General features: G+C 41.8%; 8 protein-coding genes across 9 annotated transcripts; 5 read left to right on the forward strand and 3 right to left on the reverse strand.

Moving 5' to 3' along the window:
- The first annotated feature begins 1,074 nt into the window (after positions 1-1,074).
- pde1ca (phosphodiesterase 1C, calmodulin-dependent a) lies at positions 1,075-9,176 on the forward strand. Its single transcript, XM_034148837.1, has 17 exons — positions 1,075-1,159; positions 2,726-2,779; positions 2,882-3,035; positions 3,586-3,699; positions 4,526-4,708; positions 4,868-4,934; positions 5,068-5,184; positions 5,300-5,440; positions 5,577-5,677; positions 5,746-5,874; positions 6,041-6,142; positions 6,936-7,056; positions 7,253-7,334; positions 7,425-7,545; positions 7,845-8,020; positions 8,216-8,449; positions 8,821-9,176. The coding sequence occupies exons 1-17, from the start codon at positions 1,075-1,077 to the stop codon at positions 8,979-8,981; spliced, it is 2,142 nt and encodes a 713-aa protein (XP_034004728.1). The 3' UTR covers positions 8,982-9,176.
- Positions 9,177-10,431: 1,255 nt separating this feature from the next.
- ppp1r17 (protein phosphatase 1 regulatory subunit 17) lies at positions 10,432-11,723 on the reverse strand. Its single transcript, XM_034149259.1, has 4 exons — positions 11,629-11,723; positions 11,037-11,127; positions 10,721-10,879; positions 10,432-10,573 (listed from the first exon to the last, which is right to left on the reverse strand). The coding sequence occupies exons 2-4, from the start codon at positions 11,104-11,106 to the stop codon at positions 10,503-10,505; spliced, it is 300 nt and encodes a 99-aa protein (XP_034005150.1). The 5' UTR covers positions 11,107-11,127; positions 11,629-11,723; the 3' UTR covers positions 10,432-10,502.
- A 39-nt stretch (positions 11,724-11,762) lies between these two features.
- On the reverse strand, positions 11,763-30,915 carry itprid1 (ITPR interacting domain containing 1). Of its 2 annotated transcripts, none has more exons than XM_034149683.1 (16): positions 30,496-30,915; positions 29,446-29,491; positions 27,785-27,822; positions 26,200-26,253; positions 24,830-24,878; positions 22,979-23,056; positions 22,416-22,618; positions 21,829-22,319; positions 20,473-20,533; positions 19,680-19,792; positions 17,548-19,530; positions 14,376-14,503; positions 14,076-14,187; positions 13,267-13,496; positions 13,085-13,135; positions 11,763-12,730 (listed from the first exon to the last, which is right to left on the reverse strand). In XM_034149683.1, the coding sequence occupies exons 1-14, from the start codon at positions 30,611-30,613 to the stop codon at positions 13,296-13,298; spliced, it is 3,675 nt and encodes a 1,224-aa protein (XP_034005574.1). In that variant the 5' UTR covers positions 30,614-30,915; the 3' UTR covers positions 11,763-12,730; positions 13,085-13,135; positions 13,267-13,295. The 2 variants fall into 2 exon arrangements, with proteins under 2 accessions (XP_034005574.1, XP_034005579.1); XM_034149688.1 differs by having other exon boundaries at positions 11,764-12,730; positions 13,267-13,507; positions 30,496-30,914.
- Positions 30,916-34,474: 3,559 nt separating this feature from the next.
- On the forward strand, positions 34,475-36,169 carry neurod6a (neuronal differentiation 6a). Its single transcript, XM_034149701.1, has 2 exons — positions 34,475-34,591; positions 35,085-36,169. The coding sequence occupies exon 2, from the start codon at positions 35,091-35,093 to the stop codon at positions 35,979-35,981; it is 891 nt and encodes a 296-aa protein (XP_034005592.1). The 5' UTR covers positions 34,475-34,591; positions 35,085-35,090; the 3' UTR covers positions 35,982-36,169.
- Positions 36,170-44,733: 8,564 nt separating this feature from the next.
- cubn (cubilin (intrinsic factor-cobalamin receptor)) lies at positions 44,734-74,085 on the forward strand. The gene is made up of 68 exons (XM_034150627.1): positions 44,734-44,909; positions 44,950-45,088; positions 45,627-45,756; positions 46,657-46,752; positions 46,882-46,920; positions 47,014-47,115; positions 47,442-47,545; positions 47,920-48,046; positions 48,161-48,329; positions 48,589-48,720; positions 48,931-49,026; positions 49,256-49,380; positions 49,583-49,775; positions 50,129-50,247; positions 50,408-50,642; positions 50,794-50,975; positions 51,237-51,399; positions 51,539-51,729; positions 51,896-52,052; positions 52,292-52,467; positions 52,854-53,019; positions 53,627-53,852; positions 53,939-54,069; positions 54,808-54,997; positions 55,094-55,254; positions 55,682-55,863; positions 56,142-56,298; positions 56,392-56,579; positions 56,716-56,875; positions 57,007-57,188; positions 57,989-58,157; positions 58,462-58,643; positions 58,752-58,905; positions 59,396-59,512; positions 59,598-59,711; positions 59,867-59,995; positions 60,170-60,302; positions 60,384-60,589; positions 61,172-61,353; positions 61,443-61,635; positions 62,273-62,470; positions 62,908-63,054; positions 63,231-63,421; positions 64,357-64,525; positions 64,777-64,951; positions 65,234-65,412; positions 65,738-65,947; positions 66,222-66,362; positions 66,564-66,748; positions 67,030-67,201; positions 67,311-67,514; positions 67,798-67,947; positions 68,036-68,157; positions 68,607-68,832; positions 68,913-69,100; positions 69,264-69,420; positions 69,541-69,690; positions 69,792-69,980; positions 70,065-70,194; positions 70,571-70,788; positions 71,290-71,489; positions 71,630-71,792; positions 71,867-72,075; positions 72,246-72,390; positions 72,918-73,099; positions 73,240-73,405; positions 73,562-73,797; positions 73,881-74,085. The coding sequence occupies exons 2-68, from the start codon at positions 44,967-44,969 to the stop codon at positions 73,986-73,988; spliced, it is 10,890 nt and encodes a 3,629-aa protein (XP_034006518.1). The 5' UTR covers positions 44,734-44,909; positions 44,950-44,966; the 3' UTR covers positions 73,989-74,085.
- A 2,717-nt stretch (positions 74,086-76,802) lies between these two features.
- LOC117495691 (palmdelphin-like) lies at positions 76,803-96,852 on the forward strand. Its single transcript, XM_034147135.1, has 9 exons — positions 76,803-76,883; positions 80,115-80,372; positions 86,347-86,397; positions 88,214-88,294; positions 89,250-89,377; positions 91,508-91,622; positions 93,204-93,228; positions 94,315-94,425; positions 95,083-96,852. Exons 3-9 carry the CDS (start codon positions 86,353-86,355, stop codon positions 96,357-96,359), a joined length of 1,782 nt encoding a protein of 593 aa, XP_034003026.1. The 5' UTR covers positions 76,803-76,883; positions 80,115-80,372; positions 86,347-86,352; the 3' UTR covers positions 96,360-96,852.
- A 1,554-nt stretch (positions 96,853-98,406) lies between these two features.
- palmdb (palmdelphin b) lies at positions 98,407-108,664 on the forward strand. Its single transcript, XM_034149817.1, has 4 exons — positions 98,407-98,583; positions 105,229-107,575; positions 107,680-107,759; positions 107,968-108,664. The coding sequence occupies exons 1-4, from the start codon at positions 98,407-98,409 to the stop codon at positions 108,049-108,051; spliced, it is 2,688 nt and encodes an 895-aa protein (XP_034005708.1). The 3' UTR covers positions 108,052-108,664.
- A 2,038-nt stretch (positions 108,665-110,702) lies between these two features.
- LOC117495697 (putative ferric-chelate reductase 1) lies at positions 110,703-130,153 on the reverse strand. The gene is made up of 16 exons (XM_034147148.1): positions 130,061-130,153; positions 129,174-129,375; positions 128,935-129,086; positions 128,267-128,361; positions 127,632-127,767; positions 126,720-126,908; positions 125,507-125,605; positions 125,270-125,417; positions 124,730-124,843; positions 122,905-123,020; positions 122,488-122,574; positions 113,582-113,679; positions 113,373-113,431; positions 112,697-112,840; positions 111,620-111,675; positions 110,703-111,533 (listed from the first exon to the last, which is right to left on the reverse strand). The coding sequence occupies exons 2-16, from the start codon at positions 129,364-129,366 to the stop codon at positions 111,441-111,443; spliced, it is 1,779 nt and encodes a 592-aa protein (XP_034003039.1). The 5' UTR covers positions 129,367-129,375; positions 130,061-130,153; the 3' UTR covers positions 110,703-111,440.
- Between the last annotated feature and the right edge of the window lie 13,338 nt (positions 130,154-143,491).

Genomic DNA, 143,491 nt, shown 5'->3' on the forward strand with positions numbered 1-143,491 from the left:
TAACTTGACCCTGCTGAAGGCTACAATGACCGTCAGTCCTTTCTCGGGACTCAATCAGGCAAACTGTTTTTCATTTCCTGGAATCAATCATCCCCGACAAGAGTAACATCATCTTCACTTCTTCCAATCAGCTCGTTGAGGATCTGTTCAGTATGTTTGCTTAATAAATGTTTCCACTACTGAAACATCTGCATGACTTTCACTCTGACAACCTAATTTTAAAGCTGGTGCCTCACAACAATTGTGAATTTTAAATTACATTGACACTTTGGCTATACTGTCCATCTTACATTTGTCCCAATAAAGCATTTCTTCTGAGTCTTGGAGTACAGGAACACCTCATTTAACAAAATGACAGACTTGAGGTGATACAGAGTTCAGGTTTGTGCCTAAATATGCCGATAACAGACATAAAATTCCCCAAATCTCCCAGTAATCTGGCAGCCATGATGATGACGATACAATGGTGAGTTGTATTTAGATGACAGCATTAGGATTTCTTGTGAAATGAATGTTTTTCCCCTGTAGATAAAAGCAAACCATCTGTAAATGATTGTACAATAGGTCAGGGATACATGAGAATTTCTTTGTACCTTATTCTGAGTGTGAGAAAAAAATGGTCATGACCACACATTCTCTTTCATAGTTCCTACATGGCACAAAAGAACAAATCTGTACAAGTTGTTCTGCACGAGATCCAGTGTCTTGTCACATTCACGAGATAAAATGTACAACAAAATGCAGGCCATATTGGAAGTGTTCTACCGGAAATGCACCAATACATATATTAAGGAGAGAAACTGGAGAGAGTTGCCATTGTAGGTGCTGTTGCAGGATCACAGTGGCCTTGAGAGATGAAGAGCAGGGAAGAGGAGGAGGGGCGGAGGAGGCCAGCATTCCTCCTGAACACGGCAGCTCACAGCTCCACAGCACCGTCAGCCTCCAGCGGGACTACGAGCACTGCCAGGGTTACAGCCAGCAGAGGGAACAGCCTCCTGTTCAGCCTCTCCTGGGAAACATCTCTCTGAACACACAGCCTCCGAGAGAGCAGAGCAGCACACACCAAGAGCCACAATGACACAGCCAACATCTAAAAAACAGGGGATTAAAAAGTGTCGGAGTGCCACTTTCAGCATTGATGGATTCAGCTTCACCATCGGTAAGAGACTCCTTGTTACAGTGGGTATGATGTGTGTGTGTGTGTGTGTGTGTGTGTGCATGAGTGTGTTGCTGAACAGGTGGTGTTCTTTACTTAAGGTTTATGGTATTGCAGGTGCTCACTCTCAGTGCAATTTTCTTTGTATGTCGCATGTCACTCAAGAGAAAGAAATATTCTTTTGTACTGACAGCTTTAACAAAATCACTAATATTTCTACTTTATCCTTATCCATAAAATGACCTCTTTTAATTTGATGTTGTATGAATATACAGTTACTTGTGAATCAGCCTGTGAGGCCCTTTAGAGTCCTTTGTGTCTATTCAATGGTGTACATCCTCTCCTTATTTCTAATGAAAATTAAATCTTAATGCTCCAGCTTACATTGATATTTAAGACAAAAGTGTTTCACCAACTCTGTGTAAATAGTTTGTGTTTGGCCCTTTCCTGTTCCAACATGACAGAGCCCATGTGCTCAAAGCAGCCCAAAAGAGAACTCTAACCAAACTCCATCCAACTGAACCCATCCTCAGTGTTAAAACTCATCAATGCCCCTCATTTTTTGTTATCTTTCCAGGTTTCCCTTCATTAACTGGCTTGTAGTAGACTTAATTGCCTCTTTACAGCCGTGGTCCAGGGTTGTATGCACAGAAAAGCAATAACCATTCACTTCCTGTGTCATTTCCCTGTCTACAGGTAGTGCTAGGCTAGTTGCATAACGTTGTAGTCAAAGAGCTTGTGCACCAGGTGTTGTTCAGGCTTACTGCAGTCAGATTGCATGCAGCACAGTTGTTTGTGTGGAAATCCTTGTCAGGGTCATGGACAGGAAGTTGGACAATGAATGTTATCAAACTCTTTTTAATTTGGGCGGAAAAGACTGAAATTACTCCCACATCCAAGCGTGATCTGCAGTTGTATAGACTGATACTTCGGGCACACAGATATGAAAACAGTGTCTACACATTACATCGGTTGAAGATAATATAATACAGAAAATATAATTGTGAAGGCCATGTCATTTTACAGTGTGTGTCTGTGTTTACTGACTGCTGTCTCTATGGGAACCAGAAGAGATGACATAAATGTGACATCACTTTGACTGGTGCTAGTGTGTGTGTGTGTGTGTGTGTGTGTGTGTGTGTGTGTGTGTGTGTGTGTGTGTGTGTGTGTGTGTGTGTGTGTAGTCAGTTGTTAGGGTGCTGAGCTCAGGGAGTCATTATCACTAATGAAGTGGATGTGCTGTATTTCCTCCTTTTCTGCCTGATTCCAGCCATACACTCATCCTCCCCAATCACTCACACACACACACACACACACACACACACACACACACACACACACACACACACACACACACACACAGTAATCCTTTCTGGTCTGGAGTGGCAGGTGTCCTCCTGGGTCGCTATATTTATCCTGTTATTACGTATTTACATGTTTACTTCACTGTATTTGTATTATGTATATGCTTATTTTAATGACTTAATTCGTAGTTGCTGTGGCCTTTAAACACCATACTTAAAGAACAAATGAGAATTTAAAATGAAAGAATGTCTCTTATCTTTCCAGTTGCTAACGAGGGATCGGAAAAAAACACCCGCCATCCACTGGCTCGCTTTGCACGTGAGTTCACCAAAAATGTCCCCTTTCTATTTCAAGTTATGGTCCTGGATTGTTTTAGATATTTGTAGATATATTATCAGTGATTGTATGAAAACTGTTCAGGCTCACGATCCCAGAATGCACTCTGCCCTGCTGTCAAAGCCGGCTCCACTGAACCCAAAGGGATCGGGATAGACCCGCGCAGCTCCGAGGAGATCCTGGCGGACGAGCTGCCTGTCCCTGACTCTGCCGACGCCATGGAGAGGACTGCTATCAGGTCACACACACACACACACACACACACACACACACACACACACACACACACACACACACACACACACACACACACACACACACACACACACACACACACACACAGAAACATCAGATTTCCGTTTGGGTCTGCATGTTACAACTGGCAAATCATGGAGTTGTAAAGCAGTTCTGTGTTTTGCTTTGTGGTGAAATTAATTTTGTGAGACAAATAATAACACCTTCTACGTGATTTTACTGTTTTATCATCAAAACCACTGAGATTCTCTCAAGATGCACACATTCTCTCGACAAATATGTTTACATTATTTGTGAGAAGTGGCCTCTACATGCATTTTAGAAATTAGTAGAGGAGATATTACTATTTTAAAGGCCTTTTAATTTAAGAGTGAAAACAATGGCTACTAGTTTCAGAAGGGAGAACAGAAGAGTGTATTCAGCGATGTTATGGTAAAACGGATTATAGTGAAAGGTTTCTGGTTTTAGGAACTCAAGTTAAAGCATGTGGCATTGTTTGTATAAAGGTGTGTTGCTGACGGTGTGTGTTGCAGGTTGAGATGTCTCGTGAAGCAGCTGGAGAGGGGGGAGGCTTCTGTGCCCGACCTGAAGAAGAACCTGGAGAACGCTGCCTCAGTCCTAGAATCGCTTTACATTGAAGAAACAAGGCAAGAAACCATACGAAAACATGAACTGTGTCAAACAAAGTACCTCATTTTGACATTCTTCTCTTGAATGTCGCTAAGACTGATTATGATTGGTCGAAACTTAGACTTTTCAGCAGTTTGGGAAGGAGTATTCTGATTGTTTACCTTCATTATGTAAGTAAATGCAGCAAAAAAAACAATGTAAAAATTATTTATTAAAGCCCCGAAAGAAATATGAGCACCTAAAGTATCCAAGTAGTCGTTATGCTGTATGGTCCTTTTCAGAAGATTATATTCTGTATGGATTTAATATAATTTACTATAATAATGATAACCCAATATATGTTGTATGAATCTTAGATGAGGAGATATCAAGACCTTTTAACACAAACCATCGAGATCCAAGCAGCTCAGCCTTTCAGTATTAATATAACTCATGACTCCAGGATGATTTAAAGTACTTTTATGCAAAGTTCAGAGGGGCCATGGAAGTTGTAACGTGTACAAAAACAACAGCCTTCACACTGTTGAAAAAGGTACAAAAACAAGTCTTTCTGTGTCAGTTGCCGCAGCAACACTAACCAATTAGACTCCAAACATACTGTGAGCTCAACTTTGAATCTTAAATCTCAGGTTATTGCTGCATTCATTACAAATGTGCCTATTGTATAGCAGTTACCATTTTTCTACATACGAAGAGAAAGTTGAATCGATGGAATTCAGCTTTGAATTACACTTACTCTGCAGAAAAAGTTAGATAAATCATCAAGTCAAATGATAGCTTTTTAAGTAACCTGCAAATAATTGTACATTGTATGAGTCATTGCCTTTGTGTGTCTCCGTGCAGGCGGCTGGTGGACCTGGAGGACGAGCTGAGTGACATCCAGTCGGACACGGTGCCTTCAGAGGTCCGGGACTGGCTGGCCTCCACCTTCACCCGGCAGAGAGGCCTGATGCTGCGCCGCAACGAAGACAAGCCGCGCTTCAAAAGCATCGTCCACGCAGTGCAGGCTGGCATCTTTGTGGAGAGGTCTGATGGGTTTACTTTTATTATAATGTCTCTGGGAATAGAACACTTTTTTGGATGTTTAAGAGATAGGAAATGATTTGATTGAATAAAACAGAACCAAAAGAAGTAGTAATACTAACTAGTCAGTGTGTTTGACTGTGTGTTATATCTGTGTGGCAGGATGTACCGACGAACCTCCAACTTGGCTGGTCTTAGTTATCCCTCAAATGTCATTACTGTGATCAAGGTATTCATGAGTTTATGTATGTGTTTGTTTATTGTGAAATGATTGTCATAGATTGTGCAGGTGAAGGATAACAATCATTTGTACAGAAAAAACTAAAATGTTCTAAATAAACTTCTTTGTGTATCTGCTCCAGCACGTGGACATGTGGTCCTTCGATGTGTTTGCGCTGAACGAGGCAAGTGGAGACCACGCTCTGAAGTTTGTCTTCTACGAGCTGCTCACCAGATACGACCTGATCAATCGTTTCAAGGTATGAATGCACAGTTAAGATTCTACAGATAGGTGATTCCGTGTGATCTTTCTAGTTTATTTACTCATACGTGGTTCAAATGTCGTGTTTTATTGTTGCGTCTCGTCTCTTGCAGGTCCCTATTTCAGCTCTCATGTCGTTCGTAGACTCGTTGGAGATGGGCTACAGCAAATACAAGAATCCTTACCACAACCTGATGCATGCAGCTGATGTAACACAGACCATCCACTACCTGCTGCTCAAGACTGGCATGGTGGTGAGTGTTGATGCAAACTTTTTAAAGAAGGGAATGCAGAGAGAGCTTTTCAATACTCAAAACAAAAAGGAAACAAGTCCTTCCCTCCGTCACTTGAGAAAGTATATAATCTCTAATCTCTGTTTCTCTCTCTCAGCACTGGTTAACTGAGTTGGAGATCTTCGCCATCATTTTTGCAGCAGCCATCCATGACTTTGAACACACAGGGACCACCAATAACTTCCATATTCAGACCAGGTAACTTCCACCCAGCATCATTTGTGTCTCTGGTCATTTTTCAGTAAGTAACTGTGTGGGCTCTGCAGGTCAGACACAGCCATGTTGTACAATGACCGAGCCGTCCTGGAGAACTACCACGTCAGCGCCGCCTATCGACTCCTGCAGTCCGGAGACGACATGAACATCTTCACCAATCTTTCCAAAGACGACTGGAGGTGAGGACTAACACCTGAGGGTGATGTGTCATCATTTAAGGTGTTTCATCATAAGTGTAAAGAGTCTTATGTCGCGTCATGGAAAAATAGCAAACACAATTCAAGGTATTGTTTGGCTATCCATCCATTTGCTGTTGTGATGTTTTCCTTTCATCCGATCCTCCAGAGAGGTGCGGACGCTGGTAGTGGAGATGGTTTTGGCCACAGACATGTCCTGCCACTTCCAGCAGATCAAAGCCATGAAGAGCTTCCTGCAGCAGCCGGAGACGTGAGTACCGTTGCATTATGGGGAGTCAGATTTGGTGACATTAAATAAGGTTTAAACACCTTAGTGGGGATGCTGACACTATCACAACATGGGTTTAACACCATTATAACTACTTGTGTTACTATAGCGGTGTTGTGCTGTAGCAAGTAAATATCATTGTGGAAGTGGTATTATAGCTGAATTATGATTTTTACTCTAGCTGAGTAATTCCCCATACCTGAGAAAAAATATTCTTTGGCCAAACCTGGATTATATGTCTAAATCATATACAGTCTATGGTTTAAATGTAACATAGTACAAATACAACTATTCATAACTACTATTTAATTGTTATAGTGGCCATTTTGTAATGTAATTTCATTTGAACTAAACCACACAACCTGACAAAAGCAATTAAAATGTACCTGGACAAGTCAGTGTGTGGCATCAGAGGAGAGTTTTCACACCTCACCTCAAGAGACACCGACACAGGCCAGGACTTGTTGGCTGACGATTTTTGTGACTCATTCGATGTGATAATTCATACCAGTTAAGAGGGGCAGGTTTTCAGCTGTGCTAGCATCATTGCCGTGAAATCTGTTTAAAATAATAGTGTTCTCCAGAGGATAAACCCTACTGATTCTAGTAATCACCTGCCTTGTCCTCTTGCGCCATCATGACTTTACCAACACTTCAAGAGCCATGCAGAACTTCATGCTTTACATCAGCTACACAATCAAGTACTTGTCTTTTAGATATTGCACAGCAGCTTGTCAGTTCATTTATATAACTGACTGACTGACTGTATTTGCAGGATAGACAAACCGAAGGCCTTATCTCTGCTGCTGCACACTGCGGATATCAGCCACCCCGCCAAACGCTGGGACCTCCATCACCGCTGGACCACATCCCTGCTGGAGGAGTTCTTCAGACAGGTAGCCACTAACTGTCACCTACATTTAGCTTAATTTAGCATTTTAAATGGGCTAACAAAGGCCGCCAGCATCAACAAAACGTATTCAGAGTAAGAGTCAACTTAACAGGACATACATTGACACAACACAGGAAACTAAACTAAAGGTTAAATCCAAAATAGTGATGTGTTGTTGATGTTTCTGAATTTGTTTTCAGGGTGATAAAGAAGCAGAGCTGGGTCTACCTTTCTCTCCTCTCTGTGACCGAAAATCCACTTTGGTGGCCCAGTCCCAGATTGGTAAGGTATACAAAATAACACTACAAATACAGATGCATCCTAATGAGTTCCTGATTCTATGAATGTTGATTTGGCTTCTGTTTCCTGCAGGATTCATCGACTTCATCGTGGAGCCAACTTTCACGGTGCTGGCAGAAATGATCGAGAGGATTGTGACACCGCTTATCGAGGAAGCCTCTCGCTCTGAGTTGAACGGATTAAGACACTCTAGGTGACACACAAAAGACCCTCATTTTCTGAGTGACACTCCTTACACTGACGTTGTTCGATAAGACCTGAAAAAATGTAATAAAAACAACGAATATAACACGTCAGACACATTTTGGACACTAGATGTCAGTGTAGTGCCATTAGACTAGAAATGATACGATATACTGGCTCCCTCAAACACTTACTGTACGGTTGGTAAATATTGTAATATATATTAGCACCACAGTCATGCTTCTCTTACACTTTGTGTTATGTGCATGGCTGATTCTTTGTGCCCATGCCTGTTTACTCTGTCCACAGTGACCAGAGTATCGTCTGCAGCGATGGAAAGCAGTCCAGTGTGAAGTCCAGTGTGAAGAGCACGGGCTCAGAGGGAAGCTGCTCTCTGACCACCGTGGACTTCAAGAGCTTCAAGGTCACGTGGAACCAGGAGATTCAGCAAAACAGGGAGACGTGGAAGGCCCAGGCAGCCAAAGGTATCCACAATTATCTTTTAATATCTGTTACTCCAATATATGTTTCAATAATGGCTATTTAAACTGTATACTAGACAACGGCAGAACTGAGTACACATTAATATCTGTTTATGTATTGCAAGTAATATCAATCAATCAATTCCTCAATGTTTGTATTCATTTCTAAATGGTGTATTTGTGTGTTTGTGCGTGTAGATCTGAAAGAAAAGACTAAGAATGAGGGAGAGGAGGGCGGCCAGCTGGAGAAAGACACAGAAGAGGAGAAACAGTCGAGTTCCAACACAGGACAGGAGGAGAGGAAGAGAGATGTGGGGGGGGAGGGGGAGACAACACCTAAAGAGGAGGGAGGAGAAAAACAATCAGATGCAGGAGCTCAGAGCACACACAGGAAGAAACCTGAAGGCCACACGGAGAAGCAGCAGAACAATGGTACACACGCGACTACTAGCTTTCACACAGAACATGACTTAGTACATGGCTTCCCTGCACTATTAAGGTTTCATATACAAGTACATATTGTTGATAATACTTCTGTAGTCTGTTACTGAAGTCAGATTTCTATGCAGGGTTGTTACTTGCAACCCTGTGGAGTATAATTACAGTTTCTTATTATATACATTCTTTATTGTCATATTCAAATAATACACACACAAATGTGAGTTAACCAAGATACATGGGCTATTCTCTGACATTTTGTAGACTTTTAAAAGCTGCAGATGTTGCAAGAAGTTGTTAAAAACACAAAAGCTCAAAGTCTGGAGCGTGTTTCCTTGCTAACTCTCATGTTGCTGTCTCTGCAGTGCCTCAGCCTGAGTGTCGTCTGATCCATTACTGCAAGAGACCGAGCTACACTGCCAGCTCCTACCGGCTGGTCAGGTCAAAGGTCACGGAGATGCGGCCCATTGATGCCCGGGGGAAAGCCCGCAGACTGCAGCGCATCTCCCTGCGGCGCCGAAAGTGACCTAAAGTACATCAGCGTGATGTCACATCGTGAGATATTACCACATGATGACGGGTCTTTGTTCATATTTGCATATAGCCTTGTACTTCAGCAGATCTCCTGCTGAGTTTCAATCTTGTATAGGTCACTGTTGATGATGTATTAACCCCACCCTCTTTTAGATGTCTCTCAACTTAATTACTTGCAGCTCCTAATTCTTTTGGACTTAGCACTTTTTTTTGGAAAATGCTCCTTCAAACTATGACTTTTGCTAAATACATTTTAATTTCCAATTATTATTCTTAATTATTATTTCTGTTTGATCATTTAAAGACATTTTGTATTAGGCTTTCCCTTCCCTTCTCTCCCTCTGTTGTCCCGCTGGAGAAATGAATGTGTTCTTTAATGTAATTTAACTCAGTCTCAGTGTAGGTTTTTGCCATGTTTGTTTATTTTGATGGTTTAATACATCGAGGCACTGCTGAATTGTCTCAAACAATCTCATTTAACTTATAATTTATCTAAGTGTTACCAGTGAGTCCCTAGCAGAGTTCAGTTTGTGTGCTTTCTTCAAAAAGCAGTCAGAGTGAGACATAAGCCATACCTGAGGACAGGAGTGGTAAGTATTATACTTTAAATGCTGCACATTTATATATATCAAATCAAACTGATAGTCAACTAATATTTTTAAATTAGAGTGAGATTAAAATCTGAGTTTTCTCTCAAGTGTTGAGCTGCAGTGGAGTACAGAGTACATTTAATCAAGTACTGTAGGGGCAAAGGCAAATATTATAATTTTTACTTCAATACAGGGCTTTGGGAAATGTACTTCTTGCACCAGAACCAAACCGACGACTCTTGACCCGTCTTTAAATACAATTGTAAAGATCTTCATATGACTTTACACCACACATGTTTGCTTCCTCATTGTGTCTTTTCAATTAAATTCACATTGTGAAAAAGGGTGTATTCTTACCTTGTAACTAGACACTCTTTCCCCAAATGAACAGGGTTTTTGTCTTTGCTTCATTTGAGTTTATTTAATGCATTATCAATTAATGTGGTTTTAAAGACATGCACTGTTTCGGTTGTTTTATACATTTGTTTTTAGTTGTTGGACCAGGTGCTCAATCAAGCAAAGTGCAAACAGGTGTGTCTCATTAAGTCCGGGCACTTTTAACATGAAGGAAGATGGGGGAGACGGCTTTGAAGTAAATGATAAGATATCATTGGTGTGCTGGTTGCTATGGATGGCTGCCCAGAGATAGATTAACAATAATCTACAGATTTTCTATTAATGGTACGTTTATTATTTTGTGTGATTTGGATGTCTGCTCCGTTTAGCTACCCCCGTCAACACAGGTGGCATCTTCCAGTTAGGTGATAAAAGCCATTTAAGAGGGGAGAAGAGAGCACTTTTTGAAATTGTCCTGGTCTTCTGGTGCCAGAAAATGTAAAAAACAAACAAATCTTAAGGCCAAGGCAACATTTAATAAGACTGTAAACATTTATTGACAAGAAAATAGAAGTTAAATCCAGGCTTTAATCCTTGAAGTCCTTCTCCTCGTCCTCTAAGTGGACCATCTGCTTCTCCGCCTTCAGCTGTCTCACTCCTGAAGAAAGGAAGACAGGTTGTCAGCGAAAACACAAAACACACTTCACAGATGTTTGGTTGGAGAGGTTTCTTCTCTGAGACTATCTGAGGAGAATGGAGCTGTGAGAGTCACAAACCTGGACTCATTTTGTGTTAGTGTGCTGACCTGGTATACGTGGAGGAGAGTTGAGGACGGGTGTGTCTTTCCTGCGAGGTTTCTTCTTCTGGACGTCCTCCTGGTCCTCTGAGCAGAGAGCCTTCCCCTCCTCTTCAACGCCCTTCATCTCTGACTTCCTGCCCACCAGGCTCTCCAGCGCCGACTTGTCTGAGAAGATATCATTCAGGTAAAAATCAATGTCAATTAAAAACAATCTGGGCATTTTATTCCTTGAAAATTGGACCAAAAGAGCTCTTAATGATGATTTAATGTTTCAATTATTTTGTACTTTGTGCTATGTTGTGTCATTTAGCTCTGTGCTCACAGTGTTTGCTCTCCTGTGTCATCAGTCGATGTTCAGGCTCCAGGGTCGACCTCACACAGCCAGTCGTCATCTCTGAGGCCCTCGGGGCTTTCTACACGTATCACATAACACACACACACACACGCACACACACACATAAACACACGATCATCCACAATCCATTATTCATGAGGACCTTATGACACTAACAAAGGATAAAGCACTTCAACGCCGTTTGTGTGTGTGTGTGTGTGTGTGTGTGATTGCCTCATCGACACATCTGCTTTACTTTAGATAATACTGCATGAACTCAAGCGTTGATAAAATGACGACAGTCCAACATCAGTTCTTTGTCCACTCTTCTTTACACTTTAAACATGTCCAAACCGGTGTCTTTTAACATATTTGTCAAGTAAGCAGATGCGATCTTTTTTGATTCTCCAAATGATCAACAAAGACAGACACATCTAAAAACAATATATACAAAATAAAATAGATCCCCGAATGGTTGCAAATGTGGCTGCGAAAATGAAACCAAAGCAGAGAAAGCTTTGAAACTGTTTCAGACTAAATCAAAGCAGCCATGATGAATAAGGAATCAAAGTGTTCTTACCTCGGTCTCAGCAGTGTCACACACTCAGAGCAGAGCAGTGAGGGTTATGAAGCTCGGAGGAGGAGCCTCTGCTGATCCCGTTATCTACCCAATCCCCCCCCCCCCCTCCTCCCAGAAGAGCTGCTGAATATCAATATAAGTCTAATTAGCGCCTTTTAAGAAAACTGACCTGAACACACCCTCTCATTGTACTCGATAAAAAAGGGTTGTTAGTAAACCCTCTGTCGCACCTCCTTCTTGACATTATACAACATGCTCATCATATATGTATTTTCATTTGCTTTGTACACTTATTCATACAAACAGAACTCCTTCAAGAATAATTCTATCAATTATTTAACCTTAAAATCGTCTATTTCACAAAGATGCTATTAAACATTGCAGGCTAACAATGTTGGACTGCTTGATGATATTGAAATATATCACTAAAAAAGAAGATATATAGAGTTTAGTTTCAGGAACATATCCTTTTTACATATCAAATAAATACATACAATAATAGGAATTGACATGTAAACGTGTATGGAAGTGCACAGGAACAGGAAGGAGTGTTCTTTTTAGTTATATCAGCTCTTTCCTACAAAAAGACCCTTGTGATAATCAAACCCTTTTGAAGTCTTGATGGGGGATTATCCTCTGGTAATTGAGACATCCTGCTGAAGTGTGCTGTAGACCGCTGGAGCTTTTGTTCCAAACGTCCCCCCAGCACAACAAACAACCTCAATATGAAATAATACAGACATACATGAAAGAACACAAACATGTTTCACTGTTCTACGGTTTATTGTAGTGGAATTATTCATACGAAGCTTTGTGCATTCTGACCAGAGGCCTCGTGTGTATTAAATACTTACATTTATATAAATATATATATATTTTAAACATGTTTTTATATGATTTAAACAGCCTATCCTATGCCGTTATTGCTTTTCTTTTATTACACATTTTTCCTATACAACAAAGTTTGCTTCTCATGCAGCTCGTAGTGGTTCTAGAGGAAAATATGAACAAATATTACAAAAAGGCGTATATCTGAAAAAATATTCTTCAGTGAATGGAAGACTTCAGGACCCCCCTGGTTCTCAGGCAGCACCACTGACACCTGCACATCAGGATGATATACAAGCACAATTTAAATTAAACCTAAAATGACATTTTATTAGGGTATAAATTGCAATATTTATTCGTAACACTGGCTGTTATGTGGTCTAAACTAGGGTTAGGGTTCCATATCCTTATCCGCTTCATTAAGTGTTGTCTTTTTCTGTGTTCTTCATTGACTATGCAGCTGCAATGTTAATCAAATAAGTAAACTTTTGATACATTGAAAAAGAAAAGAAAGCGATATATTCTACCTTCTTGTTGACCCAAATATTGGTTTTCTGTTAATAAATGAATTTCTATATCAGATGTATGCATTTAAATTATGATTAAATGATTAATAAAAAAACCTCACCTTTTACTCCAATGAGTCTGTGTTCACAGAATGACGCAGAGACTCCTTCAACTGAAAAACATGACAGGAGTTTACAAAATAATATAAAAGTATCAAAGACTACTTGCTATAAACTACAATGAACCTTGACACGTCAGCCTCTCTCTACTTGTTTCCCTTCATATATTAACGTGATGTCTTACTCTCTGCAGGAAGCCCATCATGTCCAGCTTCATGTCCAGGCCCTCACAGAGGCACTTTGATCCAGGGGGGGACTGTCTGAGGGTCTCCTCCGCTGCGGGGGGGGGTCCCGGGCCGCATGCAGCACTGAGTGGCTACCGTCCTGCCGGGGGGGGCCGGGCTCGAGGAGGGGAGTCCCGCTCCAGGTAGGACGCTGAGCTGAGAGCAGAGCAGAGACTGCTCGTCCAGCAGCCTGTGCATCTTCTGATCAGAAACAAGCAATACCACTTTGTTCATACAGAAGAAAACTACTTAAAATAGATCAAATATCTATTTAAAACACATGCTGAGAGTAGGTGCGCATAACGGCTGTGCATCTGTTGAAAAATATGAGGCGTATAGTATAGTACAGAAGTGCATGTTTTTTTCAGGTTTCTGTAGGGTGACTTCTCTACCGGGCCGGCCTGTCCCTTTACAAAGAAACAGCGCACTTCCCCTTTAAGATGTCTTTGTTGGTCATTTTCCTGCTTTTATATTATTCAGTTCCAAACAGGAGGTTGTTAGCTTGTTAATTAACTAACAATATTATATGTTATGTTTTCAAAAGGCCTCTTCAGAGGGCACATTTGATTCATGTATTTTGTCAAAGCAACAACTGATCAGCTCTAAGAGGGACTGATTGATGACACCTGGGTTAAAGTGGCAACAATTCCAGAGCTCCTCCCTGATTGGCTACAGGCAGCAGGTGCCTCGGGATAAAAGGTTTTGGAAGACAGGAAGCTGGTTTTCCTGTGTGTGTCTGTGAGTGTGTTTGTGTGAAAGAGGGTCTCACCATTTTCAAGCTGTCATCGTAGTGATGGGCGAGTTCATTCAGCTGCAGCTCCAGCTCCTCCGCCTCCTGCCGCACCGCCCGCCTCAGCTCCTCTATGTCCTGAACCTTCACCCTACACACACACACACACACACACCTCGTCGGCACGCTGATAAAATATTTTTTTTTGAATGGCACTTCATATAAAAAAGGTTGCCGGCCCCTGCTCTACTAACTAACTAACTAACTAAAGCCACATATTGTAACCTTAATGTTGACACAAAGTCGAAATGTCAGGGTGCAAACAGGGTGTTTGTGTACCTGTCCTGGTCGGAGAGAGCACTGTAAACGGCAGCCTGGTCCTCAGAGAGCTGCTCCTCCATGTTGCTGAGCACGGAGCGAAACTGCTGCAGACACAGTATCATCTCCTCCAACTCATCCAGAGAGTACTGTCAACATAACAAGAAAATGGGATATATGGAAAATCAAGAATGATAGATAATAGTTGCATTTACACACCGTTAGCTCAACAACACACAATAAAAACATTTAAAGTGGACCTATCATGCTATATTTGAATAATATAGTATAGGACCATACCTATATAAGGCATATTTATACTTTTTTTTTTTCAAAATACCAAACAGATCATGCATTTTAGCCACGCCTCATTTCGCTCAATTTGACATTTTTTAGCTCTGTTTTTGCAAGGGCTGATTCTGTAAGAACAGCACCACCTACAGGCCTGGCATATGTACTACAGCGTCTCCAGCGCTTTCGAACGGCAATGGCCGTGGCTGTCTCCTCCTGATTGGTGGAGCCGTAGCGCCACCGTCCTGACGTCAGGACAGTGAACGTAGGTGGCGAAAAACAAATCTCCAGGTTCACTTTGAAATCTATAAAGAGAGACTTGGCCTTTATAATTTGGAATTGAAAAACGCACGACAGTCTTTCTTCTCTGACATCATTACCAAAAACAAAAACAACGCACGTGCCTTGTTTGCTACCGTCGACAGACTAACTAACCCCCCAGTGTCAGTAGCCTCTGAATTTCTATCCACCAGGGCGTGCAATGATTTTGCCTCCTTCTTCACTGACAAAATTCAGAAAATTAGACAAGCAGTCAGTGCCTCTGCATCAGGTACAGCAAATGTGTTGTCCCTATGTCCACCTAATATCAATTCAAACACCATGACACAATTCCATCAGATTAATGGTAAAAACTTAGAGGACATTATTCAACTTCTGAAATCCTCCTCCTGCTGCCTTGATATTATTCCAACAGGATTTTTCAAAGATGTTTTTCCTTGCATGGCCTCAGATCTACTTCATATAGTAAACACATCTCTTCACTCAGGTATTTTTCCAGAGGCTCTGAAAACTGCAGTCATTAAACCGCTCTTAAAAAAGAATAATCTAGATGCCTCAGTAATGAACAATTACAGGCCAATATCAAACCTGCCATTTCTAGGTAAAATCATTGAAAAAGTTGTATTTCAACAGTTGAGTAACTTCTTGCATTTAAATAACTGTTTGGATGTGTTCCAGTCAGGATTTCGTCCAAACCACAGCACTGAGACTGCTCTTGTAAAGGTCTTCAATGACATCCACTTAAACACAGACAGTGGCAGAACTTCAGTGTTAGTATTATTAGATCTCAGTGCTGCGTTTGACACTGTTGACCACAACATATTACTAGACCGACTAGAAAACTGGGTGGGACTTTCGGCAACAGTTCTAAATTGGTTTGAGTCCTACTTAAAGGACAGAAAAAACTTTGTTTCTATAGGTAAATACACATCTGAGTTGACAAATATGACATGTGGGGTACCTCAAGGCTCCATCTTGGGGCCTCTTCTCTTTAACATCTACATGCTACCACTGGCTCAGATAATGAAAAACAACAAAATAAGTTACCATAGCTATGCGGATGACACACAAATTTACGTAACAATTTCACCAGGAGATTATGCTCCAATTCAAACACTGAGTAAGTGCATTGAACAAATCAATGACTGGATGTGTCAGAACTTTCTCCAATTAAACAAAGATAAAACTGAGGTAATGGTTTTTGGAGCCAAGGCAGAACGTATAAAAGTTAGCGCTGAGCTTCAGTCTGCAATGTTCAAAACAACAGATAAAGCCAGAAATCTAGGTGTAGTCATGGACTCTGACCTGAGTTTCAACAGTCACATTAAAACAGTTACTAAATCAGCCTACTATCACCTAAAGAACATATCTAGGATTAAAAGACTAATGTCACAGCAGGATTTGGAAAAACTTGTCCATGCTTTTATCTTCAGTAGACTCGACTACTGTAATGGTGTCTTTACAGGTCTCACTAAAAAATCTATTAGAAAGCTGCAGCTAATTCAGAACGCCGCTGCTCGAGTCCTCACTAACACTAAGAAAGTGGATCACATCACTCCTGTTCTGAAGTCCTTACACTGGCTTCCTGTGTGTCAAAGAATAGATTTCAAAATACTGCTGCTGGTTTATAAAGCTTTGAATGGTTTAGGCCCAAAATACATGTCTGACCTACTGCTAAATTATGAACCATCCAGATCTCTCAGGTCTTCAGGGACTGGTCAGCTTTCTGTCCCCAGAGTCAGAACTAAACATGGTAAAGCAGCGTTCAGTTATTATGCTCCAAATATCTGGAACAAACTCCCAGAAACCTGCAGGTCCGCTGCAACTCTTACTACTTTTAAATCCAGGCTGAAGACTTTTCTTTTTGCCGCTGCTTTTAATTGAACTATTCACATCTTAAACTGCACTGTAACTTTGAACTTTTATCCATGTATTTTTTCTTTTAATGTTTATTTTATTATCTTTTCTTTTTAATGACTGATTTTAAATGCCATTTTCATAATGTCTTCCATTTTTGTAAAGCACTTTGAATTGCCTTGTGTTGAAAGGTGCTATATAAATAAACTTGCCTTGCCTTGCCTTCAAATCTGGATCAGTTTTTATCAGATCCGTTGCAGCCCCTTTTTTAGAGATTTGGGTATGGAGGAAAATAGAGAGGGTTGTGTTTTCTGACACTTGGTGAGTTCCCTGGAACACCGGGGACACATATTCATGTAGAAAAGACCTAAAAAAGTGCATTTTGCATGATAGGTCCCCTTTAAGGCCTAGAAGTAAGGAAGATTTCAGCTTTTGTGTATCACCTCATGTACCTGCAACACACACACCACTGTCTCCACAAACTCCACATGCAAATGAGGCATTGATATGTTAATAAGGTCCTGGCTATGAATGGGCCTCCATCTCAAGAACTATGGTAATACAACAACAAATATACTATTTATATCAAAGTGGAAACATCGTGACTCATTGGAAGATGGACTGCTCACTCTTTTGTATTCACTCTGACCTAGGTGAATACAAAAGAAACAGTTGAACTGACCAAGGACACGGAAAGCGAACATAACATATAAATCCAAGAGTGAGAAAAGAGGAATAACGAAATGATGGTGATTGTGTTACTCACAGGAATATTCCCCCGTTGCTCTCCGTGCCTGCAGGTACACTGCTGGTCGCAGGAGGAGCAGCATGCGATGGTCTCAGTGTGAGGACCCTCCCAAAGCTTGTCCTCATATTCCCCTCCATTCCTGTCCACCTCCTCCTCCTCATCGGTCCACAGCCCTTTATCCACAGACACCGACATAGGATTTCTAGCCATCCCGGGGAGATAGTCATGTGACTCCCATTCTTTAGGCAAATATGGACACGAGGAGAAGTTCGGTGTAGGGTTTGGTATCATTCCAGTGGATACGGTCACTTCATATGGGGCAGAATGAAGCCCCCCGTGTGATAACTTCTGGGTGAGGGTGTGTCGTTGGATGTGCAGGTCTGTCCACGATTGGACAGCGCGGAAAGGACTGGAGGTGTCCAAAGGGAGGACACTAGGGAGAGGGGAGCGTTTAGAGTGAGTCGTGAAGGGAACATCCGTCCGGTGGACAATATGAGAGGAAGGAGATGAGGACATCTGGACAGAGACGGAGCGACTTGACGGTTTCAGGTTTGAAGATGCGACGGGGGACGCTAATGGTCGCGTCAAAGAGGAGGGTGAATCTGAGGAGGTCTGGTGGTTAGTGTCCATTGTTGTTGAGGATGTCACCGATGAAGTCATGTCTCTGCCTGTGGATGAAGAAGAATCCATAAAAGCTGCATTTGTATTCCCAGGAGATTCGTCAGGGGTTTCAAAGCTGCCTGCTTCAGGAGTCGGATTGGAAACCTGGATCGGTTCCGCCCAATAGACCCGCCCTTCATTATCAAGCCGCTCAAGAAACGCCTCCGTATCTTCACTTTCACTTCCACTTCCAGAGCCGTCCACTGAGGTTTGAAACACCAGATCCAAGCTCTCGATCTTGATCAGACCCTTTGGTTCCACTTCAGTTCTGCTGTGCGCTTCTGGCACATCATCAAGTAAAACTGAAGTGAGTGATTCTCCGTCTGATCCCCTTTGAAAGTCTTCCGGTTTGGTTCCAGCTGAAAGCCCCTCTTGCAAACTACAGGACTGGAGCTGCGGATCTATTTCTGTTTGGTTACATACTTCCTCACAGACTAATCTTGAACTTTCTGACAGGCCTGCAGAGCTCTCTGTGTCTGGGATGTAAACCTCTGGAGTCTGCACAGTGTCAGCGCCCTCCTCCCCCCCCGTCTGATGGGTATCCTCAAAGCCTAACGGGAGGTGATTCCTCTGGAAGACATCTTGGACAGGAGGGGCTGGATGTAAGTTATCATCATGACTTGCTTTGTCCTGTTGGGAGTGCTCTGAAAGGCCTGGAATTCGTTCAACAGCTGGGTCGACCTCACCATCCTGGCATTGTGATGAGAATTGACAAACTGGACTGGAAGATTTAGGAGAAGGCGGTGTGGGACAAACCTCCTCAAACTCAGAGGAGTCCAGGACAGAGAAGAAAGGGGGTGGACAACTACGATCAGGAGTTGAAAAGGGATGCGAGGATGGTGAGGAATCGGAGAGGGAATTCCCATGTGAAGCCAACTCAGCCTGGTTTGACTCTCTGTTCCCAGAGGAGGAAAACAAACAAGCCAAATTTGGAGAGGGAGATGAGGCAGGAGGAGGAGGGTCACTCAGGCATGCTGTGCTCTCAGAGTCATGGGATGGACCAGAGAGGTGGGGGTGTGGTGCATCCTGGTCCTCAGTTTTAATCTCCTCTGAATCTGGAGTTAACGAGGCAGGCAGCGAAGCAGAGGAAGACTGATCCTGATCACGTGGGGTCTGTAAACTCTGCAGGTTAGATTCCAGGAGACGCGATAAAACGGGAGATGGGGAATGGGGGGAAACTAACGAAAGCTCTGGTGAAAGGAGAGATGTGTCTGCACCAGAAGAGGTTGGAGATGACGAGAGCGGTAGAGATGAAGCGGTATGAGGGGAAGTTGGAGAGGTGGAGTCTGGATTCTCACTGCTCTGGCTGTCAGTGCTTCCTCCCAGCAGGCCTGACAGAGCCTTACGACCAAACACACATTACAGACAGTCAAACAACCGGAGACATGCAGTACATCGCATTGAAGCACATTGTCAGAGTGAGTGATTTAAAAGGGTACAGCAGATTTAGCATTGCATTTTATTGTGAGAGGAGTGCATTATTAGGAGACCTTGAGGAGATCTTGTCCCGGTGCCGCCTGCTGACTGAGGGGGGGGATGATGGGCTCCTCTAAAAACCCACTGCTGTCTGACTGGCAGCTGGTGGACCGCATGAAACTCTGCGCTGCTCACACACAGGGGAGGAAAGGGAAAGCAATCAGAAAGAGGGAGAGTGTGTTATATTCACAACTTAAAGGGGTCCTATTATACAAATGTTCAGGTCAGTATGTATCTACTGGGACATGTCTCCATGCTTTAATGTTCAAAAAGCTCTGTATTTTTCATACTGCCTGTGCTGCAGCACCTTTTTTCACCCTCTGTCTGAAACCAGAGCCCAGTCTGCTCTGATTGGTTAGCTGGCCGGCTCTGTTCTGATTGGTTAACCGCTTAGGGATGTCGGAAATGTCCCGTCCCACGTACAAAGTTTTTTAGCAATAGCCAATAGAAGTGTTACATGGAGATGTCACTATGTTTTGTCCTGACAGAAAACCATGCAGTTTAACCAGCAATGATGCCCATATGGAAATGACCAAAGCCTCTAATGCCTTTGCATTTTTTGCATCATGCGAGATTGTCCAATGAAGCTGAAACTGTATGCCGGTGATTTACATATTTATGTTCCCGTTGATAGTTCTATCATGTAAAACTTTTCCAAGTCGAATAAGCGGCCTGTGTTGTAAAAGTGTCATTCAGGTGTCATAACGTTTTGTTAAGGAACTCTCCTTGTGTTTCAGGAGTGGCAATATAGAGAAAGCAAGCGAATTGAGAATACTTTAATAAATAATGATAGGTTTAGAGACCCACCTAAATGTTCTGCTCCTCCTGTGTAGCTCCCTGTCACACTACTTTCATCAAAACTGTGGATCTGGAAAGATATATATATGACAATATTAACAACAGAGATGTGAGTGGGAGTATGAGTTATTAAATGCATATTGAAATCCCATTGGATCAGCTCTGCTGCAAATCACATATTAGTTAAGATATAACTTTAGTTTACAGAAATGTGTTCATACATTCAACACTGTCTATATTAAGGGTATGAGTTAGTGACTTTTTTCTACTTGATTGCATTTTATTAGGAGGTGCTGCTCATATTTGACCACTCTCATTTCAATCATATCTCATAGTAACTGCATTAACATACAACTAACATGTTTAATATTGAGTTAAAAACACAAAGATACTGATTTTTCCAACCATCAGCATTTACATCATGCTTTATTGTCAGGAATGGATGCTGAAGGTAAATAAATAAAAAGAGATGGATTGAGATATAGTGTTTAACACTAGAACCGCCAATCGGGTCAATTTGACCCAGAGCTGTTTTTTATTGTGTGTAACTTTTTTTCAATAAAATATTAAAGTCTTCCAGTCTGTGACTTTTCCTGAAAGTGTGTTATGTAGCACCCTATGTTGTTAAAAATTGTCAATATGAAGTCAGATTGAAGAAATCGCCCAAAAAATTGCCATTTATACCTATTTCCGCCCAGCGGGTCATATTGACCCCACCCCTTTTCATATAAACATGACATGTTGCTATAGCAACGCCTTTTGTCTACTGCGGTTCCTTATACTGTAGATTGAGAGATAGAGAGAGAGAGATAGATGGATAGATATATTGATAGATAGTTATAGATAGAGAGAGAGAGAGAGAGATAGAGACAGTCTGTAGTGAAGGAGTGCGCTCCCGCTCACGGGAGACTGCTCGCGCTGCGCTCCGCAGCAAACAGCTGTGGGGCGAGTTGAAAGTACGTTATGCTGGCCGCGGTGTCTAAATAATGCTTCCGGGCTAGCGGGCCATTTATAATGTCGAGCCCTGAGAGTCCACAGATTATATTGGTATACGTTTCATCCCTGTGCGATCAAAACTCACTGTTCAATAAAAGAACATTTTACCTTGAAAATCAATGCATTCTAATAGCGGGTCAATTTGACCCAGGTGGCGGTTTTAGGTATAAAAAATCTCTGGCGGTTCTAGTGTTAAATAGGGTAAATATGAGCTTTTGTAAGTCAAAGTGTATCATTGTAAAAGAAAAAATCGGGGTAGTCAGAAAATAAGAAACTCTTCACATCCAACAGGCAAACCTACAAACGATACTATTGTTAGAGTTGAAATTAATACACTTTGAGATCTGTGGCAGTTGCAGTTCAACTTGCCTCTTCCATTTCAAATGATTCCCTGGCCGGTCCTGTGCTCCTCTTCCTCAGTAAAACGTTGGCTGGGGGTCTGGGTTGACCTTCTGTCAGGGGCCCGTGTCTGAGGGCTCCCTCCTGGACTGTGAAAGCAGCTATATTAGGGTCCGGACCGGGTCCTTGTTCCTCCGCCAGAGGACTCAGACACACGGCCTCTGGGTGTCCAGGTTTGGCTCTTTTTAAGGCAGATTTCTTGTCTCCAAGGCTGGATGGAGGTTGCATAGCTTCAGGTGGATCAGCAGCCGGTGTGGTTAGGTCCTGAGACTTCTGGTTGTGGATTTGGCTGAGTGACTTCTTTGATGCTCGCCTGAACAGCATGCCCACGTGCCGCCTCTTCTCCCGGGCCTCAGGAGTCAGGGCTTTCCCCAGGGGGGCTCTGAGGGGGGACGAAGGCCCCACCAGGGAGGAGAACGCTGTGGTCACCTGCTGGAGAACCTCGAGCTGTCTGAAGCGATCTGGAGGGAGAAGACGGGGAAATCTTGTTATCACTTGTTAGGAATGATTCTTCACATTCATGTACCGGTGGTCATGGTGCTGCAATCCAGACTTACTGCTGACGTCTGGGTTCTCCAGGTCCAGCCGGTTCTGCTGGGCCTCCAGAAACACCTGCAGGTTTATCCCTTTGGCCTGAGACTGGTAGTTGATGAATCGAGCCGGGATGCGTCCGGAGAGGTCGGGCTCGTCGCAGCCAAAGCCCATCTCCAGCAGAACCTCCTCCGGGTCGTCGTTCCACAGGTTCAGGATGTCCATCACACTGACCACAGGGAGAAGGAGCCATGATCAGGACAGAATGTGTGTCAGAAATCAGGATATAAGGTAAATGCATGACTCGTCTCCCCCCCCCCCCCCCCCTAGCAAATCCATGCAGCAATGATCCAGATATGGAAATAACCAAAGCCTCTAATGACTCCTTTTTTTGCATCATGTCAGATTATCCAATGATGATTGTGTGTGTGTGTGTGTGTGTGTGTGTGTGTGTGTGTGTGTGTGTGTGTGTGTGTGTGTGTGTGTGTGTGTGTGTGTGTGTGTGTGTGTGTGTGTGTGTGTGTGTGTGTGTGTGTGTGTGTGTGTGTGTGTGTGTGTGTGTGTGTGTGTGTGTGTGTGTCCAACCAACCTGAGTGGTCCGGAGTGAGCTGAGATTGTTGAGTTGATGCTGTTCCACCGGCTGAGGGAAGGACTTGACCGGCTCCACCTGAGGAAGTACAAAACAAAGAAAGGTTATATTTCAAATTGTAAAATATGAATTAGCTCTTCATAAAAATGTAATATTTATATATACTGTATATCCTAACATGTCGAAGAATACAGAATTCATCTCTTATTGTGTAATGATTGATCAATCAAACTACATCGACCAGCTGTTTTAGGAAATGTGTCTTGAAATGTAATATTTGTGATTTGTGTTATGACTTACTTTCAGATTGAAGAACTACTGAGAGACGGACTAAGTCATTGTTCAATCCATTAATGGCTTTTTTTTTGTTTTCTCATTACGAGCACTCATTGTCATTTGACACTGGAATCATTCATAAGATCATACTGTAAGATTATTTATAATTCTCTTGTTTTACTATAACTGTGTCGCATGTAACAAAACCATGCCCCGTTCAAACACAAGGTAAACATAAGTAGTATAGCTTAACTTCTGGTCTTGTTTGATAATCACTGGCTTGATAAATGATAGCTAATAATAGGAAAGAACAAACAGTGTGTGTCAAATAGGTCATATGTGTAAGATCTGAATGAATACTGCTCTTCCAAACATCACAGAATAAAAAGCAGCCATGCAGTGGCTATCAGCTGTGTGTACTCACATTGTGCTGCAGGTCTGTGTCGATCATAACCCTGTGTGACATGTGTTGCTTGATCGTTTATACTTCTGCCCTCTTCCAGCTGATTCATATTTTCTGCTCGGGCATTGTAATAACTTTCCTCGGATGCTTTCGCTTTCTATGCAAACCTGTGTGGGCAGTGCAGCTTATTTGCCTGGTAAATATGACTTGTAGGTATCTGTCTAACTTTCTGTTCAGCTCCAGAAGATGCTGTCACGGCCTGAACCAACAACTGTCAGTCAAAGAGTTCAAATCAAACAAAGAGCATTTATTTATTCTAAAAAGTTATGTAATCAGATAGGTAATAAAAACAGCTCTTCCTCATATCTTAAAGTCATTACAGGAACAGCTATTGAAGTGTTCTCCCTATTTTGAACAAGGTTACCAGGTGTGTCAGAATAATGGTGCTTCTGTACGCAGATTATATGTGATGCTTTTATGAAGCGCCCTGTCTGCTTTAAGTGAAGTTATGTAAAGTGTTTATCTTCATAATGTGTTTAATATGTTCCATCCTGTCTCTGGACAGTAGAAACCAGTTTGTGGTCCATTTGTCTGCCTAAGAGGGGGTTTGAGTTATAAAGCTTTAAAACGTATCAATAACATTGAAAGCATTTTACAATAGTCAAAGTAAAGACTTAACCAAATATCAGATGTAACAACAATTTACGCAAACCACTGAACTGAACATGACCCTATAAGCAAAACTTGTATTAGATTGTACGGCGTGTTAACCTTTGTATTGTGTTATGAAGGAATGTTATATATAGGGTGATCGAGCTGGGCTTCGTAGGAAGTGTCGCAGATAGCTTTCAGTGATATTTAGAAGAGGGAACAGATGGGGAATGTGCTTACATGAGCTAACACTGCAGCGCTGGTCACTTAGAAAGTTATTTTGTTGGAATATAAATCAACCAAGAAGCTCTGTTTTAGTATCTTTTCACCAACAATAAAGAAGTAAATATAGGTTACATTTCAAACAGTGTTAGCATGGATTCCAGTGTGATAGAGATCAGCCTCCCTCTGCACGCACTTCTGACAGGAGATGAGAACAACATGAAGAAGAAGAAGAAGAAGAAGAAGAAGAAGAAGAAGAAGAAGAAGAAGAAGAAGAAGAAGAAGAGAGAGGTCCTTACCACAGAAACTCCTGGACCGTCCTCGCCCCCCGGCTACCATATAGAGACGCTGCAGGAGAGAGAAGTCATGTCATCAGGACAGACTCATGAGGCCGGACATGACAGAGAGGGGACATCGGTAAGAGCAAGAAGGCAGCCTCCTTGATTCTCAGCTGGTTGAGAGTCAGCACATCCTGTCCAGGTCTGGTGTCAGGGCTCCTTGAGCTATATTAGGAAAGTGTTTCTCTCTCTCTCTCCCCCCCCCCCCCCCCCCCCCCCCCCCCCCCCTCTTTGCTCTTTTCCTCCACTGTGTGTTTGGGTTTTGGCAGTTGCCTCCGCCTCTCTATCCCAGAATCCATTTGACACTGGCATGATGTCAAGAACCAAGTAGTCTGTCTCTTTCTGCACCTTTTGCTTTAATGCACACATCATCATGTCAGAGACCTACTCTGACTGACTGACAACCTGCAGGACTTTAAGTGAGGGATGTGAAATCAAATCAAAAACAAGAATGCAGTCCTCAAAAAAAAAGCTGGTTTAAATTGTGTGCTTTGACACAGATGCAAAGGTATTAGGCACTTTTAGTGTTAATAATTTGAATTTAAATACATTTATCATCTCCAGCTCATTTCTTGCATCTGCTACAATAGACCATGCATGCAAACGCATCAGCAATTATCTCAAAAGTGATTATTTGTTTTATGTAAGGCAAGGCAAGGCAAGGCAAGTTTATTTATATAGCACTTTCCAGCACGCGACAATTCAAAGTGCTTGCTTGAGTACTTTTTAGGAATAAATACAGTAAAAACACATTATATAATGGCATTTTACAACAGGCATTAAAAAGGAAAGATAATAAAATAAACACAACAGGTATACAATACATGTTTAAATGGCATACTGTAGTGCGAATATGAGCAGCTCAATTAAAAGCAGCGTCAAAGAGATATGTTTTCAGTCTCGATTTAAAAATAGTACGAGTTTTTGCAGAGGTGCACGATTTGGGTAGTTTGTTCCAGATTGTCGGGGCATAATAGCTAAACGCTGCCTCTCCATGTTTTGTTTTTACTCTCGTAGCCGGCAGCTTCATATTTTAAGAGGATAATGAACTACTTCTCAAATGAAGTTGGTGTGCCCTGCCCTTAAATGTCCAATATACAGTTCAGGAAAAATATTCAATCCATTTAGAGGTCTGGACCTGTGTGTACCCACAGTACCATCCTCAGTGTAAATACACAGGAGATTCTGGCTATCCTCTGTGTGTGTTGGTGTTGGATCCACACATAAATAAATCATCGGCTTGCTTTCCTAAACGGATGAGTGTGTGTGTGCCTGTAAAGATTCCCTGCTGAAGATGTCACCTTACAAGTCCAGAGCGGGAGGCTGTTTACCTTCTAGCCCCAAGGCCAGGTCATCGTCACTGCTGGGGCTCCTCTTCAGAGGCTCTGCCGGAGAGAGAGGACACGGAGGACATGAGAAACAGAACATACTGTATGACGGAAGACAAACTTCTGTTGTGGTTCAGCAGCATGGGCTCGACAAATGAGGAGAATAATACCTCTGCTTAGGACTGGATATATCTTTTTAGTTGCTATGCATTGACATAAACAATAGTCTTAAAGACGGTGTTTTTGTTCAAATATTAGTGTCACCTATTTATGACCTCTGTAGTCAAGGGATCGTGAAAGACGGCACCAGCCTTTAAGAGACACAGATATGGGTGGAAGAAGCTGCAGAGTTTTTAACCGTTATATATAATTATAGAAAGAACGACGATGTTAGTTTGTTTATCATTTCACATGAGTTTTGACTATTGTAGAGCGCTATTTTCTTTGTTAATTCTCTGGAAATAATTTTGTTTTAATTAACCACGAGTCCCATAAAATCATCACATCATCAGAAGCCAAACAAACCATCACAACTGATAAAGTCTTTAAAGTGGCTTGAACGAAACAAAGGAAGGAATCCGCGACACATAGCAAATATTTATCAGAAAGGGTAGAGAGAAAGATTTTTTTTGGGTCCCAGTTTTCTGCTTTTCAGCAAAAAAAGTACTATATTTATGCTCTTAGCAGTCCAAAAATGATTTCTGTTGGAGCCTCTACTGCCACCGTGAGGTTAGTGTGTGGCTTTGAGTGAAACCACTTTGACTAATGATCAAATATCTGCAGATCTGATGACGTTAACATCCCAATCTCAGAGCTATTGAGACCTCCAGCAGCCCCAATACAGTGGACAGAGTTCTCCTGAGTAACAACAGCAAGGCAGCGCTGCTTTTCTTGAAGGTGACGGAGAGAGAGGGGGGGGGGGGGGGGCAGCAGACGCATGAGGAGCAATTTGCCGTTCCCATGGTTTTCTCAACCACCATTTGCATGCTGTTTGAATGGGCTGGCCTCGGGGCCGTTGGGAGGGAGTGTAGTTAGGTAATCCACACTGTAAATTCATTAAAGTGAGGCCTTTGATTTCACAACCACAGTATTGTCATTATTAAGAACATTTTAAATGGACCATTATGGAAAGGAGAAGTGTAAGACACTCCTTACCAACTGATAGGAGGGTATTAACACAATACCATTTTTAAAAGAGCATTACAAATGTGATTAAAAAGGAGAACTCTTATCATTTCTAACGCTCAAGCAGCAGGAACTTATCCTATTAACCAGTGTTATGTATCTGTTGCTGCACAGCTGCTGTATACCGCACGTCAGCTACTGTTCGTCTGCGTTGTCTCACACTCGCTAATGCCTCGTGTGACATAATAACACTTTTAGCCAGCCAGTCATCACTTAAAGATTAACCTCATCACACTGCACTCACTAAAACTACTACAGAAGTGATCCGAACCAAGCAAACATTTACTCACCATCATGTGCCGCTGAATCACACAGGGAAGAAGACGATATAAAGTTGACACAGAATAAAGATGACAGACGCCTCCCTGTTGTGAAAGCAGAAAGGGATTTCCATTGGTCTTACCTGCAGCTTCCTGCAGTGGCTCATGCTTTGCATCTTCCCTGCAAACACAGGTCACGTTTTATTAGAAGGAGGGACAAGGTTTGAGAAAGCACGGGGTCGGAAGAAGCACTCAGATTACTTAAGTAAAGGTAGAAATACTATGGTCTTAAAACACTCCTTGAAATACAAGTAAAAGTCCTGAATTCAAAATGTTACCCCTCCTGTTGTCTTCGGGTCAAATCTGACCGATTTACTACTTTCATCAATCATAACTTTTTTGTTTTAGATTCGATTGCATTAAGGCTTTATGATATCCTTCACAGTAGACATTTGAACGTGTAAAATTGCTGATCACCACTTTCATTGAATTTTGGATGATTTAGTCAACTTTGTAACACCCATGGTGTTCCCGGTCAAAAATGACCGCCATAAAGAAAAGGAATTAGTAACCATCCGGATCAGATAAAACACACACACACACACACACACACACACACACACACACACACACACACACACACACACACACACACACACACACACACACACACACACATACACACACACTAGATGTGTTCCCCCCCTCTTATGTGCCCAATCCCCCCATGTGAATCACACCTGGCACACACACACACACACACACACACACACACACACACACACACACACACACACACACACACACACACACATATAACAATTTGACACATGTCCCGCTCTTATGTGCCCATCCCCCCACATGGATCACACCTGGCACACGCAATACATGTTCAGTGTCTATTCTTTGTATATTAACTGCAGTTTTTCATGTATACCAGTAGTCTGATACAATATGTACAGTTTGAAAGGGTGTTAAATGAAATTTGGTGATGATTAATGGTTTTTGTGTTAATGTAATAGCAGTTAAAACAGGACCGGTCAAATTTGACCGCGAACACCAAAGTAAGGGGGGGGGAAACGAAGACAATAGGAGGGTTAAGTAAATATACAGAAGTATTATAAGCTAAATGTTTTCAAAGTATGACAAGTAAAGTTGCTCACTATGAAGACTGGCTCTTTTCACAGTATTCAATTATCATAAAATATTATATAATCCTGATTTTATCACCAACAAATACATGTAAGAGCATTTTACTGTTGCAGTTTGACACTGTGGAGCCAATTGTATACTTTTTAAAATACTGGTTTGTATTTAGATTGAATTACAGTACTCTTATATGATATTATGTCATATAAGCATATCAAATGTAACTAGTAACTAGGAGTGGTAAATAAATGTGGAAGAGTAAAAAGAATTGCCTCTAAAATGGTGTGGAGCAGAGGTATAAAGTAGCAAACAATTGAAATACTCAAGTGAAGTACACAGGTGTCAAAATAGTACTTAAGTTTGGTACTTGAGTTAATAAACGTTGTTACTTTCCACCACTTGAGATCACACACACATACGCACACGTTATGAGGGCAATACATTATGATAATTGTGTGCGGTGTACTTTATAAACATATGGTTTGGCTCCTGGAATGTAACCACCCAAATATGTATATGGTATATTTCAAATACAGCACATAGCAGAAACTGAACAAGCAACCAATGGAAAAGCGTATTCCACAGTTCAGAAGAGATGATTCAATTGGAGCATGAACATTACTACAGCAGCCTATATTCCCATGTTAATACTCACTCTGTGGTGGTGAGCCATTTCCTGACACTGTCCTGGCTCGAATTTCCTGCGGTTGACATGATGCAACACATTATAATAATGCCGGTGACAAGTAACCACTGATAGCAAACACATAAAGAGCCGGATAGCCTCAGAGCTGCTCAGGCACTACATTGGTAAATAAGTAAAATAATTGTCTGTAAATAACTAGTTACTGCTAAAAGGAGAGTCTATAGTGGTTGTCCTTTATGTGACATGGCTATGAGAGTTTTGTTAAAGTAGTGCATCAATTCAATATATGATCATTAACTGGAGCTCATTTTGGTCAATTTCTAGATCCTTGCCACAATTCTTTATTTAAAGGGGACCTATCATGCAAAATGCACTTTTGTACGTCTTTTATACATGAATATGTGTCCCCGGTGTTCCAGGGAACTCATCAAGTGTCAGAAAACACAACCCTCTCTATTTTCCTCCATACCCAAATCTCTAAAAAAGGGGCTGCAACGGATCTGATAAAAACTGATCCAGATTTGAACACTGTCCTGACGTCAGGACGGTGGCGCTACGGCTATTGGGCCAACTCTAAACAGCTAAAATGCATGATCTGTTTGGTATTTAAAAAAAAAAAAAGTATAAATATGCCTTATATAGGTATGGTCCTATACTATATTATTCAAATATAGCATGATAGGTCCACTTTAATGCTTTTATTAAAACCACTGGATTTCAAAGAACCATATATATAATCAGCTACAGCTTTTGATGTCTTACCCAATTTTCTCAAAATTATCAATGTTCTATCCATCCCAGTACTATCCATATTGCACACTCAAAACATTGTGTCACTGTGCAACAATAATAGCAAACCTGATGTTCACTGTTGTTAACTCAAACAAAGTTCAGAGTTTCATGGGTTCAATTTCAAAAAATATATATAAAAGCACAATTTTGAAAATGATTAAAACTAACTTTTCTTTTAGGTTAACTTTACTTTATTTATTGTAAATAAGGTTAAACCTGCAACCTGGTTTTGTTGGCTCACAAAGAATATTTGTATGGCGTCCGTACCGTGATGGTCCTGGTCCTGGTCCTGGTCCGGGGTGAACTCAGGGAGGTCCATGTTGCTCCAGTGGACCCTGGAAGCAGCCAGGTTGCTCCTCTTGGCCAGAGCTCCTTCAGACGCCATGGAAGTATCAACAGCTCCTCAAATAATAAGCAGAGGATGGACAAAAACACACCAGAGAAACATGGACACCTGTGGAATTGGAGGTATATCTCCTGGTTTCACATTGTCCCGGACAGCAGCAGTGGAGTTGTTCCCAGCAGAGAGGACGCTTTGTGAAGATGCAGAGCTGAACTCACAGGCAGAGAAATGCAGCTCTCATTCAGCTCCTGTCCCACATGGTAAACATGCCGGAGCAAAGGAGGGACATGCAAATGAGTTGGTCAGACTGCTCAGCCCTACAAGGAAATATTACATCCTGGCTGACTTGTTGATGCCTTCCTGCTCCACTTTTATCTGCTTCTGCCTGCCTGTGGCCAGAGGAGGAAACAATACTCTTCATGTTCCTTTATTAGTACTTTTCAATATAATGTGCGTAGCATACAAACTAATGGACGCAGCAAGTTACACAAGTTTGTCATGTATTTTTAAAGGTGTCACTGTTTTTCTTGTCAGTGTTTGTTATTTGCATACTGCTTTTTTCCCGCCCCAATGACACCCTTTCTGTCCAGCCCTGACAAGAGCATTTGTTCGGCATGTATATTTATAACATCATGCAAACGTTGTGGTTTTATGATGTCACACAGGTATGCTTACTGTCACACGTATTTCTGACATTCCTGATATAAAACAGCTTAGCAAAATTGATTGATTGATGCAAACCTTTAGACTTTGTAAAACTTTGGAGTTTGAAGCATATGAAAAGATTGGAGTTTCAGGTTAGGTTAGCTATCAGCAACACTTTGTATGACTGTTCAGGCCTCTGAGCTGATAGGCTGCCTTTAAAATGCAAATAGTTCCTCTTTCAATAGCTAAACTGTGTGTACTAAGATGAGAAGAAATACATGAGCAGAACAAAAGAGAAGCCAGTGTGTGTGTTTGTTTATGTATGTGAAAGCAGTCCTTGTGTGCGACCTCTGTCCTATTTGTTTCTACCACCAGGAGGCGACAAAACCTTTCAAATCCAAAACAAAGTGCTGTCAACTTCAGAGAATTGAGATAAAACTAAGCAATTGTACTAATGTCAACACAAATATAAAGTTTATTCATCAGCCCAAACTCTCATTAAATAAACTGTATGTTAAGATTACTTTAAAAGACTCATTTACAGTAAGTATAGGTTAAGATAAGACTGTAGGATACCTAATAGGGAAATTTCCCAAGCTACACAGTAATATATTTAAATAATTGTCCTATTTTACATAGATAAAGGTGTTACTGTGTTACTCCTCTGTGGTCCTCAGTATTAAAAGCCACACCTGAACATAAAATGTCTGAAATGCACTTGTCATTTAATTTCTCAGAATAAAACGCACATTTTTCATGAAATTGCTGTTTTCTTTTAAACAAATGCAGGCCCTGAACTTCATCTCTGCTACACACTGGGGCCGGAGGCTTTTGAGAGGAGGCGGCCATATGCACAGCTTGCTTGTGGGTGGCATGGCACCCAAAGGAGTCAGTAGGGGAGTGGGCAGAGTGCAGGGGGCCCAGTCCATGACTAATCAGCACCCTGAGCGGGCTGCCAGATGGGCCTTTTGGATCATCTGTGGCTCAGGAAGACCGTGCCAGTGGCCAACCAATCGCAACAAAGAACCACTCGGAGAACACTGTGGACGCCATGTGGTCGTTACATGTGTGGCTGTTTGTTTGAAAAATGATTTGATAATTAAAATGTGGTTCAGGATTTGGTTAGGCATTATGATATCAGTGGGTTTGCATTTTAACGCTCTTTATTTGACACCACGGTCAACCATTTAGTGTATGTTGAATTGTGTGGACTTCCTTACACTTCCCCTTTTTAGAAGATGTTACTTTGTCTCCCCTGAAGATCACTATAGAATAAGAGGCTGGTTGTCTCATGACCTCAGTGACACTCACTAAAGCAGTATACTTCCTGCATTGGCACTCAATGTTGGCATAGGGTTAGCCATTACTGTAAAAGCAAGCTGTGGCACTGCCATGCTGAGCTCTCCCCACACACACACGCTCCCTCAGTGTGACACGGATCATTAAGCCGCTTCATTATAAAACACGACTTTTAATAAAATAATCATCATCCCGCTGGAAGATGGAGATAGAGCATGCTTAATTACTTAGCTTAAGTACACAACAGAGAAGTCTACATAGTGCTTCATGCAAAGACATACAAAAATTAAAAAGCTAAATTATGGTGTGTGTGTGTGTGTGTGTGTGTGTGTGTGTGTGTGTGTGTGTGTGTGTCAGAGGTGATTGCAATGCTCTTTACACACTAATTATCGTCAACATGTCGTTGGTGCTGGTTGAGCGGTTGTTGCATTTGTATCCAAAGAGCAAGAATCTACCCAAAGCTTCAGTTCCAAATGTGCATCCCGTTAAAATGGCTGGTGTTAAGTGGGGGGGGATTCAAATCTACACAATTAAATTGGCCTTGGAGCAGGGGTTTGATGGTATAAGATTGCAGGACTTAACCTGACTCCATCGTGGCTCATAGCTTTACACAGCCAATCAATAAGTACAAGCGTTTTGTAGGGTTATGAAAACAACACTATTTCCACGTAATAGGCTCCAAATTACACATTTATTTGAAAAGTCTTATACTTAGAAATGTAATCACACGTCCTGTAACTTGTATTTCTCATTAAAGTAGTCTATCAGCGCCTGAGATGCTCCAGAAATGAATGATTCACTTAATTATCATTTAATTTTGTTTCACTAAAAACACCCCACTTACACCAGAAAGTGTAATCCCAGCCACAGGGTGTGAACGCTCCTATCCTCATTTACAGACTGGCATCGCATCACTTTGTGTTTAGGAGCAGGGAATGTGATAATGAAGTCACTCAGGACTGCAAACATTCTTTAACAGCGAGTCAGGGGTCTTTTTTTTCACCCGCTATTTTAGGATATGCCGGCCATGTGTTTAAGAATGTTACATTTTTTAGGTCAAAATGGGACGATGCCTCCTCTTTGTCTCCTATCTGCCGCACAATGATTTATTGATCCCAAATGGCCACATAGCTAATTAACAGAGTAATTAATTAATATGAATTTGCATATTTGCATTTGCAATTACTGCCGTGAAGTAATTAGTTTGAGATGGAAGAGTTTGACTCATCAGATGTTGGTGTGTGTACTGGACCAGAAAGACCCGCGCCAGCTGAGGCTTCATGGGGGGGGGGGGAAGGTATGTATCAACTAGAAGTTAGGCAGGTTTTGTGGACAGATAATACAATTAAAAATTAAAATACAATGCTACACTAGGTGCTTTACTATGACATTGCATGTGATGCAAGCATATTGAAAGAACTAGATGGGTGCCATTGCTGCAGAAAAACCAAAAATAATCATTTAAAATTCAGTTTTTTCGACAATTTAACAATAATTTGGCTGTCTGGAGTGCTTTCTTTTGAGGAACCCTCTTGCTGTGCCTGAACAATGCCGGAGTGTGCATGTTGACAGCACAGTGAGTTAATTAAATGAGAATAAACTAGTGTGAACAGATCCCCGAGTATCATCACTTCACAAGATCATGTGACTCAGTGTGCTCAGACTTTCATCTAGAAACTCAAATCTGTCCCCGGGGAGTAAGACTGGCACCGAATCCCCGCACTGCAGTCAGACTGGGAACACTGGGAGAGAGGCATTTTGGGGATAGAGAGATACAAACATAGGAGGGTGAGAGACATAGAGTCACACAGAGAGAGAGAGAGAGAGAGAGAGAGAGAGAGAGAGAGAGAGAGAGAGAGAGAGAGAGAGAGAGAGAGAGAGAGAGAGAGCATCCCTGGGGAGCTAACCTGTCCGTGACGTCAGCAGCAGATGGCATCAGTGTCTTTACTGCTGGAAGAAGAAGAGAGACAGAGGAGAGGAGAGGAGAGGAGGAGGACTGATATCTGCTGCTGAAAGCCTGTTTAAGCTTCTGGAAGCTTCAGGAAGATGCTCTCTGGAATCTAACACCAAAGCTGGGTGAGAAGCTCGTCCATATCCTCGGACAGGAAGTCAATACATTTAAGATTTAGTAGGTTTTTTTGCAGGAAGTTGACTTGCCTTATTAGGATAAATAATAGGCTACTATTAAAAAGACAGGGGCTCATTATGCTTGGTATAGCTGCATGACAATTCTTATTTGTCTTGTCGTGGATTTTTGCAGTTTTTTGTGGAAATGATAAGGTTGATGATAATGTGGTATGTTATTGTTGTGTACTTTGTAATATGCTATGACATGTTTCTAGATTTAAGCTGGTGAAACAGTTTCTCTGATTTCTACTTCAACAGTAACAACTAATAACCTGTACTGCTTATATAATAAGAATAATGGTAGTTTATTTGTTAGTTCTTCAAGATAGGCTACATGATGCAGTTTAGCAAGCTTATTATGTCTGCAAATGTTCATATTTCCGGATTCAGTAGCCTACAGTTGAATTGTATGTGTAATATACATTTTACTCACGTGCTGCAGGAGATCATGCTGACTTTCGATGAGCCCCCCTCCACCCAGACCAGCAGCCCCTTCAGGAACAGCTGGGCCACCAACCAATTAAATGTCAAATGTGTTAAAGCAGAGCCCTGCAGAGCCCTGGAGGACACGTTAGAGTCCCGGGGAGAGGAGGAGGAGAGGCACGGTGGCGAGGAGGACGAAGAGGAACAAGGTGTGAGGAGAAGGGGGTCTCATAAGAAGAAGTTTAGCCAGGCACGGCTGGACCGGGTCCGACTGCGGCGCATTGAAGCAAATACGCGGGAAAGAAACCGCATGCACAGCCTGAACAGCGAGCTGGACAGCCTCAGGAAAGTAGTTCCGTGCTACTCCAACACGCAGAAACTCTCCAAAATAGATACACTCCGCCTTGCTAAGAACTACATCTGGGCCCTGAGTGAGACTCTGAGCATTGGGAAAAGGCCGGACCTACTCACCTTCGTGCAGACTCTGTGCAAGGGTCTCTCCCAGCCCACCACTAACCTGGTGGCCGGCTGTCTGCAGCTGAACGCCCGCAGCTTCGTCTCGGAGCCCGGCGGGGAGGCTTTCCCCTTGTACCCGGGGTCCTATAACCACCCCCGCGGGCCTGACGCGGTGGGCTCCGGCTCGGCGGACAGGCCTCCCCGGTCTTTCTGCGGCCCTGCCCTGTATGACAGCCCCTCTCCGGACAGCCCCCCCGATGCAGGGGCACTCAGCCCTCCTATGAACTTCAACGGGATCTTCTCCCTGAAACACGAGGAGCCCGGGGACTACCGGAGCTGCCACTACGGCCTCCGGTACTGCTCCATCGGCCAGGGCTCCTCTGCGGACCCGTATGACATCCACCTCCGGGGCCAGTTTTACCAGGTGCAGGAGGACTTAAATAAACCTTTCCATAATTAATAACGATAGAGATGTTGACTAAAAACATTTAGAAATGATATTTTTGGGGGGCGTGCCTATTTTTGCTGCCTCCTGTTGAACGATAGTCAATTAATCTTATTTAATCTAATTAAATGTTCGTTGTCTGGGGATAGCTGTGGCACACACACACACACACACACACACACACACACACACACACACACACACACACACACACACACACACACACACACACACACACACACACACATTTGCAGACACAAGTGGGGACACGTCAACATTTATTTGTGGTTTGTTTGGTGGTTTAATCTAAAAACGAACCACAGCGTAATAACACAAAGTAAGGCACAGGGACCTATGCAATCTGCATTTCTCATTATTTATTCATTTAATATGATAATCAATGTTGTTTTCCTGTGTGAAACTTGTATTGGAAATAGGGTGTAAATAACGAATTATATGTGTGTAAGTGGGAAGCTGGAGTTATTCCCACTGTATGTAGGCGTGTTGTGGAATGTGCAGCCATTAGGCCCATTGAGTTAGATATTGGTGGTAATAATGTCGCATTACACTCAGGCCTTGCCATATTTCAAAGATTCCTCTACGACTAAATAAAGCAGAATAACAAAAATAATTACCTAGGAATTAAATGTAGAAACATTGTTTTTTGCTCTAGCTGGGCCGACATAAGAATGTGCTGTTGACATGTGATGTGATATCATGGTGATTTATTTGGCCCTCAGTGGGTGTGGCAGCTGTTTCTCTCTTATTCTTTTTTTAAATTGATGAGTCTTGCCTTCATTTGGATCACAGACAGGACTAATGAAAACGTGTTTGTCTGTAATGTTGGCGTTTTATTGGCAAATTGATGTCAGATATTAAGTCGATTGTTGTGGATGAACTGTTCTGGTGCACTTTGCTTTATTCAACTTTGTTTTATACAACAAATAAAACACAAGTTAAAACCAATTATGAAAGTATGAGATATTCTTAATTTATGCATGTTGTTATGCATCTTTGATTTTTGAAGTATCAACCAGTTGTTATGAGGTATTGGTGCTGTGTGAAGAACTTATAAGGCCTATTAGAGATTGTATTTATCATGTTGATCCTATAAATCAGCAGAGAAGTTGACATCTTGAATATGTGTGTGTGCATATATAAATATAAATGTAGCAGCACTCGCAATGTTTTGGCTTGCAGGCTGATTTATTTGCAGATAAAAAAAAACACATTTGTAACATAACCCTGCTCTGAATATAGCACACAAAAAAATGAAAAGGTTCATTCATTTGTATAAATGAACATCCAACAAGGCTATGAGAAATACATGTTTACAAATGTTCACCGTCCAATGTAAGTTTACAAATTTGGGGATTTTTTAAAAATTCATCGTCAGATTTACTGAATGATAACCTGCCTTTATGTGGCATGATAAGAAAATCCTATCAAAACCTGCTGCATCTATTCCAACTCTGGTACTCTTTGTTCTTAAAAATATATATTATATTTGGGGTTAAATCATGTCTGCAATTGTAACACACATTTTTTTAATATATTTAAACCAAATCAGTGAAGGACTGTATCCGACAATGTTTGATTATGTGGTGAGAGTGTGTGTCAAGCCACGGTAGTTATTTTTCACACTATTCTCACCCATATGCACTAAATGATGACAGGGTGGCAGCCAGCACTTCATCTTCACACCTTAAATATCTCACTTATGCTAACATTAGCTGCAAGGTGCCAGCTTGAATAGTCAAACCAAATTAACACGTTATATGAAATAAATCCCGCTCTGTGCATTTGCTTAGCATCAAATAAATGTAAATTTAAAGGAAATGTTTTTTTTTAATTTCAACCTACTTTTCAATATTTTTTACAGTCCCCTCTATGAGTCTTTGTCTGCATGTGTCTCTCTGTGGAGAGCACAGATTCACATGCATGTATGAAAAAAAACACTCCATTCTCTCCTTCTGTCTCCAGTCCCGAGTCACAGATGGTGTGGGACGTACAATTTCCTCCATTCAAATCTCAATAATCTGCTTTTTGGATGAGGAGGGTGCAATGTAGCCTGGTGGAGGGATTCTAGTTTTAATTAGAGGGTTTAAGATGCTAAGCCCTTCAGAACAGTGGCCCTCCAGAGAGGTGGTTGCAGGTGATGTTCCAAAGCTGAAGTCACGCCGTGGTAACAGCCAACAAGTAATTTGCATTTTAGACTGGAGTCACTTTGGCATTCATCCTGCTGTCCCCTGGCCCCGAAATAATTCCCCACATTTCTGTGTTTGGCACTGTCCCACATTTTGTTTTGGCACGGCTGTTAGGCAGCCCTGGTAGGAATGATCAGGAAACACTATCGAATAACTAGGGCGTATGTGTGTTTAGACAAATAATATCAAAACAGTATTTCTTATTTTGTCACTTATAATGTAATCAAGCATAAAAGGGGAAATGAGGAAGTGGCTTAAACCTGCATCATTTGTATTGGCCAGCAGGAACGACTCCATTGGTTACAAAATAAGTCAGTTTGTATAGAAGTCTATAATAAAACACTTGATTTTTTACTTCAGTAAACATTTTCCTAATGAGTTTTTGGTCTCTGTGCTGGCAGAGATTCTTTCATATTCTCACCAGCAGGCGGTGCTGTTGTTTTTTCTGTTTGTTTCTGCTGTATGGCAATAGCCAATAGGAACGCTTCAGGTAGTCAGTAAACAGGAAGTAAACCTCACCTGTTCAATTAACGCCAGAGTTCACTTACTTAAAATGACCTCCATCCTCTTCCGTTGTTTGATGGAAAGCCAATTGCTTGCTTGTGAGTATTTTCAGTCATTTAGATGTTGTGTAGAAGTTCTGGATGACTATCTTTCAAGTGTTTAAGCTTATTGAAACGACATTTTGTTTAATGCTTAACGTATTGCTGCATTGTGTTTGTATGTAACTTTAGAATTTACATCTTCTTTATAAGAATTAACATTAGAATAAATGCAAAGTATGAAAATTACCCATTTTCTTTTGTTCTTTATTAATCACTTTTGACGTGTTTGTATGGGTTTCATGCATATTTAGATACTGCATACATTTGTATGTAGGAATGTGATACTCATAAGTGTAACATCCAAACAAAGTTTACTCGGTTGACATTTCAATAAAGAAGACGATACACCTGTCCCTATGTTGAGGAATTGGTTCAGGTTAAACAGTGAGGGCAGAGCAAGTTCAATTGCTAGTTTGAAGTCTTCTTCAACAGGAGCATTGAGTTAATTTAGTACAAAATTGTCCCTTTTTAGAGTAAAAAAAATGGGTTTGTTTAATGGCCTGGCTACATTGTGATTGCAAAGTTGCTATCAGTGTTGTCTGGTTTAATTATTTTCCATGTTTTTGTCTTGGAATTTAGAATATGTCTGTGTGTTTTCAGTTCATGAAAGGTCTTTGTTAAGTATTGGCCGTCTTAAAATGTCTCGTCTCCAAAAGGAGGCCTGGTTACAGCAGTGTACGAACCAAAAGTGGACATCACTGTCTTTGTCCAGTATAAATATTCAATCAACCTGTCTGCACTCCAGTGGCTAGTATTACATACAATACACTGTGTCTGACCCATTACTCAATTGTCAGGATCTTAGACATTCTAAAACCCTTTAGATCTGTGCAGATATTATACAAAAGAGCACTTCAAGTGTGTCCTCTATTAACCTCCACTGGTAGGATATGTGTTTTCCATTTCCTCGAGGCTTTATATTCCAAGCATGTAACCATTTTCTCCTTTTCGTTTTGATATGCTTTTTAACCCTCAGTATTGGTTTTAAGACTCATCCACAGTTGTTGCTGCTTGAACATAACGTATATCAAAACCAGTTCAAAAGATTCTAATAATAATGTCTGCTTATCTCGACACCCCACTGTGCGTCTTGATTCTCATGTTGAGAAACTTCTAACTTTTTACCTCAAGGACAGGAAAATGTCCGTTCAAAGGCCGGCACTCCAACAAGTGCCTCGTGGACCGAGACCAATTGAACTCATCTATCTGAAAGCTATGAATAATAAATATCAGTTCATACTTATAAAATATGTATGAACGGATCCTATCCGGACAAATTGCATGAAGTTTGTCTGTCCTTGACTCGGGCTAATCAGGGCCACATTAAGAGCTATTTGGAATGGCATGTCATACGATGAGGCCATTTATATTACCAGCTAATACTGACATCCACTAACTGCTAATGACCCCATCAAAGCCCCTAAAAATACCATTAGTTTCTTCCCCCCATTTAACATGAGAAGAGGTATTTAAGTTTAATGTGAAATAATTCTGCTTTTAGATAATGTGTCTGTGAGCACCTCAGATCACACACGTTTCCGACATTAATGGTTCCTAGATGATGAATCTTTGTAGAACGCCTAACTTTTCCTCTAGACACACAAAGCTAACATTTCTTCTTTGAATAACTCTTTCTATAACTTTGTTACCTGATGCATTATTTTAAAACTATTCTATCCAGCCACTGACCTTAACCCTTACAGTATGTTGTGTTCGGGTCTCCCGTGACCCGTTTCATGTTCAAATTATATCATAACTACTCTCTAGTTTTTTGTATCGGAACAAGGCTTCATGATATCCTCCACAACAGCTATATAAACACTACAAAACTGATTTGGACCATTTTTGCCAAGTCTGAAGGTCTCTAAAAAAAAAAAAAGTGTATAATTTGGTGTTCGGGTCTGGGGAGATCAGCCGAATTGTTTTGGGTGACTCGAGGTCAAATTTGTCCCAATCAAGATTCATCTTTGACTTTAGACACCCCAGCCCCGCCCCCTTCATCCACTGTAACAATAATTTTTCGCAACATGCACCTGGTCTCCCCTCCCTCCCCATTTGTTTTGTGTGTTTTGGACTGAGATAAATCATGGGTCAAAATTGACCCGCGAACACCGTGAACGGTAACAGCTTTCGAACACAACAAGGGTTCAATGGTATACCAATGATAGTTCAGAGCAGCATTTTTTTTTTATATCAAACATTAATCTAGAATGCTATAAATTAACTATTTGCTGCCAACAGGTGGGACTTAGCCCCTGTTTTGTTACATTAATTGCCTCTTAATTGTGTTACGGAGCAGAAAGCAAACATTTTCTGAAAGCTATCGGCAAACTGTTGGTGGTGACGTCGGATCAGAAAATGTGTGTGTAGGTGCAGTGCTCAATGTCCATGGTTGACTTTGTTTTTCAAACCAAAAAGCACTAAACCTTTAACATTTGGTAGTTTTTAGACATCACTTGTAAGTCCAAAAGCTTGTTTACAGGCAATAATGTTTACCTTTTCATGTCTTTTTTCTAATGTAGAAGTGATAACACATACAGTAGAGGAGGTGGTATCTCTGTGAGAGTATAGGTGCCGTTTTAAATATGCACACATCTGTGAAGGGATCTGTTTGTTTGTCTCTTGGTACCTCGCATTTCCAGATGGGCGCGCACACACCAACTCCGGCCCACACAAAGACCAAATGGTGTGTTGGCAGTGAACCCACATCTACGATCTGCAGCTTCGTGTGAGACGGCAGACGAAGTGGAGCTGCCTGCTGTAAACAAGCCTGAAGAAAACACTGCAGAATCTTTTTGGCAGGCTTATTTTTTAACGATGAAGCTTTTACTTTGTTACAATAACGTCACTGGTCTATGAGAAAAAATGCCTCAATGCAAGGACATCACATTTCATTGACTCACTGACACACAACTTTGCTTCAATAGATCAAATAGTTTCCTAAATGGAGAACTGCACCTATGCACCACAGAGTTTTTGTTTCCAAAAAACCCCCCCAACACGATTTATTTTCTACAAAAACAGAGGACTATAACTTAAACTCATAAATGGAAGATTTGCTTACATGGTTCAAAATAAACGAAACAAGTGAGTGGAGAAACCAGGCGATTGCTGGGAATGCAAATGAAAGGCAGCACAGATGGCACTGTGCTCCATCACTCTCTCTGTGGATAACACATGGAGGTAATGCAATCCCTCTGTGGCCGAGCTCCCGCAGAGCACCATCACTGGGTGGGGCTGATGGCGTTTAATTTGTCTGAAAGCCCGCATATAAAAACCAGTCCAAATGCACATGATACAGGCGCACATATCTGTATTTGTGAGTGGATAACATTCCTCACAGGGGAGGATTCCTGATGCACTTTAAAGGTCCCCTAGTATACTGTTTTTCATCAATATATTATAGGTCTCAGATATATACAGAACCTGTCTCTGATTGGCTGAAACACCAAACAGATCATTGCAGCATTACCCATAATCCCCTCTGTTTCAGCCCTGTTTCAAAAGTGCTGATTCTCTGTCTGTTACTTTAGATGAAAATAAGGAGCCCCTCCCCACGCCCCTCTGAGAGATATTTGGTTAAAAAGAACACTGGTGCTCTAGGAGGAGATTCAGGTGATAAGGTGGGGGGGGGTTACCTTGGTTGGTGATTGGCTAATGGTTACACAAGACAAAAAATCGTTATGACATCACAAAGTGGCCAAAATCTGATCAGCTCATTTTCAGACAGGTTTTTATATAAATGGATCAGGACAAAAAGTGAGAGAATCTTTTTTCCTGAACCTTTCAGAGTCTCTTTACACAGAGGGGGGGGGGGGGGGACACATGTTGATGTAGAAGAGACATGAAGAAGTGGATTTTGCATAATAGGTGACCTTTAACAAACGTGGTCCCTCGAAACACGTGACTGTGATGATCACGATCTCCATCCTCTCGTCTCGCTTGTGACTGCTGTCATTGTTTAAGTTGACTTTTGAGGTTGTGACCGACACATTTTGCAGAAATAGCTGTATGACTCAGTCCTCGAGCTTTTTACAAGTGACAAATAATGGATAACAAAAATAAACGTTTTGATTTGGGATCTCTTCTGTATTTTTAGCCAACTCCCAAAAACAATCAATTAATCATTCAACAGGCTTTAAAAATGTAACATGTTGACTTTCACTTGACTTTGATAGCAGCACTGTTACTCCAGCACCTAATCACATGTTTGACACTGACCAATCAGGGGACCCTTACCAATGTAATAACGCTTCTCGTCACCCATCCCTCGTGCATATACAATTGCAAGATGCTTTAAAAAGAACGTTACAGGTCTGTAGTTGAGATTGAAATAAAGGCAGAGTTTGAAGATTGTTGTGGTCAAAGCTAAGGTACAGAAGTATGGCAGTAGGAAAGGGGAAAAAGTGCCATTTGTATTTGTATGTGCAGCCAGCATCACACACATACTCCTATTAACAAAACATTTCTGTATTTCCAAGATGCATGTTGGCTAACCAGGTTATCTCTTACTTTCTTTGTCTTTCTTTCTTTCTAGCTCATCCCGTCTTCATGTACAAATGGCAGTGGATGGCAGGATGTAAATGAGATCCTTATTACAGCCGCGTTCATCAGGCTGCTGCTGGAGCGACATCAATGGCTTGATGAATATGCATGCAAATTTGTTAATTAAGTTAATTATTCTGCTGAAATCCATTTGTCTTGCGGAGAAAATCTCTCCTGCGATGGCTCTTAGTACGTTTCAGTCATTAGTCAATCGCAATGCTATTTAAAAAACACTTTGGTTCATTCCTTTTTTAGGATGAGAAGAAGGAGGAAAGTCGGTGGAGAGGGAGGAGGAGACATGTTCAGGAGGTCAGCTCAGAAATGAGATGATGGATGGTTCTGATGAACATCCTGTCATACAGAAAGGCAGGCCAGTATCAACCACTCAAACGTAAACTGGAGAGTCAGGTACAGTAACAGCGCCATGATGCTTCCCCCGTAAAAACCTCTCCTCTGGGCGAAGCTGTTAACTTTATGGGCTGTCTCACATGATTTCAGGAGATTGCACACAACATTCTGTGTATGTTTGTGTGTTAAATGTTATTTAATGAATGTGCTTATGCTTACACAACATCATAAAAGCATTTTCCTTGAACGAGGTTTATAAGGAAGTTCTTATCAATAGTAAAACATGCTTAAAAAGCACATTTTCTAAAACTGGTCAGGATTATTAACCTGGGCTACAAGCAGTCAATCCTGGATGAACACCTCTTAACACGCCTGCTACTTGTTGTATAAAGAGTTATTCAGGGTATTTTGTGATACGGCTAGAAAATGACAATGTTAAAGCCTACATGGGAGTTTTATTTTACACAATAAATTGCTAACATAAAAGTAATACTGACGGGAAATAACACAGGGTCATGAAATATAGAAAGAGTAGTGCTTTACAGCCGACAATAATGTTTGATGTTAAAAATAATACAAAAATATTACAAGTTTCTTCAGTTTTTATTCTGCTTAAAGGAATTTTTAATAATTTAACCAATTAATTTCCATTTTTTTATTTGTATTACCACCATTAGGGACAATTATTACCACAATCCAGCCAGAATCAGATGGCCCCCTTTTTTAATCAGTGTGATGTTGATTTTCATTCTGTTATTAACAAAGTAAAATGCAAACAATTTGTCAGTGTAACTGTTATAAATAGAATTCATCATTTTCTTATGATTAGGACTAAAAACCTCTCATGAGGATCATTTGAGTTTATTTTCACCTTAACCCCTTCTGACTTGTATAAAGCCCACGCAGCAGGTTACTCATCTCCTGATCATGTGAGGGACGTTCTCCTTCGACAACACAGTTAACCAGCTTTGGGAAACTGAGGAGAGCTTTATGGTGGTTCTGTCAGGTCAAAGTCTTGGCACTGAGCATTAGCGTGTGGCAGCACATCAGACCCTAGTTAGGAGTTTGGAGAGTTTAGGCAGCACATCAGACCCTAGTTAGGAGTTTGGAGAGTTTATGCAGCACATCAGACCCTAGTTAGGAGTTTGGAGAGTTTAGGCAGCACATCAGACCCTAGTTAGGAGTTTGGAGAGTTTAGGCAGCACATCAGACCCTAGTTAGGAGTTTGGAGAGTTTAGGCAGCACATCAGACCCTAGTTAGGAGTTTGGAGAGTTTAGGCAGCACATCTCTCTCTATGGCGGGGTCTCTGCGGCTCTCGTGGCTGTTCTTCGTCCTCATCTTCCTCCTGGCGGGGCTGCAAGGAGAGCCCAGCGACACGGGAGAGAGACGGAGCAAGAGGAGCGCCAGCAACGAGCAGTGAGTTGGTAGTGATCAAACTGGGATGATTTGTATGGTGGTGGATCAAAAATGAAGGCCTCCAACAGTATTTAAGCTGGGCTGTATATAACAAAAGTTCTACAGATGAATTTGAGCCTTCTCTTTACAGTACATGTTTTTATTTCATTTTAAGGTTGTCAATAATTATCTTTGAAAAGCAAAAATACTTAACCTTTATTCTTTAATACCCATTGGTAATCAAGCTGTCAAACGTTATGCAATGTTAGCTTTGTTGTTTGTTATCAGTGTGTAGTCACTTATGCTCTGTCATCGTGTTGGAATTCTGCTCCGAAGAGGACATTTTATAATTGGATTATTGTTGGAGTAATGTCTTATTTTTCCCACTGATTTTGAAAATGATAAATTCTCTGAATACAATATGAGTTTTATAGCCTGATAAAAAGTGTTTAGTTTCTTAATGTCGACACATACCCCTGAAGCGTAACCCTGATTGACCTAAATGAATGTGGGTACAGATTGATTGACAGTTGATGGAATTTGTGATTTGCCCCTGAAGGCCTCGTATGCTGTCGGATAATGGTCACCTCGTCTTCAACACTGGGGACAATAAAGAAATCCGCTTCCAGACGGCAGCCAACGGCCGGGTCAAAGTGGGGGAAGAGGACCTCACACAGCTCATGAACCAGGTGAGCTTTTTACAATATATGAACATACAGTACACACTACATGTGATGGAATAGCCCGAGTTTCACATGATAAACCACAGTTTGGGGACATGTAACACTGTATGATTAACATAAATGTACTGCAGATACAACTTTGGTGATGACTTCTATTATATAGCTTTCTCCGTGGTCACAACAACCAGGAAGTATACAGTAAAGGTTTGGTGTTTCTTAACATTTTCAAATCCTTTCAGGCTAAGAATATCCTTGCAATAAGAAAACTGTAATGGTTCATATCCTACAAATTTAAATTCCCATACAGATCAAACGATTTCTTCACAGTTTCGAGGAAAACATATATTTTAAGATTACTGTCGCAGTATCTTTGTCTTTATTGAAACAGGGTTGTTCTCCCGGCACTTCACCGACATCACAGCAGCAGCAAACTCATTATCTTCTCCAAACAAACCACTTTACTGTGTAACGGTCTCATTATGACTTCTTATCAGCTTTACACAACTGGAAGCTTGCTGCTGCTCATATGAGGCTGTGAATGGTTGACAGGTTAGGAAGCAGACGCAGCAGATTAGATCGGGCCAAAGGTCAGGGGTCAGGTGCATTACAGTCGGTGGATTCTTTATTAAAACTATAATACCAACTACTTTAACATGTTTAAAGTACATCTACTAATACATGTCCTATCTGTTCAAAGGTTATTTAGTGTTTTTTTTTGTCTTAATAGTGTCTTAGAGCTTTCTTGTCTTTTTTTCTTCTGAACTCTTACCAAAGAGGCCCCTCATTCAACTTGTTTGAACTCATTGACCTTTTTTTTTAAGATATATATATAGTTCTCAATTTGATTTCTTCAGGGAAATGTCTGTTCTCAGCTTTTTAATTTTTTTTCTGTAACTGTGATTTCAGATCAAAACCAACAAAGCTGATATAACTGACATAAAGACTCACGGAGGTGGAGTTTCCCCCGATGTCACCAACAAACTAAACCAGCTGGATACCAAGGTAGGACATCAAAAACGACTTCCGTTAATGATTTGCTTATTTAAAGCCATTTTATAAAACACTTTTTGGTAAAACTGTCCAAATAATGTTCCTATTCTGAATACAAATGCTTCCTCCCATGCTTTCCAGGTGACAGCTCTTGAGGGCAAAGTGTCTGCACTTGAAATCGTAAGTCGTTTAAGAACTGATTGTTGATATGACTCAAACAAAAGACGTTCCCATTAATGTCATGTTTCTCTCCTCTCCTCTTCCCTCCTGCAGACCGTGCAGAAGGTGTCCTGCAGCAGTAATCCCTGTCAGAACGGAGGAACATGTCTGAATTTACTCAACGCCTACCACTGTGTGTGTCCCAACAACTGGGCTGTGAGTCTCTCAGTTCTACTGTAACAATTATTCTAATTGTAGGCAGTATTCAATATCAATTTGTACAAGGATACTGGTGCTGATTGCAATCCCAAATACCTCAAGTACTGTCACAGCAGTCCTATAAGAAACCTAATATAACGTCTGTAATAGTATTTGGCTATCCGTGCAGGTTTTATATATATGTAAAATGTTAGTGTGTATTGGCCTGTATAACATTTGGCTCTATTATCATGAATATTTGACTTATATATAGTTCATATTTTCATCTGATTGTGAACCAAGTGTGTGTTTCTCCCCTCTCCCCTTCTCTCTCTGTGTCTCAGGGTCCTAACTGTGCGACAGATGTGAATGAATGTCAGGTGTATGCTGGAACATTACAGAGTTGTCAGAATGGAGCAACCTGTGTCAACACCCCTGGATCATTCACGTATGTCTTCCGATAATACGTTTTACATACACTTTTGGAATAAAAAACATTAGCATACAAACCGTAATCACCTTTTATAGCGAAACTGCTTCAAGGTAAGGCACTGCAGTTGCCACAAACGATACAGAAACAACTTTACACCAGATCAGCCAACCAGAGGGCAGTAGAAAGATTCATAAAAGCAGTCTCTGAGTTTCATTTTCCCGAACAGTTGTCAGGTGTTAAACAGTACAACTCTGTCCGGAGATAAGTTGTTTTCTGTGTCTGTGCAGCCAACAGATTTGGGCCGGTGACAGCTTGTCTTTGGCTTTAGCAGTGAGCTCATTCTGGACCGACCATTATGGTATGTAAATGATATTTCTGTTGCTGTGCAGTTGTACCTGTTCTCCTGAGTGGTCCGGGACTCTCTGCACGGTGCGCTATGATGACTGCAGGAACGCAGGGCAGAACCTGTGTGAACACGGCACATGCATCGATGCAGACCGCATTACACCTGGACAGGTAACCTGACACTAAACCAGCCTAGTTCACACATACAGTATGACCTGGAAATGTCTGCTGTTTTTGTGTTTCTTTGATTTTGTTTCCCACTGACTTTTCTCCCCCAATGAACAGCCTAAATATAAATGCATCTGTGAGGATGGCTGGGAGGCTCCAGCAGGGAACCCGTCCTGTGTGGCCGATGTGAACGAGTGTAACCTTCCCACAAAACCTTGCTCCTCCAACCCCATTGTTCCCTGCTACAACACACCGGGGTCCTTCTACTGTGGGACCTGTCCTGCTGGTAACACTCAGTAACACTCTAGGGTTAGATCACTGATGTTGTGACTTTGAACACAAAGGCACTCGGTATTCTCAGCAGAGTATAGCTAAATCTAGGAAATATTGGAACAGGAGTAATTGAGTTATGAGAAGTTGTTTTACAGCAAATAAGAAGGAAATGCATTTTATATTGCAGTTAAGAGAATTGTTTTTATAGCTGTGCATATGAATGTGACTTGGAAGGAGGAGAATCTGCTTAAATATCCTCTAATATGTCTCAGGTTGGCAGGGCAACGGCTACAGCTGTCAGGATGTGGACGAGTGTTTGACCAATAACGGCGGCTGCTCCTCAGCTCCCATGGTGCAATGCCTGAACACCATGGGCTCCTTCCACTGTGGGGCCTGCCCTCCAGGTATGATGGGAACATTTAAGGGTTATAAATGTAACCAGTGCTATGAATTCTGCTATAGACGGTTTTTAATATCCCGATATCTGGTGTAAGGATAAAAGTCTTTAAGGAGCTTTTCATTTGCAATTTTGAAAATGAGTGAATGTGGGATACCTATACGACCTTACCCGTTCTGGTCTCCTAAATTAATCTGAGACCCTGGTTTTTGTGCAGGCTATGAGGGAGATGGAAGAACTTGCACCCAGAGCAACATCTGCGCCGCCAACAATGGAGGCTGTCACCCATTGGCTTCCTGCACCTCCAGCCTAGGTAATTGCGTGGTGATAGCAACTTGAATTTGTGGCCTACCTTTTTGAATAATCGTGCATTGTCTGTTTAATTGAAGAAAAAAAATGTCTAATAACTTCCCACAAGGTCTTACTTCTCAAAAAAAGGACTGATACATTTTAGTCACTCAAGTAAATGTCTACAGTCTCCAAAGTATGATGTTGGCAAAGTACCTAACTCTCTTCCCTCTCCACCCTCACACATCCACCAGGCTCCAGCCTCCCTGTATGCACCTGTCCTCCTGGATACATCGGTAATGGCTACGGACCGACTGGCTGCACCCAGACCAGCAACATCTGTACGACCAACAACCCCTGTGTCAACGGGCAGTGTGTGGTGAGTGTGTGTGTGTGACTGTTTAGACATGATGGGCTTTATATCTGTGAGTTGTGCTAAAAGATAAAAACTCACACAAAGTTGTCCTTCACCTTTTGTTATATCTGTAAGACAGTGAGTTTAACCAAAAATCCTCACTTTAGTGGCGATACATTCTGAATGTCTGACTGCTGACACCCCCCCCCCCCCCCCCCCCCCACAGCCCACCACCTCCTCTCCTGGCTACGTCTGCTCCTGCAACGCCGGCTGGCAGGGAGTCAACTGTGACCAGAATATCAACGAGTGCTTAAGCAACCCGTGTCAGAACGGAGGAACCTGCGCCGACGGCAGTAATGGCTTCACGTGTACCTGCACCACTCAGTGGACCGGACCCCTCTGCCAGACAGCACAGCAAGGTATACACACGACAAGAAGATATGCAGGGGAGGGGAAGGGAAGAAGTGGGGACTGATCAGGGTGTGATTTTGTTAAATATTTTCATCATCACTCATTATTTGCATTGCCAAAAACGATGCTATTATGTTTTTATGAAAAAGGTCCCAGGCTCCTCCTACAATAACCTTAAGACATAAAAAGAAATATTGCAAGCGACGAGATGGTACAAGTAAAATGCAGGAATAAGCAGCGATCTAGCTAACTACTGTATGTACATTTAAAATCATTAAGATGAACAGAGAATGTATAACTGTATAGTAGAATCAAATGACTGCTTTCTGTACAGTTTTTTAAAGTATCCATGTGTTTCCAGTGTGTGGAGGGTACCTGACGGGCCCTGCTGGCAGCTTCAGTTATCCCAACACGCCGGGTCACGATGAGTACGATCACCAGGTCAGCTGTGCCTGGGTGATCCGCACCGACCCCAACAAGGTCAGTACGTCTCTTTCACTTTCCTGACATTTGTTGACTTTGTTTCTGTGATGTCCTTTTAGCTTCTCGGCTATCAAAGCACTCTTCTGTAAAGGTTTTTCTTTATTGAATACATGAAATCAAATGCCAGAGGAAGATGTATTTGTTGTCTCTTCTTCAGATCCTGCGCATCACCTTCCCTTTCTTCCATCTGGAGAGCAGCACCAACTGCAACTTCGACTTCCTCCAGATCCACGACGGGGAGAGCGCTTCTGCTTACCAGATCGGGAAATACTGCGGCACAAATAACCCCCAGGAGCTCTTCAGTTCCCACGATTCCCTTTACTTCTGGTTCCGCTCCGACCACGCTGTCAGTGCTGACGGATTCACTGTTGTTTGGGAGTCCCGGGACCCAGGTAAGCTACAGTATGTTTAGGATTGTTTTTTTAATGTAAATTATAAGGGGAGGTATATGCCACAAACAAACAAAAAATGATAAATGTTCTAAGTCCTTTTTTGTCATAGACAAGACATTTAACCTTCTTTGAATTCTCCTTTTCCTCTCAGTGTGTGGAGACGAGCTAACTGCCCCATACGGCAACATTAACTCGCCTGGTTACCCTGGAAACTACCCACCCGGCAGAGACTGCTATTGGTCGGTTACAGTGGATCCCGGCCTCCTCATTACCTTCGCATTCGGGACTCTGAGTCTGGAGCAACACCCCGACTGCAACTTCGACTTCCTAGTGGTGAGGAATGCTCGATAAGCTCAAATCAATGAATGAAACAATCTCTTTCTTGTGTGTGTGTATTTTGTTTTGTGTCAACCTGTGACATTTTTACCCAATTCCTTTGCACTTAAGACTGGCACAGATGTTTTATATTTTCCCCTTTTTTTTGGTTTGTGCCACAAGCGATATCCCTTTGTAAGCTACAAGCTCAAACGATACCATGGAATTACAACTCCTTGCAATTACTTTTCCACGTTTTGCCTTTGCCTAATATTATAGATCCGGGATGGTCTCCTACCTGAAGACCCAGTGTTGGGGAAGTACTGCAGCACTGGGTCCCCTGCCCCCCTGCAGACCACCGGTCCAGCTGCATGGATCCACTTCCACACCGACCACAGTGTCTCTGACCGAGGCTTCCACATCACATACACAACGTCACCAAGTAAGAAACTGCCTACCAAGTAAACCACTGAATATGGAAGGTTATTCTTCACCGTGGGAGCATTATAACAGATCTATATCAAATGTCACACCCTTGGGATTGAAACCCTCTCCTAATCCTTGGTTGTGTTTGATCCTAGGTGACCCAGGTTGTGGAGGTACCTTCACTGAGAGTGAGGGCGTCCTCATCTCCCCCAACTGGCCCAACATCTACGCCCACAACAGACAGTGCATCTATTTGATCAAGCTGCCGGTCGGTGAGAAGGTGTCCCTCAACTTCACTGACATCGACATCGAGACTCACACCAGCTGCACATTTGACTATGTGGAGGTAGGATTTTTTTATGACTCGCACATATGTATCCTGATTCATTTATTGAAAAAGAATGTGTTTAGAAAGTGTTTAAATACTGACACCCCTACAAAATACATTCAGATATAGTTTGCTTTCTCAAACTATCTTACCTTCTTTTCCGTCCTCTTCTCTTTCTTTCCAGGTGCGCGATGGCAGGCTGGAGACTGATCCTCTGATAGGGAAGTACTGCGGGACCACTTCGCCAGCTCCCATCCGCTCCAACTCAAATTACCTGTGGATTCGCTTCAGGTCCGACAGCTCAGTGAGCCAAGCTGGATTCAGAGCAGTCTACACTGTTGGTGAGAGTTCACACATTCACACACACATGTTAAAAGACACCATGTTTATGTGTGTTCTTATGTATTATTGCTTGTACTGTGAAACATGTTGTGAGGAAATGCTTATAATCCGAATACAAAGAAGGCATTCAATTCAAAGAACATGGGTGGTAGTGGTCTTTAGGGACTTGGTTTAGGAACATTGAACGTGATGTGAAGGCGTTATCACAGGCAAAGACTTGAACCACCTTCCCTCACAGCTTGTGGAGGAACTCTGTCTGGAACTGGGCAGCTGCGCTCCCCCTACCACCCCAACGCCTACCCCCACAACAAGGTGTGTGAGTGGGTCATCAACCAGCCGGAGGGATATGTGGTCAGCCTCAACTTCCTGTCGTTTGACATTGAAGGAGGAACCTGCCGCTTTGACTTTGTTGAGGTAAACAAAAACAATTCACAAAATCATAACTAACACAAGAATTACTTAATTCTTTTCATTTTTTTTCAACTGTTTATATTTGTATGGGTGGTTATAATCATAGCACTAATAAGGAAACTTTGATCAATACAAATTGCAAACTTTGTCCTGTTTTTGCTACAACGGGGAATACAAATCAAACACACACACACTGTACATAGTCTACATGCCGCAATGGCTTTGTCCTCACCGTTGTCATATAATTGCTTTTTTGTACGGTTGCTAAAATATATAATACAGATGTTATTTTTCCGACGTGTGTAGTATATTTTCTGGATGTATGTATAATTGATTGTGAGGAGGATAGTGGATCAGTTATGATTGTTTATGATCCCTGCGTCTTCCAGGTGAGGGACGGCTCCTCTTCCAGCTCTCCTCTGCTCGGGACGTTTTGTGGCATTGAGATACCGCCCATGCTGCAGTCCACTCAGAAATCTCTGTACATCCGCTTCAAGACCGACTCCTCCGTCACCAACTACGGCTTTGAGGCAGCCTACGGCTCCTTCTTGGAGGGTGAGAATAAATATTTAGGATAGGTTTTAGAATCCGACTGCCATTCTATGCTTAAAACCATTTTCTTTAAAGCAACATTATCTAGCAAAACTGTGGTTTTATCTTTGAGCTTTCAATATTAAAATGTTGTGGTTTTATTTATCAGTAGTTAGATTTGTGCTTGCTTGATTTCATCCAGAAAATACGATTTTGTTAAGCTTTGGTTTGTTTGAAGGTAATTCCCTCTCTTATAATAGTTAGGGAAATATGGTTCAAATGTAAAACTAAATATTTACTAAAATATCAGAATCAGAAACAGCTTTATTACCAGGTAGTTTGACAAAAACACAGATAGAGAACTATTTTAATAAAACTATAATAGCATTAAAATATATTTAAAATAATGAAAGATATAGTAAAATATAGCAGTATTTACAATATTCAGCTGTTGTCAGTAATTAATGGGCTGGAGTTCTCCAAGGCTTTGTTCTGGGCCCTGTTCTACTTTCCATTAATGCTAAAAATGTACAAAAACACCAACATTTATATTGCTGATCCTTAAAATCGACTTAAAAAATATTCAAAAGTCATACGATGTTGACCAGTTGTCCTTTTCCTCCCGTCCCAGGCTGTGGTGATACCCTGACCGCTCCTTCGGGCTCCCTCACCAGCCCCGGCCACCCCAACAACTACCCCCATGGAGCCAAATGCACCTGGTACATCAGTGTTTCCCCCGGCAACCTGATTCGACTGTCCTTTGACTCCTTCAACCTGGAGTACCACGTCAACTGTAGCAATGATTACGTGGAGGTGTACGATAATGGCACCGTGCAGACCGGAACAAAGATCGGAAGGTAGATTGTATATATATTCTTGAAAGAGGAATCCTGATAGCTGCTTTGTATATGTTCTTGGTGAGTAAAGAGATTTCTCGTTGCAGGTACTGTGGGCGTTCAGTGCCTCCCTCCATCACCAGCGCAGACAGCCTGCTCACTCTGCTGTTTGTGTCTGACACAAGTTCAGCCACAGAGGGATTCTCTGCCAGCTATGTCTCGCTCAATGCCACCACAGGTACTCAATCGTTTGGCATTAAAGGTCCCCTCATACACTGTTTTTCATCAATATATTACAGGTCTCAGATATATACAAACATGTCTCTGAAGTGTTTGGCTCCAAATACCAAATAGATCATTGCAGCATCCCATAATCCCCTCTGTTTCAGCCCTGTTTCCAAAGTGCTGATTCTCTGTCTGTTACTTTAGATGAAAATAAGGAGCCCCTCCCCACGCCCCTCTGAGAGATATTTGGTTAAAAAGAACACAATGGTGCTCTAGGAGGAGATTCAGGTGATAAGGTGGGGGGGGGGGGTTACCTTGGTTGGTGATTGGCTAATGGTTACACAAGCCGAAAAATCGTTATGACATCATAAAGTAGCCAAAATCTGATCAGACAGGTTTTTATATAAATGGATCAGGACAAAAAGTGAGCGAATCTTTTTTCCTGTAACTTCTAGAATCTCTTAATGCAGAGGGGACACGTGTTTATGTATAAAAGACCTGAAAAAGTGGATTTTGCATAATAGGTAACCTTTAAAGTTTTCTTCTTTAGTGAATATATTTCAGATATATTATTATTAATAATTAATTAGCCCTAAACAACAAGCCTGGAAATGGCGAGCAGACAGTGCATCTTTATTTATCCTTCTAAATGTAACTCACTATTTAAATTCTAGTTGTTCTTTTTGCATGGCAACAACAACAATGACAATTTGTATGGTCTGATTGCAGTCTTGTGCTTTCTCTCCATCAGACTGCAGTGAGACTTTCACCACCTCTACCGGCTCCTTCTTTTCACCAAACTTCCCCAACTACTACCCCACCTACAGAGACTGTATCTTCAAGATCATTGTTGACGTCAACATGCAGATAATGCTGAACTTCACCAGCTTTGACCTGGAGGGCTCGCCTCCCCTCTGCATCTTTGACTTTGTTGAGATCAGGTAAAGATGAAAGTGGTAGGATTTGTCTGAAGAGCCTGAAATCTGCCGTGCACAAAAATCTCGATTGTAAAATGTGAATGCCTTGTTTTTTTGCAGGGATGGTGGCTATGAGACGTCTCCCCTGATCGGAAAGTTCTGCTTCAATCAGGGGCCTCCAGTCCTGGTATCCCATAGCAACCGTCTTTGGGTCAGATTTCGCTCGGATAGCGCTGTCACGCGTAGTGGATTCATGGCCCACTGGGATGGCACACAGACGGGTGAGTGGTTAATACTTTTTAATATTGTTAAATGTACAGATTAAGCAGAGAAGGTAATGGAGTCACGCCTGCTACCACTGGAATTTGAAAGTCAGTATTCATGTCTAATTCATTCTCAAATGTGACAAATTCATGGAAATACATAATTCTTTTAATTCAAATTGAACATTTTTGGCCCTGTAAGTATCCAGAATATTTTCGGGAACAGTTATAACGGTATTTAAAAACCCTAACTTTAGTTCAAGTGGAAAGATTTGTTACGTTTGCTCTTTGCATTTCATTTTGTAATAAAATTGAGTCAAAGTAATTGTTTTCTTTCCTAGCTTGACCACATCCACCAATTCTAACACATAAAATGCCTCATTCCTTTGCGTCTTCCAGTCACTAGTTATCTTACCGTTCAATTGATTTAATTCCTATTTCCAAGGCTGTGGAGGGACGTTGGCGACGGCCTCTGGAGGATTCTCCTCCCCTAACTTCCCGCTGCCCTACCACCCTAACGCTGAGTGCTACTGGAGCATCAGGACCAGCGAGGGCAGCAAGCTGCAGCTCTCCTTCTCAGACTTCCACCTGGAGTCCAGCACCGCCTGCTCTTATGACTACCTGGCTGTGAGTACTGTCGCTCAGTGTGGGAGCATTTGTTTTTAGATAAATAGTTTCCAGGCTGAACAGTGTTGTAGGTAGCAAAAACAAGGGTAGAAAGAACTACATCAATACATTTTTTTTAAGGTATATTTATACATTCCCTGACTCATCTTTAAGTAGAATTCTGCTTTTCTTTATTTTCTGGTAATGCAATAGGGTGATCATTGGTGTGTTTATCTATCTTCTTTACCTTGTTCTAACATTTAAGACCTGCTTGTGTGTGTGTGTGTGTGTGTGTTCAGGTGTATGATGGGAACAGTAGCACCTCTCCACAGCTGGCCCAGTTGTGTGGCAGTCAGCCGCCCAGCCCCATCAGCTCCTCCAGCCATCACCTCTACGTCAAACTGCGCACGGACAACAGCGTCAGCACAGGAGGCTTTGTTGCATCATACACCACCAGTATGCAAAAACACTCACACACACACACACACACACTCACACAACGTTATTTTTATTGCAACGTCTAATAGTGTCTGATTATGTTGTCGTCAGATTGCAATGGCATGCTGCTCTCCGGCCCCAAAGGAGTGCTGGAGTCCCTGAACTTCCCCAACGAATACCCGTCGAACTCAGAGTGCAGCTGGACCATCCAGGCCACCACCGGGAACACCGTCAACTACACCTTCACTGCCTTCCAGGTGGAGACCACCTCAAACTTTTGCGAGTATGACTACATCAAGGTACAAAAATCGATTTATCAGCTGCAACGCATAGATCAATCGTATCTATTTTCTGAAAGCCCTACATTTCCTTGTCATTTCTCCAGTATTAGTTTTGTCCATGCACTACTCTCAGCTCAAAACACTTTGTCCCTAGCTCTTTGACGGGCCGAACCTTCAATCGCCTGTGATCGGTACCTTCTGTGGATTAAATCCCCCCCCCGCCAACACCACCACCAGCTCAGCGCTGACCGTGGTGTTCAGAACAGACGACTCGCTGTCCCTGTCCGGCTTCAGGATGATGTGGTATCAGAATGGTGAGAGGGAAATGTTTTCAATTTCTTCAACATTCGAAGAGAGGGTGTTTGGCCTTTTCTGGAAGTCTCTTGGTTGGAACAGATTGAAACATATTCTTTATTCACCTGTGAGATGCTGTGTGTCCCTGCAGGCTGCGGGGGGGAACTCTCCGGTCCCAGAGGCTCCTTCAACAGCCCAGACTATCCCAACAAGTACCCAGAGAACAGGGAGTGTATCTGGTACATCAGCACCTCACCTGGCAGCAGCATCACCCTCACTATCCACGAGTTCAGTGTGGAGTTCCACCAAGACTGCAACTACGATGTCCTGGAAGTAAGATATGGACCCATCTGCCTGCTATTGTGATGGTTTAAAATTCTGACTATATTTAAGTGAGCCCAACAAGAAAATGAATGTAGGAAAAGTATGCTTTTTTCATCTTAATCAGAAATTCAGTCGAGGGGAATCATTTTTCATGTTCACAATGTAGCTGAGTAACACTGGCAGTGAAGCTGGCAGGAAAAGAGCAGCAGTGACACCATGTGTCGGACTGTGGTAGTAGCACTTTACTGTAGCTGCTTGAAGTGGAGGTAACTTACTTTACTACTGTTTAAACTAGGAGAGTAATCTAAAACAATGCAATGCGTCATCATTTATAAAAAGGGTAGTATTTATATTTTCTATACTGTAAGTAACTTCCCTACTGGACTTAAACTTCCACTGTACATTCTACATTTATATTAAATGTAATATTGAATAATCAATTTCTTGCACAATAATATCCTGCATTATATTTGTTACTGGAAATTTGTATTTCCACATCTATATTTTCCACATGTATATATATATTTTTAACCTTTTAATGCTATTTTATTTCTATTTCAGAAACATTTTGGACTGTTTATTTCTTGTGTCTTAATTTCTCTTATGTACATTGCCTTGTTTGTTATGCTGCTGCAACGCAAACATTTCCCAACTTGATCAATAAAGTACCTATCTATCTATCTATCTATCTATCTATCTATCTATCTAAGAAAAATGGTATGACTAAAGAAATGACTAGGAACCAATTTTTGAAAATGCGAACAGTATTGCATTTTCACCTTTGCCCTTTCATTTGATCTTCCCCTCAGGTGTATGGAGGCCCTGACCTGTTGGCCCCTCAGCTGGCCAAGCTGTGCACCACCACCTCCAGCCCGCTGCAGGTCTCCAGCACCGGCAACCTACTGACGGTGCGCTTCAAGTCCGACGGCTACGTCAGCGGAAGAGGCTTCAACGCGAGCTGGGCCGAGGTTCAGGGAGGTGGGTGGACATTACTAACCGGAGCCTCTGTGACACTATAGCACATTTGACAATATAATATACTCTGTATCTGTATCATAAGAGGGGAAGAGTAACAAGTTCATAAGTCAAGTGAAAATGCAAATGATGTTTATGAATGTATTTTTAACTAAAAGAAAAAATAGGACGAAATCCACTTTTGATTTTGTGTGTGAATTTGTTAAATGCTAAACAAATTAATTACTAACCAAGGTCCTTTATTTGAGAAAACGTGGTACATCAGAGACTCTCAGTTAGCTCTAATGGACTGTCGTTCTCCCTGCAGGCTGTGGAGGGCCCGTCACTGCTCCATCAGGGGAGATCCACTCTCCGTCCTACCCCAGCAGCTATCCCAACAACGTGGACTGTTCCTGGGTCATCAGCGTGGATCCCAGCCACCGAGTCTTCTTAAACTTCTCTGACCTGGATATTGAGTTTCATAGCAACTGCACCTGGGACTATGTGGCTGTGAGTGACTGAATTTGGAACATTTAATAAGCAGTTCAACACAACTCCCAGCTCTCATGTGGGTAGGTTACATACATCTAATGAAACCATATTTGTATCCCTCTTTAGATCCACGACGGTCCAAGCATATCTTCCCCTCTGCTTGCCCTTGTGTGTGGCACCACTCCTCCCTCCATCACTGCCACCCAGAACACCATCTATGTTCGCTTCAGGTCCGACTCCAGCCGCAACCACCGTGGATTCAGCGCTCGCTTCTCTGAGGGTGGGCCTCCTTTAACCTCTCTGTTAATATCACTAGAACATTGATGAAATCCATAAATCCAAAATTCAGATCACACTCAGATTTGCTTTGTTGTTCACATAATAAGACATTCTTTAGGTCTCGGGAGACTGAGAACATACGGGTAAATAGTAAATACACAACTGATGAAATTAAGCAACGATCGCAATGTTCAATGTAAACACACAGGAAGTCACTGTGTGTTGAATTGTATTAGATTATTGTGTTGCAATTCTGCCTTGCATACTCAATTTATGTATTAAAAAAGAGGCTTACACATAGCTTTAAGCAATTCTAGTGATAAATAAACTGAATGAATACATCAATTTACCTCTCCAAAGATATACTCTCCACAATAGCATCATTTTAGCCAGACAGCTTTACAAAATCCATTACTTAATTTCAGCAAAAACAAAGCATATCTGTCTCTTTAAAACATGAATTCTCAGTCTGTAAATGTTATTTTCAACAGCTTGTGGTGCATCCATAACAACCAATGATATCGGAGGTGCCATTTCCTCGCCCCGGTACCCATCACCCTACCCGTCCAATCAGAACTGTAGTTGGATCATAAAAGCCCAGGAACCATGTGAGTTGGGTTATTTAATGACTTTAAAATAATATGCATAAAATATGTTGTTCTTCTCACCTTTGCCTTGTGTTTCTGTGGCCAGTCAACCATGTGACGCTGTCCTTCACTGACTTTGAGTTGGAGATGATTAACTCCGACTGCTCCCATGATGCTCTGGAGATCCTGGATGGAGACAACTACCAGGCGCCTTCTATAGGTAGTTAATGTGTGTGCTTGTGTGTGAGAGAGTAAGATAACAAAAGAACTGTATTTATTAACATTACTGTGCTGAATTTGGTTAAATGCAACACGTCCACTGTTTGATCAATTAGAGAAAAGTGTAATATCTAATGTAATGTCAAATGTTGTCAGGGCGCTACTGTGGCTACGAAGTCCCTCACCCCGTGACCTCCTTCAGTAACGCCTTGGTGGTGAACTTCATATCCGACCGCTCTGTCTCCAAAAGAGGGTTCAGAGCCACCTACTCAGCCTCCACCTCCAGTAAGATACACCAGTGCTCACACACACACACACACACACACACACACACACACACACACACACACACACACACACACACACACACACACACACACACACACACACACACACACACACACACACACACACACACACACTGATATTGACTCCATGGAAACTCTCCTTTTTGCTCAGGTTGTGGAGGAGAGCTGGTGATGGAGAGCGGCGCGTTTAACAGTCCCAACTATCCTGATGCTTATCCTCCTAATGTGGAGTGTGTGTGGACCATCAAGAGCTCACCAGGGAACCGTCTGCAGCTCTCATTCATGTTAGTCCATTTGATGTAATATTATAAATATATATTATTGCTCTTCAGTATCCGTGACAGTCTTCTTGTGTGTTTGTTCAGTGTCTTCCAGCTGCAGGGAGACCTGTACTGTAACAATGACTTCCTGGAGATCAGAGAGGGGGACTCCGCCGGGCCTCTGGTCGATCGCTTCTGTGGCGCCTCGCTGCCCTCCAACTACACCTCTGTGGTGGGGCACATCCTGTGGGTGAAGTTTGTCTCAGACGCCTCCATCAGCGGAGCGGGGTTCAGAGCCACCTTCGCTCACTGTGAGTGTGACACACATCAGATTCAGGTTTATTGTGGAGCAGGTTCACACATACTTTGCTTTGGTGGATAATGGTGTATATATGAAAAGAGAGAGATAAAACAGTATAAAATATATAATATAAGTATAATAAATATATCTAAAAAATAAAATGTGATAAAAATAATTTAAAAGAAAAATATAGACATAATAAGCTCAATAAAAATGTGCAAAAATATATAACTGTGTTGCTTTAATTGTGCCAAAATACTTAATTTAACAGACAACACATAAGAGAGGAAGAAGAGAGATTATATATTAAGAAAGGAAAACAGAACGGTCATAATAGAATACAGATAGAACTATTATTTAAAACGGTTTAACATTTAAAGGATTACATTTAAGGATTAAAAAAGGAAAATATTTTTTTCAAGAAATACAAATATCATAGTACAACAAGAATATCATATATTATGTGAAGTATATCTGTAATTCAAGTAGTTTTAAAATACAGCAGAACAGAACTGAATATAATCACCAATCTTTTTTATACTTGTATTTAGAGAATAAGAAATCTAACTTTGATTTCCTCCCTGTTTCTCAGTGTACGGTAATGATGTGACGGGGGAGATTGGTCAGATAGCGTCCCCGCTGTACCCCAGAATGTACCCCCACAACACCCACTACCGCTGGACCATCACAGTGGATGGAGACAGCTTCGTCCAGATCCGCTTCCTGGACATGGACATAGAGGACACGCAGGACTGCTTCTACGATCACCTCAAAGTGAGATAGCGTTGATGTCAAATCATATACATCTCCTTTATTTAACCACCGAAGTGTCCATTAATACCTCGTCCTTTCTTTCTCTCCAGGTATTTGATGGCCCCAGTGTTCATTACTACCCCCTTGGAAAACTCTGTGGTCTGTCCCTGCCCCCTCCCATCAGAAGTTCAGGAAGCGCCCTCACCCTGCAGTTCATGTCAGATTCAGTAGGGACAGGAAAAGGTTTCCTGGTGGAATGGACGGCTGTTCAGGACTCTGGACCCACACCCACTGTCCCACCAGGTCAGACAGTTCGTCCCTTTGAGTCCTTTTACATGATCCACAAAACAAAAAACATTTTAAAGCACATTTTAACAACATTTTAAAGTGTTTTTCAGCATGTCCAAACCCTTAAATGTCCATGTTTCTAGCTATTTCACGCCCCATATTGTGGCCTACAGAATTCATGGCAATATTTATTTGTGGATATCCAATGACATATAATACTTTGCCCCAGAAACCTGTTTCCTGTTTTTTTCTGCAACTAGTCACCTGATTGGTCCAAATGGTGGGTTAACCCAAAAACCAAAACTAGAATTAGGACCAATCATTTAAGATGTTTGACCTCCCGATCCCTTTAATCTTCAACATCTTAATAACAGTGTCAGTCTTTTTTGTGATATTTGAGTGAGACTTCAAAGTAAATTCATTATATTTATACATTTCTTTCCTCACTAAAAAAAGGGAAATGAGATTATACATAATGAAATCCTAACCAAATCACTGTGAACCAAAGTTACAGTAAATGACTTGTGTTTATATGACTTATAATCTATTATTGTATAATGTATGTTTCTACAATAACTGTAACACATCATCGTCATACTTCTTTAGTACAGTGCTCTCTGCTAACTTAATAAAAGTGTGTTTCTTTGTTCAGGTGCCTGTGGAGGTGTGCTGATGACGGGGGAGACTCCTGGCTTCCTCTTCTCCCCCGGCTGGCCTGAGAACTACCTCCCGAACCAGGAGTGCACCTGGCTGATCCGCTCTCCAGACTCCACGGTGGAGCTCAACCTGCTGTACCTGGACATGGAGGATTACCCCATGTGCTACTTCGACAGCCTCGTCATCAGGGACGGTAAGACGGTGTGGAGAAAAAGAACCAAACCTGGTTTCACACATTTGAATTAGCTTGTTTCTTTTTGCCTTATTTATGATCAATTCTCTATTTAAATTACGTATATTAAGTAGGACTTCAAGTAATAGTTATTCTCACTATCAATTCATTTGTATTTGCATTTATTTTCTCAATGAACGTCAGAAAATGTCGATCAGTGTTTCCTAAAGCCCTAGAAGAAGCGTCTTAAAATGTGTCCTTTACTCAAAGATATTCACTTTACTGTCGAAGAGGAGTAAAGAAAACAGAAAATATCCAAATGTAAGAAAATGGATTCAGGGAATTTTGGCTTTCATCGTAATTCTTTTTTACTCTAACCTATTAATCAAGTATGTATTGATCTTCACAGCTTTAATATTAGGCATTTATTACATAACATAACGTGTGTGTGTTGTCAGGTGCTTCCAGTCTGTCCCCAGAGCTGGCCACAGTGTGTGGGCGGGACCCTCCGTCTTCCCTCCACTCCACAGGAGACACCATGTACATCCACTTCTCCTCCGACAGCAGCGTCCACGGCCGAGGCTTCAACGCCTCCTACTCCAGAGGTAACAGCAGAGATCACATGACCTCCTCTTACAACTTGTTTTATTATGTTTATGTTTTCTACCTGGCAATAAAATTGATTCTGATAATAAGATGAAGTAATACAACTACCAACAAGTCGGTTATTCGTTTGTTAGACGTCATGTTCATTATATTAATCGTCTTTTTGTCTTTTAAGGTTGTGGTGGCCTGTTGCATGTGGACCGGGGCGTGCTGAGCAGCCCCCGCTACCCCCAGAACTACCTGCCCAATCAGAACTGCAACTGGCATGTGATGGTGACGCCGGGCTTCAGGGTGTCCGTCACCTTCCAGAGCCCCTTCCAGATCCAAGGCTACGGGAGTGTGTGCAGCTCAGGAGACTACCTGGAGGTACACCCGTCATTGTTTACAGTCCGATTAGCAGGTTAAGGCGCGAGAATGGAATTCAGAGATGACGTTCATTCATTCATTTAGGACAGGGGTGTCAAACTCAATTTCATCACGGGCCACATCAGCATTATGGTTGCACTCAAAGGGCCGGTTGTGACTTTAAGACTATATAAAAATACATATATAAATATTTAATATATATAAAATAATGTATTATATTACAATATTTCCTCTGCATTGGATTATTATCGGATAGGGTATAACTTCATAATTAACTACGTCTGAAAGAAGAAGTCTAGGGAAAATAATTGCAAGTCTCTTCAGTGAGAATGTCACAATATGATTTTAAAAGAAAAGCCACATTCTGGAAAAACAAAAAAAAAGAAGTGACATTTTGAAAAAGAGAAGTGAAAAAAAAGTAATTTTGGAGAAAAAGGCTAATTCTAAGAAAAAATGCATATTTTGACAAAAAAAAGTCAAATTCTGAGAAAAAGTCAAATTTGAGATGCATTGTGGGACATGTAGTTTATGGGCAATGCTTCTGTAAAGTAGCATGTAACCTTATAATAAACATATTATATTCTTTGCAAGCTCTTGTGGGGCCACATAAAATGAAGTCGCGGGCCGGATTTGGCCCCCGGGCCTTGAGTTTGACACCCCTGATTTAGGAGGTCGTTCCTCCCTGTGGCCATTAACAGTCAACGTCCTACCTACCTCTATAGACTGGCACCAATGGCATATAAAACAGCATCCCTTTTCTGATTATGATACGACATAACCTGCATTCATATGCAAATATCTGTTTTTAGAGAACACTAAAAAGCGTTATCTTTTATCTTATTTTTCCCTCTCTCTGTCTGATGATTTAGAACTAGCATTAATGATCAGTTGGTAAATCATGTATTGAATTACTTCTCTTGCTTCTGTCTCCACAGCTCAGGAATGGTCCGGATGCTTCCGCCCCGCTGATAGGGGGACGTCTCTGTGGTGCGTCCGCCCCCTCCGTCCAGCAGACGACTGACAACCACCTCTTCATGCGCTTTATTTCTGACGCCACCAACGAGGGCTCCGGCTTCAAGCTGACCTTTGAAGCCCACAGTCTGGGTATGAGTTCCATTTTATCTGTCGCTACAGCATTCATCGATATGTGTGGTGTACGTGCAGCAGTGTCATATAATGCCATTAAGTGATCAATGACTTTTCAATGGAAAGCCAGATATTGACGGTGTGATGGAGCGGGTGGAGTGGCCATTAGAATACCAGGAAGTATCTTGATGGACTTCTACATTTAAGCTTTTATGTCCATGTGTGTCCATAGTGTCCTAACAAAGGGCTTTCTTGCTGTCTTCCTGCAGCGTGTGGAAGCTTCATTGAGCTGAATGATAACGATCCTCCGGGGTACATCACCTCCCCCAACTACCCTCAGAACTACCCCCAGAACATCGACTGTGTCTGGGTCATAACTGTGCCCAACGGAGAAGCTGTCCAGATCGACTTTGAGGAGGATTTCTACATTGAACCCACCTCCAGGTACAGATGCTATACTCAAAACTGTTATTTGGTCATTTTAACATTTATTTATTGTGGTTGTTGCTATTTTTAAGTTTCATGTTCGGATTTATTGAGAGGTGGATAGAAAATCATCCTTATCCCTGTAAAGAAAGGTATCATCATTTACAAATGAGCTGTACACATACCTTAGGCCGTACATTGTTGGAGGATCCCTACCCTGAAACCTGAGGAATATTTTAGGATTCTCTTCACTTCTTCCAGCAACTCGTTGGTGATCACAACATGTTATGTTTTTCTCAGCTGTGCCTACGACTATTTGGAGCTGCTTGACGGATCCACTTCCAACGATGTTGTTATTTCGCATCTCTGTGGCAACACCCGGCCGTCTACCCAGCATTCATCAGGCTCCTCCATGCTGCTGCGGTTCCGCACCGACATCCGCGTCACGCACAAAGGCTTCAAGGCAAAGTACTCCATCGGTAGGCAAATCTCCAAAAATATTTTCCAAACCCAACGCTTAATTAAACTCTAATTAGGACACAGTTGGCCCTGACCTATCAAATCAAATTCTATATAAGAAAAACATGTATTATCAATGTCAGACTTTGTGTTACCCATTGTTTTGGTGATATTGTGGTGTCAAAGAGAGATAGTTCTACATAAAAAGTTTAATATCAGGTCTAAGATTGTCCACTTTGAGGCTTTTTGAGATGCAGTAAAAATGACTTTTCATATCAGAACTTTAGAGAACAAATAGCCTTACATCGCTGAGCTTTCCCTATTTTATCTCCTATTGTTTTACAGCCACCTGTGGAGGCACCTACATCGGTCAGAGGGGTACGATCAAAAGCCCTGGTTACCCAGCAGCCAACTATCCGGACAGCTCCAGCTGTGAGTGGTACCTGGAGGGGCCGACGGGACACTACCTCACCCTCAGCTTTGACCTCTTCAACCTGCAGAGCTCCTCAGGCTGCACCGCGGACTATGTGGAGATCAGAGAGTACAACGCCTCAGGTGAGAGAACACAACCATCTTCAGCTACCACCGGAGATACATGTAATACAATTGGGGGGGAAAATGGGGGAAAATGTGGATTGCTTCACTGTATTTGTGAATAAAACACCCCTACTTACAGTGTCATTGACCCTAAATACATTGTCAACAATCATAGTGTACATTAATTGAGAGAGTTTATGAATTAATTGAATGGTTGGAAATGGACCCAGTGTCAGTATCAGGTCATAGAGCCACTATCATATACATTTTCTGTGTTGTACTTCCTGTTTAGGGCGCATCTTGGGCCGATTCTGCGGCAGTGACATCCCCGTCTCCATGGAAACGTCTGACAGTTATGCCCACGTTAAGTTTGTCAGCGACGCCAGCGGAAATGCACCCGGCTTCAGTCTGACGTTTGAAGCCAGCGTTGAAGGTACCATCATTTCATTAGAAGAACATTGCTATTGTTGCTCGGTTTGGTCATTACAAATAGTTAGTTGCATCCCCTTACTTCATTGATAATACAGTATTTAGTGCATTTGTTTCCTTCTATGTGTGTAGTTATTGACTCGTACAATGTCATTTCTCATGTTGAAAGTTTCTTTGCTTTACACTTCCTCTTTTCCAACGGCAGTGTGTGGAGGCGAGCTGAACGCTGCCTCAGGAACCATCTCCTCCCCGAATTACCCCAACCTGTACCCCCACAGCCGGGTGTGTCACTGGCAGCTGGTGGTGCCTCATGGCCGCCGCGTCACCCTCACCATCAACGACCTGCGGCTGGAGGGTTCTGGGACTTCCTGTTCATTTGACTACGTTGACGTGAGTCCTTTACTGAGAATATTCCCATTGCTTTACTTTTGCCAATTATGCATTATCAAATGTAACCACTGGAGTTGACTTTTAAAGCCCTTTTTATGAGGAAACCGAATTACACAAGGCCTTATTTTCATAATGGTGTTTTTCATGTACCAGATTAAAGTATGTGGATTTTCAAAAGTGTTTATTTGAACATTTATTGTGACTGTCTGTACTCAATGTCACGATGTTGCTACCTTGCTGCAGACCCATGTCTCTCAAATATAATCCTCTGCTTCTTCCAGGTTCTGAACGGGTGGTCGGAAGACGCCCCCCGCCTGCAGAGGTTCTGTGGGACAGTCCCAGCAGGTACACAGGTTCGCTCCTCCGGCAACACCATGACCGTGGTGTTCAGCACCGACTCCTCTGTGTCCAACGGAGGCTTCACAGCTTCCTACTCCTCTGAGGAGCCTGCAGGTAATATACATGAATGGTTCAGAGATGTGTATCTTAAATGACTCATCAACAAAGAGGTTGTTTTTATTTTTGACTGTGCCTCTCATTTTCATGTTGCCCTGTTTGTCAGAGTGTGGTGGAATCCTGAACAACCCAACAGGCGGGAACTTCACCTCTCCTGGGTACCTGGTGTCCAACTACAGCAACAACCTGAACTGTGAGTGGCTGATCCAGAACCCGCAGCACGTCAACTCCTCCATCGTGGTTCTGATAGAAGACTTCCACCTGGAGAACCACCAGACCTGCGCCTCAGACTACCTTCAGTTCCGCTTAGGTGAGTAACAGAGAGCATTGGGAAGGACGGTATATCACGTGGGTCAAAATGAAGTGTTATACATGTAGGAAATAAATATGAGTTTGAATCATGGTTTAGTAAATAATTGTGTTGATAAGGGCCAATATGTATTAGGAAAAGCAGGATAGGAAATCAAAAAATGGCTCAGAAGTTCTCAGAAATGTCAATATTTGGTCTTTCTTTCAAGCACTTGTAAATAAATCTGTGCTACATTTTGAAAACAGAACTGTGCATTTGTCAAACGTTCTTCTCCTTCCCTCAGGTAACGCAGATGGGGAGATGTTGGCCAAGTTATGTGGGCAGACCGCCCCCAACATTCCCATCGTGGTCTTCACTCCAGAACTCTGGGTCCATTTCCAGACTAATGCTTTCCAGCAAGACCTGGGCTTCAAGGCCAAGTACTTGTTCTCTGGTAAGAGACACAGCTTATTCTTATGTGGCATTTAAATGTGTCTGATCTGGCATTCAAAGGTCTTACAAGAAGGGTTTTCTCTTTGCAGAGTGTGGAGGCTGGCAGACGGGTGAGGGAGGGGTTTTATCCAGTCCTAACTACCCCGCCATCTACCCCAGCCCCAGCCGCTGTGCCTGGCTGCTGGAGGCCCCGCCAGGTCACACTATTAAGGTGAGTCTGTGCCATGGCATATTAAAATGCTCTTACACCAACCTACCACTGAACAGCAGAAAGGCTAATCTATTAGCTATTGAACCAATCGCAATGTTGATTTCCATTTACCTACAAGCAAATATCTCCTGAGTCATTTATATATAATTGAACAGCTCTCGTATGAATAGAAAATGGTGTGGTTGTGTAACTGGGTCCCAGGAGGGGTTGAGAAGGGTTAGGGTTCTTCAGATTTCCTTTTATGCAAAACCAACTCTAAATTCAGAATCAGGGGGATATCTTTGACCCAAAACAGTAAGTTCTACTGGCGGTGAGATATCTGTTGGATTTGGTTTATCACAGACACTAGCAGAGCAACACAGTGCATGAATAAGCAGAGCAGAAACAACAGATAATTTGTTTAACTATATTGTAAACTGCCTTGGTTTCTACACCCTGACTTCCTGCAGCTCACCTTCAGCTACTTCAACCTGGAGCCCCACTCTCAATGTGGCTGGGACTCGGTCACCATCTTCAACGGAGGGTCCCCTGGCTCCCCTGTTATCGGCCAGTACTGTGGGACCACCTCCCCAGGAACCATCCAATCAGGATCCAACAAGGTGGCTGTGGTCTTCCTGGCTGACCACATTGTGTCCAGTGGGGGTTTCAGGGCCACCTGGTCTGCTGATTCCTCAGGTGGGTTTACACTTCTGTACTGAACTGGTAGAACTAACTACAATGTGTATGCCTCCTAATTGTTATGTTTTCCCGGCCAGGCTGTGGAGGGGTGATCCACGCTGATAGTGGAACCATCAAGTCTCCGAACTATCCCCAGAACTTCCCGGCCAATGTGGAGTGTTCCTGGCAGATCATCGCTCACGAGGGGAACCACGTGGAGATGAGCTTCAACGCTGACTTCCAGATTCCTGACAGCAGCGGGACCTGCCAGAGCAGCTATGTCAAGGTACCAGCCCTGAACTACAGAAGAAACAAGTTCAGATGTTAGTTCAGGGGGAAACATTTTTAAGTTTAAAGTGCCCAATAACATATTTCAGATGCGTACAGACTGTATATTTGAACCACAGTTCCATTTGACAATTTCTGAAACAGTATGCATTTCCCTGCAGGTGTGGTCGGGTCAGACCCAGAACTCTGAGGCTCTGCTGTCTACAGGCTGTGGCTCCGTGGCCCCGCCCCCCATCATTGCTCCATACAACACCATCACCAGCAGATTCCAGGGCACAGGAACCCCGGGGAAAGGTTTCTCCGCCTCCTTCATCACCAGTAAGTCAGTCAGACAAAACAGCTTCAGGGTGTCCATATTGATCGATTCATCAAATGAAAAACATTATACTGGTGTATGAATCCAGTCACTACAATGTCTGATGTCTTTTGTTTTTTCAGGGTGCGGTGCTAACTTCACAGCCTCCAGTGGCCGCGTGGTTTCTCCTAATTATCCGGCTGAGTACCCCTTCAACTCCAACTGCAACTACATCATAGACCCTGGAGAGCAGACGGTGGTCCTCCTCACCTTCAAGGTCTTCCAAATAGAAGGCAAGTGTAGCTTTTGCAACACACACACCTGCAGATGACTTTTTCAAAATGAACGTTTCGTACAATATATTAAAGTTGTGGCCTGTCTGTCTGTTGTTTAGCTGACTCCACCTGTACATATGATGGTTTGAAGATCTACAACCTGGCTGCTCCTGGTAGCCCTCCTATTGCCACGGTGTGTGGGAGCAGCATCCCGGGGCCCTTCTCTAACTTTGGGCCGATGTTAATCAACTTCTACTCTGACTATGTGGTCAACGACAGTGGCTTCCTGGCAGAATACAGAGCCATCCGTAAGTAATGAGTAGAAATGATTGTGGATGATGAAATTAAGCTATGAACAGTTGTAGTGAGATATGAGTGTGTTTTTTTTACAGCATGCGGAGGCTTCTTCAACAGCACCATGGGTACAGTGAGCAGTCCAGCCCTCTCCATGACCAACTACCACCACAACATCAACTGTACCTACCACATCATGGTGCAAGCAGACAAAGTGGTGGACCTCAAGTAAGATCATAATCATACGATTTATCGCAATTAAATATTTGAATCACCAGGCCTAGTTCCTTTCAGTGCAATGGCATACAGTATATGGTGTGAACTCATTATTGTTCACTATAAGTTATTGTTAAATAAACATAACATCTAATTAAAGTTTATTTGTCATTTGAAGAAAAATAATCCCAGAAGCAACTAGAAAAATGTGGATTTTCACACATTTCTATGTTACTTTATGAATATTTTTACAAAATCAAAGCCTTTCCTATTGGTCCCTATTGACTTTAAGTCAAATATATAAATATATAAGCTTATATCCAAAAAAGACCCAGAATGAAAGTCCTGGACTTAAGAAACCCTTCATGTTCTCCTTTTCCCTCCGTAGATTCAACACCTTCCACCTGGAGTCGTCCTCTTCCTGTCGCTATGACTACGTGGCAGTGTATGACGGACAGGACACCTTGGCCCCCCTGCTGGGGCAATTCTGTGGTGCAGTTCTCCCTCCCAATCTGCGCTCCTCCTCCAACCAGCTGTTCATCGTCTTCAGGACAGACGCGAATGTGAATGGGATCGGCTGGAGGGCCGTCTACAGCCAGACGCTTGGTGGGTCCATGTTACTCAGATTCTGATTCAAGTTAAGGATAGAGTAGTGATGTCCAATTGGCAGCAGCTCATACATGTAATGAAGCAAACACATTAACAAAATTAGCTGTGGTCCCACACTGACAAAGGACCTTCCTAATATACACCTCTTCCCGGGTCTTGGTCAGATCGATTACCATCTGATCCTGATCAATTGAAAGAGGACCCAAATGGCATTCAAGTTCGATTAATAACCAATAAAAAAATATAGTTTTTAGCGTATTCCAGCTAGATGATTTACGAGGTGTAGATGCATCCAAATCACGTCATCTTCATTCAACCCAACTGTAACCATGTCAATAAGGTTATAGCCACTCGCATGGTTTCATTTCATTTAGATTCTCCTTGCATCAGGTCAAGATGAAGTCAATCCCAAGAACACCAAGCATATATAATGTTAATCTGATCAGTTCACACACTATAGCTTTGAAGAAGAGGCTAAAAAGTCTGATTTGCCTGCAGGTCCAGCACAGGGCTGTGGGGGCTACATGTCCATGCCCATGGGTAGATTCGGGTCTCCGGATCCGAACCTGGACGACCGCTATGAGTTCCTCATGGACTGCACGTGGACCATCGAGATGCCGCCCAACAGGGTCGCCAACCTGACCTTTGAGTCCTTCGACCTCGAGGATTCCCCTAACTGCCGCTACGACTATGTGAATGTAAAGAACCAACAGCCAATGAAATATGTTACCTTTCATTAGAACATAATAACAGAGCATCACACAACATACTGTATAATGGCATGTTTTTGCAACAATAACAAGAATGAACAACTGGAAAATGTGTTTCTTCCTATCAGGTGTTTGATGGGGACAACAATAACTTCCCTCTGGTCGGGACATTTTGTGGAAGCTTCATCCCGGCTTCCTTTGTATCGAGCGGAAACTTCCTGACTGTTCACTTTGTCACAGACAACTCAGTAAACAAACGAGGCTTCAACGCTACCTACAGATCTGTGCCAAGTAAGAAACTCTTACAATAACCCCAAAACAACGTTGTTCAATCTAAAATCCTCAATGTGCCTGCTTTCCTTCAGTGCTTTGCGGCGGGACCCTGAACGCCACGACGGCCGTGCAGACGCTGACCTCGCCTTACTACCCCAACGCCTATCCTCCGTTCACTTCCTGCCGCTGGATCCTGGATGCTCCCGCCCAGGAAAGCGTCAAGCTGTCGGTCCAAACCTTCGTCCTGCAGCCCAGCCAGAGCTGCTCCACTAACAACCTGGAGATGAAGGACTGGCCTGTGGTGAGTCTCATGTTGGCCCTAAATTGCGGTTGGGGGGAAAGTGCATTTATTAAGGCATCAGGTGCAACAGAAGTCCAAAGAACTGAGTGAGAATAATCAAATGCACCAATTAAACGTTTGTGTTGTTTAATGTAATGTCCATTCTGACTGTGCGTGACTTTCTTTTCCAGGGAGACTATGGACAGTCTCATAAGTTCTGTGCAGCAGATGCTCATCCACCCGACTTCTACAGCTACGGCAGGACAGTCCTCGTGCAATTCAAATCCGACGCCTTCGTGGCAAGAAATGGCGTGAGCTTCACCTACCAGATCGCCGGTAGGTTCCTGTAGTAGACCTGTGGCAAGAAAAGGTTTTACATCTTGCTCAAGTAAATATAGCTTATTTTTTTTAGATTTTTTATCTAGGGGAACTGTGACTCATAGAAACTGTCTGTCAATGGAGAGCATATTCACATCTTCTTATAAATCAGCAACACTTACCTGACATAGGAAATTACTTTTTAGTAAATATTGATGTCAGTACTACATATTTTTGAAGGGCTGGGATACCTAAACTACAGAAAAAAACGGATACTTTTGGTTAAATGTTCCAGGTTTTGACATATCTGGCTTTTGCCTCTACGCCAATAATATGCATTTAAATATAATTTATTGTGTGCTGTCCAAAGCACAACACATCTCTTTCCAAAAGAGTCCAAAATGTCTTTGGATAAGCCACAATGTTACAGTTTTCATGACTCCTTTCTTTGAAGATATATATATATAGAAGTGCACAACAGCTTTTGAAAGAGTATGATGGGTACTTGGTTTCAGTGCTCTGACTGTGTTGGTGGTGATTTTCAGGCTGTAGCCGAACTTATGAACAGCCGTACGGCTACCTGAAGAGTCCGGGCTGGCCTAACGTCTACCCACACAACGTGGACTGCACCATCATCCTGAAGGCGCCACAGAACAGCTCTATCTCCTTCTTCTTCAACAATTTAGACCTGGAGAGCCACAGCCAATGTCAATTTGACTCCTTGGAGGTAAAACATTTACCGACATATTTATGTAAAATATCTATATTCCCCATATCATCTCATTGTATACAAATGTGCAACAAAATCACAAATATGTTATATCCTGTCTATGTGCCAGTGAGTCACAACAATCTGTTTTCTCACAGATCCGAAATGGCAGTACAGCAGAGTCTCCTCTGATTGGTCGGTTCTGTGGCAACACTTTGCCCAATCCCGTCTTCCCAAAATCCAACGAGCTCTACTTGCGCTTCAAGAGTGATTTTTCCATGGCCCTTAATGGCTTCGAGGCCACATGGACATCCTCTCCTAACGGTCAGAACTAAACCTTTTTTACAAATGACTTCAAACCACATTGGATGGAATATGATGCCATGATAAATAAAACTGCCTTGGAGTGGTATAAATGGGTCTTCATGTTTGCTCACCCTGTTTTCTCCTAGCTGAAGCATCTTTGTGTTTGTGTACCAGGTTGTGGTGGCACTCTATACGGAGACCATGGCTCATTTGCAAGCCCCAACTTCCCAGGCACCTATCCCAACAGCACCCACTGTGAATGGGACATCGTGGCCCCCAGAGGCCGGGTGGTGACGGTCACCTTCGCCCAGATCAGCATCGATGACCCCGGAGACTGCCAGAACAACTTCTTGAAGCTGTATGACGGTCCCGACGACTCCTCAGCACCTGTCGGGCCGTACTGTGGATCGGTATGTAACCCGAGGGAGCTTTCAGAGGAACAAAAAGTGTTGAACTTTAGATTTGACTTCTTTCTCTTGTGTTGTTTGTTTAGGAAACCAACATCGCTCCATTCACAGCCTACTCTCATCACGTCTACATTGTTTTCCAAGCCCAGTACGCCACGCTGCCGTCAGGATTCAGACTCACCTGGAGCAGCTAAAAGAGCACCGACACCATTTCATAATCATGTTTGTAAGGTAATCAACTGTTGTACATTTATTTTTTTAACTGATCAATGTAAAACTAATAAAACTATATTGACATAACAAATACATGATGCGTCATTTCTGATGTTCAGCTTAGTTTTTATTCATTTTAACCCTACTGACCTGCTGGTGAGACAGACTTTACAAAACCTTGTTCAAGCCTAGGTTGATAGAAATTCTAAGAGAGTTCACTTTAACACCTTATTTGATGGAGGAATGATACTGTATCAGGGTCTACTGACTTGACTCTTTTCACAGTGTATTAAAATGATTCAGGCCCAATTACTCTACTAGGAAAGTTCACAATTTCCGTCTTGACTATTCCGATTGAGGGTCATTTTGCCTTCTGAGTGGAGATTGAAAGCTGGTGTCAAATACCATGAAAGCCAATAGAGGGCACTGTTTGTCTTTGAGTGCGTTTGTCAGTGTGTGTATCAAACTGTAGACAGTATGTGTGTGTCTTCACATTATAGATACACATATAGCAGTCAGCCATACACAAGACATTTAAATAATGACTGCAAAATTGTGTTTGTTATTCATAGAGAGCAATGATATTTATGTTAGCTGAAGGGCCTGTATTACATTTTTTTTTTTTTAATATATTAATTTTAAGATGCATCAAAACTCTGTGTCTATTCAAATACTTTAAGCTTTGAGATGCATTAACACTTTCATACGATCTATTGTTTGTTTCTGTTAAAACTCATAATGGCCTCAGTATGATTTAAAAAAAACTGTTGAAATGTAATGAACTGAGTCTCACAGCTATTCAACCAGCATGCGTCATGCGGCGGTGAATGTGTTCGCCTCACATGAATACCTGTGTGTGTAATTAAGTGGATGTTAGACAGCAGGAGGGCTGTGGGATGCAAAGAGGGCTCTTATGTGCCCATGTGGGCGGATGAAGGGATTGATATTTTGGTATATTACGCGGAAACTTGGCTTGGGAACCAGAGGGGTTTTGGTTCAAGGTCCAAATCCAAGAGTGTGTGCTGGTACTCTGAGAGGTGCCAGTTTATCCAGGCACTGTCGAGGTGACCTTAAGCAAGGCACCAGACCCCCACTCTGTTTGTGAAGTTGTATGCTCCTAATACTACAGTTAAACGCAGAAGCTACTTTTCTCTGTATGTGTGTTACACATGTACTGTAAGTCAATTGTGTGGGCATGTGGAAATAACAATGACAATGTGAAGTATTATTGATTATTGAATCAAAATCAGCCTTATTTTTCTTTAATCATGAAGTGTGTGTGGTGCCAGCAGCAGCTTGTTACTCAGCTGTGTGTTCAGATGCCCTGTCGCTATGTGCTGCTGGAGAACAGTTCATCCATCTGTCACTCATTTATCCATCCATCCTTCTTTGTCCATCTCTCCATCCATCTGTTCTTCAGCGTTTCCCATCAACCATGCTTTTGGCCAAACAGACCTTTTGGATTTTTCCAGAATAAGGCAAAAAGGTCCTTCACAAGTCCATGCAGGAAGTGTGAGTCATTACACTACTAACATATCGCCATAATGTCCATTTTGATGGTCTGGAAGCTGACCTGTTGTGCTGTTTCACTGACATGAGTCTAACTCTGGGGACCATGAATGTCTGTCAAAAACTACAGTATAGCCTACTACTCCAAATTCAAATGTAAACTATACTCAAGTTGAAATATAACCAACCTGCACCTCCACCACTTTTTTCTCTGGTGTAGTCATTCCTGAAATGAACTTCTAAAATGCAAACATAAGTAACACAGCCTTATCTTGAAGCTCTGAGCTGCAGGACACATGTGTTCGCAGCACTGAATGCATGACACTGAAGCTATTTCCGTCAGCTGATGCTAACTGGCTAGCTATGTGACTTCAGTCAATGGCACGAGGCTCTGGAAGCTAGAAGCCAAATACGACAAAGAGGCGAGACATGCTGTAGCTAATAACTGGGACAGGACCGCATCAACATCAATCAAACATTCTCCATGTGCACACAGGAAGACATGATGTTCTTGAACACATCACACTCAAAATACAGAGTGTAATTCCTGTTCAGCTCTGGGTTTGTGGAACATCACTGTATGTGCTTTCTGCAGGTCAGGCAATGTCAGTCTTTCAGGATTATTTATTGATATTACCAGAATGTATTGTCCCAAATCCACACTGTTTAAAATGGTTTAGGATTTTGAAATTATCACAATTTTGCGAAAACGTATTTGACATTTATGCACAACTTTTGCAAGCTCTAGAACTAGTAAATCGACCATGAGTTTAGTTTTTGTCAAATGCCTAGAATAAACTGTCAATTTGTGAGTCAACATAAGAAGACTTAGAAGTGCCAAAAGATAGACATTTTAATGTATCATTTCAGGGCAACAACACATGCTTCATGTAGAATTTGATAGTTAAAAGCTTCAGAAGCAAATACGAGGACTTTTTTGTGGATTTTTTTCTGTGAATTATCAGATTATCTGTTCTCACAATAGAAAGAATCATTGTTTTTTCATCTCTTTCTATATCCGTATGTCTATAAAATGGCTAAATAGTCATATTAGCAGGCCTTAAAACAAAACATTTGAACTGGTGCTGACATTTCAACTATTGTGTATTTGTTTTTCAAAGAATAATCATCTATTTGTGCGTATCTGTTATGTTTCTGCTTTGTTGTGGTTCAGTAGCGCACATAATTCCTCTCCAGGACAGAATGTGAGTGGGTGGGAGCTGAGGATGTGTTATGAAGGCCTCTTCAGAGAGAAGGCAGCCTTACATTATGCCCACTGACTCCAGCGCAGATGCTCCATACATTTCCATTCATTAGCGACACGGTGGAGAATGTGGCAAGGTCATGTGGCAGGAGAGCTGCGTTTGGTGGGTGAAGTCATCTCTTCCTGTTTTTGTCTACTTTTCTGGGGGTTTAAAATATGTCTGTATTGCTACGTTCATTTTTATCATGAGACCAGATTAGATTTTCTCAGCTGAAAAGCAAAGTTTGTGGCAGAGTTTAGTTAGTTTTGCTTTGGACAACAGTGGTCTGGCTAAACTCAATTGAAATGTATTTATTTATTATAGGTTGCAGTTGCTACTGAATGTGCTTATGTTCTATGAGTTGAAGTCCCAGCTGCAACTCTCATACATGTAACCTTTTTGTGACCAGTTAACTGGTATTGCAGGCTGGAACATGTTTAGCCTAGCTTAGCTTAGTTTAGCTCAACAAAGTGTGGCTGTGAAAAACAAGACATACAGCAAAGGACACACGTTTTTTAGCACTAATTAAAATCATGAACTATCATATAGAAATTACGATTCTTATTTGTAATATAGTTCTATTTATAATGTACAGTAGTCAAAAATACATATTCTATAGGCAAAACAAATGTATTGTGCAGTGAGTGAGGTCATTGAGAGGTAGATCATAAATCATTGTGACACGATAACAATACAGCAATACAGCCAATATGTTTAGTCAAACAGTGATTGAAGTTCTTACACTTTTTTTTGTGTCCATATAGCTATAGAATAGACAATATAATAATGTATTTTTATTTGTATGTATCGAGTATTCTCTGCATTCAATGTCATTCATTAGCTGTAGCCCTCTCTGCTTTTGTCCTTGCTGAAAATTATGCCTCAGTTTGAGCTGCCCAACTTTTGTGTTTATGGCTCTATCTTTAGACCGGAGCAGCTAAGACACTTTTCATTTTTCAGTGGTTGCTATGGAAACGGGGCTGCCAGCCTAGCGGCATTGGAGTAGTTCTGGCGTATCAATGATGAGAACAAGATGATGATGATTAAATGATAAAAATGGCTGTGCTTTGAATGATTTCATTTGGTGAAGCAGGGTTACTTTGCTCTTTGCATCGTTGGTGCCCTGTATGTTGTAGTTGATCATGTTCACAAGAATGTCATTTTAAGCAAACCGATTTCAATCCCAATGTTTTAGCCAACATATGAGAAGCCTTGACTATAAACATTTCAAACGATAGCGAAATGATGAAACGATTTTGAACCCTTTTTAAGCAGTACAGAGAAGCAGGACATAAATAAGCAATACTGTAGTTATTCACATTGTGCATAGATAAGCCATGCAGACCTACTGTAGGAGGAATGGTGGTAGGGGGATACTGGAGTTATAAGCATAAGGAATGTCATCAAATGTGGGACCAATGTCTGCTTGGACTCATACAGTATATGAACTGAATAAATTGTGGTCATTCTGTGACTGGAAGCAGTTTTATTCTACATTGACAATGTAGAATAAAACTGCTTCCAGTCACAGAATGGCGTCGTAGGACATTTTCCTCAGAAAGCTTACCGTATGACTGCAAGCCACATGATCATATTTCTCTTTTGGACACAATATATCTGGACATATCTGCAGATTGTCAGGGATGGATCAGGCATGAAGTATCCCAGCTGTGTTGGAAGAGAGGACATAATGTGATGTTGATGAGAACTTCTGGACATATATGCAGATGACTAACATTGTTGTATTTCTGTATCTGTGGCCATGCAAAATTCAAGTGTGTATGGTGAATATTTGTAGTTTAGTATGAGGCTATTTTCAATGAGTTAAACCTGATAGTTCACCGAAATAATTTCGTTTGATTTTAAGTAATATTTCAGTTAAATACAGTGATTCTGCTCCTAGTAAAGTACTGCCTGTGAAGCAGATCTATGGGATGCTTTCCTCCTCTCTGGTCTCTCTGCAAACCCTGTACAAATTTGGAGTGGGCTATGTTGCCATGGTAACAGCAACCTCTGCAATTAAAGCTTTAGTTAGAGCAGTATTTCAAAAATGAACTCAAGAACAAACCACTATTTTCAAACATAGTACGACGTATCCGATTGACACATTGTTCCTGTACATACAGTATGTATCTCTGACAGCCTAATGGCTCTCAGTGAGTCCCTAACATTGTACAGCAGCCACATATTAGGATTTATTGTTGGCCCATGATACCTGGACTTGAGTCACAAAGGGAATGATAATAGATGTAAGCCCTCGGCACTTCACTGATCACACACTGTGAAGCTAAATGTGGAGGGGTGGTGCACTAATTGTTTGTCAGCGCTGATGTCTGTGCACGTCCATCATGGGCAAGGACAGCTGGAAGCACACACAGATTTGCTTTGTGCTGCAAATCAAACTGTTGTCATATACACTTTTTTAGAAACCAAACTTTACTTTGATAGTCTACCATCATATCATGGAGCCATGAACACAGTGATTGAAACCCTCCCATGTACTGTAATAATTACTGTAAGAGAGCTAGACATGGCTCAGCCTGTCAATCAAGCGGCCAATTAGCTCCAGTAGGCAACTGTGAAGTTGAGACAAGAATATCCCCTGTGGTACAAAAATAATTACCCATAGAGAGATGTCAGGACAGCTTGATCTGCAAACTTTTTGAAACCATGAAAGTTTTTTAACACATCCTTAATAAGTGTCCGAAAACAATCCTAATTTATTACACTAGATTTACTGCGTGCCAATTTATCTGACCGTCAAAGACCTTCAAAAAAGTACAATTCTTAATATTGTACTTTAATAAGTGTCTGTGGGTGCTTTAGTTTAGTTTTCTTGAAAGAGTACTATACTCCAGTATTTGAAAAAAATACTATATGTACATTTTATTTAGCTTTGTCCTAAAATGCCTAATTGTTACTCCCTTGGTAATGTATATGTAATGTATGCTAAGCAGTGGAAGACTAACTATGTATGTTTATTTACTCATAATCTCCACTTTAATTTATATTATTTGCCATTTTTTACTGTACTTTTTTGAGTATTTATATTTTGTTTAAATAATATATATAAATATCCATTGTCCAAATGTGATGTACTAGTTCTTCATTTTTCTTCTCCCCTACAGTACAACTCAATAGGAAATATTGTACTTTTGACAGGTGTGTGTGTGTGTGTGTGTGTGTGTGTGTGTGTGTGTGTGTGTGTGTGTGTGTGTGTGTGTGTGTGTGTGTGTGTGTGTGTGTGTGTGTGTGTGTGTGTGTGTGTGTGTGTGTGTGTGTGTGTGTGTGTGTGTGTGTGTGTGTGTGTGTGTGTGTGTGTGTGTGTGTGTGTGTGTGTGTGCGCACATACAGTATGTGTACATATGTGTGGAGCAATTGTGTTGGCAGAGGTATTTCAGGCGCATGGTTGGGAGTGACAGACTCACAGGGAGCAGATAAAGAGAGAGAGAGGAGAAGAGAGGGGGAGAGTCTTCTCAGCTGGTCTGATTCTCTCTCAGCCTACACACACATCCTGGGCTCAGTAATGTTGAACACGCTGCGAGAGTGAGCTCAACCTTCCTCACACACTCTGCCATCACCTGCCCGAGGACACAGCACCACACACACCCGGTGAGTACACCTCTGATCCTGTTTGCATGTGCCTCTGTAACACTAATGTAGAGCATCTATTTGAAGCTGAGGGCTCTTGTCAGATCAGAGATATCACTTTGTACGGCGATAACCACTGTATGTCCACTTCTCAACGTTCATACTCTCTACCGTAAGTCTATTATCCTGAGGTAACTTGTTTCAGGAGCTAAAATGAGCCACAGGGTCTTTTGATACTATAATCTTTTTAAATCCTCTAAGCTGCCGGTTGCTTGGAGCCTCCCAGCAGGGGTCTGGCTTTAAATAACAGGACTTTTGCTTGCAGGTGAAAACACACACACACACACAAACAATTGAATGGATTGAGGACCCTGAAAATCCGTTCATGACATCTACTAGTCATGTTTTAAAGCTCCTCAGGAATCCTATTTGCATTTTGTGAGCATGCTAGGTGTTTTTGTAACTAACCCATGCACACAGGCACACATTCATGCACTCCCACTTACATGCTGTTGTTCTGGGCTGCCTGCAGAAAAACCAGTCACCCCGTGCCCTCCTTCCCACTCATGCCAGTCACTTCAACATGTGCAGCTCAAGGAGGGATGCTAATGACGAAGAGTGCTCGTTTTCACACCTCTGTCAGGAATCGAACGATACAGATCGTTTGATGTATTATTTAATACACCAAGCGATTCCTTCTTGCTTCAGAGACTTGAAGGCATAATCCAGTATTACCTTGTCTTGCATATATCTTTCTGTGAGTAAGATGTTCAGATGTTAAGATATCGATGTACTGTACAGAGCTGAAATCAGGACCTGGTTAGCCTAGTTTAGCATAAAGACTCAAATCATATAGGGAAACAGCTAGCCTAAAGTCAATGAAAGTCAATCTGAATGTAATCAAATATCACGTTGATAAATTAGTATTATCCCGTAGACTAGTGAAGGTATTTGCTGTTAACCTGTTTGCGGTTAATCCATCAGAGATCAGATTAAGGAACTAGGAGCAAGGATTAGAAGTCAGGAAGACCTTAGCAGTCGGGCTAGACATACAGGAGGCAGCAGGTCATGTCATTGGGACTGGAGTATGAGCTGGATCATTGACAAACAGAGCATTTAGACATCAATACAAGACATCTGAACAAATGCATTCTCTGCCTTTCTCCAAACTACACAGTCCATCCTTCAAACTAACCACAGGTACCCAAACACAAGGTAGAAAGAGACAGTCTGTGTAGTTACCTCTGTATGGAGGGTTATTATTGTGTCTTTGTGTAGGATGTTTTTGATTGTTTTGTTAACCATAGGCAAAAGCTGTTGGAGATGGTAGTTTTTGGTTTAGGTTCCAATCAGGCTGGGCCAATACTTTTATTGTCAGGTTCAAGAGGATGTCACAACTGTTGCACGAGGTGTTGCTGTGACAATCATATAAAACCCAGTCTTCATTGAGATGGTACTATCCTCTTTGGAAAAGAACCAAATGCAAGTAGAACCGAACTTTACCACCCAGTGGGAGTAGGGCGAACATTGAATTGGTGTTACATCGATTTGCTTTACTTTTGAGTGGGTGAGCTGAATCCAAACCAATGAAACACAACAACGCAGGCAACCCTAAACCAAACACACCCAGTAGTAGATTTAGCTCTTCCAGATGACATCACGTTCTCAAGTTCCTGAGACATTCACAGCATGCAATGAAGTCACTGTAACCAAGTGATTCATCACAACACCGTAGGAGGAGAGACTGTCCTAAAGTATGTCCCCCTAATATTAGAATTCATCAAGTTGAGACTACAAAACCATGAAAAGTTATTAGAGAGAAATGACTTGTTCGACAATCTGCTATTCCTCACATTGTTTTCATTCCGAATGGATTCATCTCCTAGCCCTGCCTCCTAATGTAGCTCACAGTCTGCATGCTGAATCACTGTCGCCCCCACCACACAAACCATTACCTATGTGTTTGAATGTAATGAGTAAGGGGGGGAAGTGAAAGTCTACAAGCCAAGACTCTTTGGAAACTTCCCAAACAGTTTGAGCTGCCAGTGACTGTGCTGTCCTTTTGGCTAACTAGACACTTCATTAACTATCTGCGCTGTTATGGCCCCCACACACTGGTGCTGGCTTTGGCTTTGTCCATCATTAGCATGTGCCCAAAGCAATTATAATTGTCTCTTTCCCCCCTCCTGCTTGATGGGCATGGCTTCAGTCTAAGTGAGCTTCCTACTTTTTCTGGCATAAGATCAAAACTTTTGGCAGTTGGCTTTGACAGTGAACACACCTCCAAACACACCCAGATTACGTGTTAATCCGGTGTTGGACTGCAGTTAACACCCGATATCATACATTATACTCCAGGTGGGCCTTTCTGACCACTTGATTATCCACTACGTATGACAGGTGTTTTTTTATTCCCATCATCAGCTCTTTTTCAGGACCAATGTGTCACCTGCTGCGACACTCTCTGATGCTCACGGTGTCAAGTTGTTCCAGCTGTGAGCCAGGCAGCGTCTCTATTTCCAGCAGAGTGTCAACAGGTGGACAGGCTAACCAGCAGCATGACCTTCAGGAGTCTCTCCTCCTTCCTCCCTCCCTCTGTCAATCAAATCTCTACCTATTATTTCATCCTGGAAGTGGGGTTTCCCAACATATGTGCTACTATTTTATTACCTCACTGCGTTAGCCTGGAACTTCCATACAAAAACATGTCACGCCGTAGCTACCAGGCTAATTCATATTTAATAGACGTTCCTGTTCGAGTCTCTTTAGGTGTTGATGATACAGAGATCATATCACACCATTCTTATCCTTAAAAATGCAATAAACAATGAAAGAAACACAAGCTAACTCAGTACTTAATAGATAAATTGCTATAATATACTAAATATTATAGCAATTGTTGTGATTCTATACCCTGAGGCATGCTACTTTACCCATGGGAACACTTCATCAGGTAAACAATCACATTCAAAATCACCACATTTGATCAAAATACATGTTTGTTTATGAACAGGGAGGGTATGAAAATGCTTCTGAATTCTGTGTGGTTCATAGATTGGATGGTTTGATAGGAAAGTTCTCTGTAACATAGATGTTGACATTTGATGGAGTTTCTGGAATAATCTCAGCATTCCTGCAGCTCCCACTCCCCCTCCCACTCTCTGTTCCTTTGTGCGGCTGAAAGCAATTACAAGTCAGAATAATTATTATACTTTCCATCAGCGAGACTGTGCCAATTTAGCTGTTAGTTTCTTATCAAATTGTAGACGTTTGGACACTTTGCATGTGGGAAATGTGGCTGCAATAATGAGACCCACTATTCAAAGTTGTGATAATTGTTATTCTGAAACAAAAAAATACTTCATCCTATGACAGTCAGTGGTTCGCTTTTGGGAAGTGTTTTTATTCCGGCCTTTTTTGGGGGGAAATTATTTGCCATTTTGTGTTTTCATTTCAAAATGTGATGCTTTCTTTCTTTCGGCACTGCATATACATACTATAAATAGCCTCTTTGCAGTAAATGAGCGTGTAAGAAGCTTACATTTTCCGATGCAGAACAGGAATCAGAAACAGCTCAGGCATACCAGTGGTTGTTTGAAGCAGTATTAATTACATAATTCCTTCCTATACTTTCTATCTACAAGCTGACAGATATCCACTGTCTTCCCTGTGACATGATCGCTGTGCCTGGGCCATGTGTGGGTGAAAGGCTGACTCTCGTTGGTATGTGTGTGGGTGTGTGAGGGGGCTGAGCATGAGATGTATAAAAATATAAGCGCCTCCTTGCATACGTTATTGTATTTAGAACACACTCGTACTGACATGACTTGTGTTCATGTGATACCCCTTCTCAGCTAACAACAGTACGACCTGTCAAGGACATTTGCCCTGCCTGCATGTGTTCACTTATCTTCTTTACCCCTAAGCACTATGTTAACAGAACATTTGAACAAGTTAAATAATGTTTTAAGCTTTTGAATTAGCCAAAATGCATCGTTGGGTTTTTGGATAGGGAATTTTTCTAGGTACATGGATAAAGATGGCATTTTTGCCCCTAGTACAATCTGATCCAGGCTCTGTGTTTTACCAAAGATTGAACGAGTGGATTTTGGAGGAGTATGGTGCGTAAACTAAAACTAATTTGACTTCCGGTGAGTTTACCAGGCTCTGAAATCTGATGTGTCATGGTTGGCTCGCTACAGTATGAGCTCTGGTGTAGAAAAATCAAAACCATCAAAGAAAAAAACAAACCTGGATTCAGCTGCTTGTATTAAAACCTCAACATTACATTTAATAACTTCAATAGTGGATTGTAGAAGAATGACAAATGCACTGTGCACATTCCAACCACCTTTACTAATTCTCTTTTCCACCAACGCTTCATACTTTATGAATAACTTGACAAGGAGATGTTGAAAATACCACACATACTGTAGCACCACGTGTCAGTTGTCCAGTAGTGAACATGCAGAGGATGCCATTTCCCCGGCTCAGGTGCTACTAGCAGTGTGAACACCAGCACAACATAAATAAATATGTAGCTTATTAAATGCTAAGGATCATGTTACCGCCCACTCTATGTATTGCCAGCAACTTGCCATTTCCCTTCATGTCAGCTGATATGTGGAGCTAAATCTCCTATAAAGTGACAACCGTTTAAAGCAGAATATGTTAAAGGGGATTTATGTGTGCTGGATCTGAGGGAAGACGACATAAATACACAGGATGATATTTGTTGAATTAGATTACTGTAGTTTATATATCCAGATCAAGAAGCCTGTCGTTGTTTCTGTAGGTATTTGTACGTCTTTTGACTTTCCCGTAGCCTCAGTTTGGACTTTGTTGTGATAAGATCAGAGTATACAGGTTCTTATCATAGCATTCTTCATGGGGAAAGACCTGAACGTGCTAAAGTTAAAGTGTGTGTGCTGATGTGTTAATGGCACAGGGAAGAGTCAGCCCTCCATGGAAACATCGAATCACATGTTAATAAACAAGTTCACATGAAGCAACTGATGGTGACGCTTGGGAAATCAGAATGTTATTAACATATCTGACCTGCAAGATTACCTTCTAAGAAAACACAGTAGACCTCAGCAATTAAGTTGCGTGGAAATTGCAGAGCACCCATCAAACCAGTTGTCTTGCATAGAAGCAATATCATACCATTATCCTAAAAACATCTGTTAAATATGGGGCAAAATAAGGGTCAAAAATATAATTTCTAAATGGAGATGCAATGTTTATCCCAAACAACTAAGGGACGGTTGAGGTTATTGATAGATTACACTGAGATAAGGGTTAGGGTTATATTGTGGTTACATGTAAAGATGCAACTCAAGCATACCACGTACTGTAAAAGGCAAACTACATGCTACTTTTTGGTAACACTTCAAAAAGGACTCGATGCTTCCTGCGTCAATACTCGACCATTATACGTGTGGGAGAACAAACTTTCCTTTGCCTCTATTGTGTGTCCTGCTGAGTCCTCCTTGAGATGTGAACCTGCTGCTCTCTTGCTCTCCTCTTTTCTCAGGAGCATCTTAACCTCCAGTGATCATTCTGTCCTCCTCTGATGGACTGTTATAACACAGAACACAGAACACCCACACACTCATGTTACATTCCCTGCACTCATTGTGCCGTTCCTCAGGGCCGGATTAATCGCCGTCCGACATGTGACACAGACCTGAGACTTTCTGTGGCTCCCGCTGTCAAGCCTGACATTCGCAAATCCCTTAAATCACAGGAGTGTGTTATAATGTACTGCAGTAGATCATTGGTGGCAGGCACAGACACTGTTTCACATTGAATGCAGAGCTTTACAGTGTTGTGGTTGGACATATACATCCAGTCACATTATATTTATTTTAACTAGCCTATGTATGAGCATTCAATGTCTTTAAACATACTCACAAAACTGATGCTGAAGCTTTGAGCCTCGTTGATATAATACTTGGATCACTCACTGTCGTGTAAATTGTGTTTCCTTTAGGCCATCATGGAGGAGGCTGGTCTGCTGAAGGAGAGGCTCCAGGCCATCACGGTAAGGCTTTGTGCTTCTAGTAGTAACAGGAGAAAGTGAAATAATCTATATGTGAAATTGTCACACTCCCTGTCCCTTCTTCAGCCACATCTCCACTTCCTTGAAACCATGCCATTCGCATTTTCCTCGTACGCTTGTGTTAACCACAGACCTTATTTTAGGCATCTGAGCAAAAACTCAAAATACATTGACTTTGAGACGAGGGAACCTAGAAGTGCTAATATGCTTGCTCACTTACAGGTATAGGACTCGCTCATAGTTTCTTAGTACCTTGCCTGTTGGACCTAATGCCATTGGGGGCTCTGATACCAGATCGCACATTTGCATATCTAATCTTGACAGTTTGCAAACATGGACCCAGTGGACACATTCACGCCGTGTATTTCCTCGCTGTGATAACACCTCCAATATTAAGCACAAAGAGGCAGCTCTGTGGCACTCTGGGAGATTTTCTTCCAGGCATTGCCTTGCCGAGTTGCCATCTGGAATTGAAGAGGACTTGAAACATCCTTCTTGTCTGCTCACTTATTTTTGTGTCCTCTGGAAATAGCTATTGTTATTATATAAGTGTCTTGCAGTGTGTTTCTGTATTTGGTAATGTTTTCTCTATTTGCACCCTTCCAGTGCTGTGATATCTAGTCTGAGCAGGATGCCATGACACATGTAAGGCACACCTGGGTTTCCTGTAGAGAGTCTGAGTGGTTGGACCAGCGTTGAATGCTCTGTGTCATCGCTATGTCTTGATTTAGTTTCTGCATTTAGACAGACAGAAGCAGAACTGAGACACCGTGTGATTTGCCAAAAGAGATGCGAAGGAGGGCTTTATATTGTTCCCAGAAGGCAATGCAAACAAGGTCGAGCATGACAGCTACAGCTACAGTTAGCAGTGCAAGTTTGTTTATATTGTCCCTTGAGCCCATGCCAGATCAGCTGTCAATCAAACTTCAAAGACCCGCCCACTCAGAGGCTTGGAGGCTACATTTTTCTGATGGTTCTCCAAAGACAATTGAATAGTTAATTATGTTGTTTGGAAAAGATTATTGCTGTAAAAAAAGTAATAATTGAAAAATCTATTTAAAGAGTTTACTGATTGGTGTTGGCCAGATGTTAATCATTTGTGGACCCTTGTAAGTATCTAAATCTGTGCTGCCTGGTTATCCTAATTCATGACACTATCATTACATCTCAATCATTACTTTAGTCATTTCCCCTGAAGTAAGTCGATGAGGATCAGCTGATACCTCACCCATATGATATCCGAACGTGAAAAAGAAAAAAACATGATGAACAATTAGCGCGGTGCCAGAGTCTGAGAGTTTGTCAGACAGACAGCACTATAAATACCAGCAGACGTCACCAGGAAGATCCCCTTTCACTGAGGCTTAGAGCCACTCTGATCCAAGATCCAGAGGCTAATTTTAGCGCGCAGTGACCCCCGTCAGTGTGTCATCCATGAACACTGGGCTTGTGTTTTGATGTGGAGTTAAAGCCATTAAGCAGTGTGTTTGTCTGAGATTATGAACAAATATGTGTCCATTATTGAGTGTCCACATGCCATAACTTCATAGACATTTTTTATTTTTTCTACAGCAGGTGTTTATTAGCAGGGAAAGTTCACGTGGTAATAGTAAAACAGGTGCACACGCACACAAACAACAGGTAGGGTCATGAAGGTTGTGTTACTTTTGAGCTATTTACGGCCGTCCAGCTGTCAGCTTAGTGTCGAAGCGTCGGCCTGTCAGGACAACAGGTGGAATAGTTTCCATGCTGTCTAACGTACTCATGATGCAACCCTGTGTTTGATTTCCCTTCGCAGGACAAAAGGAGAATCCAGGAGAACATCGCCAAGAAAAGGAGAGAGATTGAAGAGGAGAAATTAAAACTCCAGTACATAAAGGTACTTTTTACTGCTTTTATGAGAAATGCAGGGGAAATGTAATTATGTGAAATGTGATTCTATCAGAAACTGAGCAGACTGCAGACACTCCCAGGAGGCAATGCGGGATAAAAATGACTGAATGTGCTAGCTAATAACAATGCAGCACTCTCTGTACAAACTGAGACACAATCTGAAGCAAGGCCAGACTTTCATTTCACCAATATTAGCTGGAGTCTCTCAGCATTATATAACTTAGTAATATTATTCTTATTCGACACAGCTATTTCCCAACACTTACTGTCACAGTCAACCTCCTCCGGCCCACAATCCCTGTTTCTAAGTGAAACCATTTTCAGCCAATTTACTTCTCATCTGAGGAAGATTAAGGGAGACAGTGGGTGCTCCACAGCAATCATAGAATGATGATGTGGAGCACCCACATTGTACAAGTAAGAGAGACAAAAACAAACCATGCTGAGGAAAAACACTGAAACCATTTCCAGTGCGTTTTAGGATTGTCATAGAATTATAAGTATATCTTTTGACAATACTATCCCTGAAAGAATGACTGTGTATCCTTACAAGCTGTATGAATAACCTTATACAAAGCTTTAGTCGACCTAAGCTGGGAGAATTCATCAATTTATCCTTGATATATTTTAGTAACTCGTAGACTTAAGACTCACATCTTACTGACTTACCTCATGTCCTCTTTGCAGATTGTGAACATGTGTTAATGTAACACCTTGTAAATGGTGATGCATAGTAAGAAAGTGTAACTTCTTGTAATGAGCTGTATAACTCTTGAATAATACTGACTGTGTATGAGAGACTCTGGGGACATCTAGTGGAGAGTTGGGGGATGACATGGTCTTAAAAGAGGCAGACAGAGCTGCTTCCACCAACACCTTTTGAATTATGAATAGATGTTTAAATACTGAGTTGCCTGTGTGTCGGTGTGTGTGACTGACAGAAGAAGGCCCTGAGGGAGCAGTGGCTGATGGACGGTCTGAGTCAGCAGCAGGAGGAGCAGGAGGCCATGAGGCTGCAGGCTGAGGACGAGCAGCAGCAGAGCGACCAGCTGCAGAGCAACATCCTCAGGTAACTTGCAGCAAATCACAGCTCATCCCACACTGAACAGGCAGGCAGCTGACACATGGTGTGGGGGAAGAAGGAGTTTATATTTTGTTCAGGTGCACTGAGGCTTGTGAGGACTGAGTGATCCCAGTGGGGGATATCACTCACTGCAGAAGAAGAATAATGGAATAGATTTTAGAGTCGCTACGGTCAAAGAAGATCTATTTCTCTGTTGAACCAAGAGTTGTTTTGCCCTTTTAAACTCTTATATAGCAAGAGGTTGCTTGTGGAAGCTTGCTGGTAACACTTTCTGAGTTTTGAGTATGTGTCTCTTTTCTTTCTCCAATGTTTGGGTCATTTTCAGAGTCAGGTTATACTGCCACTAGGTTGACACATTTGCATTGGAGTATTATGGTGCATACATAAAAACAGAAAAAATATACAATTATTATACAAATATATTTACCATTCAAATATTTAAAAAAAAATGTAACATAAATATTTAGAAACACTTAGTAGAATATAAATGTGACAGAATACTAAAAAAAAATCAAATATCTCAGGAGAGCTCCACTGAAAGAGCTGTGAAAAACTCATCAATATTCAAGTTTAAAGGTTTGTTTTGCTGTTAAAGAAAGTGGCGGGTCCCTTTCCACCTTTAAATCAACACAAGGGTGAAATTGCAATATTGTTAGAGGAAAAAAAAAGGTTTCCTAAGAGGCTGCCAAATGGAAGTTACATCATCATCAGCTCTAAGATGCTTTTTGGAAACCAGATGTGCAGGAGTCTTGGGAGAACATGAAGTGCTTTGGAACATCAAACACTAATTCACTGTCTTGTTTCTACAACCTCGACACTGGCACTTTGCCTCCGTGTGTGTGTGTGTGTGTGTGTGTGTGTGTGTGTGTGTGTGTGTGTGTGTGTGTGTGTGTGTGTGTGTGTGTGTGTGTGTGTGTGTGTGTGTGTGTGTGTGTGTGTGTGTGTGTGTGTGTGTGTGTGTGTGTGTGTGTGTGTGTGTGTGTGTGTGTGTGTGTGTGTGTGTGTGTTTGTGCGCCTGTGTGTGTGTGTGTGTGCGCCTGTGTGTGTATGTGTGTGTGTGTGTGTGTAGGCCTGTGTGTGTGTTTGTGCGCCTGTGTGTGTGTGTGTGTGTGCGCGCCTGTGTGTGTGTGTGTGTGTGTGTGTGTGCGCCTGTGTGTGTATGTGTGTGTGTGTGTGTGTGTAGGCCTGTGTGTGTGTGTGCGCCTGTGTGTGTGTTGCACTGTGGGAAGCAGCGAGGGATTAGGATCAGACTGTTTGACCTTAACTACCCCAGCAGCAGCATGTGTGTCAAAGCGCAGACAGTTTCCTTCATTACATCACAGCACTACTTATCCCGGCTTAGTGTCTGCACACACTCACAACACATGAGGCTTCACACGCTCTACATTAACACAACCCACTGTCCTGCTGTGAGGAACCATTTCCAACAATGTGCAGTGAATCATGACGAAAGGATGTGTCATATTTCACCAACAACCATTTCATACTTTTTTCTATTTCTTTAGGAATTGAAACCATCCTAATCATCTTAGGGCTATTAGTGTCATTTCTATATTCTTCCTATATTCCTTTATTTTATCTTGATCACAAAATAATTATTTGGAAGAATATTGACAGATTGTAAACAAGTCATTATAGCACTGTGTTCCCATATGATTTAGCTTAGATTAACACCTTAGAAAGGTCAGATATAATGTGTTGTTTTGTGAATGTACTATACATTTTACCCGGCAGACCTCTAGAGGTTTACGAAAGAAAGATTAGGCTTTTATTTTATTAATTTCTTTAGGGTAAAACCGCCAATTTTTTTTAAATGTTTTATTTCTAACACCGTTACACACTACTCAACTTGATATGCAACGCTCCACTTGATAGTAGAGCCATTTACATGTGTATAGACCTCAGAGCCATGTTTTAAAATGAAAATAGATGAGCGAACACAGCAGGACTTCCCAGAATGCTGCGAGTGTGGAAAAAAAGCCCTGAAGCAAGTGTTAAGTGTTTTTGCTTCATTAAAATGCATTCAAATGCTCTCTAGCTGCTGCTGTTATTAAGACGAGGAAAACGCTACTCGGCTCGTTTCATTAATCAACTGTTTATTACTCTCCTGCACAGAATAGAGAAGGAGGTCGAGGCGTTGGAAACACAGGAGCTCGACATCTCGGCCAATGAGGAAGCAGTTCTGAAACGGTTAAAAGAAGTGGAGAGGACGGCTGAGGATATAATAAAGGTAGGCTTACAAAAAAAACTGGCTGCTTTTTATTACTTTGCTCGCTTGTGTTTTGCATACTGATTATTTCTGCTTCAATTCACCTTGAGGCAATGCATCCTGATGAGAACTAACCTTTCTTTAAACTTTAACAAACGTAGTGATTATTCAATTGAAGTGAAGACACAGGTGTATATTTGAAACAATGCCCCTAATACATATTGATGAACAGACACTATGGTAGAAAACACTGGACTAGAAATATCAATACAGTAGGTAGCATTTATGCCGAAAGACAGGGTTTTGAAAATGTTATTTCTACTTAGCTAAATAAGGAAGTTCATTATATAACTGAGATGTGGGTTTCTGGTTCTTTGGGATTCGTACGGTTCTTTCTGTTGGGGAATAATTTGCCCTGCATGTCCTCCTTCTTCCTCTGATGCAGCTGAGCAGCCGTTATCTCCCATAAGGAGGGGCTGCCCTAACATATTGTTGATGTTGCCAGTTTGTGACCGGGCAACTCTCGGTCAGAGATAGTTATTGTTGTGGGACACCTGGAACACATCCTTCTCGGGGTGTAGATGACCCCGAGCCATAAGCGACAACAAATGTGATTCAGTGTCCCTCAGCTGTTTAGTCTATCTATTGAAGAATGTTGATTATTACACTCTGAACTAGTTAAAACTTAACTTCAGAATTGATTGTGTTATCTCTACCGTGTGGTCAAACCGTGGCCCGTGACATGTCTTGTGAATTCTCCGGCCGAAGCTCCAAATGAACCGTCAGTGTTTGCCATCAAAGCTCCAGCTCTCCTCGTGTCTCTCTCTGAGTCCTGACTCCAATTGCTTCAGAAGTTTCCCCCACACTTTCTTTCTTTGGACATTAGCAAGACTGATATTAGCCTCGTAGCCATGTTGCTAGCGATGTGTAAACAAGTAAAGCAATTAACTCGTGTATATGAAAATCACGCAACAGGAAATATATTATCAACCCTTCTGTTGCACATGTTTTTGCCAACAAATGTCCTGTTTATATTACTAAGATTTAGGTTTCTGGTTCTTTGGGATCCTTAAGGTTGTTTCATTCTTTGGACATTAGCAAAGCTGCTTGCATTAGTCATGTTGTTGCCGAACAGATAACTTGTTTATATGAATAACAGGAGATTTCTGTTGGGCAGTTTTGTTGCCAACGAATGTCCTGTGTGGTAGATTCTAGCGCTTTCTACAAATCTACTGAAACTGAATCCAAAGGTTATTGTTTGCTACTCACACCATGCCGCCTGTGGCTCTCCCTCCAAATACTCTAATCTGTGCTCGCCTCTAACAAGATGCACTTACTGGGGACTGTGTGGGTGTGCTTGGCTTCACAAGAGGCTGCTTTCAGTGAATAAGGTGGCAGGTAAATGGATTTCTCTCCTGGTGGGCGTGCGGCACACATGCACTAACATGAATAATTTGCTTTCTGCTTGCTGTGTTTGGACTGAAATGAATAAATGTGGCTTTAATGCGACATGGACTGCTGATGCACCATTAATTTGTAGCACTGCTGTGACGCTGCATCTCTCACCACTTTGACCTTCAACTACTCTGTCTTCACATTTAGGAGCTCAACGCAGACTTCCAAGCAGGTACAATCTACTCTTTACATCTGGGTTTGTTGTGAGTCTGTAACACTTTTCTTAGGCTGGGTTAACACACTCTACTAATAGATCTCACCTTATTTAAGTGTGTTAACTAACACAAGTGAATGTTACTTATTGAAATAGTCATAATGTTTCATCTATTGTTAATATACTAACATGTTAACCTCAATTATTTATAATTCAGACACAGGATAGTTGTTTTTTTAGGCCCATTATTTTGAAACCGTGATTTCATAATTGTAATGCCATGTTGTTTGGCTGAATTCTGGTAAATACAATAACTTGAGCAAGATTTTCAGATTCATACCGATGTCATGTTTCAGAGATTGAGATTAATCTGAACGTCTCACTTTTAGCAATAAAGAGAATAACCATACTGCTCAAACACCTTTAATTATCCCCCTTATTTTATCCTGTTTGGTGGGCTTACAAACTTAAAGGGGACCTATCATGCAAAATGCATTTTTGTACGTCTTTTATACATGAATATGTGTCCCCGGTGTTCCAGGGAACTCACCAAGTGTCAGAAAACACAACCCTCTCTATTTTCCTCCATACCCAAATCTCTAAAAAAGGGGCTGCAACGGATCTGATAAAAACTGATCCAGATTTGAACACTTCTATGACGTCACAGAAGTGGCGCTACGGCTATTGGGCCAACTCCACCAATCAGGAGGAGACAGCCACGGCCATTGCCGTTCGAAAGCGCTGGAGACGCTGTAGTACATATGCCAGGCCAGTAGATGGTGCTGTTCTCACAGAATCAGCCCAGTGCTACAAAAGTGCAAATTAAGCTAAATGAGGCGTGGCTAAAATGCATGATCTGTTTGGTATTTTGAACAAAAGAAAGTATAAATATGCCTTATATAGGTATGGTCCTACACTATATTATTAAAAATATAGCATGATAGGTCCACTTTAACATGCGTTGTTTGTTATGTTGTGATATGTACATAACTGGGACATAATGACACCTTTGAAATGATTATCTTTTATAACCTTACTAATGATGGCATGGCTTGGCATTTATAAAGTTTTCTCGTATCTCACTGTTCAAACTTTGTTCCTCAGATGTGATGCGTAATGCCTCCTCGCCACTCCAAGATTTACCATTCTTCTACCCTCCAATACCAACAAGAAGCCCAGCTATACATAGGCCTGGTAGTGAGGAACCAAAAAAAGGTACAGACATCATTTACAGTTAGGATGTTGAAAGTATAATAAAATGTGGTCCACCATTGGACTATGGGGAGATTTTAGATGCCTGCCAGCAATTTCCCAGAGTTCTCGGCACCCTGCTGACATCCATTTTGTGCTCTTTAGGCTTAGCTGTCTGGTTAAGACCGGGCGCTCTGATTGAAAATGGTTTCATAAGGCTATTTTAAAAGCTGCAATTTTCATCCGGATGCAAATTATGAAGCACTTAGAGTTCGGTGTGAATATAACTGAACATTTCTATGCCGCCATTTAGAATTCTGCTCTAGTCATGAATCATTGACAGCAACTTTTTCATGAGGTTGGAAAAGACTGCACTGAGTAAAAACTAAAAGACAGAGGCAGATGTACATATTGTACTGCATTAAGTAGGCATTTAATCAATAAGAAAACACTCTAAATCGTATTTAATGCAAAAGCATTTAGCATTAGAAGAACAAAAAGGAAAGATTTGTTTTCTGTTCTGCCTCATTTTAAAGACATGCCATTGCCTTAAACTGATCTCAATTAAAATGCACTGTATTGAGTAATAGTGTGAAAGCATGCTTGTTTTACCTCAAAGTTACAATATGAAATGTTCAGCGACAAGACATTGATTTACAGTGAGTCTTTTCTCAATTTCAGCCACGTTTGCGATGGAGATCAGTGTGGAGCATGATAAGAGAACAGGCAAAAGTCAGGTGGTCTCTACTGCCACCATCACCCCAGAAAGCCTCCAGGAGAGGGGGTTAAAGGTCTATGAAGATGGCCGCAAGTCAGTATATGCATTGCACCCAGATGGAGGCAAAATGCCCAGTGGATTAGTTGGAGAGATGACGCCCAAAGAGGTGGAAGAGCTTCTGCATCAAGCCGCAGATAGCAACGTTCCCACTGGGGTGCAGTACCATCAGCCGGTCTACTCTGCACCTTACACAGAGAGCAGGCCTTCAACACCCAGGACGCCCAATCAAACACCGAGAGAAACCCCAACCCCAACACCCAGGACGCCCAATCAAACACCGAGAGAAACCCCAACACCCTTCCAGAGCTCAGCCGGGAATGAAGCTGAAATCCTCAAAGAAGAAAGCCAGCACAGCCAAGACCTGGAGGGATGGACCACCCCGAAAACACCCAGCCCTATCCAACAAGACTCAAGAACTGGAGAGGAAACCAAGCTGCCCTTCTGCCACATTCCAGGACAATCGTTGGGTGACAGGCCTCCGATTTCAAAGCCACAGTTTGGAGCTCAAACTCCACGAGGACTCACCAACAGGAAGACGGATGCGGGCAGTCCAAAGACCCCGTCTCTTGTCTCAGTCAAAGCCAGATCTGAAGGAATGCCTACAACCGTTCAGCCGTTCTACATGGATGTCGATATCCGTTGTCCTTCAGTAGCCAGCGGTCTGCTGGGTGACACCGATGGCTTTTTAGAGAGCTCTAGTGAATTTGACAGACTTTCCCCCTTCTGTTCAGAGAGTATCGAGTCTCTGAACTTCACCAACAAACTGCCAGAGGAGCTGGAATCAGAATCGGTCACTATGATCTTCATGGGTTACGAGAACGCGGACGAAGACGAGGAAGACATCCAGGCTGAACTGGTGGTCATCGGAAACAGCGATGACGATAGCGATGAAGAGGCCCAATGTAGTCCTAAAGAAAGGACCGAGGAGTGTCTCTCATACCACCCAGAGGGATACAAGAGCCAGGTCTTCCAACCCAAAATGGAAAAAGCCAATGTTACCGGCCGCAGAGACATTATTGATGATGCCTACTCAGACTGGGATGATTTAGGGCTCCACAAGCCCACATTCATCCACAAGTCTGGGAAGCCAAGTCCCTACCCGCTGGGGCATAGCGGGGACACGGCAAACACAGGCAGCATCAATATGGAGGAAATGAAGCTCTGTTCAACAGGAAGATGAGAAGGAAGATTACCACTTCCTGAGAAACTGGGTCATTGAAGAGGAAATGTAGGAGAATAATTTAAGTGATTCCTGTTTTTTTTTCTTACAATAGGTTTGAAGATATCTCAGCCTTGCTCCTAACCTTCCTCTTGTTGCATTTATTGTGAAAAGCCTTACCTTGCCATAGTTTGCCTCTAATATTGGTGTGACTGCAGCACTTTGCCAAAGATATTTATGCTGCAGGAAGCCAAAGTAAATCTTTAAAGATGTCTTGTGACCATATGTATGTGGATATCCATCTTGTTCTGGGCCTTTTAATTCTTGGCCGTTAACCTCAAATAAATCTTAACATTTTTGGAAAAAGTGTTGTTCCAGCTTTTTGTCAACATAGCCAGCTTCAGAAATGGTGTCCACAGTTATTTGTGGTTACTGTAAGTGGTGGGAGGCTGTGGCTCAGTGGATAGTGTGCTGGACTTCGAATAAGGAGATAGCAAGTGCGAGTCCCACTGCAGTCAGCTTGTCGTTGTGTCCCTGGGCAAGACACTTCACCCCAAATTGCTCCTGTGGGGATTGTCCACAGTACTGAATGTATGTAAGTCGCTTTGGATAAAAGTGTCTAACTAGTGACATGTAATGTGACTAATTTATGGTGGTGCCTTTTTTTTCAATAAAGTGTTAATCATGCCATGTGGTGATTGAATTTCTACTTTGAATGTGTACATTAACAGTCCCGTGTGCTGTTAACTTCTCTGTGATTAAAAATATTTCTTCATCTTCTAATTGTGACGGTGTTGTTTTACCTGATAGTAACAATGACATATAGCCAGCACTTAATATCATCAGATGACTTCATACACTTATTTGCATTTTTGTAATGCTCTGTATAGGATGCTACATAATATGATCTGACAATAACACACCTTGGAAACAGTATGAGGGACATTTGAAAAGATGTCTATTGCCACTTTGAATTAATAAATTAATGATATGTAATAATAGCACAAGTACAGAGCTTCAATTCACATTTAAAAATACATGAATATGATTAAAAAGGTGTCTTTATGTGTTTGTCTGAGCGTCTCTGTATAGCGGAGGCGAGCAGCTCTGAGTTGTGTCTGCAGGAGGAAAAGGACTGACGGCTGAGAGAATTCAACTTGTTTTTCTGCTGCTCATGTCGAGCACTCGCCCTTGGTTTGCTTTGTGATGGCTCCTTAGACTTTGTGCACAAAGGATACAGTTATATAACGGCAATTTTGTATGAAAGAAAAAAAAACATGAGAAAGTGATAAACCTGAGGTTCGCTGTCACCGAAATATTCACGGTGTATCCGTCTCTCTTAGCTGGAGCAGTGCAGGCACCTTAACAAGTGTGTGAATGTATACTGTCTTCCTCTGACGGGAGTGAACGTGCCGTGTTAACAGAGATGCTTTTTGGCTGAAAAAGATGACTCATTCTTCACAGCATGGATTGAGTAGTCAGTCACACATTGTGGATGTAGTTAGCACTCCTGAGCAGCCTTAAATGAGAAAGACAAATACCAGAGAAAGCAGTTTAACGGAGGTCTGTGGATATGCCAGAGGAACATTCATTCTGGATTGAAATGTGATTTTCAACGCTAAATTGGATGCAGGAGTGATAGTCATTCACTGATTGGTTTATTTGGAAATGTCTTTTACATTTTTATAAACCTCACATTTATACTTTATTCATGTCTGACAAAAATAACTAAAATGGGGTTATATGGTGTTGGCATTTATAGTACCAAGATATCACAAGTTATTTACTGATTTCACAGAAACAGCACTTTTGGTTCCGCTTGATTTGCCTTTAAATCTTCCTGAAACCCTCTGATTGGAAAATAAAATCACTGCCAAATGAAGTGCTTTCAAACAGCAGGAAAAACAGGCTTATATAATGAAAATTCTTGATTTTAACCTATAACCCAAGCTCTTGAATTAAATATGTAAATGTAGCATTTGAAGATCTCCCTAATAGCAGAGAGTAAGAATGTATAATAAGCTGGCAGTTCAAATCAATCCTGCTGGAGTGTGTGTTCGAGCACAAGATGAGCTCCTCTCTGCCTGAGAGTGGGTTCATCAAAGAAAGCTCAAGTATTGGCTGTCTCCAGTACACCCCCCCTCCTCTTGCCGTCCAATCAGAGGCGGCAGCAGCCAGGCAGAGCTGCCAGTGTGATGCTGCACTCAGAAACAGAGCAGAGCCTTCTGCGTTTATCCTGTCTCAGGTAGGTCTATTTACACACACACACACACACACACACACACACGCACACACACGCACACACACAGCACTCGAACAAAAGTTTGCAAAGATGTTCCTCTCCGTCAGGCTGCAGATCCATACTGCATCATCTGCTGCTGAAACGGAAAACACCCCATGTGTTTGTTATTGATGTGGACCGAGGGATGCCGCGAGCCTCCCAGCAGATCAGAGTTATTAGGATTATAATATGCTGATCGACTAGCTGCAGTAATGTGTGTGTGTATGCATGTGTGTGTGTGTCGGCATGTGGGGGCTTAGAGGATGTGATTAAGCTGTGAAGTTGGACTGTCCTTGTGTTGACTGATTACATTATTCACGTTTATGATAAGATTGAATGTTTGATCTTGTCACAAGATGCAGATATCAGCTGATTATTCAGTAAAGGACGGGTTAGTTGACTCACATTTGTTTCACTAGTAGTGCCTTGTCATACAGTTGCCTATGGTTTCCAAGTTGGAAGATATTTGTCTGTGAGAAAATACATATTTTTGTGTAATTTCAGATTATATTTTTGCTATTGTGCACCTAACAAACTCCAGCAATTGTTTGTCCAGTAAATCCAGTCCTTGAGTGCTCTTTAACAATTGATAGATACAAAGGTGTTCCTGGAGAGCAGACGTTGTTTTTGTTTGTGATTTTGAATGCTCAAAATAAAAAAGGTTGACGTCAGTAGAGTTTGGATTATAACAAAAAATAAGCATGACAGCTTCACGTTTTGTGAGTCCATCAAGGATGGGCTTCATGTAGAGCAATCAATGAATCAATCCATTGTATCCAGCAGTTAGTGAGTATTTAAGGGGGGGATTATTGGTATTCCATATATTGGTAGAGCGCCAACAATGTGTCAGTCCGTGCCTCAATACGTCCTGTCGCTTTTAGCTCCATTCCTTTTCCAGATTACAGCCGGACACGGACACTTTTAGCAGAGTTTACAAGAAAACAGCGCATTTGTCAGGGACTGTGAAATTGTGGAATAATTCACATTTGAAGCTGTTGTTGGTATTGTTGGGCTTCAGTAGTTGTGTTTGTGTTTGTAATTGTGTGTTTGATTATGCAATGATGTGACTCATTGGTGTTTTGAACATTTTCTGACAATCAATGGAGCAGAACGAATGCTTCATACTCTTTTCAGGGATGTGTTCTTCAAAGATGAGAGAAATGATGATAAGTGCAGATGAGCCTGCAGCTCTCTTTCTCAGTCCGCTGCAATGATTACATATGAATTCTTAGAACAGAGAGGGAGCCGGTGATTTCAAGGCTTTCACGAACAGAAGTGGGTGTGTGTGTGTGTGTGTGTGTGTGGCTGCGACAAAAGCTCACACACACACACAAACACAGATACACAGACACACATACACAGACACCTACACATAAGCACACACACATACTGATGTCTCTGTCATAATTGTATTGTGTTTGTGTGGTGTGTGTGTGTGTGTGTGTGTGTGTGTGTGTGTGTGTGTGTGTGTTTTTCCCTCTGCTGCTTTAAAGTCAGCCTTAACAGCCCTTATTTTTTCCTTTAGTGTTGACAGGTTGAAATATTTTAAGATCAGGGATCACAGACTGGACATTTTTAAATGTTCTTTCTTTTTCTCTGGAGAATGGAAATTCATATCCAGGAGAAAACGGCTGATATAAGCTTTTACATGCGTAGTGACACAAGATCTATACCACTGAGATAAGATCTACTTTATTCCAAGGTCCCTTATTCTCATGAGGATGTCAGCCTTGAGTTTGTCGAATGAAACCTTCTGAAAATGCTTTCACGTGTCTATCCTCTCAACTTCAACGTGCCCTTTTTATGGAGGGCTTAATGTCTCAACTGCTCCTCACTGAGCCTGGAGATTATTAGTGAACAGAAGTGGGCATTCAAAGCAAGTGATGATTCACAGGCTTCTTGCCTTGAATTCAGCGACACCCAAACAGTCATTGGGATCTTTTTTATTTGGTGTACCCACTTGCGACACGTGCCGTGAAAATTAAGACACTGACTGTAGAAAAAACGATTAAAACAACCTGTTTGATGTTTCTTATAATAAACGTCTAGCAGCTTTTATTATGACTGTTGTTCAAGAGCAAAGATGGAAAAGGTGTGTAGTTGATCATAGCAACACAAATGGATTAATAATACATGTAATTCTTTGACTGAAAACCTCTGTTGGCATCTCCTAGAAACAATCAACATTGTTTTATTTGTATTACCATGACCTATTTGTGCACACACTGCTGGACAAACTGGTCATTAATAGTACATTTTCTATGATTTAGGTATCATTAATTAATTAATTTATGGCTTTTGCAATATAGAATGCTTAGAAGCAAGTCCTCTTGAAATCAAAGAAGAAGAAAGTGGACATGTGCAGAACAACGGGGCATATGATCAAACAAACACATAACTTCTATCCAGAATAGTGCTGCTGCAGTTTTGGCACGTACAGTACATGCAGAGTTGTGAACAGCATATTGGACAACTGTTTGCGAGTCGAATGCAAAGCCCTTATGGATTTTGAGGAAGCCTGCGACACAATCTGTGAGTCTGTAAAGGAGGACACATTCGACACAGATGTGGTTATTATTGTTCAGCTCCCTCTCTAATCTAATGTTCTTCTCCTAACTCACTTTTGATTGGTTGAAATGAAACACAAGGGCTTCAAAACAATAGCATTATTCCCGATGTATTAGCAGGAAGTTATTGATGGCTAATGCACTTTTTATTGGGATTGTGTGCTTGTCGGTCAATGGGAAACAGCCTCAGGGAGCCTCATCTCCACTCGGCCTAATCTGAATGACAGTTACACCACTTGTGTGTGTGTGTGTGTTATGTAAAGTTTGCTTTTACTTCGTTAACACTCCGACAAAGCCTGAGCATTTGCATGTGCCTGTTGTATGGCTTGTTTCTATCCGTGTGATTTACAAGCTGTGCCCTGAATATGATTTCTGTGTGGAGGATCTACATGTTGACGGTAGGCATTGCTTAGTTTTATAATATGTCGGGCAATAGATAGATCAGTGTTGTTTTAAGCTAATAAATGAAAGGGGACATTTATCTACAGCCATATAATTAAGAGTATTTCTCTATTGCTAGTGTTCAGCTGTTCCAGGATGCTTGTTGTTGGTCCTTAAGGAGCTTTAAAAATGCACAATTTAAGCCACACTTAAGTATTTTAAGATGTTTTTCCAATTGCATGTTGTTCTTTGTGAGCAAAAAGACCCCATCCAACAATCTGTCGATCTGTGTCTCAATATGTTTTGGCTTCCTGTCTGATTTTCCGCCCCAAAGCTCATTTGGTCCTACTTAAGATGTAGCTGGAGAAGTGACAAAAGGCTCAGTAATTCACTCGAACAGCTGGACACTCTGGATGTGATTGCTGCTTGCACAGGAGGACGTCGTGTGTTTGTTGTTGACTGTTAACTGGGGTGGATTAATACATAGTATGTGTACTATTGAGTATTTTTCGCAGCAGAAAGGTGTATATGGGATTGAGTACAAATAAACTACAGTGTTTGTTCACACTAATGAAAGAACATGTCAAGCTGTGAAACAGTGGCTCATTGATTTAGTTGAATAATGGAGCTGTATTGCATGGAGGAACAATACGTAAGGCTTTTGATTCACACCATGGGGATGCTTTTAATGCTGGTTTTGATATTTCTTTTCAGTTTGATAGCTTAAAGAGAAATGTAGATATAGTTAAACAAATCCTTAAAATGTAAGAATGTTTGGATGCATTAAAAAGAAGATGTTTTTAAAAGTATAAATGGTCACAAGGTCTATTTGCAGGTCCATGCAGTCTGTGTTTTTGTAAAGCAGAAATCCCACCGATGTTGTTCATTTTGTCCTGAATTAATCTAGTGAATTCAGGACAAAATGGACATCGTTTCACAATCATAGCATCCGTTCAAATGATGGAATATCAATATGAAATAATAGAAAATAGGCCATGACTTAATAATGCAATGAACCATGTTTTTAAATGAAGATATGTATGTTGGTTTTATGCAGCACTGTGACTAGAGAACTCATAGACATTCAGGAGCTGTAGGGATTTGGAAAAATGTACTAGAGCAACTTAAGTTTGTTCATTTATTATTTAATGAGGGAATTTGGGTGTCAGGTCCTGGAGGCATACTGTAGTAGAAAATAAGAATTGCGAACAGGCTCTGCAGAGGTTTCTCTAAGCTCACAAAAAACGAATATGTATGCCATTTTAAATGATCTGCAGTTTGAGTAAAAGGACGTTGCTCAGCCTTAACAAACAGGTCACGTGTTACTCCTATCTTGCATCATGTGCTAGGTTTGCTGGCCTATGTGACATTTTATATGTTCATATTTAACAACACATAATTATATCATGCCATTATATTTTGAGAGCTGCTGACATCACATATTTTTGCTCCGATTAAAAAAGCTTGCAGTTTCTCTCCACCTACTGTAGACTCAGAAAAAAGTGAATGCCTCCTTCTTAGGTTAGATGTCTCTCTCTTTTTCACACTGTCATATCAGCTTGCTAAAAAAAAACTGAAGGCTGTGGGCTGCAGTGCCTGTTTTTAAAATGTAAAAGTAATTTGACCAACATGACAAGGTGTTTTTTTTTTAATGAGGACGTTTTCATTTACCACTCAACCCACACAACATGAATACAGCACTGCTCCACGTCACATTGAACAGTCTGCTGATGGTGCTGAGGCGGAGGCGGCTGAGCAGCGTTGATGGTTACCATGGCACTCAGTCTGTCGCATGCATGTGTCCTTGTAGGCGTATTTGTTTGTGTAATTGAAAACTTCCAAAGACAACCAAGGCCTTGTGACTGATGTGGATGAATAAAAGAGATGTAGTGGCCTCTTGATGGAACACGGCATACTGTGGTACAACATGAACAAATTAACCAACTGATCATTTTCTCATGTTCATTTATCAACCAAATTCTGTGCCTGAATATATTTTTGAAATGAATCATGCAGGAGTGATGAAAGGAATGTGCCTGCTATGAATGCTCCGGAGAGAGGAAGAGGAGAAAGGATTAGATTTTTGGTAGCGAGCGGTCTGGCGCTGGCAGTGTTTGATGTTTGTAGCCGTGGGTATCCTGTTAAATACTTTCAGCTTTCAAGTGAAAACAGCCCTGGTGAGCGTTTGCCTCGACGTTTGGCAGCAGGACCACATCACCTCGGATTCAGGGTGGGGCAGATTCAACCAGAGATAGATGATGTATCAGAAATAACAGGTTAATTATCCCTTAACCTTTTACATTCTTATATCTCTTTGAATGTTCATTGTGGACAAAGAGAAGAGTCTATTTACCCTTAACACACACACTATAGCGAGAGGTATCACTCTGTAACAACTGTGTGTTTGCTGTTAATTCAGTGGAAATGTGATTGTGCTATATTGAAGTTTGGACCCAACATGCACTATGAATCAAAACACATTTTCAGATTTGGTTTTAGCACGTGCATATCCCCAATTTTCGAATTAATCATTGTTCTGTGAGATGTGCTCTGTTCACAAAGTTGTATGCGTAAAAGTAAAACTGTGTACAAATGAAATGCTTAGTGAATTTAGATTTTTGATCAATTCTGTGTATTTTTTTGTGAAGAGCAAGAGGCAATCAGGGATTGAATCTTGTGATTTGGTATTCAAGCACTGATTGTAGCCACTGATTGTTCTCACACTGACAAGTAATAGCTATTTAAATGTCTGTGAGTACATGTGTGCGAGGGTGAACACAGGGATTGGGGGGCTCAGACAACCATCTTGCAGGGACACTCTGGCAGTGTGTGGGAGGCAGACCCTTCACGGCAGTCTTACATAAGAACAGCTATAATGCCATCTAATTCAGCTGCTTTTGATGTGCTTCATCTCCTACTGAACATAACCCACTTAGGAAAACATTCACAAACCCACCCCACCCCCTCTTTCCTGTTTCTCCAAATGGCGCAGGCACAGAGCTCTTAAGTGCCGTCCGTGGACATGTACAAATGTGTTTATTGCACTTCAAGAACTGTTAAGGAAGATTTGCCAAAGTCACATTGGTGTGATTACATTCACACTCACAAAGACATCCTGTAGTGTTATTGAGCGGGTCCTGTGTTCTTGTCTTTGCTGTTGATGATGATGATGATGATGAAGATCTTTTCCATTGCGAGTTTTGCAGTGACAAAACTCTTCATTTGTTCACAAACAAACGCAATCTTTAGTCTGAACATTCCCATTTGTATGCATCACAGCGATTCTCCTGCTTTGTTTAACAATATCATTATATATAATAACACTATTGATGGTAAGTGCTTTGTTACACAGTGTGCAATATTGATCTCATGTCTAAATAATAGTCCTGGTTCAGCTGAGCGGCTGATTTAAAATCTATTTCGTTCCATTATAATGTCTTGCTGGTTATTTGGGGGTGATTTCACACAAGCATATTTAAAGACGAGACTTTGAAACATAAGGAGGAAGACAAGGTTACGAAGACTGCAAATCATTTCAGTGTGAAGGAGGGGTACTGTGAATATGCTGGAATTGAATGTGCAAATGAACAAACTAACAACTCCCTTTCAGCCTCCCAGAAAATAAGTCTACTTTTCTTGTTCTCTCTTTTTTTTCTTCCAGAGAGCTACCTCGATGGATTTCGAGGCAGATGGAAAAGAACTGAACGAAGGTTGCAGCACAGCCGTCACCATGGAAACCACTGAACAATCGGAGCCGGCGATGGACTGTGAAGTGGAGGTCGCAGTGGCTGATTCACCTGAGCACAGGGAAGATTGCACTGCAGATGATGAACCTGTTTGCTTAGAGACAGACTCATCAGATTTCCCGGGGGAAACGGCGACGCTTGACAAATTATTAACTGACCTGCCAACCGGCACAATTGATATTGACAACACTGACTGCCCTGAAACGCCTTGTGAGGCTCCAAATGAAGCTTTGATACTGGAATCAGGGCATGAAGAGCTCAACAGGAATGAGTCAATCAACTCCTCTGTGTCCGACACACTCTCCAGTGCTGACAGTGTGTATGAGAACGAGGTACATTGTAAGAAGCAGGACATGCCAGAACAAGATCCTGAGCAAGAACAAGTCCCTGAGCCAGAGCAGTATCCCGAGCCAGAACAAGACGTTGAACCAGAACAAGACGTTGAACCAGAGCAAGATGTTGAACAAGCGCAATTCCCTGAGCCAGAGCAATACCCTGAGCCAGAGCAATACCCCGAGCCAGAGCAATACCCCGAGCCAGAGCAATACCCCGAACCAGAGCAATACCCCGAACCAGAAGAAGACACTGTACCAGATTATTACCCTGATGAAGACCTAGACCTGGGGCAGTACCCTGAGGCTGATCAAGACCCTGAACTAGACGAGTACCCTGAGCCGGAGCCATACCCTGACCTAGAGTTATACCCTGAACCGGAGCCTGAGGATGAGGATAATAAGCTTTATCTCGAAGATGATGGTTATCCAAATGTGGCAGTCGATGCAGAGGAAGACCCAGAGGCCTGTGAAATCCTGTTTGAACCGCCCATTACCGAGGAGTCGATACTAGAACAATGTATTAGAGAAGATGCAATGTCAGATGTTTCCAATGAGTTCTGCCATGACCAAGACCCTGATGATATGGACGAATGCCTGGGAGTTGAGATTGAAGCCGCTTCGTCAGACAGTGACACAGACGACAAATGGAGATCAATATTTTCTTCGTCCATAAATAAAGAAGATGACGACTCATATTTGGACAATCTTGAGCTGAGTGCTCAGGAGCTCTTTGTGCAGAAGGTTGAGGTGACAGACTTTCAGGAGGAAGACACCAACAACATCGAAGAAGTCCATATTGAGGTTCCACAAGTGGAAGAAGTTCTGGAACAACCTGAGGATGCCATTTCCTTTCCTATCCCTCCACAAGAGGTTAAATATAACCCTTTAGGCCTTCAAGGTTTGTCCAAAATCTCTGAAGATGAGGGTGAAAATGGAAAAGATGCCAATCATAACCACGCCGCCAATGAAACGCACATCGACGCAGACTCGAACAAGAAGCAACCGAAAGACTTCTGTGTGATACAGGAGACCAAGAGTAAGAATGTCAGCACAGAGCATGTGGACTTCCAGCTGGCTCGAAAACAGTGGCGGGAAATGGAGGAGCAAACTAAGAACAAGATCATCATCCCTACTACCAAGCCCCCCAGCTTTCACGGCAGCCACAGCTTCATGTACACACCGGTCCGCAACATTGAACGAACTCAGAAGAAAGCTTACGAACTGGAGAACTTGAATCTGCTTGGCGATTATCCTCACACGCAATTCAGCCCTTGCTCAGAGGATTCTGGCCTGGATGATTCCAGCTACAGGTCCCCGTATGATGACCTGGAGACATCTGTCGAAAGGGAGATTCGCATATCAATGGAGCGGGAGGAAAACTTCAGGAGAGAAAAGGGCCTCTCCAGGATGGGCAAATCCACTGATTGTGCTCCATCACGAAGTATGCCGAGATCTATAAGCACTCCACTGACGCCGTCGTTCATCATTACCTCCTCACCCAGTAAGGAACCACAAAGACATGAAGTATCGGCAAACAACGTTATCATTCTCGACCCAAGAAATGATTTCACATCCAACCTGAGACACGGCAAAGACAACGGGGCGGCTCGGTCCGGAGAGTGGTGCTCCGAGGACAGCAGCTCCAACGTCATCATCCTGGAGACATCCAACCTGATTATCCGAAGTGCCTCCGATTTCTCACTCAACAAAGCCTGTGAGCAACCCCAGGAGAAGATGTTCCTTAACAACCCCTTTTTCAAGCTGCGTTCAAGAAGCACAATGTCGCTGGTGGATGAAGAGATTAAGATGATGAAGCAGAGGGAGGAAGAGCTCAGGAAAGAGAGGGTGAATATGTACGGGAAAGACAGGTTCGATAACGAAAGGATATTGTCAAATCACATGGACACGTTGTCGTTTGACAATCCAGGTACGTCAGCGATACATCGACCACATTAGTAACACTCTGTACACATGTGTTTTGCCTTTTGGTGTGTGTGCATTAAGCTTATGATGCTGTTTTGATTTTACCAGTGAAGTGCAAGTCGTCCCCATCATCACCAATGAAAACGGCCTACAGGATGGATCGCTCTGCTCTGTCCTGTGATCACAGAGTAAGTTCTTGTTCATACATTTTCATTTTCATTTCATAATTGTAGCAAAATGTAAGTAACTGAACAGCAATATGACCATACCATTACCATTGCATTGACACTCATTTACTTCCCACTTCAGTTTTATAATCTGTGAGAGGAGGTGGAAGTGAAGGAGGTGGAGGTGGAGTGCTTTGAAAGCAGGTAAACAATCAGCTGTCTTTCTTAGTTTCCAGACCTCTACGCAGGAGGAAGACGCAAGAGTGCTATGGCTCTGCGCTGGGAGGCGGGCGAGTTTACAAAAAACGAATGAAAAGGACCAAGTCAACAGATTGCCATATATGGGCATCAATTGTCAATGTTTTACTCATACAAGTTGAATGCAGTGTTGCAATTGTTTGTTTCATTTGGTGACAAAACCGAAACGCTCTGCTTCTGTGATGCTTTGGGCAAAATTGGCAAGACAATGAGAATTTTTTTTGGTTGACAAAATTCATATAAATGTTCTACAGTTTTATTCTGATAACACTAACTTCCGGGCAGAGGGTGTGCGTTTGTTTCCTGATCAAAGCTGCTGCAGGAGATGACAGTTTATACTACTTGTTGGATTAATAAAATCATCTTTATTACAATTTCGACAGGAACAGTGCCAACACACAGCTTCCACTTAAAACAAGGTATGAGGATTTGGAACTGTGGAAAATGGTGATTATCATGCAATAATGTTTAATATCGGCATGCCTCCTGGCGAACGATCACCTGCATATTATACCGTTTAAAAAGACATAAACTTCAAAAAGCTGCCAGTAGAAGAAAAAAATACTTTGAATATTGACCTTGTTTTTCTGGGATAGTAGTAAACCAATCTTAATATAGTACTCACATGCCATATGTACATAAAACGTTATTGGTAGCTGTCAGATACATTATAATTGTAGCTAGGGTACGCTTTGATAGCACGAAGATTAGTTGTGAGGGTTAAGGTTGTGTAACTGAATTTATGTTTTCTGTAACTTGGGGGCAAGAAAAAGAGGTTGAAGACAAAACATTACCATATCATCCCTTATAGTAGTTACCTATTTAGACGCAGCACAGTGCAACTTTATCGATCAATTGAGTGTTTTTAGCTCAAGTTTGGTCGCTACTAACTCTTCGAAAAATGTTCTCATGCTAGCTACAGTAGCATTTCACTTTGTCTGCTGTAAAGTGTTGGACAAGCAGTGAAGACTAGCTTACGTTAAAACAGATGCCTACTGCAAGTGAGTTTGAAGAACTCCATATTGAAGGAGCAGACTTTAAACAGAGTGCAATTTGAATCCCATACAGTTTGGCGGCGTTATAAGGAGTTTGTCTTAAGGCCAGTATGGAAAATGAAAGTAATCAATGAGTCTATCTATGACATGTGACTACTGTATTAAGATAGAATTGAAAGATTGTGAACCTTTCCTTTATTTAAAGCAACATTATGTAGTAATCGGTGGTTTCAGAGTGCTAGTCATTAATATTGGAAGCTGTTGTGTTAGACATGCATTTGTTATGATTACCTTACTTATTAATAACCTAAATCTAGCGAGTCGACATCTTTGCTTACACAGCCAAAACATCAAGCAACATCACAAGGCATAAAGCACGTTAATATTGCAAAAGCTTTCTGTACATCAAGAGACTTCATATATAACCCAAAGGCTACCACAGCACTATCAGAGAGAAGGACACATATTTTATAGTATTAAAACAGTTATATAATGTTGCTTTAAAAGATGAGTATTTGCTGATCTGAGAGTTGTTGTTTTTGCTGAGATGCCTGAATGTTAGACAAATGTAATGTTGACTCCACTCTTTGCTTAACCTTTCTTGACATTATAAATGTAAATCAGATTTAAAAACATATTTTGATGTTATTGTATGTCTTGATACAGCAAATGCTACATGCTCAGTGTATATTAATTGTATTTTCGTACAATGCTTATTCGCTGCAAATTAATATTTTAAGGTGAGCTAGATGGGCGTAAATCAGCACAATATGAAGAATATATTAAACCCATACCTTTAAGTTGAAAAGTATAAATCACATATTGTTACATAAATCATTTAGCGAGAATAAATATGAATATGCATTTTAGAGTTCAGTTTGTCACACACTACCTGCAGTTAGACAATCCAATACGTACAGGTGTAGTGAGCATTGCTGTCAACAGTGCTTTAAACTAGAGGACCAATGATATACATGCACAGTGGACTAAAATCTCAGAGCTTTGGAAATACAAAATAATTACAGAGGTTTCCAAAAGATAGTATTTTATTCTCTATACAAAATGACTATAAATGAATGTTCATGTATATACTGTACAGTTAAAGGTGGGGTAGGTAATTCACTTCAGAAACACTTTTTGTTATATTCCATGGAATGCTCTTAACATCCTGATAGCAATGAATATATGAAATGCTTTGACAATAAATACATAAAAAAATGTCATCTGTGGAAGCCGTGGCGCTGTAAAGAGCACGACCAATCATCTGAGCCGGCCCGGCTGAAATAACTAGATGGCCTACATATTGTTACATAAATCATTTAGCGAGAATAAATATGAATATGCATTTTAGAGTTCAGTTTGTCACACACTACCTGCAGTTAGACAATCCAATACGTACAGGTGTAGTGAGCATTGCTGTCAACAGTGCTTTAAACTAGAGGACCAATGATATACATGCACAGTGGACTAAAATCTCAGATGTCAGCCTTCCATCTGTGCACAAACTTATCTCGTGCCCTCATTGGTCATGTGCGCGTTCGTGTGTGTTGGAGGAGGGGCTCTGTAAGGAAGTCTGAAGGAAGTGGCAGATTTTTTCCGGTTGTGTACTTTCAAATTCTAGCGCACTTGAGCTGGTTTCTCCATTCTTACCTACCCTACCTTTAAGATACAGTATACTTACATCTTGTTTATTTTTCTTACTTTAATTTAATTTGTATTCAACCTCCTTTTTTTTTTGTTACAGGACAAATGTCTGAAAAAAAAGGGATTTTCCTAAATATAAAAAGGTATTTAATGATAATTGTAAAGTTGATATCATTATTTACAAAGCCTTGTTATGTTCAGCTTCTTAGAGCTTGTTACTCCTTTTCCTTAGATTGGACTGACCTTAAACAGCATTGTTTTACATTTCATGTTTGTATGCTTCTTTGTTCAATTATAGCTTACAAATCTCAAGGTTGCTTGCTGATGTTTAAACATTCTGTGGAAAGTCCCTGACATGGCTTTTTCAGGCTTATGACTTAATATTCGGGGGCTTTTTACTTTGTATTCCTCGTGCAATTATTGAAGAGACTAGTGCAACAATAAACAATGTAAAAGAAGAATGTTGGCCGGTTTGATTTGTCGGGTGTTGATGAGATTACTTGTGTGCAAAGATAACATATCAGCGTGAGGGTTGGTGGCACAAGGAAAGTCGCTTAATTATCTGAAAATGGAAATGGTTCATTCTCTGCGGAGTCAAAATGTGCTCAGTAAAGTCTTAGGAGTCAAACAGGTTTTCCCTTTGCATAACTGAACATGTAGGTACTATTTAAAATATCCTTAGTTATCAATTAAATAAACTATCTTACACCAAGTAATAGCAACAAAAAGTATCATTAAATAGCAGAAATGTATATAGTGTAAAACAATTACCAGACATAATTATATAGATAATCATTTGTGATCATTACACACTTGCAATAGTTGTTATAAAGGCAGCCAGGAACGCTGTGTTTCCCAATAGGAACACCACAAACACGATCTTCTTGACATTGGATTTCTGAAAGGGATTCATAAAAAAAAATCAATACATCGAAGATAAATAAGGCTAACAAATAGAAAAGTACGTTTGGTTTCAGATCTCACCTCTTCAGGCTGCTGCCTCCATGACTGAGCAGAACAAATGTTCTCTCTGTCGCTCCCTATAGATGTACAATGTTTAATCAGATATGTTTGAGCAGAGAACACAGAAATACCAAACAGCACTTAGTTCAAATTCATCTCTATCAAGAACATTGCAATGTGGATCACTTGTACTCCACTGCTTGGAGAAATAACACTTTTAAATTAAAGTGGAGGTCGTATCAGGTCCGTCATTAAATTAACAGCAGAGAGTTGACATTTCCAAGCTATTTAGCATTCACATTCACACACATAACTACACACCCACACACACATACACCCACATAACTCCACACACATAACTACACACACACACACACACACCTCAGAAACAAACACACCCACACACACAAATGTATTAACTTTAGTCATAATGCATCAGAACAGAACAATTGATTTCTCAGTCCAGGCAGCAGCACTTACCGCTAATTGAAACAAACAATACCAACTGTTTACCCCCGGCATAAGGAACTCATCTACAGCTAACAGGAGACAGAATTAAAAGTGCACTGGCGGTGAATTTAACAAACACATGTTAGGGGATCTGCGTAGCGTGAGCATCGTCATGTGTTAAAGCCTAGCAACACGTTGGATTTGAATGTCATCGCCACATTCACTGATGTGCTCGAGGTGGTTTTTTTCAGTCTCCAAGCAAATGTGTTTTGTTTCTCGCTGAATTAATACGCATCAATTTAAAAGCAGTCTGGTGAAATGACACATGTACTGTATGAGCTGTTTCTGAAGATTCTTGTTTTCAGTAGCAACCAAGGGGCTCTGAATATTGAGCTCAACTTAGGCAAGGCAAGTTTATTTATATAGCACCTTTCAACACAAGGCAATTCAAAGTGCTTTACAAAAATGAAAGACATTAAGAGAGCATTAATGTCTCTTAATGTCATTAATGCTCTTAATGGAGGTGGAGGTGTCCGCTGAGACTACAGGATGTGGTGAATATGTCTTCTTCTTACACTACACTCAAAACAACAGCCCACCACGTTCAGCTACTTAGAGAAACTTCTTAGAGAGTTCTATAGGTAGTACCTTCTCTCCCGAGAGTGCAGGAATGGATCTGTAGCAGCAGGTGAGCCAGCAGGGTCCACAGCAGCCATGCAGCCAGCACTGCAGGAGAAGAGGGGCTGGGTAACAGCAGCGCCTGCTGAGAGACCCCCAGGAACACACACGCCACTGGGGGGAGAGAGTAGAGATGCACGTTTAGATATTGAAGAAGAAGAATTGGGAGGGTGGTCACACATGCAGAGCACACAGCACACAGTGACATTTGTTCTCTGCACATCTGAAAATAATATGGAATGATGTGGAATAACACCAGCTTTATCTTGTTAATACATTTCATATGAAACTTGGATATAGAAAACCACTTAGAGAAATATTCTTACTGCAGTATTTTTACTGCAAATGTGCTTTAGTTCCACCATCTGGTACCTCTGTGGCCATGAGCATAAGTCTGATTCACTATGCACAAATCATTCTAAAGGGCCAGAGTATAAGACCCTGAGACCTTCTTGAATTAAATCATTGTAAGTGCAACTGTGTTTCTTGATGTAAAGTACAAAGTTCAGCAGGCTTAGCAACTATGGCGCATAGGAGTATTATATTTTTGCCATAATGGTTATGTTACAGATACTGGAAAACAAGTGTTGTCAGAGCAGCTTCTGCCGGTTCTCCAGAAGATATCCTCCCTAATGACTCTACTCACCAGCGAGTGCCTGGCCAGCGGTGCCTGTCAAAAGGTGCATCCAGTTGAAGATAATCCTCCTGCAGATGCAGAGAGACAGGACTGGGTTACGCGGATGATTTTAAACCCCTAATGGTGCTTCTCGCAGGAATAAATAAGGGAACAATCCACTTAATTGAGATGGATGCGAGCAAGTGTTGGAGTTGTTAAAATGTGGTTTCAGGTGTTACCTGGGGGAGTCGGGGGCCGGTCGGAGAGCTCCCATAATGAGCTGGATGAGTGACAGAACCATGACGGTGCAGCCGATGTACGGGTGAGAGCCGGCGTGCTGACAAACAACAGAAAACACAGAGTGGAGCTGCAGTTATATACTCAACCTTTAGGGCTCTCTGTAAGATGTAGTCATCTGACCCCAGTTGTACATCATATTTATCTTAAAGGTCCCCTATTATACTGTTTCTCATCAATATATTAGGTCTCAGATATATACCTAACATGTCTCTGAAGTGTTTGGCTCCAAACACCAAACAGATCATTGCAGCATTACCCATAATCCCCTCTGTTTCAGCCCTGCTTCAAAAGTGCTGATTCTCTGTCTGTTACTTTAGATGAAAATAAGGAGCCCCTCCCCACGCCCCTCTGATACCCCTTTCACACCAACGGTGTTTCAGGGCCGGTTCGGGGCCGGTGCTTGAAAAGCACCGGGTTTTCCTGTTCACACCGCAGCGGAGCAGCCTCTAAGCTCCGGAATCCGGTTCGTTTCGAGCACCAAAAAGTTGTCCGTGTAGAAGCAAGAACCGCTTACGTCGGAGGGGGGCGAGATTAACCTGAGATAACAGTTAAGGCGAGTACGGCAAATAAAAGTTGTAACCAGCAGTAGTGCTGAGCAAAGTGACTAGAACGCAACCACACACTTGTAAAAAAAAAACACGCTTTATAAAGTCAGGCAACACTAACCAGGCTTCGTGTGATTCTGTTTATTTGTACCTTACTTTGACCATCCGTTCGCTGTTATTGATCATTGTGGAGAGCAGGCAGACGTTTTGTTTGTTATTATAGCAGCTATCGGATGGAATCAATACATGGGCTGCACAGGTTGTCATGTCCGACTATCACAAGTAGAATCATAATGAAAAATACGCCAGTAAAAAGTGCCTGTATAAAACGGCTTAGCAAGTAGTCAGTTTAGCTTCGGTTGCTATGCTAACATCACCCATGTTATACCAGAGAAACTTTCATAACAGCGTTGTGATGCCAAACAGCGTCAATTCAGACTGACACACATTCACTTAAGGGGAACTGGGGATATGTAACAGCTGCTTGTGTGACAGTCAGACAGTGAATACTTTAGAGCCGTGTGAGCTAACCCGGAGCTAACGGGAGAATACACTCCCGTTGAAGAGCAATCAGCACTGCAGCGGTCGGTAAATGCCGCTGAAACACATTAATAAACAATGAACCACGGCACTCTGGAGAAAAGTATAAGGTTGGAGAAGTCGTTATTTAATTTAATCTGGCTTCGTATGATTAAAAGCAACACGATCATCGACCCGACACAGTCCCCGGCCCGTTGTTGTTGTGAGGTGAGCTCCGTTGGGGAGAAACTCAGCGACGTAAACTGTGACGTCATGACGCAGCAGCGGCAGCACCAGTCGGGCTCTGAGCGGTGTGAAAAGAGCCGGCGCTAAACCGAAGAACCGGTTCTGAACCAGAAAAGCTCTAGCACGGAGCTAGAAGGGGAAAAGCCTTGGTGTGAAAGGGGTATGAGAGAGATTTGGTTACAAAGAACCCAATGGTGCTCTAGGAGGAGATTCAGGTGATAAGGGGGGGGGGGGGGTTACCTTGGTTGCTGATTGGCTAATGGTTACACAAGCCAAAACATCGTTATGACATAAAGTGGACAAAATCTGATCAGTTCATTTTCAGACAGGTTTTTATATAAATGGATCAGGACAAAAAAAGTGAGAGAATCTTTTTTCCTGAAACTTCCAGAATCTCTTTACACAGAGGGGACACATGTTGATGTAGAAGAGACATGAAGAAGTGGATTTTGCATAATAGGTGACCTTTAAAGTCCTAATGGGGACACATGTAAAAAAGAACAGACAGTTATGACATGTTTAATGATAATCTATGATTGTGAATAGTATGTATTCATTTGTTTTGGATGTAAACACGGTGTTGATCATGAAGAGTTACTGATTGATTTAGACTCTATACATGTTGCTGTCAACTCTTAAAGGATATTCTGTCGGAAGATATCAAAGCAACCCGAAGCCCTTCAGACGAATTCATTTAAAAAGCTCAGCGAGGACGAAGGGTCACGGCGGGGAGGAACAGCAGGCGGTGTGTGAAGTTCACACGGTGTCACACCAGAATCAGAGACAAGGCCTGACACAGCAGGAAGGATCAGAGCAGAGGCTGCCTCAGAGCGTTAGTATTCACACTGTATGCACTTAACCCTGCAAGCAATCTCAATTAGTGGGAAATAACACCCTTTCTGTCTGAAGCATGCTGACACCTAAAGGCTGCCCATTTAGAGTCATATTCATACACACTTTGTTCATAAATTACACCACTTACATAAGTTATTGGAACAATTCCAACATAGTTATAGGTGATCTGGACTATTCTGCAAACGCATACTATCCAAGTAATCAAATGTCTTGTTTATGATTTATTTTTGCCGGATTCAGTCAGTACGTTCTGACGGTGTGTCATGGAGAAAGATAGACACCTAGAGGCCACTGCAAAACTCTTTCAATAGAGATGTGGAACAAATAAGTCGGTATCAAAAAGCTTCGAAATAAGAACGGCTCCTGTTAGAGAATGGATGTCAAATACACTTTAGCTTAAATGACTGGAGAGAGGCGAGCTCTACTTGGGAGGCCGTTGCATTTATTTAGCTGTTCTTCTGTTTCACAAAATACATCACAGACCTCTGTTTTTCTGCTGCCTCGTTTCACTTCCAGAAACATACACACGCTCCCTCACTGTCGCTCTACCATCCACACACACACACACATGCACACGCCACACCCCTCTCTCTCTCTCTCTCTTAAAGGGACAGCGATCTCATCTCACTCTGCATGACCCTAATATCATAACATGTGTGTTCTGGAGAATCACAGAACGGACAATCGTCCTTATTATTATGCCGTTTAAACCAATTATTTAAATGTGTTTGTTAAATTCAGAATTATGTAAGTTGTGCTGACAGGTCCACACACTGCTTCCCCGCAGCGAGGCTCCCCCGCCCTCCTGTTGATAGTTCACCAGCGTCAAGCTCCTCAACCCCCCCCCCCCCCCGTTGATCATTCTCGATCGTTGGAACGCTGATAACAATTAATTTTTTTAATGGCACTTCATATCAAAAAGGTTGCCGACCCCTGGAGTATCCTCCACTTCACAATCAAACTGTATAATAACATAATTTAAGATAAGACTTTATTAATCCCGAAGGAAATAGTTGTGCCAGAGTTACAAAAACACAATAAACACAGCAGCATAATAATAAAACTGTACACTAACAGTGTAATGTATGTTCGCTTAAAATACTCTTAAGTCCCTCAAATTGGTTAGAAGTAGACCCCTGATGACTGCGATTCAGAAACTGAGATGAGATTTTAATGGAACATTTGGGGAATGCTAAAAGTACCTAAGACTATGAAGAAAAATACAGTATTGAGCAAAAATATACAGTCTTATTACAAAAAGAGTAGTTTTGAGCCTGCTGCTTTCTCATTAGCTGTAATACAACCACAAGAATAAAGCTTTTTTTTTTCAAACATCTTCAGTTCACCCACAGGCAGTGGCGGCGCCAGGGTATGGCTGGGGTAGGCTACAGCCATACCAAGAAATGGCTTATATAGCCCCACCTTAGCCCCACCATGAAAAATGATGTTAAAGTAAGCAAAATAAAGTCCGCCAACTCGCGTGGAGTAAATTGCACAGACAGCAGTTAGTAAGATTGATTTCAGTAGCCACTTGTCTGGAAATACCGAAGACTAGAAACAGTTTTGAAAACTTTTGTCACGTAGTGATCGACTTCTCAATAAAACATCTTTGATAATGTCTTCTGGCCAATCAGAATCACGATAACGGCGTGGTGTTGTTGCAGGAAGTACCGACGGAGAATACTTTTGCGGTAGTACATCTCTATATACATCGATACAACATTAGCCTACCGTAATGAAATAAGACCCCACGGTTTGATGATTGATACTGTAGGTGTGTGGGCTGTCTTTCATTTTGACACACAGAACAATGGGGGCTATATATAATAATCTAAACCTCACGTGTGGCGTTTCACTGTCAAGGGGGGCGATATAGCGTGTATGTAGGCTAAGGCTAATTACATTGCAAATACTGACTTGAGCCCCACCACTGTATGGGTTAGCCCTACCATAGATTACCCAACAAAAATACTCTGGAGCCGCCACTGCCCACAGGAGGCACCGTAGACCTCCATATTCCACACACACACACACACACACACACACACACACACACACACACACACACACACACACACACACACACACACACACACACACACACACACACACACACACACACACACACACACACACACACACACACACCACACACACACACCACACACACACACACACACACACACACACACGACACACACACACACACACACACACACACACACATCACACACACACACACACACATCACACACACACACACACACACACACACACACACACACACACACCACACACACACACACACACACACACACACACACACACACACACACACACACACACACACACACACACACACACACACACACACACACACACACACACACAACAACACACACACACACACACACACACACACACACACACACACACACACAACACACACACACACTTTAAGCCGGTGTCAGAACGTGCAGATTGTTGACTGTCCTGAATATGGAGCTAATTTCCTGCCATAACAGTTATGGCAGGAAATTAGCTCCATATTCAGGACAGTTCAGGAGTTATTAACTCCACAAACAAACTAAACAGGTTTTACAAATGCCTCATGATTCACTAACAAACACAATGTGGTTTGCCAATACAAAACACCATCTACAAACTAATGCATTTAGTTTTGCAAAGAAAAAACGTATCTATCAAACAAACACATAACATTTTTCTAATAAATCATGTTTCAGAGACAAATTCAGCTTAGGTTTTACAAGTACACAACTTTTTTTTACAAGTACTTTATTTTACACAGCGGTGTTTTCTAGCGATCCAGCGATCTGGGTCAGTGTTATAGTGATAATATTATAAACAAGGTGAATTTAGTGCTCTGCTCAACCTCCCGCCTTCCCAATAGAGTGGCGAAGTCACGCCCATCTACTTCCGCCCCATGGGACCTTATTTCGGAAAAATAATGTATTGAAGTCAATGGAGAGAGAAAACTTATCTTTCGATCCCGTTTGAATTGTGCCATGAATTACACATATGATGTTTGTCAATCTTAAAAAATAATTTCCATGTCCAAAAAGTCACAGTTTGTCGTAAAACTGTTGAAATATAAGACTATGAAAAATACGTAACTAGAAAGACTACAAATCTCAGAGTCGCGTAAGTGATGTCACAATTGTTTTCCTCCACCATTCAGATACCTAAGATCAGCGCCATATAGATATAATCTATCTATATGGCGCTGGCTAAGATAAGATAACTTTAACAAGATGCCTGTGTGCTTAGTACCAGGTTGTTATTATACCAGCAATGGGTCTTGCTCGTTCTTTCGCTTCCCGTCTGATGAAAGGACCAGGAGTGTCTGGATCAAGCTAGCTAGTAGCTAGCACGTTAGTTAGCATTACAGCCTTGTCATTTTTATTAGCCTTAACATGAAGTAACATTAAGTAACCCAAAATGTTCAACAGTAAGAGTAGTAGTCATATTTTGTGAACCCTTTGAAGAGTACTGTCACCGGTGTGATCATTCTATAATACACCATTTAAGCCCGGGGGAGAAATGCTAACTCTAACGTTAGCATCGGCACTCTTCTCTACTTCATGCTATCTGCACAAATGGTTGACATTAAACATTAAAACGACCAGGCAGTTCAGAGAGAATCAAAGGAAGGCAGGCAGGCAGCTTTGCATGACATTCTTCAGGACGTGTTTCATTGTGGTGATAGTGAGGGTAGTCAATCGTTTTGTTGACAAGACAGTAGTGACGGCCATCTTGGTGACGTGTGTTGTTGACCAGAGATGTAGTTCATTGAGCGTTTCACACAAACAAATGTGTTACTTCACAGTTTTACGACACATTTTTTTTTTTTGACTTGCAAAATTATCTTTTAAATTGACAAACATCATATGTGTAATTCGTGGCACAATTCAAACGGGATCGAAAGATAATCTTTCTCTCTCCATTGACTTCAATACATCATTTTTCTGAAATAAGGTCCCTTGGAGGTCCACCGGAAGGGGAGGGACTTCGCCACTCTATGGACTCAGTAGCGCCCCCTGCTGCCGTGGAGCATGTGTGAGTGTGTATGAGCCAGCCACGGCGGAATATTACTGCCAAAAGTCACGCGAGTGAGTCACGTGACTTTTGGCAGTAATATTCCGCCGTGAGAAGAAAAAGTTTTGTACTTGTAAAAAAAAGTGTTGTAGTTGTAAAAAAAAAGTTGTGTACTTGTAAAACCTAAGCTGAATTTGTCTCTGAAACATGATTTATTAGAAATATTTTATGTGTTTGTTTGATAGATACGTTTCTTTGCAAAACTAAATGCATTAGTTTGTAGATGGTGTTTTGTATTGGCAAACCACATTGTGTTTGTTGGTGAATTATGAGGCATTTGTAAAACCTGTTTAGTTTGTTTGTGGAGTTATGGCAGGAAATTAGCTCCATACCTGAAGCTCCTCTGTGGTGATGAGTAAACACTTGGTGGATTAGTGTCACTCACACCAGAGAGCAGAACCAGCAGCATGTGACTAAACATGGCTGAGTGTGTGACACACACACACACACACACACACACACACACACACACACACACACACACACACACACACACACACACACACACACACACACACACACACACACACACACACACACACACACACACACACACACACACACACACACACACACACACACACACACACACACACACACACACACACACACACACACACACACACACACACACACACACACACACACACACACACACACACACACACACACACACACACACACACACACACACACACACACACACACACACACACACCTTGGTGAACGCAGACAAACTCAATTGTGTTAGTTCACAGCAGAAGAAGCTGAGCAACAGGAACCCTCCACGAAGGGGATAAAGTTTCACTCACTCGTCAAACATAATGATCATAACATGCAGAGTTGGGTGTAACGCGTTACTGTAATAATATTACTTTTGTCGGTAACGGAGTAGTGTAACGCGTTACTTTTATAATTCAGTAATCACACTACAGTTACTAACATTGCCCCGACACGCGTTACTTTTATAAAATCAGTCATAATCACACTGACAGACAAGAGGGGTTTCCGCCGCAGGTTTATATGTACGTAATCTGCGCGACTTGCACGTCCACATCTCGGCGTGCAGTGCTGCATAAACATGGCTGAGTCAGCGATAACTTTCGAGGGGTGGAGGTATGCCCATTATTTTGAGTTCGTCCGAAGAATAGACAGGAATGTGACGGTGAGGTGCAAACTGTGTCCAGGCCAGAAGCTGTTATCCACTGCTGTAAACACCACGTCAAACCTCAACAAACACCTGCAAAGAACACATGCTAAGGTGAAGCTAATAGCTAAGGACCCCCGAACCCAGAGTGAGGATTCTTGTGAGTGCGCCGCCGCAAGAATTTGGAGGACCGGTAACCAAAGCAGAGATGGACAGGCTTGTAGCATCCTTCATAGTAGAGGTAATGTTGCCCATTTGCACAGTGGAATCACCATCGCATCGTTCAGAGATATACTGCGCAAAATACAGATAGCAGGAGACAGAGGACAGCCATGGTCAGAGCTATATCTGAATCAGTCTTATGCGACAATGGAAACTGAACTAAAGAGAACATTTGAAACTTTAGCAGTCTGCGTGATCTGCCTGTAGGGAGGGGCGGGCCGGACCTGCGAGTAAAGTAACGAGTTACTTTATGTAGAGAGTATTTTTTAAAGTAATATGTAATATATTACTTTTTTTTAGTAACGACCCCATCTCTGATAACATGTCATTATCATCGTACACAGATGGCCTTGGCACACACACACACACACACACACACACACACACACACACACACACACACACACACACACACACACACACACACACACACACACACACACACACACACACACACACACACACACACACACACACACACACACACACACACACACACACACAACACACACCACACACACACACCACACACACACACACACACACACCACACACACACACACACACACACACACCACACACACACCACACACAACACACACACACACACACACACACACACACACACACACACACACACACACACACACACACACACACACACACACACACACACACACACACACACACACACACACCACAGTGGAACTAGGGGAAGATCACATCCATGTCATGATCCTGGTGTTGTTTCCTGTTTTTTTTTTTTTTTAAATGTATTTTGTCCCCGTGTCTTGTTTTGTTTTACTTCCTGTCTTTTCCTGCCCGTGTTATTATTGCTAAACCTGTGACACTCCACTTTTATAGACACAGACTTCATCAAGACTTAAAAGATATACCTACGATCTTCAGCATGTTGTTGAATGTACATGAAATATACAAATCTACTAGTTACTCCTAGGACAAGTCTTGATAGATTGCTGCTAAGCACACACACACCAGTAAAAGAAAATGCTGATGACACAATGATGATGGCAGAGTGTGTTGTTGTGAAGATGTGTGTGTGGGACACAGAGACACACACACACTAAAAAGATTCAGGGATGGCAAGAGCCAGTTAGACAGATGGAGGGACAGGTGGGCAATCATGGAGGGGGTCCATGTACAAACACACACGTACGTACACACACACTCTTACCTTGCTCCATCCCATTCTGTAAATAAAAGGCAGGGTGAAGGCCACAGCAGTGAGAAGCACAGCCAACACCATCATGGTTCGATGAAGCTACAGAGAGAATGAAATGAGGGAAGTGGACTATTTAAAACTTGATGAAGACTGGATCTGTGTTATATTCCTCAGATATTGAAGTGGACTATTTAAAACTTGATGAAGACTGGATCTGTGTTATATTCCTCAGATATTTTATGTGAGATTTCAGAGCCTATCCCATGTGTGTGTTTCATTGTAATTGTAACGGATAATGGTGCTCTCACCTGAAACCAAAGCTTTTGTTCCAGAGCCTATCCCATGTGTGTGTTTCATTGTCCCATGTGTGTTTCATTGTCCCATGTGTGTGTGTTTCATTGTAATTGTAACGGATACTAGTGCTCTCACCTGAAACCAAAGCTTTTGTCCCAGCAAAGTTTTCTCAGGCCAGACGTTTTTGTAGTGGCGAGCAATGAAGATGGCTGTGCTCACCATCCACATCCAGACAGTCAGCATTAAAACACCTGAGGGAACAGAAATAAGGGGAAAAACATGTATAATTGAGGTGAGATGAGGTGTCATCTACTTTCTGCCTTGAATTAAAGCATGCCTGTCCGACTGCCATGCTCTGTCTTTGTGTTGCCCGTTTTATTTTGTAACGTTTTTCACCCACTGTGTTATGTCTGCTTTTACTTCCTGTCTGTATGTTTTCACACAAGTGTTGTTGCTGGCCCCCTCCAGAGGCCTGTACTACGAAGCCGGATTTTCCTAACCTGGATATGTTTGAGTTTGGCAGTTGGCCCAATCCAAAACATACGCTGTACTACGACGCTGGTTATCAAGTGGATCGCTCAAGCCAGCCGTGTCCTATCTAGTTAGGTGCGCGTTCACATGAAAGGGGTGGTATTTGGAGCATTCGACCAATCTCAAACACGGACAAGCGTACTGACAGCGCAGCGTCATACTTCCTGAATGAAAAGTGAACTTTAATATTAGTCAAATATGAAGAAGTTAAACTTTAAACATCCATGACTTAAACACTTTATCCAGGATAAAAGCCACATAGCTGCACCTGCAAGGTGAATACAGCTGGTAAAAGAAAAAGCGTTTGAATGCGTACATTAACAGGTTTATGAAATCACTGCCCCGTCCAAGACACGAGTGGATCTGACTTTAATTACATTTGACTCGAGTGTTTCGTCAACTTAATGTGTTGCTTAAAATAATACTTCTGCATACAGTATGTGACACTGTGAGTGTTGCACGGCCAGATACGGCTCAAGAAGCTGACTCAAATAAGGACATATATGATACATTATGATGTGATGTGATATGTGATATGAATGATAATAGGGACACATCGCCGTCTGCACTCACAGTGCCGCGGACTGTATGCTACGTAATGTTACTTTGATCCGGTTACTTATGTTGTGGCAGATATTTAAGTAAGCTTTCTTAACGCTAATGTTATAATAGTCAGATTGCTCTGAAGATGGGAGGGGATATTCTATTAATTTTCACGTTCACACAGTCAGTTGATTTTGGCCGGCAGTCTTTCCTGCAACGGCAGTTTTTCTGTATTTCCTCTATCCTGTAATATGACTTGATAGCTTTAAACTCCGCACATGGATCTCTGATTGGTCAGCAGGCGGTGCTTTCACTGAGTTGATCTCTTAGCCTGCAACCTAACCTCCTCCCGAGGAGATTAGCCGCTCAGCATAAGTTACCATGGAGATCTAGCCCGCTAAAAAGAGAACCAGCGTCGTAGGACCGGAAAGCCCGAGTTTTCCCTGAAGTCAGCCGGCTAAGCGAAAATCCGGCTTCGTAGTACAGGCCTCAGCTGTGCTTTATCTGTGTGATTAGTTCTGCTTTTATTTAAGTTCTTGTCTTCTATTGGTTGTTGTAAATGATTGTATGTCGTCCCTTTGGAAAGTTCTGTACGGTTACGCTTTGTCTTGCCCTCTCTGCTCTACTTTCTCTGACACCTATAGTAAATTAAAGCTAATCTATCCGTTTAAACAAAAATAAACATCTTGACTTTCCACTAAGGTTTTTGTTGGGTTTTCATTGGGACTGACTGAATCAAATAACACATACAGTAGCAGAAGTCACAGATGGGACTAGGTTGTAAGGAATGATTCTTTTTAGCATGATATTTCACACCAGAATGACTTACAATAGTATAGCGTTAGCACATGCTAGACCCATATGAATGCAATGTTTGTCAACCAACCATGGATCTTGATGAGCAGAGGGGAGCGGGAGCCACCGAGATCCTCAGGAGGACCCGTGATCTCCTTCTGGTTCGAGGAGATGAGAGGTTGGCGATCATGTCTGTGGATAAAACCTGTGGAGGACAAACTGCTGACAACATGGACTCTGTACCCAATTACACAAAATGTTATTAAACGCACAAGAATGTCAACTCAGTATATAGCACTGTGAAGAGGAAGCAATTTGATATGAATATCAAGTACTCTCAATGTAACCTAGTCTGAAAGCACATGACCCCAAGGTGTAAATGTAAAAATACGAAAACAGGAATTGACAACAAAAAGTTAAAGTGACCGTTTCTCTGTTTAACTTTTAGGTCATTCTTAAGTATTCATCCAAAGTGACCTAGGCTGGCATCATATTATCATAACCAATTGCCCCTTGTGGGATTAATAAAGTTGTTGATTGATTGATATTGGTAGTGGACAGGAATAACTAGCTATTTTTTTGTACGCCTTGCATACCCATCATGTTAAACATCAAGTCACTGCTGTCTTACCCTGCTGAGATCTACCGTTTGCAAGAAACAGGAAGTAGCTCTGGCTTAAGTTGAACCTGCCGTCGGCGTGAGGGAGAATGATTTTTCTTTGGAAACGACATTGGATTAACCCATCAGCCAACCTCCATGCCCGGCCCCACAGATCCTGCTGCAAACAGAACGGTCAACACGTGTAAAACATACAGCCATCATAGTAACTGTGTGTCGATAGTGATCAGTGTGTGTCGGAGTGTGTACCTGTATCGCCGGCTCAGGGTATGTTCGCCCAGAGACGTACGCAGCACTGATGGTGACGCTGCCTCCATCACTCACACACATGTAGACGTCATCATTCCCCTACAATGGAAGAACAATGTACATACATCTATTTATAGCTCATTGTGTTCAGTCCCAAAGCTGTTGTTTGTCTACCTGTAAAAGGGAAGGTTGAAGAGTTCATGGTAAACAGGACCACAATGAAAACACGTCAATAATAACATCACAAGAATTGACAGCAGGGATAGTGTTTTAAGTCGAAATAAGGTATGTTATAGTTTGTTATATAATAAGGCGTAGTATAGTAGGTTGATGAAAAGGACAGAAACTACATCATATAGTATGTCGAAAAAATTGAAAACAACTACATTATGTCGAATTAAGGCACAGTATAGTGTGTAGAAACCAGGCATAGTATCAAGTGTTGAACAAAATGACACAAAAGTCATAGTATAGCATGCATATCTTTTCTTAGATAAGGGTCGGGGGGGTGATAAAACATTTTTTTTTTTTTTTAGATAAGAGTCCCCCCCCCTTGTAGTAAAAAATATATTTTTTTAGATAAGGGTCCTCCCTCATCTAAATAATATATTTGTCAGTAAAAATTACCGAAAAGTCATAGTATAGCATGTCAAAAAAATACAAAAATAAGCTTTTATTAGAAGACGGGAATCAAACCAACATTCTCTTACTCCAGAGGTCAGTGCCTTATCCATTACACCATATTACATTACATTACATGTCACTTGTTAGACGCTTTTATCCAAAGCGACTTACATACTCAATACTGTGGGCAATCCCCACAGGAGCAATTTGGGGTGAAGTGTCTTTCCCAGGGACACAACGACATGCTGACTGCAGTGGGGTTTGAACCTGTGACCCCCTGATCCGAACACCTACGCAGAACCCACTGCACCACACGCCATATATTTCTTAATAACGTTTCTCAAAACATCTATTTAACCAATCAGTGTGGTAAGAATGACGATTATTTATATAGCATATTCAAAAGTATGTGAAAATATGTGGTTGTACAGTATGTCAAAATATTCAGGAAAAGGACATAGTATAGGATGTCGAAAAAATGTAAATAAACTACGTCGTTTTTTACAAAAGCTGTACAAATGCATTAATGTTTGAGAATTCTGCCTCATTTGAAGCCGTGGGAATTAATATTTTGAATGATATAACTCACCATCCATTTGTCCAGAGAGAGGGCAAAGGCCAAGTATCCTTCAGCTGGCCCGCTCAACTCAAACGTCATACTCCCTCCTTGTTGATCAGTAACGAACGACAGGAAGAAACAGGCGGGATCTGACTCTGGGTGACAGCCCACTGGATCTCTGAGGCAAGATTTACTGAGGCCACATCCCGCTGAACTGAACTGAGGAGGAAGGAGACATATGGCCCAGGTCGGAAGATCAAGGTTCAAGGTTCAAGGCTTTTAGTCATAAGATGTGAGCAGCGACATGTTACGGGTTAAAGGTCCCCTATTATACTGTTTTTCATTACCTAACATGCAGGGTTTGAGTTATGTGGGAGCCAATGGGAGCTGAGCTCCCATAAGGAGGGGTCTGAGCTCCCACGGACGCTGTGAAATCATACATCTGTGGGGGTCGCTAATACATTACCAACAACCATTATTTTAATCACAAATAATGCATGTGTCAATGTAATGAGTATTATTTACGTTAACGAGGTAAATAGACTCAAATAAAAACATGTTTTCCAAAAGAACTACACATCTCTTGAATGACAATATGCCTGCACTGCACCTCCAAGGTGCGCAATACTTTATTACGCAATCTATGCCTGTGAGCGTGCTGCGCGAGCCGAGATGATGTGTGTGTGCGTAGTTGAACCTTTTCATATTTAAGTTTGTAGCAAGTAGAGGGCTGCTGCTGCTGTGTGTGTGTGTTAGCATCTGGTGCTAGCTAGCTACGCTAATGGATTTAGGGAGATGTTTCAACAACAAGGTGGAGGGAGAGCTCTCTACTGTCAGACTGAGAAAAATGGTAGTGTAGTTAGAGTAATCATTACTGAAAAACTGGAACAAATAACATTTGAAACCTCTGGTATTAGCATTGTGTTTGTGATGATGACTGACCGGCTCAGACAGAGGGGGGGCGCTGCTGGTTGGAGGAGGAGCAGGAGTGGATGGACCAGCAGTCGCTCCGTGAAGAGACACCACAGGACCTGCCATCTTTACCCAGAACACCTTATATTCACGCAGCACCGTCACACTGCAACGACACACCAAAAACACCTCAAAAAGTATTAGTAATAGTATCATAGGCTATAATGTTAAGAGAGAAGAAAACAACACTCAAAAAAGTTTGGGCTTATAACTCCATAATCATGTATATCTAATAGACTTTTAAAAACACATTTCCTTCATTTTTTAACATATTAATTGTATTTTTATTTTTAGAATTTATGTTGTTCTCATACTTTGCCATGACTATTGAATTAATATATTTTTTTGCATTTTAATGTTGTGTTTCCTATAAAATGGAGACTCTAAGCCTAACCTATTAACTCTAACCCTAACCTATTAAGTATTTTTGAATGGTCGAAAAGCAATAAGCAATAAACTCTGAACTTTAGCTTCACACACCTGTTTTACAAGAGTTGCAAACCCTGTTATTGAGTTACAGATTGTCTGATAACAGTGTCTGTGTCAGCATTTCAATTGCAATCATGTGCTCAATAGTTTTGAACTGAAGAGTAGTGCACACTCACAGAAACTGGACTCTCTGTGGAGGGTTGTTTGGAGGTTCCCACACGGCCTGAATGAGAGTCTTTCTTGAGTCTCTCCTGTGGCTCACCCCAGATCCCTTCAAATGACAGGGATTCACAGTGTCACACACTCAAAGAACAACATCATTAAACATGTGGTTTTTAATCCTGAGGTGATGGTGATGCTCAGACTAGCAGCTCGGTAACTGCTGCTTTAGCTCATGCTGTCATCCAGTACAGTAAGTAATAATTAAGGGTAATACCAGCAGCATTTCACTCTTAGAGCTTTAGCAAAGATGTCTCCACGAGTTTGGGCCAGCATCATGTCGCATTACAGGACAACAAATACTTTTCCTCAGCCTTTCAAATAATTGTAAGGGTGTGAAACATCAAGGATCATTCAATTCAACATTCAATAGTCGGGGAAAAGTGAAGGTCTTGGGCACTTTTGGAGAAGTTAAATGTTTTCTAGGGACACTTATTGTTATCCTACAAACATATTCCTCTTCCATATGCCCGGAATAAAGATTGAAAAAGCCCAACTGCAAAATGATGTAGACCTCGACTGACCCACTACTTGTAGCAATTTGAAATTTGGGAAGAAAATTGTATTTAGAAATGTTATTTGTCGCACATTGCTCCTATACCACAGGTTAGTAGCTCCTGAATACCTGAGTGTCTCCACACTGCAGCAGCTGGGACTCCTGTGGGTCAGTCAGGAGGAAGGAACCCACGGCGGGGGAGTTCGGTTTCCCAGCATCCCGAGCTTCTATCAGAAACCCCCTGAAGTATGTGGGGGTGGAGGAGGCCTCTTGTAAAGTCACTGTGGATGGAGAATAGGAGGAAGGACAGATATCAGCTAACAGGAGAGATGATGCGTTCACTGTAAAGCTCAGGTGTTGCAGTCTACCTGTGATGTTGTCACCAGGGGTGAATGAGGCTGTATCCACGGTGATGCTGAATGGAGGGGGGGCAGGGCTAGGGCCATCACCATGCCGAGGCATCATGTCTCCACAGGCAACAGTCACCTTCCCATTACTGAACCCTGACACTGGGAACACACTCCCAGTCAGCACTGCCACGAGAAAGCATGAACGCCACATTGCTGGGGCCTAAAGAAATGTAGGGTTACAGGTATGACTTAGCAATCATTTCATTACATTGCAAAGGGAAAGAGATTACAAGTGGAATATTCCAGGGATAAATGGGAAGTCAGAAGGACCTCCAACGTGCCGCTGACTCACTGTTAGACATAATGTGTGTACAGTCAGATGGACAGAGGCTGACACACTGTCATCAGCTGCACAACATTATCAGTGAGCCACAGATCAGACTGAGTCCTCAGCCTCTGAGATAACAAACCGCCAGGTCACAGTGAAGTCACTCAAACCAAAAGTGTGGTTTCTGTACAGGAAAAAACTGGAATCTTAAACTAATAGATCAGAGGTGGGACGCTAAAAAGTGGTCCAAATAATATTAACACCAAAATGAGCTCTTTGAAAAAATGAAGGGCATTTAAAGTGAGACTTATGAAGCATTAATGTTGAAAAACAATATTTAAGAGTCAAATGTCTTCTTCCTATTAGTTAATATGTATTTTTACTATCCTCATTCCCAGCTGCAATGACCTGGAGGGAACTCATCAGATAAATGTTACCAGTGTGAAGTTGTCTCCTGTACACAAGTCACATTTATAATAGGATAAGTCTAAAAAAAGAACATTTACCCTGAAAGACTTTCCAACTCATGTGACATTTCTGTCATTTAAATCATCTAATTGTAAGAGGTTGAGCTTACCTTTCCTCAGCTGTGCTGGATGTCTTCAGCCTGAATGCACCATGGGGAATGCACCAAGTTGTTGTGGGCCTCAGAGGGCGGGGCTTCTGCTGCCTTAGCTGTCAATGGAAGAAAATCAGACATGTGAGTTCTACATACATTTTCCCTCACCTTCCTGATACTTGGAGTGATAGACAACATTTGTAAAACCTTCTAAATGTGTCTAGTAAGTGACATTTGATATTTAAGCTAAAGGTGTAATTATATTCATGTGTGAGTCACTGTGGTGGACATTAAATTAGCAAGGTTCTCCCGCCACATCACGTCTTCTGAGGGTAATATATGGTTCCCCCTAGTGGTAATAGTGAGGTAAAGAAAAACTCTGTTGCAGGCAGCTGTACAAGTTGTAAAACCCTGTGTTTCTTCATGTCAATTATTGCATAGAGAACTGAACTGAAAGGGTGTAAAAAACGTCTAACTTAATCCCTAATAGAAGCAGGGTTCGTACGGGTGCTGGAAATCCTTGAAAATGCTTGAAATTTCATGTGGTGTTTTTCAAGGTTTGAAAAGTGCTTTGAAATTGTACTTGCTTTACTTTTATAATAACTTGCTATCTAACTGAATAGTTCGCTTTTTTCGATTAAAAAAAAGAGAAAGAAGTCGGAGCGAGCTTAATTACTTTTCATAAAAAGACAGCTCCACTCCTTTTATACATATTTTGATATTTGAATCCTTATTTTTTTCAGTTGCAGATTTTACGTTTTCAGATTCAAAACAATTATTTTTTTCAGTTTCAAATCTTGTTTTTTCAGGTTTCACCGTTTTTTTCGCCTTCAAACTTGATGTTGATTGGGGGGGCGGGGCTTGCCAAAGAGTAGTTTGGCATCCTGAGTGACAGCCCTCCCTCTGTCATGTTGCCCTCATGGATGTTAGGTAGCGTGAGAAATATAACTCAACACTTTCTATACACAATACTCCCGTGATTGGTGGGAAACCAAACTGATACCAGCGTCAAAGTTTTGTTAAGCGAGCTGCTGAGCATCGTAGTTCAGAATCAGATCAGAATCAGAACACCTTACTAGTCCCACAGAGGGGACATTTATATTGTTACAGCAGAAAAGAGCCACAGACAGTTTAATGTTACATAATGTTACATGCAAAAAAAAGTAGTTTTTCTCGATTGCTAACACACATTTTCTTTTGAATTGCTCAGTTTCTCAGAACACTAAACACAATTCACAAAACCACACACCCAAAGTGCAAAACACCTCATGTCTCCTGCTAAGTGAAGAACTGCACTCAAAACTACATAAACACTTACCAAATGCAAACTTTTGCACCAAATATAACACACTTCATTCATAATACTAGATGGTTTGACCACCCAACTACACACTGCTGAGCATAATCTAAAGCACTTTCATCTGTTATGGGCTATGCTCTGTACACAGAGGTTTCTGCAGAGAAAGATTGCTTGAGTTTACAGAAATACAGTAAATGAAGAAATGCAAATGAGTTGTTGAAAAAAATCACATTTTATTCAAAAATAACATTGTGCAACATGCATCTCAGCACATAGTTACTATGCTTCGGATCTCTCTAAGTGTGATGGCATTGTTTGCCAAAACCCAGTTTGTAACTGCTGCTTCCTGTGCCTCTCTGAAAACCCTTAGCCTTCCACCTGCACCTCTTTGTTTCTCAGTCCTTCAGATAAACAACAAAGATATAGTGGTTGGTCAGTGTCTGTGTTGCATAAAAGTAAGTCTACCACAGTACATTGTGCAGGATTTGTGTACAGTTATAGTATGCAACATGCCAACAATTCAATTACAGCAATGAAGTAAATACGTTTCACACAACAGATATAATCACTGATATATCATGAATTATGCAGAGCTACAAACTGGTAACTAACCTGTTTTCAAGTGTCCGGATTACAGAGGCGACAGTACATCGGCTTAGATTAGGCTGAACCCTCTGTCCAGCCTCTCTCATCGTCAAACCATGGTTGATAACATTTCATTTCATTAGAGAGTACTCTTATTTGTCCACGTCCTCTCCCTCCAGCTAGGGTTAGGGGTTAGGGTGTGTGGTTTTGTGAATTGTTTTTAGTGTTCTGAGAAACTGAGCAATTTAAAAAGAAATGTGTGTTACGTAGCAATCGAGAAAAACTGTAAAACACTTTTCCTCCTTCCACCTTGCTACATGTAGAGGTGAAATCTCTATTTCAGCCCTGATTTTGGCACATCCTGTAAATTAGTTAAATTTGAGCTTTGTGTTTTTATTTAAGAGTCGCTGTTCATTGTTTTTCATATAAAGCAGATTTAATTATATCCTATGGACGCTGATGTGTGGATGTTGTGTCCTTTTGATAACTTTGTTTGAGCTTGTTTTTAGCTGCATGTCTTTTTTTATCTCACTGAACAAAGTTCCTGTGTGTGAACTGGTTCAGCTGATAAGGCTGGTTATGAATCAGAGGGAGGAGGTGCAGACAGGGAGGGAAGGTGAACATTTGAAGTCATACTTGTCAGACTGTCAGACGCCATTTTACAGCTCGGAGCAGGAGGAGGAGAACAGGGTGAGTGTTAACACCATGACTGCTTTGTAACACATTCATTATTTACTCTGTTTTACTGGATGTCAGAAAATAACTCGGTTAAAAATCTGCGTCCTAGAGTCCAATGAGACTTCTGCAAGTGTTGTCAACTTTTATTATTTCCTGTTTTCTGATTCGTCAGAGTTACATAACATGTGACAGCCCAGCACAGACAAAATGGAGAGTGGCCTGAAGTCTGACTGATTTAATGTATTGTGTGTGTGTGTGTGTGTGTGTGTGTGTGTGTGTGTGTGTGTGTGTGTGTGTGTGTGTGTGTGTGTGTGTGTGTCAGACTGGAGAAGATGAGTGATTTAAAAGATGAGGAAGAGGACAAATCTTCAGTCTCCAGCTGTCTGTCTCTGAAGAGTGACCGGTCTATGGGTCTTCCTCTAAAGTTCAGTAATGAATCTGGACCCTCAGACACAAAGTAAGAGTTTCTCCTGTAAACTGACCTGAAGAGGATCCAGTTTGTTGGTATCTGATCATCTACACTGTTTAATGAAACCCAGTAGAGTACATTAACAAAGTTGAATTGAACTCTTGCTTCTTGTCATCATCAATGATAGTAAATAATCTACTAGTGAAATCATCCTCACACTCTACATGTTGGACTTTGTGTTAAATTAAAGGTAGGGTAGGCAAGTTTGAGAAACCGGCTCGAGATACACTTTTTGTTATATTCCATGGAATGCTCTTAACATCCCGATAGCATGAAGGAATATCTTTTTCGGCCGGCCTGGCTAAAGTAACTGGATGGCCTACCTGCCTGTCAGCCTTCCATCTGTGCACAAACTTATCTCGTGCCCTCATTGGTCATGTGCGCGTTCGTGTGTGTTGGAGGAGGGGCTCTGTGAGGAAGTGGCAGATTTTCTCCGGTTGTGTATTTTCAAATTCTAGCGATCTCGAGCTGGTTTCTCAAACTTACCTTTAAGCAAATAAAATACAAATATGTAAAACGTTTCACACTCAAATGAATTTTAACAACAGAAACCCACAACCACGACTCAAAAACTCTAAAAATCTTTAATTAGGTGAACAGTCATAGATCAAAAGCTGCTCTTTAAATGAACTAATGATGTTTAAAACATGTGTTGTTTTCTACTGCAACGCTCTGTACGTGGGTATGGACCAGGCATCAATTAAACGCCTGCAGCTAGTCCAGAACACAGCTGCACGTTTACTCACTGGCCACAAAAAGCGTGACCACATCACCCCAATTCTGGCAATATATAGCTGAACTCATCCAGCGCTACACCCCAACAAGAGCTTTAAGGTCTGCTGACCAGCTGCTGCTGATAGTGCCCAAGACCAGGCTTAAAACCCGAGGGCACCGAGCCTTCGCAGCAGCTGGCCCGAGGCTCTGGAACACTCTGCCCCTCCATGTGAGGTCGGCCCAGACCCTAGGGGTTTTAAATCTACTCTTAAGACACACTTCTTCTCCCTGGCCTTTTAGTTAGAGCAGAGCACGACTCCTGACTTTTTCGTGTTTTTTTTATATATCTGTTGTAATTTATTGTCTTTTATTGTGATTGTAGTAATGTGTTTTTATGTGATTGTAGTATTTATTACATGTACAGCACTTTGGCCCGACCAAAAATCGCTTTTAAATGTGCTTTATAAATGTGCTTTATAAATAAACTTTGATTTGATTCCACAGACAGAGAGCAGAGTCTACGGTCTCCAAGTGGTCTCTGAAGAGTGACCGGTCTATGGGGGAACCTCTACACTTCAGTAATGAACCTGGACCCTCAGACACAAAGTAAGAGTGATGTAATCTAATATACTAAACTGTTCTTTAATGATATCATGTGAGCCGTTTGTAAAGGAAACACGCAGCAGAGTAAGCTAACATTATCTAAGGATATTTCAATATGCAATTATATTATCATTGTATCTGTGTATAAAATGGTTTTAAATAGCAAAAATGTTGATCAATTCTGATTTAAAAACTATATATATTGTCCAAAACATTATTTACCAAATTGGGCATGTCTATGATATGTCTTTTTAAGATGTTTATTAATAATAGTGATAACCTGGTGAGCTGGTTGTGTTTAGCATTAGCAGATAAAACAGAGTTTTGTGATATTACATGTAGAGTCAATACAAAGACCCAGGGGTAGCCAACACGGTGCCCGCGGGCACTTGGTCGCCCGCGGGCACCGTGAGTCGCCCGCGGGGCATGTTCTAAAAATAGCTCGCCAAGCAAATCCAAAATGTATAAAATACACAAAACAAAAAAGGAAATGTAATTAAAAGAATCTACCCTATGCATAAACGAAACCTAAATCATAGCGAACTCTATCTACTTACTACAACTCTATATCTATCTAACACCCCTCCTCCCCCACAATGAATATCGACCAATCACGTTCTTGCTTGATTTGCGGGACCAGCGTTGCAGTCGCGAAGAAAAGGCACCTCCCCGCTGATTTTCCTTCTGGCAGAATCTACACAACACATCAGCCCCATTGAGCAGCCTATCATGCCAGCCTATACAACACATGGGGGGCAGAGTTTTACTCTGCGTGTTGCAACTTGCATATATATTTATTGCACTTGACGCACACACACGCATGGCGTAATTTCCACCTGGGACAGGGGGGAAATGTCCCCCGCTCTTTTCGAAATCCCGTTTGTGTCCCCCCACTTTACAAATATGTTTATTTTTATTTTTTTAACGCAAGCCGTCATCGCCACAGAGGAGCACACAGCCTCTGTGAGCGAGCGAGAGAGAGCGAGAGAGAGAGCTAGGGAGGGAGAGAGAGAGAGGGGGGGGGAGAGAGAGAGCTAGGGAGGGAGGGAGGGAGAGAGAGAGAGCTAGGGAGGGAGAGAGGGAGGGAGGGAGAGAGAGAGAGAGAGAGAGAGAGCGAGAGAGCTAGGGAGAGCACACCTTTATCTATTTAATATAGATAAAGTAAGAAATCATTCCAATGTGTATAGGAGAGTAAAAAAAACAAAAAACAGTTTGAAAGGGGAGTGATTAGTAAAATAAGCATAAATAAAAAGAAAGAATGCTATAGGTAACATAAGATAAGAATAAACCAGTTTAAATGATTTGTTATTGGTTGTGATCATATTCTAAAGATGTTTGGATTATTGAAAAGTATACAGCTCTCTTTCATCTGAGTGTTGAGAGCTGTATCCATCAATTCATCTGGTGCTCAAAGTGCTCCAGATTGATGCATTTCACTTCAACATTTAAAAAAACATCTTCCCGGGGATGAATGCCCCAGACCCCCCTAGAGGAGGTGAGGCCCCCCCTAGAGGAGGTGAGGACCCCCCTAGAGGAGGTGAGGCCCCCCCTAGAGGAGGTGAGGACCCCCCTAGAGGAGGTGAGGACCCCCCTAGAGGAGGTGAGGCCCGTCCACCCCCAAATAAAGCAGGTTCAAATAATTAAATTGCATACATGTTCTTTTAGTAAACACTGAAAACGGGTCCCACAGACCCAAACAGCAAACAAAGGTTAAAGGTCAGCATATCATCATGTTAAAATGTGCTAAATATATACACTGCAAAAAACAAAAAAAAGAGGAGTAAAAGTAGCCCCCGACTTGTTTTATTTTTTGAAAGTAGCCCTCACCCTAAAAAAGGTTGGTGACCCCTGAATCAATGCCTGGCAACACGAAGGAAGTGAAGATGTTAAATTCATATCACCTGCGTATTCGTGCAGCGTGACACATTTCAACTTGAGTGTAAAGTTAGTGACGCTCTGTTACAAAAACCTGTCAGTGTTGAGATGGTGCTCCTGGGGTCTCTGACGGTCTGAGGGGAATCAGAGAGGAGAACAGAGCTCTACAGCAGCTCATATTAAATCAGGGTTATTCATGTTCCTGTATAAACCAGAGACTGTCTGTGGTGCTAACAATATAGTGACTGCTGTACTTATGACTTCATGAAGTTACTCTGAGTGTTGATGGAGCAGCTAATGTTAGCCTAGCTTTAATCAAACCGGTCTCTTCAGAAAAAAACATTTAAAAAGGTTGTTATGCTCATTGTGTTGGAGACAGACCTGACAAAGCATTAACTCAGGCTTTTTACAAATCAGTATCATTCTGTTGTTATTTAGGCATTCTTTCCATATGTTTATTGCTATTAATTCACAGCAGATTCTATGCAAGTTGGGTTTATAGTGTACCAGGTTAATACAACAGGGAACATGTGCTCCTCTGGGTCATGAATCCAGACAGGATGCTCTTTGGTTTTATGATCATGTGAATTGTAAGCGGTCAACCTGATCACAAGGGTATATTATATAGATCTTTTTTAAATATCAAACTAGAATTTTCCCCCTTGTTGTACCTTTGGTGAGAATCAGCTCCACTAATGTAAAGTGCTATAAAGGATGTGTTGATCTCCACAGAGGGAAGAGGAAGAGTGGTGTTCCTGTGGAGGAGCAGCTGTCCGGCTGTGCTCTGTGTCAGGACGTCCTGAAGGATCCAGTCTCTACCAGCTGTGGACACTGGTTCTGCAGACAGTGCATCACCTCATACTGGGAGCAGCGACCACCATCAGGAGACCCCTCCTGTCCCCAGTGTGGAGAAAGACCCAGAACCAGAGCTGGCCTGCAGACAGCCAGTCAGACCAGCTCTGTACGAGGTAAGAGGCCGAACACATGCAGCGTCTTATTCCTCTTCCTGGTTCATTTGATTTTTTTATTAGGTATTCTGTTGAAGAGCATAGACATTAAAATGTTTATAAAACATTTAAACTCAGTCTGTTTTTATTAGTTTTATTGTTAGATTCTCAAAAGCATTTCCTGATTCTCTCATGTTCCCTTCTCTTTCAGCAGATAGTGGTCTGCAGGAGGTTTTAGATGAACATAGGCTCAGTCTGAGGAGGAGATGTGAACGTGTGACTGAAGGAACTGATGAAAGTGAAACCCTCCTCAACAGGATCTTCACTGAGCTCTACATCACACAAGGCCAGAGTGAAGAGGTTAATACCCAACATGAGGTGAGGCAGCTGGAGACAGCTTCCAAGAAAGAGACCCTCCATGAAACTCCAATCAAGTGCCAGGACATCTTTAAAGCCTTACCTGACCAACAGACTCACATCAGAGCGGTCCTGACCAACGGAGTCGCTGGAGTTGGAAAAACCTTCTCAGTGCAGAAGTTCACTCTGGACTGGGCCGAGGGTTTGGGAAACCAAGATGTCAGTCTGGTGATCCCGCTCTCCTTCAGGGAGCTGAACCTGATCAAAGGTGAGCAGTACAGTCTTCTCAGGCTGCTCCATGATTTCCATCCAACCTTACAGAAGGTCACAGCAGAGCAGCTGGCTGTCTGTAAAGTGCTGCTCATCTTTGACGGCCTGGATGAAAGCAGACTTTCTCTGGATTTCAGAAACAATGAGGTTGTGTCTGATGTCTCACAGCAGTCCTCAGTCAACGTGCTGCTGACAAACCTCATCAGGGGGAAGCTGCTTCCCTCGGCTCTCATCTGGATAACTTCCAGACCTGCAGCGGCCAATCAGATCCCTCCTGAGTGTGTGGACAGGGTAACAGAAGTACGAGGCTTCACTGACGCCCAGAAGGAGGAGTACTTCAGGAGGAGATCGAGTGATGAAGACCTGTCCAGCAGAATCATCTCTCACATCAAGAGCTCCAGGAGCCTCCACATCATGTGCATGATCCCAGTCTTCTGCTGGATCACTGCTGCAGTTCTGGACCACATGTTGACTACAGACCAGAGAGGAGAGCTGCCCAAGACCCTCACTGACATGTACTCACACTTCCTGCTGGTCCAGACCAAGAGGAAGAAGCAGAAGTATGAAGAGGGACATGAGACGAGTCCACAGCAGCTGACGGAGGCTGACAGGAAGGTTCTTCTGAAGCTGGGGAGGCTGGCGTTTGAACATCTGGAGAAAGGAGACATCATGTTCTACCAAGAAGACCTGGAGCGCTGTGGTCTTGATGTTACCGAGGCCTTGGTGCACTCAGGAGTTTGTACAGAGATCTTTAAAAGAGAGAGAGTGATCTTCAAGAAAACAGTCTACTGCTTTGTTCATCTGAGCATTCAGGAGTTTCTGGCTGCAGTCTACATGTTCCACTGTTACACCAACAGGAACACAAAGGTACTGAAGGACTTCCTGAAGAAAGACTGGCCCTATAAGAACGGTAAAAACACAGATCAGGATTACCCATCCCTAGATGTCTTCCTGAAGGGAGCCATGGCGAAATCCCTCAGAAGTAGAAATGGCCACCTGGACCTGTTTGTCCGCTTTCTCCACGGCCTCTCTCTGGAGTCCAACCAGAGACTGTTAGGAGGCCTGCTGGGTCGCACAGACAACCGTCCAGAAATCAACCAGAGAGCCATCAGAGGCCAGCTGGGTCGCACAGACAACCGTCCAGAAATCAACCAGAGAGCCATCAACAACCTGAAGGAGATTAACAGTTCTAAAATCTCTCCTGACAGGAGCATCAACATCTTCCACTGTCTGACAGAGATGAAGGACCACTCAGTACATCAGGAGATCACAGAGTTCCTGAAGTCAGAGAACAGATCAAAGGAGAAACTCTCTGTGATCCACTGCTCTGCTCTGGCCTACATGCTGCAGATGTCAGAGGAGGTTCTGGATGAGTTGGACCTGAAGAAGTACAACACATCACAGGAGGGACGACGGAGACTGATTCCAGCTGTGAGGAACTGCAGGACGGCCAGGTAAGTCCAGATGTGATTAACTTTATAAACTAATGTGGATCAGGAGTTTAATTATTCAAATAAACACTATAACATTTCTGCTGTTTAAATACTGAGAGCAAAATAAACCAACACTGTTCTTCTATTTATTTATAATAATAGTTCAATTGAACCGTTTCTCTCTTCATATTGAGTGATGGAGGCGACATGTCAAACACATGAAGGACTCTAGAGGTTTCTCAGCATGTGATCACACCACACAGCAGGACTTACAGTTATCAGTTATTATTACTTTCTAGTAGTTTCTTTATCATTAAACACACACAAGTTTTTATCACAATGTTTAAGAGTTTAAAATCAGATCTATATCAGAGCCCACCAATACCAGAGTTATGTCTTAATACTCATATAGTGAGAACATCTGATGGTATTCAGTTTCAAATATTGAAACTGTATTGGTTTGTTACTTGTGTTTGTGTGCACAATACATTTCCAGATGCTCAGAGAAACCAAAACATCCATCATTCACATCTAAATATGAACTAACATTTAAATATGTACATCTCTAATATTGTCAAGTGATTTATGTAATTTCTGTTTCTATGGTAACAGTCAGTGAGAGCAGGAGCACAGACATGTGATCAGATCACACTGACAACACATTACACTCTATTATTATATATAATTATATATCAAATGGACTAACAGCAAATCTCAATCAGAACATATGTCAAATATTTTGTTCATCAAATGCTTGAGGTCATTATGTTTCCTCTTTCTTTAACACATGTTGTAATATATGTGTTATTATAGACTTACTCACTGTAGGCTCTCAGATGCTCACTGTGAAGTCGTGGCCTCAGCTCTGAAGTCTGACCACTCCCATCTGAGAGATCTGGACCTGAGTGACAACACTCTGGAGGATTCAGGAGTGGAGCTGCTGAGTTCTGGACTAAAGAGTCCAAACTGCAGACTGGAGGCTCTCAGGTCAGTTCACTGACTGAACTTCATCTGTTTGTGCTTATCATTTTCTGAATTTGAAAAAAATACATTAAAATGGTTTCTTCCATTTTTGCTAATGACTAAATATTGATCAGAATAACAAAGAGAAGGTGAATGTGTGAGGGAGAGTGTTTGAGCTTCCTCAGACTCACTCTGTGCTCCATGAGTCCATGATTATCAGTGGATTGTTTCTACATCATCTCTGAGATTAAAGGTCTCCTATCATGCAAAAGTGACTTTATGATGTCTTTTCTACATTACTATGTGTCCCCGGTGTGTCCCCGGTGTGTCAGGAGACTCACAAAGTGATGTCTTTTCTACATCAACATGTGTCCCTGGTGTGTCAGGAGACTCACAAAGTGTCAGGAAATAAAACCCTCTCTCTTTTCCTCCGTACCCGTGTCTCTAAAAACGGGGGAACAACGGAGCTGATCCAGATTTGCTGCGTGATGACGACATACTAAAATGTGGGCGGGCTTTACACCCACGGGCCAATCAGAAACGTTGCTGTCAGAAACAATGAGATATGTTCTGAAAGTAATAGGGTCTGTGTTTACATTAGCATGGCTAACACTCAGAGCTAACCTGTACTGGAGAGAGCATGTGTAAAGAAGCAGGAAATCAAAAGGAACTCACCTCGTGGTAAACCTGAGAGAGAGAAAGAGTTTGAGCTCCATACTGTTTCAGAGATAATCCTTGATATGGTTTGGAACATGATATGGAGTTCAATCACGGCAGCATTTAGCTGAATCTGCCGGGTAATTCTGATCAGGCATTAGCCCCCCCTCCTCTTTTTTCAAGCTAAGGACCCGAACCTGCGTTTCTCTAACAGCTGAAACAGAGGGATATGAGGGATTTCTAAAATGCATGATCTGTTTGGTATTTGCAGCAAAACACTTCATAGACATGTTTTAATATATTTGTGTATATCTGAGACCCATAATATATGCCTAAAGATAGCATGATAGGAGACCTTTGAAACCCTGTTTAACTCTGAACAGATTATTAAACCTGGAGTTATTTCAAACAGGAACATTGTTTTCTAAAGTTACATCATGTTTTCTTTATTCAGACTGATGAGCTGCAGTTTGTCAGAGATCAGCTGTTCTGCTCTGATCTCAGCTCTGAAGTCCAACATCCATCTGAGAGATCTGGACCTGAGTAACAACGATCTGAAGGATTCACATGTGGAGCTGCTGATAGATCTTCTGGAGAGTCCAGACTGCAGACTGGAGACTCTCAGGTCAGTTCACTGACTCTCTGTTACTGCTGGAGATCTCATGTTTCATTAGTTATTCAACCTGATTCTTCACATAATTAACTTACATCCATTAAGTTGTAAATGTTCTTTTATTCATACTTTCTATTGTAGCTACTAAAGTAAGAACTGCAGAGATAAATGTTGACTGATTCTTAAAGGAACTGTAATAGATGTTAGTTGTTCAGAGTAAATCTATGTTTTTAATATTTAATAAACCATAGCGTCTGAATAAAGTTCATCTGAAGTAATATTAGTTTTACAGGATAAAGTTGACTTTCTGAAGAAGATATATGTTTTTGTTCCCATTCATTTCAATGTTGAGTAACACATCTGATTATAAACTGATATTTATCCTCATCATGTTTTCTTTATTCAGACTGAGGTACTGCAGTTTGTCAGAGATCAGCTGTTCTGCTCTGATCTCAGCTCTGAAGTCCAACATCCATCTGAGAGATCTGGACCTGAGTATCAACACTCTGCAGGATTCACATGTGGAGCTGCTGAGAGATCTTCTGGAGAGTCCAGACTGCAGACTGAAGACTCTCAGGTCAGTTCACTGACTCTCTGTTACTGCTGGAGATCTCATGTTTCATTAGTTATTCAACCTGATTCTTCTACATAATTAACTTGCATCCATTAAGTTGTAAATGTTCTTTTATTCATACTTTCTATTGTAGGTACTAAAGTAAGAACTGCAGAGATAAATGTTGACTGATTCTTGAAGGAACTGTAATAGATGTTAGTTGTAAAAAGTAAATCTATGTTTTTAATATTTAGTAAACCATAACGTCTGAATAAAGTTCATCTGAAGTAATATTAGTTTTACAGGATAAAGTTGACTTTCTGAAGAAGACATGTGTTTTTGTTCCCATTCATTTCAATGTTGAGTAACACATCTGATTATAAACTGATTTGTATCCTCATCATGTTTTCTTTATTCAGACTGGAGAGATGCAGTTTGTCAGAGATCAGCTGTTCTGCTCTGATCTCAGCTCTGAAGTCCAACATCCATCTGAGAGATCTGAACCTGGGTAGCAACGCTCTGAAGGCTTCAGGAGTGAAGCTGCTGAGAGATCTTCTGGAGAGTCCAGACTGCAGACTGGAGACTCTCAGGTCAGTTCACTGACTCTCTGTTACTGCTGGAGATCTCATGTTTCATTAGTTATTCAACCTGATTCTTCTACGTAATTAACTTACATCCATTAAAGGTAGGGTAGGTAAGTTTGAGAAACCAGCTCGAGTGTGCTAGAATTTGAAAATACACAACCGGAAAAAATCTGCCACTTCCTTACAGAGCCCCTCCTCCAACACACACGAACGCGCACATGACCAATGAGGGCACGAGTTAAGTTTGTGCACAGATGGAAGGCTGACAGTCAGGTAGGCCATCCAGTTATTTTAGCCGGGCCGGCTCAAATGATTGGTCGTGCTTTTTACAGTATTACGGCTTCCACAGATGAACATTTTTTATGGATTTTTTGTCAAAGCACTTAAGATATTCATTGCTATCGGGATGTTAAGAGCATTCCATGGAATATAACAAAAAGTGTATCTCGAGCCGGTTTCTCAAACGTACCTACCCCACCTTTAAGTTGTAAATGTTCTTTTATTCATACTTTCATTTTTAGCTACTAAAGTAAGAACTGCAGAGATAAATGTTGACTGATTCTTGAAGGAACTGAAATAGATGTTAGTTGTTCAGAGTAAATCTATGTTTTTAATATTTAGTAAACCATAGCGTCTGAATAAAGTTCATCTGAAGTAATATTAGTTTTACAGGATAAAGTTGACTTTCTGAAGAAGATATATGTTTTTGTTCCCATTCATTTCAATGTTGAGTAACACATCTGATTATAAACTGATTTGTATCCTCATCATGTTTTCTTTATTCAGACTGAGGTACTGCAGTTTGTCAGAGATCAGCTGTTCTGCTCTGATCTCAGCTCTGAAGTCCA

This window comes from Trematomus bernacchii, unplaced genomic scaffold (genome assembly GCF_902827165.1).
Source record: "Trematomus bernacchii unplaced genomic scaffold, fTreBer1.1, whole genome shotgun sequence".
NCBI lineage: Eukaryota > Metazoa > Chordata > Actinopteri > Perciformes > Nototheniidae > Trematomus > Trematomus bernacchii.

What these genes read in the sequence shown, in the direction of transcription:
- pde1ca (XM_034148837.1), top strand. Translation starts at nt 1,075, where the DNA reads ATGACACAGCCAACATCTAAAAAACAGGGGATTAAAAAGTGTCGGAGT. An exon ending in ACCTGATCAATCGTTTCAAG is followed by an intron (nt 5,185 to 5,299) that starts GTATGAATGCAC and finishes CGTCTCTTGCAG; the next exon opens with GTCCCTATTTCAGCTCTCAT. An exon ending in AACTTCCATATTCAGACCAG is followed by an intron (nt 5,678 to 5,745) that starts GTAACTTCCACC and finishes TGGGCTCTGCAG; the next exon opens with GTCAGACACAGCCATGTTGT.
- ppp1r17 (XM_034149259.1), bottom strand. Translation starts at nt 11,106, where the DNA reads ATGACGACTGGCTGTGTGAGGTCGACCCTGGAGCCTGAACATCGACTG. An exon ending in GACACAGGAGAGCAAACACT is followed by an intron (nt 10,880 to 11,036) that starts GTGAGCACAGAG and finishes ATATCTTCTCAG; the next exon opens with ACAAGTCGGCGCTGGAGAGC. An exon ending in CTCTCCTCCACGTATACCAG is followed by an intron (nt 10,574 to 10,720) that starts GTCAGCACACTA and finishes TCCTTTCTTCAG; the next exon opens with GAGTGAGACAGCTGAAGGCG.
- itprid1 (XM_034149683.1), bottom strand. Translation starts at nt 30,613, where the DNA reads ATGGCGTCTGAAGGAGCTCTGGCCAAGAGGAGCAACCTGGCTGCTTCC. An exon ending in ACGGTCCAGGAGTTTCTGTG is followed by an intron (nt 23,057 to 24,829) that starts GTAAGGACCTCT and finishes GTACTTCCTCAG; the next exon opens with GTGGAGCCGGTCAAGTCCTT. An exon ending in CGGGACAAGATCTCCTCAAG is followed by an intron (nt 19,531 to 19,679) that starts GTCTCCTAATAA and finishes TTTGGTCGTAAG; the next exon opens with GCTCTGTCAGGCCTGCTGGG.
- neurod6a (XM_034149701.1), top strand. Translation starts at nt 35,091, where the DNA reads ATGCTGACTTTCGATGAGCCCCCCTCCACCCAGACCAGCAGCCCCTTC.
- cubn (XM_034150627.1), top strand. Translation starts at nt 44,967, where the DNA reads ATGGCGGGGTCTCTGCGGCTCTCGTGGCTGTTCTTCGTCCTCATCTTC. An exon ending in TGTGTCCCAACAACTGGGCT is followed by an intron (nt 47,116 to 47,441) that starts GTGAGTCTCTCA and finishes TCTGTGTCTCAG; the next exon opens with GGTCCTAACTGTGCGACAGA. An exon ending in CTGTGGGGCCTGCCCTCCAG is followed by an intron (nt 48,721 to 48,930) that starts GTATGATGGGAA and finishes GTTTTTGTGCAG; the next exon opens with GCTATGAGGGAGATGGAAGA.
- LOC117495691 (XM_034147135.1), top strand. Translation starts at nt 86,353, where the DNA reads ATGGAGGAGGCTGGTCTGCTGAAGGAGAGGCTCCAGGCCATCACG. An exon ending in CTGCAGAGCAACATCCTCAG is followed by an intron (nt 89,378 to 91,507) that starts GTAACTTGCAGC and finishes TCTCCTGCACAG; the next exon opens with AATAGAGAAGGAGGTCGAGG. An exon ending in CGGCTGAGGATATAATAAAG is followed by an intron (nt 91,623 to 93,203) that starts GTAGGCTTACAA and finishes CTTCACATTTAG; the next exon opens with GAGCTCAACGCAGACTTCCA.
- palmdb (XM_034149817.1), top strand. Translation starts at nt 98,407, where the DNA reads ATGAGCTCCTCTCTGCCTGAGAGTGGGTTCATCAAAGAAAGCTCAAGT. An exon ending in CTGCGTTTATCCTGTCTCAG is followed by an intron (nt 98,584 to 105,228) that starts GTAGGTCTATTT and finishes TTTTTCTTCCAG; the next exon opens with AGAGCTACCTCGATGGATTT. An exon ending in GTTGTCGTTTGACAATCCAG is followed by an intron (nt 107,576 to 107,679) that starts GTACGTCAGCGA and finishes TGATTTTACCAG; the next exon opens with TGAAGTGCAAGTCGTCCCCA.
- LOC117495697 (XM_034147148.1), bottom strand. Translation starts at nt 129,366, where the DNA reads ATGTGGCGTTCATGCTTTCTCGTGGCAGTGCTGACTGGGAGTGTGTTC. An exon ending in ACCCTGAGCCGGCGATACAG is followed by an intron (nt 125,418 to 125,506) that starts GTACACACTCCG and finishes TTCTGTTTGCAG; the next exon opens with CAGGATCTGTGGGGCCGGGC. An exon ending in CGCTGGCCAGGCACTCGCTG is followed by an intron (nt 112,841 to 113,372) that starts GTGAGTAGAGTC and finishes CTCTCCCCCCAG; the next exon opens with TGGCGTGTGTGTTCCTGGGG.